The following is a 144,179-nucleotide window of genomic DNA, read 5'->3' as shown; positions in this document are numbered from 1 at the left end:
ATCAAGTTTATTATCACCAGCATGTGACGTGAAATTTGTTAACTTAGCAACAGCATTTCAATGCATACATAATCTAGCAGAGAGAACAAAAAATAATAATAAATAAAATAAAACATAATAATAATAAATAAACAAGTAAATCAATTACATATAATGAATAGATATTAAAAAATGTGCAAAAACAGAATTACTGTATATTAATAAGAAGTGAGGCTGTGTCCAAAGCTTCAGTGTCCATTTAGGAATTGGATGGCAGATGGGAAGAAGCTGTTCCTGAATCACTGACTGTATGCCTTCAGGTTTCTGTACCTCCTACATGATGGTAACAGTGAGAAAAGGGCATACCCTGCGTGCTGAAGGTCCTTAATAATGGACGCTGCCTTTCTGAGATACTGCTCCCTAAAGATGTCCTGGGTACCTTGTAGGCTTGTGCCCAAGATGGACCTGACTAGATTTACAACCTTCTGCAGCTTCTTTTAGTCCTGTGCATTTGCTCCTCCATACCAGACAGTGATGCAACCTGTCAGAATGCTCTCCACAGTACATCTATAGAAGTTTTTAAGTGTATTTGCTGACATACAAAATCTCTTCAAACTCCTCATAAAGTATAGCCACTGTCTTGCCTTCTTTATAACTACATTGATATGTTGGGACCAGGTTAGATCCTCAGAGATCTTGACATTGAGGAAATTGAACTGCTCACTCTCTCCACCTTTGATCCCTCTATGAGGATTGGTATGTGTTCCTTCGTCTTAGCCTTCCTGAAGTCCACAATCAGCTCCTTTGTCTTACTGACATTGAACGCCAGGCTGTTGCTGAAGCACCATTCCACTAGTTGGCATATCTCACTCCTGCACACCCTGTGACCAATGAAATATTTCTCTGTGATTTTTCATTCCTAATTCTGCAATTTTGTCCATTTCTGCAACCCTCAGATCTCTAACTCCATCCAGTTCCTTTTAGCCATCTCCAGTTACCACTGTCCCTACCATTAGCCCAATTATCAAGTAGCTTGGTAAAACCTACTACTGAACTTACACATGAGGCCGATTTGTTTTCTTATAAGTTATTACAAGGGACAAGGATATAGGGATGTGAGCAGGAAGCATTAGGCAAGGACAATTCCATGGGAGTAGCAGAAATCAAATTCCTTTCCTTTCTATTGTACTCTGCCAAAGTAATTTTTAAGGCCGTGAGAAGAATGAGGATCAGCTTCACATCCTATGTGGAACAAGGAGTAGCAGGTCTGGAGGGAATGTGGTTTCTGCTATTCCTTGGAATTGTCCTTGCCTAGTGCTTTCATGGCAGGAGATGGATATAGGCAACTAATAGAACAATACCTGACTTTCAACTGAAGCAGACTGAAAGAGGTGAGGGTTGATTTATGCAGCATCTTTACCCCCTCTCCCTCATCATTATTTCCATCGTTGCTCTCCTCTTTTGCTCTCTCACCACTATCCTGCTTTTTTTTATCCCCTTGCTCTTTCTATCCTTTTATTTCAAACTCTCATCGATTCATTTGGCTTCTCCTTCCTTTCACATTCACTTTTCTCTTGTCTGCTTATTGTATCCTCTCATTCCCACTTCTGCCTTCCCCCTTTGCTACACTGCTTCCCTTCCCTCTTTCCATTCTCTTCCTTCCTTTCCCATGCAGTAGTTCTTCCTGCCTTTTTCTCACCCCTTCTTCTCTTGTCTCCGCTTCAGTCCTCTTCTCTGTTCTTCCTCACCCTCAATGCTATCTCAGCTTCTCACACCTCCGTCTCATAATTTCTTCCTATTTCCCCCCTTACTTTCCCCTCATGCAACTCTCCTCCATCCTCTTAGCTCTTTTACTCCGCCTTCCCCTCTCTATCTCCTTCTCTCTTACTCCCCCACCTTCTTTGAAGCCCCCCTTACGCTGCCTCACTTTCGTCTGTCTCCCTATCTCCTGTTTCCTTACAAATCCCCTTATCCTTCATAAGTATTTGACTATAAAATTGTTTTGGTCATCCTGTCACCAGAGATCTCTCATAGAATAAATTCTTCTTACTTAAATCCTTCTTCATTACTTTTCTACACAATGATCACAAACCCTCAGTGACTGGATCCATGAATAATAATGTACCACTTATAACAACCACTGTTGGTATTGTTCCTTGTATCTGATACTTCAGTGCTGACCATTACCACTAGATCTATCTTATGCCTTTGTTTTCATGCTGCCCTGAAAACTATTTGCCACTCTGATTCACTGTAGAAATCAGACATTTCCTTCTAGCTGCGTTAACTCTTGATATGATCTCTTCTGATCTTCACATTATGGATAGGCTCCAAATCGTTAGCTCTGACATAATTTGTTACAATCACTTGTTTGCACACTGCCAATGCCTTATTGGGTCAACATTTCTAACTCTATCCTTGTTGTGCTTCCTCAGAAGAAGTATTGAGCTTTGTAAATCTATCTGCATTACAATAAAGTCTTTTCTTAATTATGTCAATCAATCTATGCCTAATTGAGGGCACTGATAGTTTAATAAGTAGCAAGGCTCATGAAGACAATGATCGAAAGTAAATCTGGAACCTCTGGAGAACAAGGCTGGTGAATTCATACCAGGAAACAAAGAAATGGAAGATATGTTTAATTAATAGTTTTCATCAGTCTTTGTCATGGAGGATGCTGCTAACATTCCTAAAGCAACAAATGGACTAATTTCAATTAACATGGAGGAACCTGTAAAAAATCATAAATACAAGAAAAAGTCACAGAGCTAAAGGCAAAAAAATAAAATCATCATCAGGACTTGATGGGCTGTGCTCAAAGTTATAAAGAAGGTGGCAGCAGAAATAGTTAACCCATTAAATTCCAGGAGGATACGAGAAAATTGAAAAACAGCTAATGTAACATTGTTGTTGAAGAGATGTCAGCTGCAAGGAAATAAAGGCCAGTTAAAGTTACATTTATTTTTAGGCAAGATTCTATAATCAAGAATCAATAAGGAAATAACTAATCATTTAGCAAAGCTGAATATAATCAAATCTCGTCAACAAAGTTTTATGAAAGTTAGACCATCTTTGACTGGGAGAGCAAGACAATGCCCAGAGCTTACGACATGTTCATGCTGCAAATTCATGACCCCATAAAACGTCTCTAACATGTTATTCATTTCTCTAAACGTCTCTGATTTGTACTATTATGTACTGTCATAGCATACTCATCTTCAGCTGTATTATTGTACATCCTGTCTACGGCAATACAATTTAATCACAGCCCTTAGAATAATGTCACCAACTTTCCTTAGCTTTCCTCAGTACGCATTGTGAGGAATTTTTAGCCAAAATGCTGCCTTACCTTTTCTCAGGAGAGCCTCTTGATCAATGAAGATCTGCAAGCTAAATTCCAAGATGACTGGACTACTCTTCATATCTGTACAGGATTTGACTGAAAGTAGGAATATGAAGGACTGGTAAAACCAGAATCAATCAGAATCAGGTTTATTATCACTGATATATGTCATGAAATATGATGTTCTGCAGCAGCACAGTGCAACCCATAAAATATATTATATATAAAAAAAAGAAATAAATATGCAGTTTGTTTCAGTTATCTAGGCCTTTGGTTAATTGGAGCAGCCGCTTACTTAGAACTCTTATCGAACAAAAACAAATTGAGAAAATAGTTGGGATTCCCTTCACTTATTTGGGACAATATGCCACTTAACTGGACAGGCGACTGTTGCTGAATAGTTTCTAACTTGCGACAGTCACATATACATCGTATGGCCATTAGACACTACACTGTGCTTAGAGCAAAGAGGTTTTAAATAGTGTCACTTGCATGTGTTTTGTTCATAAGCAATGATTTTATCACTGATGGTTGGCAAGTAATAAGCAGTAAGAGAATTCAGAACTGTTTTGCTCACTGCAGTTTCAAGCATTCACACTTGTAAATGGAAGGAATAAAAAGGCCATTGAGTGTATATACAGTAGCCAAAAAATCAGGAGAGTCTCAGCACCTGATATACCAAACTTCTTCCCCATTAATAAGGCAACAATCTGGAAAATGATGGAATACACATCAGTAGACCAGATGAGGGTGCTACGGTAACATAGCGGTTAGTACGATGCTATTACAGCTCGGGCATTGTAGTTTGGAGCTCAATCCTGGCATCTTTTGAAAGGATTCTCTGTATGCCTTCCCCACAGAATGTGTGGGTTTTCTCCAGGTCCTCTGATTTCCTCCCACATTCCAAAGACGCACCACACAGGTTAATTGATCATTGTAAATTGCCCCATGATTAGGATAGGGTTAAATTAGGGTCATTGGGTGTTGCTGGGGAAAACAGCTCAACGTGCCAGAGGGGCCTACTCCATGCTGTATGGCTAAACAAATTAAAAATCAATAAATAGTAGCGTGATTGATTAATACCTCACTCATTACAGTAAGTTCACTGCCCTTGCTGAGGTGTTGTAACATTAAATAGACAATCAACCAAACTCCATTCAAAAATGACATTAGAGTCAAGATATAACCTCCGAGCTCTTTGGTTTTATTGAAGACTCATTGACATGACATAAAGAGTGAAACTGAAAAGTAATAAAATACAGTGCAATTATCACATTGTTCCATTCACACAAATAAATATACCCAGGTAAGTAAGATCTTCATTAATTTTCACGCAGGTAAATAGTGTAAGATTCTGACAGGTAAATACAAATGTTTGTAACATGTGTAAAATGTTAGCATCTAGGTTAGTGTCAAATAAACTCAAAAGTAGCTTTCTATTTCTGCAAAATCTTGTTGATACTTTAGATTAACCTCTAAACAATGTAGCATCAACTTAGAAACAATGTTTCTGCTGGGAAAACAGTAAGATGGTTTCGCATAGAAAATTCTTTCACACCTAACATAAACCTCTGGTCTCCTGCAAGCCCATGTGCTTTTATACTTATTAATTCCTGACTACATAGGAAGTGACCTAATACAGATCTGAAAAATGCCCATTAAAGGAAAAGCTGAATGTGCTTAATCACATAGAAAAGCAAACCCATTTCCCAAAGGGCAGAACAGTATATTTTAATTTCTTTTACCATTACTACCCAGAGTGCACTACCTACAAAACGTACTACACCTTCCTACCTCAGCTAATCCAACAGAACCTCACTATAGTGGAGGACAAGGAATTGCACAAGAGATTGCAGGGAGTTGTGGACATCTTAGGCCATCATGAGGCAAGATTTTTTTTATACAGTGGGTGCTAGAATGCATTGTCTGGGAGGTGGTAGAAGCACATACAATAGTCCTGATTAAGAAGAATTTAGGCAGGCTCATGAAAAGGCTGTTGCACGGGGCAAATGAAGAGAACCCAAGTGCAGGACACCGGCACGTTGACTGAGTTGGGGATGCTGGCCTAGACGTGAACGTAGAACAGCAAACCGGAGGAATTTTGACAAGGAGATGGGATTTACAGGGACTATCTTGAGACTAGAGCTGAATTTAGAACTAACGGTTCTAATCGGACAAGAGAATGAAGTATCACACGAGAATAGACCAACAAGCTGGCAACCTGTGACAGTGATGCCGTTGTTCTAATTTCACAGTCTCTGATGAAAACTAGGTGTACTGTAATTAAGTAAACTAGCAGCAATTGGAAATCTAATGACTGAAATTAGGGCATAATCAGGGAGAAAGGAGCATTAAAGCCGAACAGCCAAACAGAACCATGACAAAGGCGGGGAATAGAGAAATATGAACAATGTGCAGGCTGATGGGATTAAGTTAGATTGGCAGAGGTTGGCAGAGATATGATGGGCTGAAGGGTCTGCTCTTATGTTTTACCATTCTACGTTCTGTGCTGTGTGATGAAGATGTTAGACAAGTATTTTCTGGTTGCATGTATTAATGTTATCCCACTTATGGACACATAACTCCAGACAAATCTGCAATGCTTTTCTCTCCTTTTCCAGTGCTGTGGGCTAATGTGGATCAGAACAAACTCAGGGGTCTGATTGAACAAAGCATTTGTGACTTATGAACTGAAAAGCTGAGTTACTGTCTGGCAAATCTCAGCTGGAACAATAAAAATTCAGATCTCTTCCCCTCCGGCAAAGGTCTTTCAACTGTCGGAGAAATCCTCAAACTTCTCAGGTACTGTGTTACCAATTGGAAAGTTCCATCGAAAAGGACACATCTATCCATCAGTTGTGGCATATTTCTGTCTAACTGTCCTTGAACCTAATGCATTTGCTAAGACACTTCTGAAACCAGCCGAGGATCAATTATATTGCTGGTCACACGTAAACCCAACCAGTTTATAATCACTGCATGTATTCTTCCCCACAAGGAGATTAGTGAATCAGTTGGGTTTCAACAACTATCTGACTATTTCATGGTTATTGCTACTAATATGAGTTTATTACTCTGGCTGTATGTAACTGGGAGGTTTTCTTTGATAATGTCTTGATGCATGCATTCATGATCTCATTGCTTCTTGTTTTCTATCCTCCATGTCCTTCTCATTCCCTTCACTCAAAGAGAACAGAATTCTGATATAATTCTTATCTCACACTGCAGAGATCTTTCCAATAAGCATTTGCAGACTGTGTTTGACCCATACCAAAAAACTGGATTACATTCTTTTATCTTCTTGATATCTTTATTTCCTGTACAAACTCAGAACTTTGAAGCATTGGTATTGAAGGAAATCATGTTGGTGTACAGGATTCAACTGGTGCTGGCAATTTGATGAAAATGTGGAAACCTCCAGGCATCTGAATGCAGTCCACATATTTCCTTAATGTGCGGACTGTATCAAAAATAAGTAGATCAGGATCACAGACACTTTTATAAAGGTGTATTCATTTTTGTAAAATTGGAGATATTAAAACTTCATGTGAAATTATTTTTTTAAAAATTGTTAATGTTCCTGCCTCAACCACTTCCTCTGGCAGCTCATTCCATATACTGACCACCCTCTGAATAAAAAAGTTGAATCTCAGGTTTCCATTAAATCTCTCTTCTCTCACCTGAAATCACACTCTCAATTTCTTGATTCCTCAACCCTAGGAAGATGACTGTGCATTACCTCTGTCTTGACCTCTCATGGATTAATATACCTCCATAAAATCATCTCTCATTCTCCAATCATCCAGTGCAAATAACTCAACCTGCTCAATCTTTCTCCATAACTTAATCCTTCAAAGCCTGGCGACACACTTGTCAACATCTTCTGCACTCTTTCTAGCTTAGTGGCATCTTTGTTCACTCAGTTTTCCAAATCTATCCTCACTAATGTCTGGTACAACCACAGTATAATGTTCTGAATTCTATACTCAGTGACCTGACTGAAGAAGGCCAGTGTGCGAAAAGCCATGTCTACCTGGGATGATCATATTTGCCAAAGAGTGAAGAGCCTCTCAGTTCTTCTGATCATCAGCTTCCACTCTGAGAAATTTGTTGGAGATGACATTAAGATTACCAAGCAACAACTTTTGAGGAAAGTGTTGAAGCAATAACCCTGCTTTGGCTAACACTTCACTGAGATTAATTACTTCATAGATTTATTGGTTGAGCTTGTGATTGTGGTCCTTGTCATCGGAGAGTCCAGAGTTTGAGGTCCTCATTTATCAACATAGGCGAGTTCAGGGTCGATATCTAAGTTCAAAGCCCAAAGGTCGATTAGAAGCCAGGAAATTTAGGCCCGATTGTCAGAACCTAGTGTCAACAGGCCTGCTGGGGAAGTAAAAGGCCCTGTGCGTGCAGGTCCGAGTTTGCAGGATTCTAGAGGCTGAAGACAGCCTGTCCTGGGGTTGGAAGACTGGCCGTGAGCGTGGGTTGGTGAGTGGGGGAGAGGATCTGTTGTTTCTGTTGGTGCTGTCACTTGCTCTGTGAACATGCTGGGCATCCTATGTTGGTACCAGGATGTGTAGCAACAATTGTGGGCTGCTTAGGTTGTGTTGGTAGTTAATGCAGGAGGCACATTTCATTATATATTTCATTGTGCATCTGAATCTGATATCATGGTTTGTACACAGTAGTGGAGCAACTGTAAGATGGAGAAGGAGTTCTGTGGACAGTTAAGGAGATTGTTCCATAGTCCCAGTCCAAAATGGTAACAATTGCTTTCCTCCCACCGATGCTGCTCAACCTGCTGAGATTTTCCAGCAGATTACCATCCATAGAATGCTAAAAGAACTCAACAGGTCAGGCAGCATCTATGGAGAGGAATAAATAGTTGATGTTTTGGACTGAGACACCTCCACCCCCATCTTCTTTCAGCCCTACTTTCCATGAACGCCCCTCTCTGACCTCTCTTCTGACTACTCCCACACTTTTGCCCTCTCTGACCCCAACCCTAATCGCTGCCATGTCGTCACCATCACCACCATCTTTCCTTATCTGAGAAGAAATGTTCTGTCCTCAGCTGGGGCCTTACCTTTGTAACCCTGGGCCCACCCGTCAGTAAGTTCCGTGCCTGCCCCGACACTGAGTTTTTCTTCCATCGCCTCCATTTCGGAGCCTACTTCTTTGGATAGGTTTCCCCACCCTGCATTAATGACCTCTTCTCCAGTCTTCAATCCCCCTCCACTTCTTTGACACCCCACTTTGGTCTTCTGCCTGCTCTGGATCTTTACAACAGTGGCTGCCAACAAGAGATCAACTGTCTTGACTTCAGCATACTCCTCTCTTATTTGAACCTTAAAGCCTTCAGTAACACAAACAAAATGCTGAAGGAACTCAGCAGGCCAGGCAGCGTCTATGGAGGGGAATAAGCAGTCAACTTTTCAGGCCGAGACCCTTCATCAGAACTGTCTATAAGGAGATTATATGTTCTCCCTCTGATTGTGTGGGTGCTCTGGTTTCCTCTCATATTCCTAAAACATATAGGTGGGTGTCAATGGGCATGTGATGTTGGCATTGGAAGCATGGCTGATGAAGGGTCTCAGCCTGACACGTCAACTGCTTATTCTTCTCTATAGATGCTGCCCGGCCTGCAGAGATGGTCCGGCATTCTGTGTGTATTACACTGGGTTTTCAGCATCTGCAGAATCTCTTGGGTTTATGATTTTCCATCAGTTTATTTGTTGGTCTAGGTTCCAAATCTGTAATCTGCTGTGTGTCTCTCTCTGTTCCACAGTCCCTTCTGATCAAAGGCTTTGGTCAACTGGAAGACCACCATTTGCTATGTCTGGAGCATATTCATAGAGATGATGCAAGGAGCAGATCATGTCCATCATGGCTCTTGAAGGATGGAAGCACACTGTAATATTAACCTGGCAGCTTTTTAGTGTCCAGGAAGAAGTAGTTTGGGTAGGAGACTGGTGATGACTTCTACTGTGGAAGAGATGAATTTGTTTTTGAACCTCTTCATTGCTGAATTGCAAGATTTTTAGCAGGAATACCATGTACTCCGAAGGTCTTGTTATGTTTGAGTTGTGATATAGTCTTCACTCTTTTGTCGATCAGGGTGGCAGCAAACCTGGGCTGAATAGCCTGCTGTGGGATGAAGTATGTTGCAATCATGTCGAGGACAGAGTTGTTTGTGATTATTAAGATTTATGGAATTATGTCGATAGAGCATATATTCATTCAAACAAAAACAAGTCTTTAATTCTTAAAGTAAATTGCAAACAGTAATCAGTCTGAAGTTAACAGAACAGCTCTGCAACCAGACAGTGTTGTCCACAGAGCACAGGCTACTGGCCCACAGCAGGGAGCTATTTGCTTCAGAGATATGGTTTGCAAAGTGAAGTGACCATTGGATGTTCTCCTATGCAGCAACCAAATGTAAGACAAACGGGTTATGTTAACTGGCCTAAAGCAAACCAGGCAAAATGGGCCAACATGAGAAAATCTGCAGATGCTGGAAATTCAAGCAACACACACAAAATGCTGGTGGAATGCAGCAGGCCAGGCAGCATCTATAGGAAGAAGTACCGTCGACATTTCGGGCTCAGACCCTTCGTCAGGACTAACTACTAACTAAAAGAAGAGATAGTAAGAGATGTGAAAGGGGGGGGGAGGGGGATATCCGAAAAGACAGGAGGGGGAGGGAAGAAGCTAAGAGCTGGAAAGTTGATTGGCAAAAGGGATACAGAGTTGGAGGACGGGAAAATCATGGGACAGGAGGCCTAGGGAGAAAGAAAGGGGCTGGGGAACCCAGAAGAAGATGGAGAGCAGGCAAGGAGTGATTGTTAGAGGGACGGAGAGAGAAGAAAGAAGAAAAAAGGGGGAGGAATAAAAATAATAATAAATAACGGATGGGGTAAGAACGGGAGGAGGGCATTAACGGAAGTAAGAGAAATCAATGTTCATGTCATCAGTTTGGAGGCTACCCAGACGGAATATAAGGTGTTGTTCCTCCAACCTGAGTGTGGCTTCATCTTTAAAGTACAGGAGGCCGTGGATAGACATATCAGAATGGGAATGGGACGTGGAATTAAATGTGTGGCCACTGAGAGATCCTGCTTTCTCTGGTGGACAGAACGTAGGTGTTCAGTGAAACGGTCTCCCAGCCTGCGTCGGGTCTCACCAATATATAAAAGGCCACACCGGGAGCACCGGACGCAGTATGTCACCCCAGCCGACTCACAGGTGAAGTGTCGCCTCACCTGGAAGGACTGTCTGGGGCCTTGAATGGTGGTGAGGAAGGAAGTGTAAGGGCATGTGTAGCACTTGTTCCGCTTACAAGGATAAGTGCCAAGAGGGAGATCAGTGGGGAGGGATGGGGGGAACGAATGGACAAGGAAGTCGCGTAGGGAGTGATTCCTGAAGAAAGCAGAGAGTGGGGGAGGGAAAGATGTGCTTAGGGGTGGGATCCCGTTGGAGGTGGCGGAAGTTACGAAGAATTATATGTTGGAACTGGAGGCTGGTGGGGTGGTAGGTGTGTCATGTACCCCGTGACGGGTTAAAGAACCAGCAGAAATGGAAAACATTTTGGAGTCCAGTATTGCTACTAACTAATATTATTTATTAGTAACTATGCAATACAGTAATATAAATGTAGATAAATTAAACAGGTTAGCAATGATTATATATAAGTAAGTATATCGGTAAGTGTGGAAATATATGAAAACCAAGCTTCTTCAAGTCTAGGGGTAAATAGATACAGTCTTACAATAATGAGTAAAGTTCAGTTCAGTTCGTGGTGTTGAGTTGAGTAGTGATGGAGAGAGAGAGAGGGAGAGATTTGAGTCTTCAGGGGAGCTGACACCGTCAATCTTCTCGTTGTCCTCTGAAATCCTTTAAAAGGCACCAACTGTGACCACAACAAAGGGGACTATTTTTTGGTAGTGGAGCTATCAACCCAGGCAAGGATGAACACATGGACAACTCTCCATCGGTCAATCCCTTTTCTCACTGCAAGATCCACTGATCGATCCTCCAAAAACCCGCTTTTTCCATGGGCACTACAAAGCTCATTCAGTGTCCAAAAACATGTGCCTGAGGTCTATCATCTGATCTCCTATATATCTCACAGTACTGAGTACCAACTGTCGTCCAAATAACTCCTCCTTCTGATGGAATGAAAGGATAGGTAAATAGGGGGAAAAACAGAGGACAATGATTAACTTGTAATCAATCACCTTGTAAGCGCCTTAGCTTACTGCTTTGGACCAAGTTTGGATGAGTCAGAAAGAAGCTTTACCCAGCAACCGGTGACGTACTAGTCATTGTTCTCTAAAGATAGGCAAAGGCTCAAATAAGGAACTATCTGATCTTGCAGAAGCAGCTCAAGGTATAGCTAAAAATATGGGAGGGATGAGGTAACGGCTAGAATGTTCGGGGAAAAGGGGAAGGGTCCGAATGAGGAACTGATGGGCCAGCTTTGGCTTAAAATAATTATAACTGACCAATGATTATCTTACATCTAATTGTAACTTAGCATGTGATTGAAATGATTCTAATATTGTCTAAACTTTTAATCGTAAGATTTCCTGCTACCTGATCAATGTTATAAATTGTGAAGAATTGAGTAATTCGGGGACAGTGTCTGGACTGACTCTTTTGGGAGATCAGTCTGTAACTTCCACCATAGCATGCTATTAGAGAATAAAGTTTTGAAAAGAATTACGTGTGTCAGTGTATTTGTGGTACAATTGCTATTGCATCGGGTCCGATTGAGTATGACAATTTGGCAAACCAGCCAGGAGTCTAAATACGAGGAATCTCCGTTAGACGGTGTCAGCTGTTGAATCAGCGGCGGTGATCTGAGACAGGTGGGCCGAGAAGGTAAGAGTCACCTTGAACCTCTCTCACTAATTGCCCACCTTGACGATCTCCTCGTCTGGCGGGTAGTCCTCTGACGAACCCCTTTCGAAACCTGAGTTGAGGATCGCCACAGTTTAAAAGAGGGGTTAGAAGTCCCCGACGAGGTATAATGTGAGGTAAGGGGCAGGAGTCCCCGATGAGGCATAAGGTGAGGTAGGGGGCAGGAGTCCCCGACGAGGTATACGGTAAGGTAAGGGGCAGGAGTCCCCGATGAGGTATACGGTAAGGTAGGGGGCAGGAGTCCCCGACGAGGTATGCGGTAAGGTAAGGGGCAGGAGTCCCCGATGAGGTATAAGGTGAGGTAAGGGGCAGGAGTCCCCGATGAGGTATAAGGTGAGGTAGGGGGCAGGAGTCCCCGACGAGGTATGCGGTAAGGTAAGGGGCAGGAGTCCCCGATGAGGTATAAGGTGAGGTAGGGGGCAGGAGTCCCCGACGAGGTATACGGTGAGGTAAGGGGCAGGAGTCCCCGATGAGGTATAAGGTGAGGTAAGGGGCAGGAGTCCCCGACGAGGTATGCGGTAAGGTAAGGGGCAGGAGTCCCCGATGAGGTATAAGGTGAGGTAGGGGGCAGGAGTCCCCGACGAGGTATGCGGTAAGGTAAGGGGCAGGAGTCCCCGATGAGGTATAAGGTGAGGTAGGGGGCAGGAGTCCCCGACGAGGTATGCGGTAAGGTAAGGGGCAGGAGTCCCCGATGAGGCATAAGGTGAGGTAGGGGGCAGGAGTCCCCGACGAGGTATAAGGTGAGGTAGGGGGCAGGAGTCCCTGATGAGGTATAAGGTGAGGTAGGGGGCAGGAGTCCCCGACGAGGTATAAGGTGAGGTAAGGGGCAGGAGTCCCCGATGAGGTATAAGGTGAGGTAGGGGGCAGGAGTCCCCGACGAGGTATACGGTAAGGTAAGGGGCAGGAGTCCCCGATGAGGTATAAGGTGAGGTAGGGGGCAGGAGTCCCCGACGAGGTATAAGGTGAGGTAGGGGGCAGGAGTCCCCGACGAGGTATACGGTAAGGTAGGGGGCAAGAGTCCTCGACGAGGTATGCGGTAAGGTAAGGGGCAGGAGTCCCCGACGAGGTATAAGGTGAGGTAGGGGGCAGGAGTCCCCGATGAGGTATAAGGTGAGGTAGGGGGCAGGAGTCCCCGACGAGGTATGCGGTAAGGTAAGGGGCAGGAGTCCCCGATGAGGTATAAGGTGAGGTAGGGGGCAGGAGTCCCCGACAAGGTATGCGGTAAGGTAAGGGGCAGGAGTCCCCGATGAGGCATAAGGTGAGGTAGGGGGCAGGAGTCCCCGACGAGGTATAAGGTGAGGTAAGGGGCAGGAGTCCCCGATGAGGTATACGGTAAGGTAGGGGGCAGGAGTCCCTGATGAGGTATAAGGTGAGGTAGGGGGCAGGAGTCCCCGATGAGGTATAAGGTGAGGTAAGGGGCAGGAGTCCCCGATGAGGTATAAGGTGAGGTAGGGGGCAGGAGTCCCCGACGAGGTATAAGGTGAGGTAGGGGGCAGGAGTCCCCGATGAGGTATAAGGTGAGGTAGGGGGCAGGAGTCCCCGACGAGGTATACGGTAAGGTAGGGGGCAAGAGTCCTCGACGAGGTATGCGGTAAGGTAAGGGGCAGGAGTCCCCGACGAGGTATAAGGTGAGGTAGGGGGCAGGAGTCCCCGATGAGGTATAAGGTGAGGTAGGGGGCAGGAGTCCCCGACGAGGTATAAGGTGAGGTAGGGGGCAGGAGTCCCCGACGAGGTATAAGGTGAGGTAGGGGGCAGGAGTCCCCGACGAGGTATACGGTAAGGTAGGGGGCAAGAGTCCTCGACGAGGTATGCGGTAAGGTAAGGGGCAGGAGTCCCCGACGAGGTATAAGGTGAGGTAGGGGGCAGGAGTCCCCGATGAGGTATAAGGTGAGGTAGGGGGCAGGAGTCCCCGACGAGGTATAAGGTGAGGTAGGGGGCAGGAGTCCCCGACGAGGTATAAGGTGAGGTAGGGGGCAGGAGTCCCCGACGAGGTATAAGGTGAGGTAAGGGGCAGGAGTCCCCAATGAGGTACTGTGAGTACTAAAGCCTGCTGGTGCTACACAAATTGGGCAGCGGATCACTGGTAGTGATCTATTACATTTTTCTTTGAGTGTGCTGCAGCAAATTGGTCAGCGGGTTAGTGGCAGTAACCTATTACATTTGGAGCTGGTGACCATTCCACTGGCAATGGGGTGAGGGGGGGGGGGGGGGCGCCGGGGCGTGCAAGCACAGTAAATTGATCAGCACAGGGCAGAGCAGACGTTTGTCCAAACACAGGGGAAGTGGTTCTCCACTGCAATTTATCCGAATGCTGTAAATACGTTTTGGGGTATACTTGTGACAATTTACCTGTCTCAGCACCCTGCCTTAGACTGGTTGTTAAGAGGGGAGATCCCCCATGCAAAGGTCAAGACCTTGAAGTGGTGCAAAGAGACGCGGCACAAGATTAACGGGAAGTAGGGGTTACAGATTATAAAGTGGTAAAGCCGCACTCTGGAGTATCAGCACCCAGCCGTAGACCGGTTGTTAAGAGGGGAAATCCCCCACGCGAAGGTCAGGACCCTGAAGTGGGAGTGAGAAAAAGAGGTGGCTGACCACCTGACTAGGAAATACGGGGCAAACATTAGATAAGTCTGTAAATAACACGCCATTGTTTAAACTTTGTGAAGATGACCCAGAGAAAGAGAATGATTACTGAAGGTTATCAGTATGCCTAAATAAGAAATTGGGGAGTGAAATTTGGCCTCTGGGTGGGACATTGGATTTAGATAAATGTCTAAAGGCAGAAGAAGCGATTTGGAAGCGTAGTACTGGGGAAAAAATGGAAGGCTTTAATGTCCAATTGGAGAAAAACGACCGAGGAATTAAATGACAGATCTAAGCAAAGTAGCTGGGAGCATAACGCACGTCGCAGAGGGATTAGTGTATGTGACAGTGAAGGAAATTCGAAACCATGGGAGGTATTAAAAGGATTGTGTGAGGATCACGATAAGAATAAGGAAGAACAGGATAGGAGAAAAAGAGATAGGTGGGCTAAGGATAGACGAAAGAATTATGATGCAGCCGGCAAAAGTAAAACTGCGCTACCTTTTGACCTGTCTGGACAGCCCATGCTCTTTAATGATAATGAGACTGAGGAGGAGGAGGTTTGACATATCCCCGTTGCCTGTGTTCGACCCCAGCCCACGGCACCGCCACCCCCCTATAACGTTACTGCCACCCAACCTCCGGTGCCCCTGCCAAGTGCGCCTTCCCATACAATCTCCTCAAGCCCAGTGGCCTCCCGAACCAGGGGACAACTTCAGCGAAGGGGGAGTAATAGGCACCAGACTGGGAGGCAACAAAACCTTTTGGTAGGGGACGGGCCCCTGGTAGACCCCGAGACCGATACTGATTATGACTCAGGTGCTGACGATGAAGATCCAGACTGGGTCCCTGAACCCAGAGGGAGAGGAATCCCGGGGCAGTTTCCCAACAGAATCGTTCCCAATCCCAGGGCAGGGCAACCGGACCAGACAGCCACCATGCAGGTTTATACTCCTTGGAAACTGCAGGAAATGTGTATGATCATGAATCAGGCCCCGAACAGGAAAAATGGTCCCGAGGGATTTATCGATTATATGGTGGGCAGAATCCAAATGTTTCAGGCGACTCCCCAGAACCTTTTTAGCTTGTGCTGCATGGCTCTTACAACCAGTGAGCAGCAGAAACAGAAAGAAGCTATAGGGGATCATGCCAATTGGAGTCCTATTCCACCACAACCCCACCTGCAGAGCAGGTGGATAAGATAAAAAAGGCTCTAAGGAAAGCTTTACAGCATCCCTATACTTCACCCCAGTTTAATTCAATAATACTGCAGTGCCTCCCCGAGGATCTGTCCAAGGCTATTAGAAATGATATGGGCTGGCCCAACAAGGGTAGGCAGGCCATGAAAAGGGCAGTTGAGCATTTTTGGAATCACGGCAGGGATTCCAAGCCGACCAAAGTAAAGCATGAAATGCTGCAGCACCCACCTGTGCCCCCAAGGAGGGAGCTGTGCAATGCAGGATACCAGATGGAGCCCCTGAACCTAGGGTTCTGGTCCAGGGAAGCCCCTGGGCCAAGGGCCCCCAGCCAGCAGCCACCTGCCCTGACTAGCGCCCGCCTTACTGGATGTTGGGCATGCGGAGCATCTGATCATTGGCTGCACGACTGCCCTCACTACCCAAGCCGATACCAGTGCCAACCCCGACAGCCAGGCAGGCACCAGCCCTTCACTGCTGCTAACCCCTTCTCAAATTGACTATCCGGTGAAAATAGAAACGCAGGGGAAGGATGGCGTCTATTCCCTGCCCTTACAGGCCACCCAGAGGAGGAACCGATTATCAGCCTTTCCGTAGAAGGTCAGCTCATACCCTTTATGATAGACACTGGTGCCACTGTATCGACCCTAGAGACTTCTTGTATTGCCCAGTATGGCTTTACCCTGTCCGAATATTCGATGACACTTTGTGGCCTGATAGGACAAGAAAAAACCTATCCCTTCACTGTCTCACTGCAGGTGGCTTACCAGGAACGGCGGGGCACAATACAATTTGCTGTGACCCCACATATAGGGATCAATCTAGCAGGGGGGGATCTTTTATGCGCCCTACACCTCCGCATCCAGTGCTTAGATGAGGGAATTACTGTTGGTGTTTCTGATTCCCGGAAGGCTTTCTGGGTCCACCACCCACCTCAGTGGTGGTCCCTTGATATTGCATGAAAGGACCTAGTATCTTATGAGCAAGTGCCCCCCGATGTGACTTTAGCATATGATCCCTCGGACAGCTCAAAGGAACTAGAAGCCACCTATTCTCCTTCCCTTGGAAATTCTGTCCCTGTGACTATCTTTGGCTTTGTAAAAGGGAAGGAGGGCTCAGCCCTGTTGGCCCTGGTGACGGAGGAATTGTGGAATCAGTCAGGACTGGTCTCTCCCCACGTGACCCTTACAGTCGCAGAGGAACACAAGCCAAAGGAACTAGGATTTTTAGCCCATAGGCTGCAGAAACAAGCTAACCCAGCAGTGCTGGGCGTACTGCAAGATCTCCTGGGCGGATCTCTTGTCTTTTACAAGCAACCCTTCAGTGTCCAGGGATGCCTGCAGCATCACCAGCCTGGCCACATGATAACTGATGAACCTGTGCAGGATCTTTGGGCTGTCTCCAAAGTGGAGGTTGGCCTCACCCCAGTCCATCCCGTAAAAATAGACGTTAGGGAAGGGGCCCTCGCGAACATAGGTAGGAAGGGATTGAACAAGGTGGGACAAAATGGTGTCGAGGTATGCAGAAACGAGTTCGGTGGGGCAGGAGCAAGCTGAGACAATGGGTCTACCAGGACAGGCAGGTTTGTGGATCTTGGGTAGGAGGTAGAAATGGGAAGTGCGAGGTATGGGAACTATAAGGTTGGTAGCAGTGGATGGGAGATCCCCTGAGCGGATAAAGTCGGTGATAGTGTGGGAGACAATGGCCTGGTGCTCCTTAGTGGGGTCATGATCGAGAGGTAAATAAGAGGAAGTATCAGTGAGTTGTCGCAGTGCCTCGGCAAGGTAGAGGTCAGTACGCCAGACTACAACAGCAACCCCTTTATCGGCGAGTTTTATAGTAAGGTTAGGATTGGTGTGGAGGGAGTGAAGAGCACAGAGTTCAGAAGGAGTGAGGTTGGAATGGGAAAAAGGTGCGGTGAAGTCGAGATGGTTGATGTCCCATCGGCAGTTCGCAATAAAGAGATCCAGAGCAGGCAGAAGACCAGAGTGTGGTGTCCATGAAGAAGAGGAGGGTTGAAGACAGGAGAAGGGGTCATCGGTGGGGGTGGAAGAGTCCTTGCCAAAGAACTGGGCTCCAAGACGGAGCCGGCGGAAGAGGAGTTCAGCATCATGGCGCACGCGGAACTCGCTAAGGTGTGGGCGAAGGGGGACAAAGGTGAGGTCCTTACTGAGGACAGAGCGCTCTGCCTCAAAGAATTGAAGGTCGGAGGGGATGGTAAAGACCCGGCACAGATGAGAGCTGGGATCAGAGGGGGGAGGACGGAGGCTGGGGGTGTCAATGGAGAGGGGAGGGTTGGGGTGAGAGGAAGATGGAGCCTCTGAGGGCCCAGGTGCTGACAATGGGATCTGAGGGAGACAGGGTTGCAGAGAGTTGGTGGGGGAAGGGGAGACGGGAGTCACGATAGCAGCACGTGAAGACTTGGCCCGGAGTTCAAGGCTGGAGTATCAGTTGGAGCTTGCGCAATCGATAAGTTATGGGCTAAGTTATTTTACACTATTGAAACAGGAAGGAAGCTTACACACCAAACAGATGTTGTTACTTAGCATGTCAAGCATGGTCACAGGTAAAGCTGATTGATCATTTATCTGTTTGTTTGTTTGTTTATTTATTTACTTAAAATTTTATTTAGCGATACTGCGTGGGGCAGGCCCTTCTGGCATTTGAGCTACACCACCCCAACAAACCCGCATCCCTGATTAACCCTAACCCAATCACGGGACAATTTACAATGACCAATTAATCTACCCGGTATGTCTTTGGACTATAGGAGGAAATTGGACCACCCAAAGATAATCCGTGCATTCCATGGGTAGGACATTCAGAGACCCCCTACAGAGCAGCGCCTGAAATGAACTCCAAACTCTGGAACACCCTAAGCTATAATAGTGTCACAGTCACCGCTACTTTACTGTGGTGCCTAATAAAAGGGATACCTGTGCCCTCAGAGTTAGCCCTGCATCTGGGATTTCTGTCCCAGAAGCTTTTAGACCATCTGTGTAAATTACTTTGTCCCAGCAAAGGTGCTTCAATATTCAAATAAGATGCCCACTGTAATTCAAAAGAATTATTGTCAGCCACAAATTATCTCATTGTAACTACTGAAATTGCATTGAATACCTGCTGTTACTTTTGATTTTAAGGGTACGGCATTGTGATGTACCTTGAATTTGGGACACTCTACTGAAGAGGATGCCTGCTTGTTGTGATGAATAAATGCCTTTATATCGCCAACTTCAGTGTCTCTCCAGTGACTTACACTACAGACTGAACAGCACTACAAATCTAGAGAGAGCCGTTTACTATTTTCTTCACATGTATACTGTATACTTTTATGAATATAGTTTATTTTTGAAATATAAAAGTCCTTTTCCATCCACAAAAGCTACTTGATCCAATGAGTTCCTCCAGCGGTTTGGTTTTTGATCAAGTTTTCAGCTTGATCACCAAAGCTTTGCTGGGTGGTCTATGTTGCTGTTTTGACTCCCAGGAGGTAAGCAGGTGAACAGGGGGCTGGAAGTTCTTGCAAGATGTCTTATGGAATTTGTGGTCCAGGTAAGAATACCTGAAAGTTTGTAAAAATATGGAGAAAACAATGTATTTACCACTCATTTGTAGCACATTAATGAACAGTTTTTAGTAACCTAGATCTTTAATACATTTTATGAATGAAAAGAATATGAAAATATTTTATAAGAATATATGTGAACATTGTCTTAGATACTCGGATGTTATTCTTCTGGTAAGTTTACCGACTCTTCCAGTAAGTTGCTGGCACACTTAATGTCAGCAGCTTCTATGGGGTCAACAACGGGTGCCACTGCCCTTTGTTAACAGTATTTTTTATGGTCGCAAGTTCCTGCTAGACCCTAAGAACTTAAAGTTCTGCAGGTCTACTCTCTCAGAAAGTTACTTGTTGGCAGAGAAACTAAAGGAGCTGGACTTGGAATGTAGTACATAGAAATCTAGAGCACGTTACAGGCCCTTTGCCCCACAATGTTGTGCCAACCATGTAACCTACTCTAGATACTGCCTAGAGCTCCCTACCTCATATCCCTCGAATTTTCTAAGCTCCATGTACCAACCTAAGAGTCTCTTAAAAGACCCTACATTTATCCGCCTCTATCACCTTCTCTGGCAGTGCATTCCACGCACCCACCACTCTTTTACCTCTGACGTCCCCTTTGTACCTACTTCCAAGCATCTTAAAACTCTGCTCCCTTGTTTTAGCCATTTCAGCCCTGGGAAAAAGCCTCTGGCTATCCACATGATCAATGCCTCTCCATCATCTTATACACCTCTATCAGGTCACCTCTCATCCTCTGTCACTCCAAGGAGAAAAGGCCAAGCTCACTCAACTATTCTCATAAGGCATACTCTCCAATCCAGGTAACATCCTCGTAAATCTCCTCTGCACCATCTCTATAGTATCCACATCCTTCCTGTAGTGAGGTGACCAGAACTGAACGCAGTCTGACCAAGGTCTTATATAGCTGTATCATTACTTCACGGCACTTGCACTCAATCCCATGGTTGATGAAGGCCAACACACCATACGCCTTCTTAACAACACTGTCAACTTGCACAGCAGCTTTGAGTGTAATATGGACACGGACCCCAAGATCTCACTGATTCTCTACACTGCTAAGTGTCTCACCATTAATATTATATTCTGTCTACAAAAATGACCTACCAAAATCAACCACTTCACACTTATCTGGGTTGAAGTCCATCAGTCACTTCTCAGTCCAGTTCTCCAACCTATCAATGTCGCGCTGTAATGTCTGACAACCCTCCAGACTATCCACAACACCCCCAGATTGGTGCAGATCGTGCTGCTACTTGCATCAGAGAGGCTTCGGAGAGTTGGTGCGTGCAATCTTAAAGCGATTGGCTGTCTTAGTCACTTTTATTGTGAACGCAAGACCCTTTTGAACATTGTTCGCATGGAATGCTGCAAGTCTGATCTACTGATTTATAGACGGACGGTGGGGGCCTCACTTGTAGCAAGGACTAGGCCTCAAACCACGGTGTCACTTCTTTACAGTCCTCAGTAGAGCAGCATTGGTTTGGCATGTTGTGCAGACTGGAGTCAGTGCTGTTCCGCACTCCCCAGTGTTCGCTCGGCAAAAGACAAGCTGTATTGTGATCAGCTGCAGATTTCTGTAGCATACATGGACTTAGGGTCTGGACTTTTTATTTGTGTGGTTGTATTTTACTGATAAATTACATGTGTTTGCTCTCTTGTATGTGCTATGTGTACTTTGTGCTGCGTGTGATTGTTGGTATTGTATTTTGAAAATTATTGTTTCATTTTTCAAGTCAGCTAACAAATAATCTGTCCGCCAGAGAAAGCAAGACCTCCCAGTGGCCACACATTTTAATTCCATATCCCATTACCATTCTGATATGTCTATCCACGGCCTCATCTACTGTCAAGATGAAGCCACACTCAGGTTGGAGGAACAACACCTTATATTCCATCTGGATAGCCTCCAACCAGATGGCATGAACATTGACTTCTCTAACTTCTGTCAATGCCTCACCTTCCCTTCGTACCCTATCCCTTATTTATGTATTTATTTATTTGTTTATTATTTTTTTTTTTCTTTCCCCCTTTTTTCCTCTTTTTTCTCCCCCTGTCCTTCTCTCTATAACTCGTTGCCCATCCTCTGGGTATTCCCCCCCTCCCGCTTTCTTTCTCCCTAAGCCTCCCATCCCATGATTCTCTCCCTTCTCCAGCCTCGTATCCCTTTTGCCAATCAACTTTCCAGCTCTTAGCTCCATCCCTCCTCCTCCTGTCTTCTCCTATCATTTCGGATCTCCCCCTCATCCTCCCACTTTCAAATCTCTTACTATCTCTTCTTTCAGTTAGTCCTGACGAAGGGTCCCGGCCTGAAACGTCGACTGTACCTCTTCCTAGAGATGCTGCCTGGCCTGCTGCGTTCACCAGCATCTTGTATGTGTTGCTTAACAAAAAATTAATCAGTTAAACAATAAGTTGTTGCTAGCATAGGCATTTATTGACAGAAATCAACATTGATCAGTATCAGCACGATATGACTGAATGCACTGCTAAAATTTAACAATGGGGAGAACAGTGTTCTCGAACAACATCTGTGTCTCATTGGGTGTTTGTCGTCGTCGTTAGGTCGCATCTGGAATTTCCATTTGGTGGACGATTTCCCTCCACGCCGCTCTGACATATTGGGAAATCATGTTCGTGGCAGGTTACAGCAGTAGTTTGCCTTTGCCTACTGCCGGTTGAGTTTAAAGAGATCACCACCTCTTGTAATGGATGACCAGGACGTCTAAGTCCCTTGCCATTGGGTGTTAGGTGCATAATAATAAAATTTCTCAACTGGTGATGGGGCAGCACCTATGGAATGGAGTAAATAGTCAACTTTTCGGGCTGAGACCATTCATCAGGACCTGCAGACTTCCTCCAGCATTTTGCAATCTACTGAGGTTCTTCAGCATTTTGTATGTGTTACTCTGGGTTCCCAGCATCTGCAAAATCTCTTCTATTTACAGTGGCTATTGAAGTTTGATACCAGATATTAATGAATGTAATTCTATGTTCTCCAAATCATATGCTACCTTCCATAAAGAGATTTTTTTTACTAAACTCTCCCTTCACAGTTTATCTCATTAGGAGTTCGAGAAAGAGTCTAAATATAATAAGGCAGATTCTGGGATCTACAAGGGTTGATTGATAAGATTGTGGCCTAATGTAGAAGGAGTCAATTTTGGAAAACCTAGCACATTTAGTTTTCAACATAGTCCCCTCCTACATTTACACACTTAGTCCAGCGGTCGTAGAGCATACAGATCTTGGACCTCCAGAAAATGTCCACAATAGAGGTGATTGATAAGTTTGTAGAAAGAGATGAGTTATGCAGCTCTCATTACATGCACATGCAGTTCAACTCTTTGAGTGATTATGCAGAAAGTTTGAAGTTAGTAACTCATCTCCTTCTACCTTAGGCCACAAACTTATCAATCACCCCTGCTGTGGACATCTTCTGGAGGTCCAAGATCCGTATGCTCCACAACGGCTGGACTAAGTGTGTAAATGTAGGAGGGGACTATGTTGAAAAATAAATTTGCTAGGTTTTCTAAAGTTGACTCCTTCTACTGTAGGCCACAAACTTATCAATCACCCCTTGTATTTCTCCCACAGCAGGAGTCAAGCCTTGTGAAATGATTTCAATATTAGCCATAATTTTCTACAAATAATTAATTACATTTTCATGAGAATGTTTGAAATGATGAAAGAGACTTCTAATTCTCTCAATAATGTTAAGTAATCTGGCCATTTCCCATTTTCTTGAGTGATTGCCTACTAATTCAAAAGCCTTCAGTGCAGATGTTAAGCTTTAAATTTGCAGGTTCCTTTTGCCTCCAGTGATTCAAGAAGCTTCAACGATGTGATTCAATATAACTAAAAAAAATTTAAAGTGCCCTTTAAAATCTGACGTGGGCCAATGTGCATGATATAATAAAAATGCAGCTCTGGGGGATTACAGTGTTGCAGAGCAGATTCCATCTGTGGTTTGACTGTTACAAAGAGCTTGGGTGTAGCAGATTTATAGCAATAGTGAAATGGAGTTCTTAGAACGAGGTGCAGTTCATTACACAGTGGTGCTCATGTTTTTTATTTTCTGTAATATACTGTATATACACACACACTCCATTTCTGCTACCTGCTTCATTACTGAGACTACTAATTCAGTCACTTCCACCCCTTTAAGTTGTCCATATTAATCACAATTTAACAATCTGTACAGTTCTTCACTTGATTTGAACAAAATCTTTTTGAACTCGAGCTTTGGTATGTATAAAATACCTGGAAAGCTTTTAATTGTTACTTCGTAATATTAGACCCAGTGGGCTGATGTGAGACCTCCCTTTAGAAGTTATTGTATTTCTTCAAACTTAATATTTCTCCAAGCACAGTCCAAATGAATCAATGAGTAATCAGTCAAGAAAATGGAAGGTCACCATTTTGTTGTGTGTTTTTTGAGCCCAATTGAATTGCCTTTAGATGACTCTTCTCAGATAACGGCCTGTGATAGCTTGGTATGGATTTTTCCAAACATAACCCTTTTCCTAATCACCACCTAATGTTCTCACTGCATCGCCAGCTGTGCATTCGAGAAAATTGAGGAATAAACTTACTAAAGCTCTGAACAATTTTGGAGGCTTGCTGGAATTAATAAGTGGCTGTGTGAAAATTAGTTTGCTGAAATTGTGATAAAATCCTACATATGCACTCAGCAGCCACTTTATTAGCTACTTCCTGTCCCTAATAAAATGGCCACTGTGTGTTCGTGGTCTTCTGCTGCTGGGGCCCATCCACATGTTGTGCGTTCAGAGATGCTCCTCTGCACACCACTGTTGTAACACATGGTTACTTGTGTTACTGTTACCTTCCTGTCAGCTTGAACCAGTCTGGCCATTCTGACCTCTCTCAATAACAAGGCATTTTCACCAACAGAACTGCTTCTAACTGGATTTTTTTTTGCACCATTCTCTGTAAACTCTAGTGACCGCTGTGGTCAAAGTCACTTCAGCCACGTTTCTTCCCCATTCTGACATTTTGTCTGAACAGCTGAACCCCTTGACCATGTCTGCTTATTTTTATACTTGAGTTGCTGCCACATGATTGTCTGTTTAGATATTTGCATGAAAAGAGTAGGCATACAGGTGTACTTAATAAAGTGGCCCTTGAGGGTATCTTTACTGGAACAACTAAAGCATTTGATCTATTTTCGTCCCAGTCATTTTCAGTCATGAAGAAAAACAACGAAATGCTCACCAATAACTGTTAGTTAAAACTCAGCTCCTCGTTGCTCTTGAGACAGTCTTCATTTCAGGATTCTCTTATTCTCGAGAATGCCCTGAGCTGAGGAAAGGTCCCCAGTACTTTATGCGAAGTATTGGGTCTCAGGAACTCTAGATCACTGAAGCTTGGATTTGCATGTGTACACTTCTAACTAGGTTCTTCAGTGCTGGAGTTGATGTGTGTGCTCTAAACCATGACGAAGTGCATCCTAATCTTGGAGACATTTTTGGACCCACTTCTCCCTTGGCACAAATCAGCTGCATCCTTCCTACGGCCGTACTGCAGAACCTCGTAGGCAACAAGACTCAAATTTCCAGCCTTGCGAAATCTCTGAATCAGTACATGTGAAGGGGTTCCAGATGTGCAGATGTCGGAAACTGACACAGTTGAAGAGTGACCTCCAGTGACTTGCAAACCATCATGTCACTCTTTTGCTATTCATCCCCAAGGGAGAACCAGAGTTAGAGGAAGGTTTTGGCTCAGTTTCAAGGTGATACATTCTATTCATTTTCTAATGACAGGTTTAAATGAGCTGAACATTGCAGCAAAATAATTTACGGAAATTTGCTGCAGTGTAATCAAACTCCTCCTCCCACCACACACCAGCCTTGGTGGGGATGCATGTGCAACCATTTATTGTTCTCTCAGAGTTCTGCTCATGCTGAGTGAATGGATTTAAATTATCTAAAAAAAAGTCTATGCGAAGATTGGGATATGACTGGAGCTTCTGATTAAAAATAAAACAACAGAATTCAAATAGGTTTATTTGTTAGACCATAGAACACACTAGCACAGTACAGGCCCCTCAGCCAGCCTTTTAAACTCCATCTCGCCCTTCCCTCTTACATTGCCATCCATACTTCTATCTTCCATGTGCCCATCTGAGAGTTTCTTAAATTCTCCTAATGTATCTGCCTCTACCACCACCCTTCTCCCCATATCATTTTGTACACTTCTATCAAGCCACCTTTCATCCTCCTTCACTCCAAAGAGAAAAAGCACTGTCTTACTCAATCTATCTTTGTAATGTATGGATCTATTACTTTGGAGCAAAGACCACTCCCCCCAGCACTACGTATTGATCTGTTGTCTATGCGTATGCGTTGTTCACTCTCTCATTCTCGTTGCAATGTGCATCCAACCAGTTAAAGCCATCTCCAGTATCTGTGTTTTTATGCAATATATATGTCATTGTGCACACACAGACACAAGCTGGTTATGAGTAATGAGTGTCAGAATATATCAAGAACTGTACCGACAGTGACAGGATGAAACAGCAAGGGGTTAAACAGCACAAGGGAGCCAAAGGACATGGGAGTAACAGTGAAAGATGTGTTGAGTTTAAAGTGAAAATAACATGGCATTGGCTTCAGTTGGGGAAAGTTGACAAATTTGATGGTGCTAATGAAGGCTGGGAATCATATGTCAAGAGGATTGAACTGCATTGTAATGTAAACAACATGTAGGAGCAAAGGAAAGGTCCTACACTTCTTAGCTTAATGGGCCCAGGAACATATAGTCTCTTATGCAATTTAGTAATCTGTAAAGCCAGCAAGTTAAGCGTTCGATGAAACTGTTACAATTTTACAAAATCACGTGAACCCTAAACCACTTGGAATAGCTGAGAAATTTAGATTTTACAAAAGGAACCTGTCAAACGATGAAAGCATTTCTGAATACATTGCAGAACTGTGCAAACTTTCCTAGCAGTGTGACTTTAGAGATGGATTTTCTGATGCATTAGGGACAGGCTTGTATGTGGCATGCACAGTCAAAGCACTCAAAAAGGCTACTGTCCGAAAGAGACCTAACTTTAGAACAGGCATTGACCATTGCAATATTGTTAGAGACTGCAGCAAAGGGTGCAGCAGAACAACAGAAAAGGACATAAGAATGTGAAATGCACAAAATGTCCCTGAATAATGCAAAAAGCCAAAAATGTTACCAATGTGACACATCCTCCCATGATGCAACTGACTATTGGTTCAGTGAAAAAGGTCAGCAGAAAGTGTCACAGACAAGGTTACATAGAGAGTGTGCAAAGCAGGCAAAAAGCACAACCAAGTGAAAAATCTCAAACGCAAAACTGAGCAAATGCATAAAGTTACTGAACGTAAAACAGAATCAGACAACATGGAGTCTGACAAAGGTGAACTGTCATGCCTAGAATTGCATAGTATTACTGAGCAGATCGCAATATAAAATGGATCGCAATAGATGTGTTTGGTGTAAAACTGAAAATGGAGCCGGATACTTGGTCAGTTTTGTCTATAATTCCAGAGGCTGACTACAACAGACTGTTTCTAAACACTTAAACAGGCAATAACCTGTCTCTCAAAGGCAAACTGAAAGTAAATGTGATGTATGGAGGGCAAACACAACAGCTAGAGCTTTATGTATTGAAAAGTGGAGAGCCTGCAATTTTTGGACATGAATGATTGAGAAAAATCCAACTGGATGGCACTCAGTCAAAGCTCCCAATGTGGCATTAACAGGCAAAGGCACTCCAAATGGTTGCATTAACCAGAGACTGTCACAGCTGCTTAATGCTAATGAGAAATTATTTGAGAAAGGAATAGATAAACAGATCGAAGACTTGGGCAAAAGTTGTTCAGGATGTCAAAAAGTTCAAAATGCACCCGCACAGGTTACACCCATGGGAGTGGCCATTTTCAACATGGAAAAGGGTACATATTGCCTTTGCTAGGCCATTCATGGACTCCATGTTCTTGATTGCTCTGGATGTTCATTCAAAGTGGCCGGAGGTTATACTGATGAAGTCAACCTCCTCAGCAAAGACTGTCTCCACTCTGAGGGCTATCTTCAACAGAAATAGCTTAACAGAACAAATTGTGAGTGAAAACCAACCACAATATAGGTCGGAAGAATTCCAACAGTTCATGAAGAAAAATGGCATCAGACATTTCAAGTCAGCTCCTCACCATCGAGCAGCAAATGAGTTAGCTGAAAGGCTTAGCCAAACCTCCAAGAAGCCCATTAAAGCGATGGACAAAGAGGACATTTCCTTAAAGCTCAAGATGGACAACTTCCTTTTTGTGTATCAAAACTCTGCTCATGCGATGACAAATCAAACACCTGTAATTCTGCTCATGAACAGGAATCTGAGGTCTTGCATAGACCTCCTGAAACCAGATTTATGAAGGGAATAAACAGTTCAGCCAGTGGCCAAGTGAAGCAGCAAGGAACTTCAAGATTAGACAGGATGGAGATCAGACATTGAAATGTCATGTGGACCAGATACTGGATGCTCAACCGAAGAGCACACCCGAGATAATCGCATCCAGCAAGACAACACATTACAGTCACCGGATTTACCTCTCAGTGATAATCATGTCACTGACTACTACATGATGCTGGAGACCAAGAATGTTGTCTTAGACGAGACATCTGCCAAACCTAATGCCACTTCACAGGTCCAAAGGAACTATCCTGAAAGAAACAGAGCACCACCCAAAAGACTGAATCATTAGAACTGTGAAGTTAGATATGGACTGTAATTGTGAAAGCATGCTTACTTGGAATATGGGTCTATGAAAGGGAAATGGAATGTTTTGTACATCTACAGTTTTATGTTGCATTAATCTAAGGGGGAGTGAGTGTCATGTATGAATCTATTTCTTTTAGAGCAATAACACCCGTCCCTTAGCACTACGCATTGATCTGTTGTCTACACATTCACATTGTTCTCTGTCTCTTTCTTGTTGCAATGTGAATACACCTGTTTAAGCCATCTTCCGTGTACGTGCTCTTATTTAATTGATATGTAGTTGTGCATAGACACAACAACCTTCATAAGACATGTCCTCTAGTCCAGGTAGCATCCTGGGCAAATCTCCTCTGCACCCTTTTTAAAGCTTCTACATCCTTCCTGTAGTGAAGTTCGATTGGGATTTAATTTTTCTCAACATATTTAAATGTTACTATTGAACTGGACCTAAGTTTGAAAATGTGTATCAAAATCCTAGGTTAGAATTGGAGTTGTCCACCAATTCTGAGGATAGGATATTGAGCAGCTGAACTTTATATATTTCTGTATTTCAGTAACAATGGATGTAATTGTAGTCATCTAAAGCTTAGGGAATGCTGCTGGGCATCAACAGCACCAGCAAATGATCCAACGAAGGGACCTAGATATTGATGGGTGAAGGAAGGGGACTAGATACTGACAGATGAACAAAAGGGGCTAGATATTGACAGAACAGTTGATGCATTGACAGGATATTTCCCCCCAGGGTGTAAATGTCTCATACCAGAGTATATCCATTCAAATTAAGAGTGGGCAAGCTCATAGGAGATGTGTGTGGCAACTTCTTTTTTACACAGTGCATGGTGGGTGGCTGGAATGTGCTGACAGAGGCAGTGAAGGAGGCAGATATGATAGAGGCACTTAAGAGGCTCTTAGACAGACACATAGGTGTGCAGGAAATGGAGAGACATGGACAAGAGCTCAAATTAAATCTGACATCATGTTTTGCTTGTATTATGCAGTTCTGCAATGTTGTGATGTGTGGTTCAAACTCCAGATTATTTGAAGCCAAATTATATATACACACACAGTGCAATTATCTCTCTCTCTCTCTCTCTCTCTCTCTCTGTCTCTCTCTCTCTCACACACACACACACACACACACACACACACACACACACGCACACACACATATGCACACATTGATGCATTGAAAGAACCTGAAAATGTTTTTATACAGTTCCAGAGAAAGATTCTAGACATTGGTAACACCAAGGAATATACCTAAGCATGAAGAATTTCAGAGAATCACCATAGACACTAGAGGGATTGAGAAATGGCCCAGAGCAGTGCTTATTTGATCTAACCATTATATACACACATACACATATATATCTATATCTATCTATATATATATATATATATATAAACACACACATACACAATGTAATTCACAGATTTTTCTCTTTTTTTGTTATCATGTATTGCATGGTACTGCTGCCATTAGAACAATACATTTCATGACATATGCCTATGATACTAAACTTGATTCTGATTCTGGTCATAGAGAATACATAACTGGAGAATTATGCCATGGTGACACCAATAGATGAGTTCAGGGCCTTTGAAACACACTGAAGAGGAATTCCCAAAATTATTAACTCTGAGAATGAGCCCAAGAATTGGGAATGTTGGGGAAATGATCCTGATAATTAGAATAACTGGGAATTGGGGATAGAATGGGAATTATCCTAAGCATTAGAATTATTAGGAATTTAGAACATTGGGAATGTGATACTGAGAATTAGAATTACGAAGAATTGGAACATCGGGGGAATAAACCCAAGGAATAGAATGACTGAAAATTGGAGACACTTGGTATATGATCAGAATCAGGATTAGAATCAGGTTTATTCTCACTGACATTATGTCTTTGAAGTTTGTGCTATTGTGACAGCTGTAGAGTGCAATACATAAAATTTACTATAAATTACAACAAATAAATAAATGAATAATGCAAAAGGAGAGCAAAAATAGTGAGGTAGTGTTCATGGTTTCAAGGACCATTCAGAAATCTGATGTCAGAGAGGAAGAAGCTGCCCCTAATACACTGACTGTACATCTTTGGGCTCCTGTGCCTCCTCCTTGTTGGTAAGAGAGAGAAGCGGGCATATCCTTCATGGTGGATGTTGCCTTCCTGAGGTGTTGCCTATGAAGTTATCCTTGATGGTGGGGAGTCTGGTGCCAATGATAGAGACAACCGAGTTTACAAACCTCTGCAGCCTTTTCTGATCTTCAGGATTTGAATGATTAGACCTCAGGGGTGCTGAGGGAAGGTCCTGATTGCCTGCAACGCTAATGGATAACTCCAGAGATTTTGAAATTCTGGGAAATAGTTTTGTGAATGTGTAATACTAAGGAAGAGTCCTGACTCTGGAAGGAATGATGAATATCTCTTTCTTTGGTTGATATTTTTATTTGTTTTAGCCTTTTCATCTTCTTGTCACTCTTTTTGTTTTCAGTTCCCATTGTTTCCCTTCCCAAGCAGTTGTTTTTTTCTCTCAATTGCTTTTAGCTCTGCTTTTATTTCTACTTTGTGCTCTTTCTTTTTCCCAGACATAATTTTTTCTTAAACTCATTGGGCTGAAACACAATAATGACCTACCAATGGTTAAGCAGGGAATAGTCAATTAACTGCAGTGAACTCAGCAGTGCATTCCAGCTGTGCCCACAGTCGGGTATATGCTGAGGTTCACATGGACTATTAGGTTCAAGATTGTTCTGTGAGTTCCAGAGGGGAGGAGGTAGGCACACTCTGCATCTGGTCCTCCGTATCATGACAATCAGGACTGGTATATCACGTGGCCACAAACATTTGAAAAGAGCCACTTATTTCTCTTTCTGGTTAAAAATCGATGTTATTTGTTTATTTTGATTTTTTTCTCTTATTTCATGGTATAATATTATTTTAATGAATTAAGAAGTTGTTTTATGTGTGTTTTATATGTGCAGAGGGTTGAGTGTATGCCTTCAGGCTCCTGTATCTCCTCGTTGATGGCAGTAATGAGAAGAGGGCATGTCCTGAACGGTAAGGGTCCTTACCGTTCAGGACTTGCGAGCCCCCTGAGCTGAACCAGGAAAGAACACATAAAAATTTTTTCCATTTACAATCATCATTACATTTGCAGATCCATGCTCTAAGCACATTTTACTAACCCATGAGGCTCTTTGCATAACAGTAAGTATGGTTAACCTTTCCTTTCCATTTTTTTTCAAATGTTGATTTTTACAGTTTAGCTGCAGTGCAGTTACTGTAAGATCATAATGTTCACTCACTCATTTTTGGACATTGACCAGCAGAGAATCCATGATCATTGCTCTCCTGGGAACACCTTTGACCAGATTTTTATTCAGAATAGCCTCCAAAATGCTACGCTGCAAAGATCTCATTAGCGACAAGGTATTCAGTTAAATGTAAGTTTAACCCTATCCGGTACACTCATTTTAGGGAGGTAATACTGTATCCACCTACTTTTCAAGGAATAGCCTACTTTCCTGTCTTGCCTTTACAGTGAGGTTTAACTGCCAATACCCACTGCTTGAGTGGTGGGTCCTCCCTCCCTACCAAGGAGGAGTTTCTTCAGCTAATGAAGTATAATGGATTCCAGTTAATTGGCCCATTAGTTAGTTGGGTTGGTCATTTATTTCAGACAATTCTTAAAGAACAAAAATTAATTGCAAAAATAGCTGGGATATAATTTGTTTATTTGGGACACCATGCCACTTAATTGGGACAGGAGACATTTGACAAACAGTCTCTAACTAACATCGGTCATGTGAACTTATGTGACAGTTTTTAAGTAGCTTCAGGTGTGTATTTTTGAGTTTAGAAAAAAAAGCAGTGATTTTTGTCATTGATAGATGGCAAGAAATAAGTAGTAAGAGAATTTAGAATTGTTCTGCTCACTGCATTTTCAAGCATTCAGGCTTGGAGATGCCAAAAGCAGCTGGGAGTGAAAAACAAAATGATTTCACTACTTCAACAAGTTAGGACTACAAAGAATTTTAAAGTTTTATTTCATTTACAGTCAATCAAAAGAACATGGCAGTGTGTTGCGTTGACAGTGAAACCTTTTTGCGGGAGAATTTATAAAGTGGAAAAGCCAGTGCGTTGGGACAATTCTCATTCTCTTGAACTCGGAAGTCTGGCTCCATTGGTACGAGTAATCGTCACAAACTGGGTTGCAGTGGATAAGCATGTGTTTTTTTGAGTCTTATCATGCCCTTGACTCTCCATGAAGTGTCACAGAATTGCCTTCTTGGCCATGGGATCTCACTATTGACCTTATCCACCCAGACTACCAGAGCTGACTTCACGTGCTAGGACAGGCATGACCCTATTTCACCAGAATATGAGACTCGCCAGCTATCCTCACCATGTTTAGCACCCCGGACAATGCAACGTTGCTGCTGTCAGATGCAAACGGCTACTTGGAGCCATGGGTGAGAACGGTGGGGACCAAAGGTGAGTGAGCTGCTCCAGAAAGATTTTGATGAATGACGTTTGCTACTTGATTGTGCGTATGTAAGTAATCAGATTGAGTTAAACTGCTGCAGGACCCTGAAATGCATTGGATCATTTCTGATGTTTCTTGGCACTTTCTGCATTTATTGTCTTGAATTTGTTGGTCTTTTATTATATGGTTCAAATGGTTCAGTCTATTATCAGAGAACATATACAGTATATATTTATTCTTCACAAACATCCATGAAAAACAGGAGAATGAATGACAGAAAAAGACGTCAGAACCTCAAAGCCTCCTCTCCCTATCCCCTGTGCAAGCAGCAGAAAAGCATCAACACATCAACCTCCCCCCATCACCCTCTGTCGTCCACAGGGCCACATCCCAGGGACACCATCTTCCAAGCCGTGCTCAGGGAATGACACAAAATGGCCAGCTGGTGAGGTCCAGGCACACAAACTCATCAGCCATGAAAAACACAGTTTTTGAATGCCGTTGCAGATCAGGAACCTCGATAGAACACCCACTACCTTGAAAAGGAAAAGAAAAGATACATTATGTAATTATGTATTTCATATAATTTTGTTGATTTCATGTGTTAACCACCTAGTTCTGCATTGCCACAAGGAGCCCCTCTGTTTCAGGGAAGTGATCTCCAACTTTGAGCCAGGCACTCAATACTTCCTTGTCAATACCTAGTCCGTTCAGACCGTGAGAATGTCTTCCATGGTGGGTCATGCTCTTCTATTGGTTAATTTGTTCTTCTGTAATGATAACTTCTTCATTTTTCTGAGTTGTGCTTTCATTTAAATTTAGGGGTGTATACATCCTATCAGAATTGCATATGCTCACGCAGAGCGCTGAATCCTATTTTTGTTGATGAAAATACATCTCAGAAGTTTTATCTGATGGTTGTATAAATGTTTTATGTCTGTTATTCCTCTTCCTCCTTCTGTCCCAGGTAGCGTTAATCTAAGTACGTTCCATTGTACCCAGTGTTTTCTAAAATTCGACATTTCAGATTATTTTTCTTTGTAAGTTTTCCAGATTAGTTTTGGATCAAAATATTATGCCAAAAGAATATGTTAATACAGGTAAAGTGAACGTGTTTATTAACTTGGCTATATTTTTACTATTGACTTCTGTTTGACACATTTTCATTGAAGTAAATTCCGTAGAAATTGTATTTTCTGTGATCTATTTTCACTACAGGAACCCCGATACTGATATGTTTCATATTCATCTGTCAATTGTATTGTATCCTGCTGCTCTGTTTTGTATTCTACAAGCTCTATTGCACCTTTCTTTATGTTTAATGTTCAACGTTCATGTTTATATCACTGGAAAACAGTTTAACTATTTGAATTAATTACTTTAGTTTTGCATGAACGTGGTGTTTAGTATTGTGACTTTCTAGAGATTTATATAGATATTGCTGTGCAGGCCTAATCATTTAATGTTTCTACATAGTTCTTTAATCTTCATTACATTGGTTCACTTTACCAATCATAAACAAATGTTCTGTCTTTTTAGCTCCTAAGTTTTCCACTAATTTGTCTCTTCTTTATGTCTACTTAATGTAAACACATGCAACGTGTTAATTGGTGGATACAAGCTATGTCAGCTTTTATCACAGATGAAGTATAGTTTATTATCAGAGTCCATACATGTTGCCACATCCAACTCTGAGCTTCTTTTGCTGTGGGAATACTTAACAAATCTATAGAACAGTGACTGTAAAGTGTAAACATCAGGAACTGTTAACCGTAAACAAACTTTGCAAATGCAAATATAAATAAATAGCAATAAATAACAAGCATGAAAGCATAAATAACAGAGACCATAAATGAGTATAGCTATCCCCTTTTATTCTAGAGCCTGATGGTTGAGGGCCAGTAACTGTTCTTAAACCTGGTGGTGCGAGCCCTGAGGCACTTGTATCTTTTACCTGATGGCAGCAGTGAGAAAAGAGAATGGCCTGGGTGGTGAGGATCTTTAATGATTGATGCTGCTTTTCTACAGCAACGTTTCATGTAGATGTGCTCAATGGTTGGGAGGGCTTTACCTGTGATGTACTGGGGTCGAATCCACTAACTTTGGTAGGTATTTCTGCTCAAAGGCACAGGTGCACCCATACCAGGCCACAATGCAGCCAGTCAGCACACTTTCCACTACACATCTATAGAAGTTTGCCCAAGATTTTGTTGACATGCCAAATTTCTGCAGACTTCGAGGGAAGTAGAGACGCTGTTGTGCCTTCTTCGCAATAATATTTGTATGATAGATCCAGGACAAGTTATCTGAGATAGTGATACCCAGGAATTTAAAGTTAATGACCCTCTCCACCTCTGATCCTCCAATGATTACTGGCTTGTGGACCTCTGGTTTCCCTCTCCTGAAGCTTACTTTCAGTTCCTTTGCCTTATTGACATTGAGTGAGAGGTTGCTGTTATTACACAACTCAGCCAAGTTTTCAATCTCCCTCCTATATGCTGATTCATCACCCCTTTTGATACAGCTCACAAAAGTGGGGTCGCCAACAAACTTGTAATGGTGTTGGAGCTGTACATAGCCACACTGTGATTGGTGTAAAGCGAGTAGAGCAGGGGACTAAGTCCACATTGTACAGTGCTCCTGTGCTGGTGGAGGTTGTGGAGGAGATGTTTTTGCCAATCTGAAATGACTGGTGTTTACAAGTGAGGAAATCCAGGATCCAATTGCGTAAGAGGGTATTCAGGCCCAGATCTTGGAGTTTACTGAGTAGTTTTGAAGGGATGATGGTGTTAAATGTGATGGGATGTCACCAAGGCTGAAGCATCATTAGGCTGGTTATCTCCTTGGTGAGAAGTAGACGTTATCTGTCCAACAAATTTTCTGCAAGCTTCTTCTTATGCAATGGGACTAATGGCTCATAGGGAGAATTACAACGCATGGGCTGCTCCTAGTACACCCTCAGGTGCATTGGTTGTTAACAAAAATCATGTACTTCAAGAATTCAGGAATCAAGTTTATTTATCACATGTACATTGAAGCATACAGTGAAATGTGTCATTTGTGTTAACAACCTCATGGAGTTAAGATGGCGCCAAATGGATTCCTCTTTGAGCTCATCTTCAAAAAGCAGCTTAAATTCCTCTTTCTAACATCTCTTTTTTCCCTTTTCAAGGTGGTTGTGGTTCTATTGAGGTCCTGATCTGCAACAGCTCTCAAACTGTGTTTTCTTTTTTATGGTGGTTAAGTTCCCATTCCTGGAGCTCCGACATTCTCCAGGCACGGCTCGGCAGGTGGCGCCTCCGGGGTGCGGCCCTGTGGGCGATTAATTCCAGTACAGTGTTGCTGACTGAGGCATCACGGGAGATGGAACATCAGAAATTTTCTGCGGCAGATGTATGGAAAAGTGGTGTGGCAGACTGTAATATCGTAACAGCAACTGTCAGTCACCCCATTTGCTGTGAAAATGGGCGATATCTCTCTAAAACAACAGGAATTCTGCAGTTGCTGGAAATTCAAGCAACACACATCAAAGTTGCTGGTGAATGCAACAGGCCAGGCAGCATCTCTAAGAAGAGGCACTGTCGACGTTTCAGGCGAAGGGTCTCGGCCTGAAATGTCGACTGTGCCTCTTCCTAGAAATGCTGCCTGGCCTGCTGCGTTCACCAGCAACTTTGATGATATCTCTCTGTCTTGTTGGTGAGAGAGACAGCTTATACATATTGAAATGTCTGGTAAACAGCAGCTTTGTTGACTGCAGATCATGGTCTCCGGGTTCTTTGTTGTTGCTTGGTGGGTGGTAGGCAATGACGCATTTTGCTGAAACAGGCAGGATGTTTCAGGACAGGAGAGGTTCCGGAGGATTGGAGGGCTTCAGATGTTGTTCCCTTATTCAAGAAAGGGAGTAGAGATAGCCTAGGAAATTATAAAACAGTGAGTCTTATTTCAGTGGTTAGTAAGTTGATGGAAAAGATCCTGAGAGGCAGGATTTATGAACATTTGGAGAGGCATACTATGATTAGGAATAGTCAGCATGGCTTTGTGAATGGCAGGTCGTGCCTTACGAGCCTGTTTGAATTCTTTTGAGGATGTGACTAAACACATTGATGAAGGTAGAGCTGTAGATGTAGTGTATATGGATTTTAGCAAGGCATTTGATAAGGTACCCCATACAAGGCTTATTGAGAAAGTAAGGAAGCAAGGGATCCAAGGGGACCTTGCTTTGTGGATCCAGAATTGGCTTGCCCACAGAAGGCAAAGAGTGGTTGTAGGCGGGTCATATTCTGCATGGAGGTCGGTGACCAGTGGTGTGCCTCAGGGATCTGTTCTGGGACCCTTTCTCTTCATAATTTTTATAAATGACCTAGATAAGGAAGTGGAGAGATGGGTTAGTAAATTTGCTGAAGACATAAAGATCGGGGGTGTTGTTGATAGTGAGGAGGGCTGTCAGAGACTACAGCGGGATATCAATAGGATGCAAAACTGGGCTGAGAAGTGACAGATGGATTTCAACCCAGATAAGTGTGAGGTGTTTCATTTTGGTGGGTCAAATATGATGACAGAATATAGTATTAATGGTAAGACTCTTGGCAGTGTGGATCATCAGAGGGATCTTGGGGTCCGAGTCCATAGGTCACTGAAAGCAGCTGTGCAGGTTGATTCTGTGGTTAAGAAAGCATACAGTGCATTGGCCTTCATCAACCATAGCACTGAGTTTAAGAGCCGAGAGGTATTGTTACAGCTATATAGGACCCTGCTCAGACACCACTTGGAGTACCGTGCTTAGTACTGGTCACCTCACTACAGGAAAGATGCGGAAGCCATAGAAAGGGTGCAGAGGAGATTTACAAGGATGTTTCCTGGGTTGGGGAGCGTGTCTTTTGAGAATAAGTTGAGTGAACTCAGCCTTTTCTCCTTGGAGCAGCAGAGGATGAGAGGTGACCTGTTGGAGGTATATAAGATGATGAGAGACACTGATCGTGTGGATAGTCAGAGGCGTTTTCCCAGGGCTGAAATGGCTAACATGACAGGACACAGTTTTAAGGTGCTGGGGAGTAGGTACAGAGGGGATGTCAGGGGTAAGTTTTTTTTTACGCAGAGAGTCGTGAGTGCATGGAATGGGCTGCCGGTGACGGTGGTGGAGGTGGATATGATAGGGTCTTTTAAGGGACTCCTGGAGAGGTACATGGAGCATCGAAAAATAGAGGGCTGTGGGTAACACTAGGTAATTTCTAAAGTAAGAACATGTTCGGCACAGCATTGTGGGCTGAACGGCCTGTATTGTGCTGAGGGTTTTCTATGTTTCTATGTAGTTACTTTGATGCTTGCTGCTGCTTGTGCTTGGGAGGGGGTTTTGTGGTTCTAATACCTTTCTGTCATTCATTCTTTTGAGCTTCTTCTGTTTTTCATGGATCTCTGCGAAGACAAGTAATTCAGGTTTTATACTGTATGCATCTCTGTTAATAAACAGAACCATTTGAATAAACCAACCCAAGAATGTGTTGAGGATAGCCCACAGGTGACACTATACATTCTGGCACCAACATAGCATGCTCACAATGCTCAGCAGGACAACAAAGAATACAGCAAGCAATACACAAAAGCAGTAATAACCAAGCCCCGTTCCTCCCTCCCACTTACCAACATACTCAGTCCTTCAACCACAGGACAGGCCTCCAGCCGTTCACTGTATGTTTCAATGTACATGTGACAAATACATTTGAATCTTGTATCTTGTTTAGTTCATCCAGAAATGGTCATGTATAACTGAATGACCAAACCCCCAAAATAACTCATTTTTATTCTATTCTAAACTGTGATATATTCCAACAGCACACACAAAATGGCAGTGGAACTCAGCAGGTCAGGCAGCACCTATGAAGTGGAATAAATAGCCAATGTTTTGCACCAAAACCCTTCATCAGGAATGAAAAGTAAAGAGGAATATCCCAAGAAAATGTCTTGACTTTTAGCCAGACTATGCTTTGATTGAGTCTGCTGCCAAAATCTTATCTCACATTTACAATAAAAATACTGCAGATAAGTAAGAAAGATAATTGACCAGAATTTCTGATGCAGGATAAAATATACTTGTGTTCTGTTGCTCACGGGAGGGATAAGATGCCAGGAGAATTCTGTCATTATTACAGGACAAACTGTCTTTCCTCTCAAGTAGTCTCCTTCTCTGAAAATAAAGGTTTCCATGATTATAACAATGTTACCTAATTCTTTCAAATGACTCCAATCAATCCCAGCCTTGACAAAAATAATAATTAAGTGACTTTACAAATACTTAAGATATGAAGAAAATGAGAAAAATAAAGAAACTAAGAAAATGTTCCTTTTCTTCTAACAAAAAACAATATCAAAAATTGGTCAGTTTGAGTTATTTACCATTTGAGAGGGAACAGACTGTTGTAGGGTCTCAGCCTGAAATGCCACAAATGCTGCCTGACCTGCTGAATTCCTCTAGCATTTTGTGTGTGTTACTTTATATTTCCTGCATCTTCAGAATCTCTTATGTTGATAACAGACAGATGAACATAACCAGAGCAAATCTGATGCAAAAAAAAAACAGAAAGCAACTATGTCAGGTTTTACTGTGCAGTTAATCTAATGCTATATAAAATCCAAGGAACTCAGTGGGCAGGGGAGAATCTGTGGAAGCAAAAAGATAGAGAACAATTTGGTTCAAGACCCTGCATCAGAGCTGAGGGTGTACAGCACAGTAAACCTCTTTAAAGAGGTGAGATGGAGGGCAAGAAGGAAGTCAGGAACTGATGGGTGTAAGCTGGGTCCAGGTGAGGATGGTTGATAAGCAGATGGGTAGGGGAAACATGGAAATAAGGTAAGAGGCTGGAGGTGATTGCTGGAGACAACAGAGGGCTGAAGATAATGGAAACAAGTAAGAGGACCAAGATAAAAGAGGGATGGCTGGCAGGTGGGAACAGTAGCAGGAGGGAATATGGGACCCAATAGGTAGGGTGTGGGGTAACAGGTAGGTGGAAGCAGATGAGGGAGGGGTATGAAACTGGGTATTAGAGGGCTGCTGGGGTAGAAGGAAGTGGAGTTGGGATCAGAAGAAAATGAATGCAACAGAAGGGGTACATGATACCAGTAAAAGGAGAATGCAATGTTCATGCAATCTTGTTGGAGGCCACCCTGACAGAAAATGTGGAGATGCACCTTTGGGTTACACCTGCCCTCAACCTGACAGCTGAGGAGGGGCAGGCTGATTTGAGGATGGTGTGGGTTTTCATTCATTCAGTAGACTGTCAGGACAGAGAGGGACAAAGAGAATCAAAAAGGATCTTGCTGCACAGACTCGGTGTTTTATTCTTGTTTAACACCAAGATTACAACATCAATTGCTATAATCACCTACTTACTTTAATGTTTGGAATATGGTGGTTGTCTGTCGTGTCCGATGATGACAGGAGACCAGTGTGGGAGAGGTTTAAAGTGGAAAAACCTTGCACTAGGGCAGTTCTATTCTCTCAACCTCAGAAGTCCAGGTCCAGTGGTACGAATAAGCGTCACGCTGGAGTCTTCTTTGTTTGCTTTGGATGATAATTACATATTTTTGTGCCTTGCCATGCCCTTTGCTCACCACGGAGCGTTGCAGAACTGCCTTCCTGGCCATTGGATCTCACTGTGGATCTCATCTGCTCAATCCGCAGAAGCTGACTTTGCATGCCAGGACAGGCACATCCCTATCCTACCTGGGTGAGAGGCCCACTGGCTACCCTCACCTGGTTTAGCCCACCCATGAAGCTGTGAACCGGGGTGTGGCCTCTGTCGCATGCAGAAAGATACGTGGAACCACAGATGAGAGCTGAGCTTCTGGTGAGTGAGCTGCCCCAGAGTGGACACAAGTCCTTTCACCAGAGGTGGTACCCCTCCCTGGACACCACACATACCCCACATTTGGAATATTGTCAGGTAAATTTACAGAATTATATATTTAAAATAGCAGCCCATCCCAACTGGCAGAAATCCTTACAGTATTTTATACTGGTGTCTGTTCCAAAAGCTAGATATCCAAAATAGACACCTTTTGTTATAGCATTGAGGTGTGGCTCCATGGATCTACACACTGAGATACATCTTGCATCAAATAAAAGGGCCATTGAGGTTATGTTTATTGCCTTCTGCTGCAGCAGCCCATCCACTTCAAAGTTCGACACGTTGTGCATTCAGAGATTCTTTTCCTCACAGCCCTGTTGTAACGCATGGTTATTTAAGTTGCTGTCACCTTCTTGTCAGCTTGAACCACTCTGGCCAGTCTCCTCTGACTTCTCTCATTAACTAAGTGTTTCCACCCAGAGAACTGCTGCATATTGGATGGGCTTTGTTTTTTGTGCCATTCTCTGTAAACTCTAGAGAGTGTTGTGCATGAAAATCACAGGAGATCAGCAGTTTCTGAGATACTTAAACCACATTATCTGACACCAACAATCATTCCACGGTTAAAGTCACTTAGATTCCATTTCTCCCTCATTCTAATCTTTGATCTAAACAACAACTAAACAAATTTCACGACACATGCCAGAGAAAATAAACCTGATTCTGATTCCGATTCCATGTCCGCAAGCTTTTATGTATTGAGTTGCTGCCACATGATTAGTTGATTAGATATTTGCACTAAATTAGCAGGTGTACAGGTGCACCTATAAAATAGTCACTGAGTGCAGAAGATTCTAGATCAGGCTTATTTTCTTACTGAGCACATCAAGTATGGTCATAGGCATATTGAGATTATTAGTTATCCTAACTAATAATTGGGATCGTGTTGTATCTGGAGAGATTGCGCTTACTACACTAATTGTGGGAGTCTGATTTCTGTCCTCAAAGTCTTTTAGACCATCCATGTGAATTACTTTGTCCAAAGGTGTTCTTGTCGGTTACAGTGTGGTTTCACTGTAATTATGTAATTCACTGGAACCATTTGTCAGCTCAAAATATTGAAGTAAATTATGTCTTTGTAGCTATTGAAAATGTAATGAATTACTTGCTGTTTCCTTTGTACTTAAGACTTTAAAAATTGAATGCACTTTATGTTTGGGGAGATTCTACTGAGAGAGGCTCGAAGGGAGTGCTTGCTTGTCATGATGGACAGCACATTTTTAATCTACCAGCTCGTCTCCAGTGACTCATTCACAATCACAACCATAATCCCCTAGAGTAAAGTCTAAGTGACCATTACATTGGTTGTACAAACAGTCCTGCCTGCAATATTTCTTCCATGTATTAAAGCTCCAGGCAGGGATACTAAAAGACCATCTTTTAATATGTGGATGACATCACTGTTGTCGGTAAAGACTCAAATGGAAATGAGGAGGCATACTGGATTGAGATGGATCAGCTAGTTGAGTCATGTCACAGCAAAACTCTGGACTCAGCATCAGCAAAACCAAGCAATTGATTGTGGTTGTCAAGGAGTCAAAGTCAAAAGAAAATGCATTTGTCTTCTTTGAGTGGTCAACTGTGAAAAGTGTAAGAACTTTCAAGTTCCTAGGCCACCATCTCAGAGGATTTATCCAGTGCTTAAGACATTGAAAAATCTCAAGGAAGGCACAGCAGTATTAGGAGTTTGAGGACCTTTGTCACCTATTTGTCAGCAATGATGCTTGCAGATTTCTAGAGATGTATGGTGGAGAGTCTTCAGGCTAGTTCCACCAAAGTCCAGTATGGAGCCTCCAATGCATGGAATCACGAGGGGCTAGAGGGAGTTAGGGCCTCTACTAGCCCCATCACAGGAACACCTTCCTCGCCATGAAAGACACCTTCAAGAGGCAGTGCCTTGAGAAGGACCCTCACCATTTGCTACATGTCCCACCATCATTATTAATATCTGGTAGGTGACACAAGGAGTGAAGACTCACAGTCAGTGACTCGCCTCCAGAATCAGATTTCTGAATGGTCCATGAAACAATGAATACCATACTATCTCATTATTCCTTTTCTCTGTAATCATTTTGTAACTTATAGCAATTTTACATCTTTGCACAGTTTTGTTGCCAGAAAAAACAAATATTGCATCAAATTAGAGAGTGATAATAATTATAATTATTCAAATTCTGATGTGCCAGTTCAGCAGGACAAGGAATCCTGCTTTAAATTTAACTCATGTATCACTGCACCAATTGCAGGTACCAGTTTTGCCACTTAAACATACCTCCACCGTAAGGGAACTGTAATATCCAAAGATACAAAGTACATTTATTATCAAAGTATGTATGCAGTATACAACCCTGAGATTTGTCTTCCCACAGACAACCATGAAAAAAAGTAAAACCATGGAACCCATTCAAAGAAAAACGTCAAACCCCCAATGCGCAAAAAAAAAAGAACAAATCACGCGAATGGTAAAAACTAAGCGACAAAACACAGAATATAAAACATCAATGCACAAAGCTAACAAAAAAGCCCAGGAATGTTCTGTTGAGTTCAAATTCAGTGCTGTGCTGACTGCAGAACGGTCTGCCTCAATCAAAATCACAGAAAATAACAACATAATGAAGCAACGTAAAAACAACATAATGGAAACCAGAAGCACCTCAGAATATGAACTGCAGAGTCCCGTCCAGTCATCAATGACCCCAATATCTACCTCATGTTTTCATGGCTCCACTCTTAGTAGCAGGTAGTTTATGAAATTTCTGTAATGGTAGTTTGTTGGAAAGGAATGTAGGATATATCAGTGATATTGTATTCAAATTTAAATATTAGCTTTATTTGCCACATGTTCATTGAAGCACACAATGAAATCTGCCTTTTGTGTCAAAACAAATCAGCAAGATTTATGTTGAGCAGCCCGCAAGTGTTGCCACGCTTCTGGCACCAACTCATTAACTCTAACCATAGGTCTTTGGAAAAAAGGACGAAACTGGAGAGACTGGAAGAGTTGTACATGATCACAGGGAGATTGTAGGAACTCCTTACATGCATCATTGGGAAGTGAATCCCGATGCTATCGCTGCACTGTAAAGCATTGCACTAACAGCTACGTTACCATGCCATCCCGAACTGTATCATAGTCATTTAAAACATTGTTGTGTACATACAGAGTTAAATTTTCTTTACGTTCAAGCTGAACTAAGGTTAATTTGTTCCATCAAAGGCCAAACTAACCTCTCATTAGCTTGTTAGACTCTCACCTCAGCAAGATGCAGGGCTAATGAGAACCACAATAAAGCTTCTCACCTTGACAACTATTGAATTCTGTTTTTTCATCTGGTCTTCAACATTGTGTGCTTTGATCCTACTAGATGTGCTCTGAATACAATCTGTGTCCCAGTTAGTGTGGTCATGATTCAACTGTTCTATCACTACTTTCCTGAGATATCAGTCACAGAATCTATATAATCAAATTTATCAATAATTGCAGTATCGGTAACCAGAGTATAGTGGGTGGTCTCGGTATCAATGTACTGTATATTTTAATTGGTGGAGTTGGCATATTGTTACTTTGATGCTAAATTTGTCATTTCAATTCATTTCCCTCTTTTATGTATTCTCATTCCTGCTGAATGTATGTAACTAGGCGTTTAACATTGTAACAACATGACATAGCTAGCACATAGTTACAAAGCAGCACAAGTCCAGCTCAATCAACTGACCATGCCGTGCTCTTGAGTTCATTCCCTCTTTGGGCAGGATTGCAGTTTCAAAGATCAAAGTTTAAAGTTCCAAGTATATTTATTATCAAAGTGCAAATGTGTCAGAGCAAGATTGCTATACTAAAAGGACATCAGGGAATGCTGTATATACCCCACCATTCAATTATAACGCTTCAGCTTGATGACTTCACCATTCTCTGCAAAAAAAAACTACCGCTCAGTATTTTAAGCACAGTGGAGGTGGAGTATGCTCTATAACTAACTCATCGCGGTGTACAAATATACTTCTCCGACCTGGATTGCGCAGTGGCTAAATGTCATCCATTTTTTCTGCCGAGGGTGTTTTCAGCCACCATTCAAGCAGGTCAGCTTGAGGGAGTCTCTAAACAACTACCATTTACATATCACCTGTGCAACTGGAAGAGCCAACACACTTGACCGCTATTAAAATACCATCAAGAAAGCATAACGTGCCGTCCTACGGCCGCACTTTGGAACGTCCAATCATCCAGCTGTACTTCTATTCCCAGCATATAGCAGAGGCTGAAGACCGCAGTACCAATGGTGAGAACCAAGGAGGTATGATCAAGGGACGTGGAAGAGCATTTGAGTATGTAGTATTCAGGGGTTTACCTGAATGAATACACACAGTTGCCACTGATTTCATCAAAACCTATGTGGACGACTGCGTGCCTTTGAGAACGTACCCAAGCCAAAACTCTTCGGAGGTAGAGTTCATGGGTTGGTTCACTCTCCATTCAGCAGCCTGATGACAGATGGAAAGAAGAGTTAAGTGTGTGTCTTCAGGCTCCTGTACCTCCTCTCTGATTGTAGTGATAAGAGAGCATGTCCTGGATGACAAAGGTCCTTAGTGATGGATACCACCTTTTTGAGACATCACCTTTTGAAGATGTCTTTGATGCTAAGGGAGCTACTGCTCATGATGGAGCTGGCTGAGTTTACAACCCTTTGCAACTTTTTCCGATCCTGTGATTTGGCCCCTCCATACCAGGCTGTGATGCAAACAGTGTTGTACCAGCTCTCTGTAGAAAGAATCTCCGATGTCATAACAAATTGCCTCAAACTCCAACTGAAATATAGCCACTAACTTGCCTTCTTCATAATTGCAGCAATATTTTTTATTTGTTTTATTTTATTTAGAGATACAGTAGGGAACAGTCCCTTCCAGCACATAGAGCAGTGCCGATTAGCAACCCACCTATTTAACACTAGCCTAATCACAGGACAATTTACAATGACCAATTAACCTACTAACCAAAATGTCTTTGGACTGTGGGAGGTAACCGGAGCACCAGGAGTAAACCGTTATAGTCACAGGCAGAACATACAAACTCCTGACAGAATTGAACCTGGTGTAAAGTGTTGCCCCATCATTAATATTACTGATAGACTCCATAATTGGAATACTTTTGAAATATTTTAGTGACTACTGTTGTTAATTTAAATATATTTGTGATCAACGCTCTATAATTGTATTGCTTACTTCATTGTCTATTTGTTCCATTCAACTACTTAAATGGATTAAGTTCATGCATCTTGTCAGGTACCAAATTCAGCTGCTCATATGTGTCAAGGATCAAGGATCAGGTTTATTCGCCACATATATTTACATATATTCAGAAGTTGCTGTTGTGTGTTGTTTAGGGCGTGACATGCAACAAAAATTATTTGACAAAATTATTATTTAAAGAATATAGGATGATATAAAATAAGGTTAGAGCTTAAGGTATGGGTTTTGAATAAAATGTGCTTAAGTACATAAATAACAGCATTTATTTACAATGTAAACAGTGTTATAGTAAGTGGTTTAAAGTGTTTACTGTGCAATGGATAATGGTAGTGGATAGAAGGGGTGGGGTGTAACTAGAATAGTTGATCAGATTAACTTCCTTGGGGAATAAATTTATAAGATGGCTTGAAACTTTGGTGTTAATAACTCAATAATGCTTTCCACGAAGAAACTTCTAGAAAATGGAGTTTGCTGGGTGGGTAGTGTCTGCAATGAGTTTTTCAGCCCATTTCTTTCTCTTGGACACGTAGCAATTCTGTGATGATGGTAGACTGCTCTACTCTATTATTTCTTCACTGAATAATGGTAACCAAGCGCATAAACCTGTCTCCTGCTGACATGATAATGATGCCAGGATTCCCAGTCACACATCAGCCAGGATTCACATCACACAAAATCTCAAAACATTCCTACTCCTGGTCAGCTACCATCCTGGGCAATATTTCAGTTCACACAACAAACACTGTCTCCAGCCATTAACACTCGAAGCCGCAGTCACAGACACATTTAAAGTTAGCAATATAAGTTGTTCAACCGATTGTTAGATTCCATTATTCAGTTAGTTCTTTTTTAGCCTCCAAGAAGACTTCCAAGAATCTTGGATTCCTTATACCTCTCCCACTTGGGCAGTTTCTGATAATGTTGCCCAGAATGAGCTGGAGGATCAAAGATTAACTTTACTTGCCATATACGTTGACACGTATTAGGAATTTGCTGTGTTGCATTGGTGCACCATGCAATACAAAAGACAACATTCAACATTATACAGAAAGAAGAATTATATAAGAATAAAGTCAGAAGTACAGATATGAAATAAAATGTGCATAAATGCCAGCATGTGGTTATAATGTAAACAGCATTTTAACAAGTGGTTTGAAGTGATTACAGTGTAGTAACTGAGGTGATAGATGATTAAAACAATATTTTAAACATCTGCAACACTGAGACCAAATCCACCTATAAGTTTGCAACAACAAACATCTACTACAGGAACTCATAGGGCAAAGTAGCAGCTGTCAGAGGAAAGAGCCTGATGCAGGGTTTTGACTCAAAATGTTGACAACTCTTTTCCTCCCACAGATGCTCTTTGACCTCCTGAGTTCCTCCAGCAGACTGTTTGATGCTCCGGATTCTAGCATTTGCAACCTTTTGTCATCTCAAGAATTTGTAACCTTAAGTTACTCATGAGTTAATATCTCACATTAAAGCTCTCAGCAGCTGTTGCACTGCTATTTCTAAAATCTTGGTGTTATCAGTATGTTGGCAAAGTTTCTCATGTTTATAATCACCAAAGCTACTTATTACATCCATTCTTGAAAACTCAAGGTTTTAATCCTATCAGACCTGCTTGATGAATTTAATGACTTTTCTCCTGTGTCACTTGTTTTGAAAGCTTTTTCCCCTATCTAACTTCTTGTGATATTGTTCACTTCAAGAATATAAGGTCTTAAATGTCATTCTGTCAAAAGTGGTCTGAACTACAAAGGATTACTTTAAAGAGCATGGATAAAGCTAATTTGAATATGTTAATAATTAATAATATTTTGTTGTATTAATTTACCACTAAATTGTATTTTCAATCCACCATCCCCCACCCCCAACATAACTTGAACCAGCGTGGATAACTTCACACATCAATTCTGAATGATTTCACAACTATTGGACTCACTTTCAAGGTTTCTCAGTTTTTTTTATTTGTACAGTTTGTCTTCTTTACACATTGGTTGTTGGTCTGTCTTTGCTTCTGTATAGTTTTTCATTGTGATGGAATTGGCTTTTCCGACTACAAAGTTCTAAACTCAAACGAAGGCTTGGATATAAATAGGCATGGGTACCCTCACTAAAGGGAGATTATATTGTAACTAACCAATCTTTAAAGACTAGTTCACTTTCCTGTTTATTCCCCATGGTGAGTTTAGTTGTCAATACCCACTATTCGACTGGTGGGTCCCCTCTCCCTATCAAAGGGAAGATACTTCCAACTAACAAAGTAGTTCAAAACAGTTAATTTATTTTTGGAGATACACACTTTAATCCAAACAACATTCTTAAAGCATATTTAAAGCTCACAGATGAGCTTCTATCTTAAATATTTCCAAATTACAAACCATTTCTAAAACACAAAGCACAGAGAATTTCCAAAACATGGGTACATTTCCTATAAACTAAAAAGACATACCAATGATACAGGTGAATGAATTGTCCATTGTAGAAATCAAAGATAGCTGAAGGATTCTTGCTCACCTGTGTTTCTTGATGTTCCTTACGTATTCCTAAAAAGCCTCAACTGCTTTCTATATTTATACTGTTTCCATGCCACTTGAGTGACTCCACATGCTTATAATATTTCTTCAGACACCCTTTTTACACAAAAGAACAAAGGCTTTTTGGAGATACATTTCCACAATTAATGTTGTAAAGGCTAACTTCCTTAAGTACATAAAATTTGCAACTATAAACACATCAGTGATTGATATACTAAGTGATATCATCCATCTGGTCTGCAAGCTTCCTTGAACTAAGCAACTTAGTCAGGATTGTTTGTTCTTAAACAAACCAAAACAGACAACCCATTATCTTACACTGCACTGCTGAACAACAATAAATCAGGTCCAGTTACTTACTGCAGACAAAGCATCTTCTCCATACCATTTCCATTTTAAGAACTGAGGACTGGCTCCAACTTGTGATCAGAAACGATACAAAGAAATACCAGTTGGAAATTTATTTACACCTATTTTCAACAAGTGACAGATGCTGTATTTAGAAAGCAAGGTTAGCAAACATAAGCCAGAGGCACAGGAAGCGAATATCCATCACCTCATAATTTTTTTATGTTTTGAATTTCTTTATTTTCCTGTAACTATCTGCAGGTAAATGCATCTCGAGGTAGTACATGGTAACATATGTGTACTTTGGTTATAAATGCTTTGATTTTGAATATTGAAATATCAGCTCAAAATCCTCTTGCAGAGACATTACTGATTGTATATAGCCAGGAAGATACAGTTGAATTTATCACAAAAGCAGCCTGGAGCAAGTCTTACAGCATCCAATTTCCAACCACTTGAGGTGCCATGGTCAAAAAGGCAGACCTTGCTCTTGGTCTGCAGTCCCACTAGGCAGGTCTGCAAATTACTCCTGTACAATCAAACCTGACTCCCAGCCCATCTGTTAGAAACCAAGCACCAGGCACGAAGCAGAGATATTTATAATTACGTATATTTTGTCTCCCATTCTCCAACTGTGCAATCTTAAAAGCTGATCTCTCCGTATCTATCTCCTCATTCAGGGGCCGAAAATGTCTGCATTCTATTTTGTTCAGCTTGTATCATATCAAGGATGAGTTGGCAACATTACAATCCTTTGTGTGCTTTGCAAAGTTAGAGCAGAAGCACTTTTCTATATAAATGTCAAGGGCATACATTGAATTAAGAGAGTAATTTCACATGATGGAAAATTGTAAAGAAAAGTGGTGAATACAAGACTGAATGCATGAGACTATACAAAACAAGGTAGATGATCTTGTAGTGCAGGTATGATGTTATGGGTAACACAGAGTCATGGATGAAAGGTGATCACAGATAGGAACTTAACATCCAAGGATACATATTGTATTGAAGGGATAGGCAGGATAGGCAGAGGGGGTGGGATGGCTTTGTTATTATAAAAGGAAATCAAATCCTTAGAAAAAGTGACCTAGGATCAGAAGATGTAGAATCCTTGTGGATAGAGTTCAGAAAATGCAAGGGTAAAAAGAGAATTATGAACAGGCCTCTGAGCAGTAGCCAGAACGGGGTAAAATTACAATGGGGGATAGAAGAAATATGCAATAAAGGGCAATGTTACTATGGTCATGGGGGATTTTGATACGCAACTAGATTGGGAAAATCAGTTTGGATAGATTCCAAGAGAATAAATCTGTAGAATGCCTCGGAAATTAATAACTTTTTAGAGCAGGTTGCAGCTGTGCCTTCTCGGGAAATGACAAGTCTAAATTGATTTCTGTGCAATGGACCGGATTTGAGAAGGGAACCAAAGGTAATAGAATCCTTGGGAAGCAGTGATCCTAATATGATAGAATTCACCCTGCAGTTTGAGAGGGAGAAGCTGAAATCAGGTATTATAGTGGAGTAAGGGAAACTACAGAGGTATGAGAGAGGAGCACACAAAGTTGATTGGAAGGGGATGCTAGCAGAGATGATGGTAGTGCGGCAAAGCTGAAGTTTCTTGAAGTATTCAGAAGATGAAAGATTGGTTCATTCCAAACTAGATGCATCCAAAAGAGAGGATTAGGCAACTGTGGCTGACAAGGGAAGTCAAAGACAGCACAAAAGCAAAAGTGAGGGTGTACAATATATCAATAATTGGTAGGAAGCTAGAACACTGGGACAACAAAAAAATAAGAAGAGAAATGATGTAATATGAAGATAAGCTAATGTGTATTGAAAAGAGGATACCAAAAGATTTTTTTTGGATCTATAAAGAGTGAAAGAGAGGTGAGATTGGATATTGAATTGCTGGAAAAATTTACACTGGAGTGGTAGTGATAGGGTCATAGATATTGCAAATTAATTGAATAAGTCTTTTGTGTCAGTCTTCACTATTTACTAGAAATTCAGTAGTATCAGGGGGCAGAAGTGAGTATAGTTGGAGAACATGCTTGGGAAGCTGAATGGTCTAAGTTAGATAAGTCACCTGGGCTAGATGGACTGCATGCTAGGATTCTGAAAAAAGGTAGTAGAAGAAATTATGGAGGCATTAGTCATGACCTTGGGTAGCTCGCCATCTTGTTTCTTGGTTCGTTGGATGAAATGGTGGGTCATCCATGGAAAGCTGATTCACAAAACTTACACAAAAAAACCTGACCTGTATACAGCAGGATTACAATCTGTAAGTTCTTATACACATCCTATTTTCTATTTCGAAGTAACTTAGTATCACATTGTCATTTCCAAACATTTGTCCGTTACAACACTACTGAACATACTTCATACACAAATTATACACTCAGAATAGTAAAAGTGTTTTGACTCACCAATTCCCTTGATATGATTTAACAGAACTAATTCCCGGTTACACGGTAGAAATCTCAGGCACTACTCTCTCCCTGTAGATGGTGTTCATTATAGCTGTGCTTCAATAAATCTTTTAACAATATCATTTCTCCTCCAGGGGTTTTACCCTGAGGGTTTCTTGTAAGTAGAGACACTAACTACTAACTCCACTTTTAACAGTTTATATTTTAAGTTAATTTCTACAGTTTGCTGCATTTCTGTTACTTGTCTATGCCTCCATCAGACATGCCTCATTCTCACAAAGCTTTTTTCCTCGTCTTTTTTAAAAATTCAGTAAACCTCGTTTTCAACCGTCCACAGCTGGAGCTTTCTAACATTGCATCTGTGGGTTTAATTAACCTGGGTTACACAATGTTAGCATTCATTTCAAAAGGACTAGAATGTAAAAGCAAAGCTGGAAAGCTGAGACTTCATAGGGAATTGGCCAGACCACATTTGGAGTATTGAGAGCTGATTTGAGCCCCACATTTAAGAAAGGATGTGCTGGCATTGCAGATGGCTCAGCGGACATGTAAGAAAATGATCCCAGGTATGAAAGGGCTAAAGTTATGAGGAGTGTTTGATGGCTATGGACCTGTACTCATTGGAGATTAGAAGAATGACAGGGAATCTCATTCAACCTACCGAATGTTGAATGGTCTAGACAGAGTGGACATACAGAAAATGTTTAAAATTGTGGGAGAGTCTAGCACTAGTGTCCACAGTCTCAGAATACAACGACATACCTGTAAAACAGGGATAAAGAGAAATTTCTTTCGCGAGAGGATGGTAAATCCATGGTATTCATTGCCACAGACAGCTGTGGAGACCAAGTCAGTAGTTATATTTTAAGTGGAGTTTGATAGGTACTTGATTAGTGAGAGTATCAAAGTTACAATGAGAAGACAGGAGAATGTGTTTGAGACAGATAATAAATCAGCCAAGATCAAATAGTGGGTGGACATGATGGGCCAAACGGCCTAACTCTGCTCCGATGGCTATGGTAACCAAGGTTAATATGCTGCAAAGGCTGACTTACAACACAGGACATCAGAGGACAAAGTTAGTTTCTCACTCTAACAACACCCTGTTATCATGAGAATCTCAAGGAAGTTTCTCATCTTTGTAACTGTGTAGTCACTTAGAGATGGGGGAAGTAAGTGCAATTGGTCTTTATTCAATTGATACAAGCACACAGGTTAAAGAAAGAGGCAAAAGCTGAGATTGCTGGGGCCTTTACCAAGATCTTTGCATCCTTTTTAGCTACAGCCAAAGGACTGACAAGTAAATAAGGCACTACCATTGTAAAAAGAGAAATATAGAAAATCCTAGTAACTATAGACTGGAGAGTTGCATCATAGAGAAATTGTTGGAGAGGATCACGGGGGATAGGACTTATTAGAATTTGCAGTGCAATGGAGAGCAATGGCTTAATTAGGGACAGTCGGCATTGCTTCATATCTTGCTAACTTGACTAAGTTTATGAAGAAATGATAAAAGCAAGAGGGGAGGGTAGACCTATGGATGTTGTCTACCTATATTTTAGTAAGGTTTTTGACAATGTCCCACATGGTAGACTTATCCAGAATATTAAGATACATGGGATCCATGGTGATTTGTCTGTTTGGATTCAGAATTGGCTTGCTCATAGAAGACAGGAGGAAGTTTCTGATTCAACTTAGTGGAGATCCACAGGGATCTACAGTATATTGGGGCTTCTACTGTTTGTGATGTATAAATTACTTAGATGAAAATGTGGGGGGAGGGGTGGTTACTAAATTCACAGATGGTGACATTGTAGACAATTGCCAAAGGATATAGTAGGTTATAGCTCAGATATATATATGTATGGATGGAGAAATGATGGATAGAGGTTAATCCTCCCAAGAGTGAGGCATTGCACTTCAGGAGATCAAGTATACAAGGAAAGTGAACAGTTTATACCAAGACCCTTAACAACATTGACATGTAGAATTACCTTGTGTCAGGAAATTTAGAGGAGGCTTGACACAAATTCAGAGCTGCAGAGACAATTTAACAGTGAGCAATAACTTTAATAATAAACTTCAAAATAACAAGCCATAAGGGCCATGAAGCAAGAGAAAAATGGACACTTAACACAATGTAACTCAAGGCTAGGAGCAACTGGTTGAGGCTGACTGGTTTGATGGATGAAAGATAGATTAAATAGGCTGCAGGTGATGGTGTAGCGATGTGCTATACACAGAGCTAGAAATAACGACACGCAGTCTGGAAGTCACGCTCAAGACTTGATTATTCAAACTTCGTGGAACTGGCTTTTAAGCAGTTCCCTTCCAGCCCACTCCAGGCGGAAATGATGTCAGAGGTGCATTACAAAAGTCTATCCCTGCGCGCGGGCTATTTTGTGAGCCGGTTCGCTTGTGTATAAAGTGAGTCGCCACATAGCCCCCTCCCCCCAGAGCTAGCAATGCACCCCCAATGTCCACAGTCTGGATCAGTATCTCTTTGCGCTGTCTGCCTCTGCACTGCGGAGCCTGAACCTTGACCGGCTGCACCAAGTCCACATGGGCCGGTTTGGGTCAGTCCTCCGTGAAAACCTCCTCTTTCCCCCCAATGTCCAGAACGTACGTGGACCGGTTGTTACTGATCACCCTGAATGGCCCCTTGTATGGCCGCTATAGCAGTGCCCGGTGTGCGCCCCTTCGTACAAATACAAACTTACAGCTCTGCAGGTCTTCGGGTACGCAGGTCGGGATCTGGCCGTGCTGTGAAGTCGGTACGGGGGTCAGGTTGCTGAGCCTTTCACGTAGTCTGTCCAGGACTGCTGCAGGTTCTTCCTCTTGCCCCCTTGAGGCTGGTATGAACTCTCCTGGGACGACCAGGGGTGCGCCGTACATCAACTCGGCCTGTGAGGTGTGCAGATCCTCTTTGGGTGCTGTGCGGATTCCAAGCAGGACCCAGGGAAGGTTGTCCACCCAGTTAGGCCCTTTCAGGTGGGGCATGAGAGCCAACTTTAAGTGATGGTGGAAGTGTTCCACTAGTCTGTTTGACTGTGGGTGGTAGGCAGTTGTGTGGTGTAATTGTTTTCCCAACAGGCTGGCCACAGCCGACCACAGGCTGGAGGTGAACTGGGCACCTCTGTCGGAGGTAATGTGGGCCGGTATCCCGAAACGTGCTACCCAGTTTGCAATCAGTGCTCGGGTGCAGGAATCAGAGGTGGTGTCGTTGAGCGGGACTGCCTCTGGCCATCTGGTGAACTGGTCTACCATAGTTAGGAGATACTGCGCTCCTCGCGACACTGGCAGGGGCCCCACGATATCCACATGAATGTGGCCGAACCTCCGGCGGGTGGGTTTGAACTGCTGCGGCGGGGCTTTGGTGTGCCACTGTACCTGGGCTGTTCGGCACTGCGTGCACGTTTTGGTCCATCCGCTAACCTGTTTGTGAAGTCCATGCCACACGAACTTGCTGGAGACCAGCCGGACGGTTGTCCTGATAGATGGGTGCACCAAGCCGTGTATGGAGTTGAAAACTCACCGCCACCAGGCTGCCGGGACGATGGGGCGAGGTTGGCCGGTAGCCACGTCACACAGGAGGGTCCTCTCACCTGGGCCTATGAGGAAGTCTTGCAGCTGCAAACTCGAGATGCGGTCCGGGAGCTGGGCATCTCGTCATCTGCCCGCTGCGCCTCCACCAGTGCTGCATAGTCCACCCCCAGGGACAGGGCCTGGATAGCTGGTCTGGAGAATGCCTCCGCTACGACGTTGTCCTTTCCCCAGACATGCTGGATGTCCGTCGTGTACTCGAAGACGTAGGACAGATGTCGCTGCTGGCGGACCGACCAGGGATCGGACACCTTTGTGAATGCTAAGGTCAACGGTTTGTGGTCCGTGAACACGGTGAACGGCCTGCCTTCTAAGAAGTACCTGAAATGCAGGATTGCCAGATATAGGGCCAACAGCTCCCGGTCGAAGGCACTGTACTTGAGTTCGGGTGGCCATAGGTGCCTGCTGAAGAACGCCAGGGATTGCCAGCGACCATCGATGAGTTGCTCCAGCACCCCACCGACTGCTGTGTTGGATACGTCCGCTGTGAGGGCGGTTGGAACGTCCATTCTGGGGTGCACCAGCATCGCAGCGTCTGCCAAGGCTTCCTTGGCTTTAACGAAAGCGGCCACGCCCCCTTCGTCCCAAGTAATGTCCTTGGCTTTACCCGACATCAAGGTGAACAAAGGGCGCATGATGCAGGCTGCTGACGGAAGGAAGCGGTGGTAGAAGTTCACCGTACCAACAAACTCCTGCAGGCCTTTGACTGTGTTGGGCCGGGCGAAGTGGCGGATCGCGTCTACTTTGGCAGGCAGAGGTGTTGCCCCGTCTTTGGCAATCCTGTGGCCCAAGAAGTCGATGGTGTCGAGTCCGAACTGACATTTGGCTGGGTTGATCGTGAGGCCGAAATCACTCAGGCGGGAGTAGAGCTCGCAGAGGTGGGACAGTTGCTCCTAACGACTACTGCTGGCTAAGAGGATGTCGTCCAAATAGTTGAACGCAAAGTCCAGGTCGTATCCCACTCCATCCATTAGTCGCTGAAACATCTATGCAGCTTTCTTCAGGCCGAACAGCATTCGGAGGAATTTGAACAGGCCGAACGGGGTGATGAGTGCTGTTTTGGGAGTGTCTTCAGGGTGTACCGGGATTTGATGGTACCCCCGGACGAGGTCTACTTTGGAAAAGATGCTTGCCCCATGCAGGTTTGCTGCAAAGTCCTGTATGTGCGGCACGGGGTAGCGGTCTGGCGTTGTAGCCTCGTTCAGTCTGCGGTCACCACATGGTCTCCAGCCCCCAGCTGCTTTGGGCACCATGTGCAAGGGGGAGGCCCATGGGCAGTCGGACCACCATACAATCCCCAATTCCTCCATTCTCTTGAACTCCTCCTTCACCAGGCGGAGCTTGTCCGGGGGGAGCCTTCATGCGTGGGCATGGAGGGGTGGTCCCTGGGTCGGGATGTGGTGCTGTACTCTGTGTCTGGGCATGGCTGCCGTGAACTGCGGTGTCAGTACTGATGGGAAATCTGCCAGGATTCTGGTGAATTCATTGTCAGACAGCAGGATGGAGTCCAGCTGTGGGGCTGGCAACTTGGCTTCACCCAGGAAGAATGTCTGGAAAGTCTTGGCATGGACCAGTTTTTTCCCTTGCAAGTCGACCAGCAGGCTGTGGGCTCGCAAGAAATCCGCCCCCAGGAGTGGTTGGGCCACGGCGGCCAGTGTGAAGTCCATGTGAACCGGCTGGCGCCAAACTGTAGCTGCACCGTGCGGGTGCCGAGGGTCTGAATTATGCTGCCGTTTGCAGCCCTCAGGGTGGGTCATGTCACCCTGTTGCGGCTGTCATACCCCATCGGGGGTAAGATGCTGATCTCCCCTTTGGTGTCGATCAAGAAATGGCGTCCCGACTGTTTGTCCCTGACGTACAGGAGGCTGTCCTGGTGGCCAGCCACTGTAGCCATTAGCGGCGGCTGGCCCTGGTGTTTCCCGGGAACTTGCAGAGTGGGTGACAACAGCGGGCTTCTGTGCCCCACCACTGGTGGTAGAAACACCACTGTTCATTGGCCTCCCCACTCCTGCCTCAGGGTTGTGTGCGCTCCGTTGCCAGGCCTGGTCTGGCCTGCTGTTGGGTGCATGGCTTGGTAATCTGTCTGACGGACGCCCTGCTCTCCCTCTTGGCTTTCCACAGCATGTCTGCCTGGGCTGCCACTTTCCGGGGGTCACTGAATTCTGTGTCGGCCAGCAGCAGATGTATGTCCTCAGGCAGTTGTTCTAGGAACGCCTGCTCAAACATAAGGCAGGGCTTGTGTCCTTCAGCCAGGGCCAGCATCTCGTTCATTAATGCTGACGGCGGCCTGACTCCCAAATCGACCAGGTGCAGCAAGTGGACACCTCGCTCACGTCATGAGAGGCCAAAGGTCTCTAAGAGCAGCACTTTGAATGCTGCATATTTGCCTTCTTTGGGGGGGGGGGGGGGGGGTGACTGTATGAAATCCCCAACCTGTGTGGCTGTCTCCTGGACAAGGGAGCTCACCACGTAGTAGTAACGTGTAAAGTCCGAAGATATCTGCCGAATCTGGAACTGGGCTTCCGCTTGGTCAAACCACAGGTGTGGTCACAGCATCCAGAAAGTTGGCAGCTTTAGCGAAACTGCGTGAACATATGAAGAGTCGATCATCTTTGGTCCAAATCCTGTTTGCACCATCGGGGTCACCAATGTAGCGATGTGATACACACAGAGCTAGAAATAACGACACGCAGTCTGTAAGTCGCACTCGAGACTCGTTTATTCAAACTTCGCGGCACTGGCTTTTAAGCAGTTCCCTTCCAGCCCTCTCTGGGCGGAAATGACGTCAGAGATGCAATACAAAAGTCTCTCCCCGCGCGTGGGTTATTTTGTGAGCCAGTTCGCTTGTGTAGAAAGTGGGTCACCAGAATGGGTTCTAAATGAGTGGCAGGTGACTCCTGTTAGCTGGGTGGAAACTGTGCAGCAGGCCTGGCACAAACCGTTCCCACAGCATTCAACAACCCAAGATGACCTGAACCGGTCCAATGGATCCTCACTGGGTGATGGATCCAAAATGAAACTGGATAGCACCCAAGACCTCTCTTGCCAGTCAACCAGGTGCTGCACAACATAGACACAATGACATACATTCATCAACTACTGAACTATGTATTTAGCAATATCTTCCAACATCCGAGGTTCTAGAGGTACAGGTTCAGGTGAGTGGAGTGGTCCATGGACACCAGGCTTGAGGCAGCACACGCGTGACTGAGTTGATGCAATGGATAATCTTGTAGAGGCCAATGAACCAGGTCAAGAGGTCGCAGAAGTTAATGCAGAGGGCAGATCTCGGGAAGACAGCCAGACACTGTCACCAGACCAGAGAAGTCTTGCTGGATGCCTCTGGTGGTGGTAGGTATGGTTGCCAGCTAGGGTGACCCTTTGTGCCCTCTTCCAAGTATTCCAGCATATGGTAAACCAAGGTCCTGACAGATGGGACTCTACTGTTGCATCACCTGCAGGGAACAACAGGGGTTGGTAGTCATGAAGCTGTTCAAAGGGTGACATACCCATTACAGAGGAGGTGTGTAGATTGTGGGAATGTTCAGCCCAGTGCAGAAACTCTTCCATGTTAGAGGCAATGAAGCATTGTAAAAATTTCTCTACTTGTTGATTGGTTCTTTCTGACTATCTGTTGTCCTCTGGATATCATCCACAGACCAAACTCACTGACGTGCAAAGGAGAGAGGAGAAGGCTCACCAGAAACAGGAGACAAATTGTGGGCCCCAGTTCACAATGATGTCCTAAGGGAAACCATGAAGTTGAACTATATGTTGCAGAACAAGTTCCGCCATCTCAGCAGCTGAGGTTTGAGGAGGGCAATGAACCGGGCCGCCTTGGAGAACCGGTCCACCATTGTTATGATCACCCTGGCCCCATTGAAAGGTGCCAAGACTGGTAGTGAAATCCATGGCAATGTGGGACCACAGGTGTTGAGCGATCGGCAGGGGCTGCAGGAGCCTAGAGGACCATTGTCTGGGAACCTGCAATGAGCATATTGAGGGCAGACAGCCATGGACTGATGTATATTTGCCGTCATGGTGAATCACCAGAACCGGCATCGCAGAAAATGCACCTGGATGGCTGGAGAGGGGTGAGGAGACGGCCCACTGGAGTGCTTCTGCGGGCAAGGCCACAAGCTGATATCAGGTGTGAAGGCCAGAGAAGGTTCATGCTCGAGGGCCTGGCAGATCCGTTTCTTGAGACCCAAACAAACAAGGTGAGGAACTGCAAGGATGGAATGATGTGCTGAGGGCCGAACGGCTGTGGCAGGGCATCTGCATTAGTGTTCTTGGAGCCAGATCAGTAGGAGATGAAGATGAATTGCTCAAAGAAGGCCCAGTGAGCTTAATGTGGGCTGAGTTGGCAGGTCTGTTGTATGGATGAGGTTCTAGTAGTCAGTCCAGATCAGGAAAAGCTTGGTGTTTTCCATCAGCCAATATTTCCATTAATATGAGTAGCTCCCTGTCTCCTACTCCATGGCAGCGTTGTGTAGAGTTGATTTTGCATGAGAAGAAGGCACAAGGTTGTGTCTTCCTGTCCGTCCTCACTGGTAGATGTTGGCTCCAGCGCCCATATCAGATGCATCCACCTCTACCACAAAGTTCTGGAGGGGTTCAGAAGGTAGAGAATGGGAGCGGTGGTGAAGCATCTTTTGAGCTCCTCAAAAGTGTTGTCCATGGCAGTAGAACTGGTTATCTGAGAGGGCGATGAGAAGAGCAGTAGTTTGGCTGTACTTCCTGATGAAATGGCAGAATAAGTTGGAGGAGCCTAAGAAGCACTATAGTTACTTGAGTGAGTGCGCTCTGGGCCATTCAGTGACAGCTCATTGGGTGTTTGGTTCTGCTTTGAGGTGAAAGGAGGTAACGCAGGAAGGAAATGACCGGAAAGTGGGACTGGCATTTCTCTATCTTGCAGAACAGGTGTTTTTCAAGGAGATGTTAAAGGACTGAATGGACATGACAGATGTGGTCTTGGGAGATCCTTGGGGAAGACAAGGATGTCATCGAAGTAGATGAACACATACCCGTGTAGCATGTTTCAGAGGATCTCACTGATAATTGAAAACAGCTGGACTGTTTAAAAGTCCAAAAGGCAACACCAAGTATCCGTAGTGGGTGTAATGAATGCAGTCTTTCACTCATCCACCTGGCTGATACAAATCAGGTTGTACACACTCTCCAGCTTCAGTGTGGTGAAGATCTGGGCCCCACAGAGTGTTTCCAATGCACTATCTGGATCATGTGCTTATGTTGACAATCAAGTTCCTTTAGGCAAGCAGACTCTGCTGGGTCAATTGTTTGTTCACTCATCCTGTCAGGAAATGTAGTGGAGGCTTGACCCAAACACAAAGCAGCAGAGAGCAATCATTTCAATGAAAACTGCAAAATAACAAACCATAAGGGGTCACAAAACAAGAGAGAACAGATATTTAACATGATGAGCTAACTGAAGACTGGGATCAACTGGTTAGGGCTGGCTGGTACACTAGGTGAACAAGGACTGAGGATGGGAGCAAGGTTTAAATAGGCTGCAGGTTATGAGTTGGAACCAAGTTGCAGGTGGCTCCTGTTAGCTAAGTGGGGACTGAGAGGTGCCTGCCTGTGCAGGCCTGACCCTTGGAGTCCAAGTCCATAACTCACTGAAATTGACTGCATAAGTTAATAGGGTGTCAAAGAAGGAATATGGTATGCTTGCCTTTATTAGTTGAAATATTGAGCTCAAGAGTCAGGAAGTTATGCTCAGCTTTCTAATCTCTGGTCAGGTTACTTTTGTAACATTGCATTCAGTTCTGTTCCCCCATTATAAGAAAGATGTGAAGGATTTGGAATGGGTGGAGAACAGGTTTACCAGGATACTGCCTGGATTAGAAGGTATGTGCTATGAGAAGAGATTGGATAAACCTTGATTTTTGGTTCTTGGTTCTTGATCCTCCAAAATATTCCGCATGGAATTTAAACTGGAGGTGGCAGAGGGTGGACTTAAGAAAGAGATTTTTGAAGAAGAAAAGCTGCCTTAAATTTAATTGGGTTTGGTTCTGTGACTATGGTAGGATGAAGATTATTCCATGCTTTAATTGCGTGGGGATAAAATGAATTGCTGTACGCATCTGACTTGATGGTTAGTATTTCAAATTGAATTGAGTGCCCTCGTCTGTTCCTAATAGGTTTTAGTTTGATGTGGGATTGGTAGTCTATGTCGAGCTGACCATTCAACATTTTGTAAAAACAGGTCAGGCGGTGTGCTTCATGCCTATCTTTGATAGAGTTCCACTTTAATGAATCTTAAAATTGAGTAGCTCTCGCTTCTCTCTCATATGTATCGGGCTGCCTGTCTTTGGACTCGCTCGATGGAAGTAATATTTTTGTTTGTGTATGGGTCCCATGCAGTAACTGCATATTCCAAATGTGGCCTAACAAGGCTGAGGTACAACTTCTCCTCGACTGAAGTTGAACAATGATGAAAATTGCCTCTCAAAAAATTTAGGGCTCCTGTTGCATGATGCATCTGACTATTCCAGCATAGAACATTCTGGATTTTGATACCAAGATACTTGATCTGCTTGGTTTCTTCAAGGGTGACACCCAGGATTTTATATGATGTTTTACCTGGTTTTCTCTTCCTGGTGACACGCATGGTTTCACATTTGGAAGGATTGAACTGCATGGCCCATTGTTGTGACCACTCAACCATAATATCAAGATCTTTTTGGAGAGCATCTTCAACATCAGCTGACTTAATTGGATGGTATATCAAACAATCATCAGCAAAAAGTCTAGCGGTACTTGTGATTTTTTTATGGATGTCATTAATGTAAAATAAAAACAAATGTGGGCCCAGCACTGCGCCCTGGGTTGTACCACTTAACACTGGACGCAATTTAGAGCTTTTTCCTTTCACGCATACACACTGAGGACATTTTGTCAAGAAAATGGAAATCTATCTTTTAATGTTGAAGCGAACACCGTAGAAGTCGAGCTTCCTAAGTAATCTTTGGTGGGGAATTTAACATCAAATGCTTTGGAGAAGTCGAGCACTACTAAGTCATTGATGACATTGTTATCAAAATTTTTGGCTAGGTCATTTATTGTCAGGATAAGCTGAGACTCGTTTGATCTATGCTTCCTAAAAGCATGCTGATTGTCAGCAAAAAATATTGTGTCTGCTAAGGTACCTCATCAGATTGTTGTCAATTATGTGCTCCAAGAATTTACAAGAAGCGTTTGTTAAAGAAAGGTCGATAATTTGCTGGGTTGGTGGTCGGACTCTTCTTAAAGACCCTTCTTCCTTTGCAACAGTGGAAGCTGAGAGGCAACCCGATAAAAGTTTATAAAATTATCATAAATGTAGATATGGTAGACAGCTGAAATCTTTTTCCTAAGGCCAAAAGAAATTTCCACTCAGATTCCTCTTAGATGTTTCACCTTTCACTCTAAGTATATGACCCAGTGTCACACAAACTCAGTAGTAAAACTGCATGCATTCACACTATTTATATCCCTCATAATTTTGCATACCTCTAATAAGATCTTCCCTCATTCTTCTGCACACAAGGGAATGAATCCTGATCTGTCCAACTTTCCCTATAAATCAGGTCCTCAAGAACTGGTAACATCCTCGTAAAATTTCTTCGCACACTTTTAGGCTTTTAATATCTTTCCTATAGATTGGTGACAGGAACTGTACTCAACAGATAGCCACATGAATATGCAGAGAATGGAGGAAACTGGACTTGTGTAGGCAGAAAGAACTAATTTAATGTATTTAGCACAGCATTGTGCGTTGATGCGTGTGTCCCTGTGCTGTTCTGTTCTATTTTCCACATTCTCTTCGGCTTGAATTGCTGAGAAATTCCAGTATTTCTCTTCTTATTTATAACTTCATGAAACATTGCCATCAGATGAATCAAACTGGTGCATATGAATTTTTTAAAGGGAAGGTACTAGTTGTCACTCATCACTTCTGAAAGTACTTGGGAATAGGCACCATTTTCAGATGTCTCTCAAGATCTCAGTTGAAGAGTTAGTTCCCTTCAGAGGCCCACCTACACACTTATTCTATAATGAAGCAGTCAAGTATCTGGATATATTGGAGAAGGTGCAGAAAGGATCAACTATGATGTTTGCTGGATAGGAGACTATTAGCTAGACAAGTCAAGTTATTGTCATTTAACTATATACATACTTATAATGTCTATAACCATATAGTGTATATAGAAATGGGACAACATTTCTCCGAACCAGAATGTAAAGCATATAACACACATAACACACAATAACTTATGAAGGTAAGGATAAAATCTACAGATGAATCACGCATAAATACGAACTAGCATGCATTAATCCTAAATATCATAAGGTACGGAACAGATTAACCAGTGACACTTAGAATATAATGTGGCGGGGAGTTCAGAAGCCAAATAACCTGGGGGAAGAAACTGTTTCCCATCCTGACTGATCTTGTTTTAATGCATTAGGGTCTCCTTGTCATGGTCCGGATCAGGGTCCCTTTAAATTTAGCTTGTTTATGTTATGATCCGGACTGTTGATTCCCTATTTTCCCGTGTTCCTTGACTTTGGTGATTAGAGGCAATTAACACTCGGCTGAACCGATAGTTTATAGTCTCCGTCTTTCAGCTGTTCGGTGCGGGAGCGTCTGCAAAGTCTGCAAAGTCACGGCATGCCAGTGTCATCTGGCCGGAGCAAGCCTTGTCTCCACCCGAAGCGAGTGCCGGTAATTCGTCTTTCCTCACCGGAGCAACCCTGTCCAGTTACCTCGCCGAAACGAGCCTGCAAAGTTTCCTAATCAAGGTGGGTCCATCAGTTAACCCGCCAGAGAGAACCAAGAGCCACTGTCTACTGTTCCTGGGCCGAGTCGAGAGCTCGGCACCACCCGGAGACTCCAAGCACCACGTCCTGGCTCCGGCGGCATCCAAGTACCACGTCCACGCCTTGGCTCTGGCAGCATTCAAGTACCACGTCCAAGTCCTGGTCCTGGCGGCGTTCAAGTACCAAGTCAAGTCCTGGCCCTGGCGGCATTCAAGAACCATGTCAAGTCCTGGCCCTGGCGGCATTCAAGTACCATGTCAAGTCCTGTCCCTGGCGGCTTCCCAGTTTCGAGTCTAGTCCTGGCCCTGGCGGTCTGTGATTCCTGTCCTACTCCCTTGTCTGAATCCCTTCTCTGCCCCTCCCGCCTCTACCCCTCGTCTGCAGCCCCCACCTGCACTTCTGTCTAGTTCCATCACCGGAGCTAAATCGGTACTGCCTGGTGTTCATTCGTGTTGGTCTTGTCTTGTCTCGTCCTCGCCTCCGTGGGGCAAGTCTGGCCGTCTTCCCGTTGCCCTGTGGGGAGTCATGTCTCCTCTTGTCCTGTCCTCACCTCCGTGGGGTAAGTCAGGCCGTCTTGCCGTTGCCCCGCGGAGGGTCATGATTCCCGGCCCTATGTCCTGTATCCAAGGAGGGGTCCCGGCTCTCTGTTCTGTGTGTGAGTTCCGGCCCTATGTCCTATACCCAAGGAGAGGTCTCGGCTCTCTGTTCTGTGTGTGAGTCCTGGCCCTATGTCCTGTACCCAAGGAGGGGTCCCGGCTCTCTGTTCTGTGTGTGAGTCCTGGCCCTATGTCCTGTGCCCAAGTAGGGGTCCCGGCTCTCTGGTCTGTGTATGTGTCCAAGGTTCCATGTACCTGCTGTCCCGAGACCGAGGCTCTGTTTTCCATGTTCCTCCTCTCTCTAGCCCATGTCATGTCCATGCCTGGTTCTGGGGTCCGAGCCCGAGGCAAGACCCAGGTACTGGGTCCTTGCCCAGTCTCGGGCTCGGAGTCCATACCCTAGCCTCTTCATGTCTCCGCTAGTTCTGGGATCCGATTCTGAGTCCAAGCCCAGCCCCTTGGTCCCAGCCTAGTCGTAGTCCTGAATCCTTATCCTGTCCGCTATTCCTGCTTGTGTCTTGATCTCCTGGTATCGTACCATAAACTAAACCTAAGTAACCCCACAAGAAGTGTCTTGCATTTGGGTCCACCCTTGCTCCCAATGCCCTGCCTTTGTGACACTCCAGCCTGATGGTAGAAAGTCAAAGAGGATGTTGGATTGATGGGTGGGTTCCTTAATAATACTAAGGTCCCTGTGTACACAGTGCTCCTGATAAATGTCCCCATGGATGGAAGGGATACCCTTATGATCCTCCCAGCTGTTCTCACAGACAGATATCAGATGAAGTTGCAACTTGTCAGGATGTCTCAGTGGTGCTCCTGTAAAATGCACTTAAGTCGAGGGGGCGGTGGGGTGGGGAGCCTTGTTGGTTCAATCTTCTTTGGAAGTAGAGGGGCTGGTGTGGCTTCTTATTCCGGGAGGTGATACTAAGGAACCAGGTCAGGTCATGGTGATATAAGCTCCTAGGGCCCTGGTGCACATAACTCTCTATGGAAGAGCCATGCATTCACGGAGGGGATGGTTTGTCTGCACTTTCCTGAAGTCCACAATGATTTCCTTTGTCTTCTCCATATTCAGGCTTAGTGCAGACTGTTAAATAAATGGGGAGAAGGTTCAAATATCAGAGGTGTAGATTGACTTAGGTGTCCTTGTGCAAGACTCCCAGAAGGTTAATTCACAGGTTGAGTCTGTGGTAAAGAAGGCAATGCAATGTTGGCATTTATTTCAAGGGGAATAGAATATAAAAGCAAGGAGATAATGCTGACACTTTGTAAGACACTAGTCAGGCCACACTTGGAGTATTGTCAACAGTTTTGGGCCCCAAATCTCAGAAAGGATGTGTTGTCATTGGAGAGAGTCCAAAAGAAGTGCACGAGGATGATTCCAGGATTGAAGTGGTTAACATGTGGGGCGTGTTTGGCAGCTTTGGGTCTGTATTCACTGGAATTTAGAAGAATGCATGGAGATCTCATTGAAACCTACCAAATGTTAAAAGGACTGAATAAGGTTGTTGTGAAGAGGATATTTCCTGTGGTGGAGGTATCCAGAACTAGAGAACACAGCCTCAAAATTGAGGGGTGACCCTTTAGAACGGAGGTAAGGAGAGTAGTCCGAAAGTAGTGGATCTGTGGAATGCTCTGCCACAGACTGCAGTGGAGGCCAAGTCCGTGGGTATATTTAAGGCAGGAGTTGATAGTTTCCTGGTCAGTCAGGGTATCAAAGGATATGGCAAGAAGGCAGCTGTATGGGGTTGAATAGGATCCAGGATCAACCATGAAGGAATGGTGGAGCAGACTCGATGGGCTGAATGGCCTAATTCTGCTCCTATGTCTTCCGGTCTTATGGTTGTTCTTCTCACACCAAACCACCAGCCACTTCACTTCCTCTCTATACTCTGTCTCAGCCTGATGAGGCCCATCGCTGTTGTCTCATCCACGCACTTCATGACACGGTTTCAGCTGAGTCCTGTGTCAGCAGTGAGAACAGCAGCGGACTGAACACGCAGCCCTGGGGAGCGCAGGTGCTCAGTGCAATGGGACTAGAGATGTCACCGCCCACGTGGATTGACTGTGGCCTTATTGTTAAGAAGTCCAGTATCCAGTTGCAGAGGGAGGTGTTGAGACACAGCAAGGACAGTTTCTTCACCAGCTTTTGGGGTATCATGGTGTTAAATGCCAAACTGAATCCTTTAAACAGAAGTCTGGCGTATGAGAGTCTATTTTCCAGGTTGGACAGGCCAGAGTGGAGGGCAATGGCTATCCTGTTGTCAGTACATCAATTTGTGTGATAAGTGAACTGGAAAGGGTCTAATGTAGCCATGAGTAAGGTTTTAATGTGCTCTATGACTAGCCACTCAAAGCATTTCATAATGGTTGATGTTAATCCCACTGGACCATAGTCACTTAGGCAGGTTACCGTCACCTTCTTTGGCACTGGAATGATGGTTGCTGCCTTGAAAACTGAAGGGGCAATGGATTGTTCCAGAGAGATGTTGAATATCCATCAGCGCCTCCGTTAGCTGGGCTGCACAGTCTTTCAAAACCTGAGCTGGTACATTATCAAGCCCCACAGCTTTGCGTGGGTTGACTCTGGCCAGCGTCTTCCTCCCCTCAGCTTCAACCAGACAGAGTGTCTGCTCGTCTGGAGGGGAGGAGTGCCTTCTTTGCCAGCACTTTGTTCTGCATCTCAAACTAGGCATAGAAGACAGTCGGCCTCTTAGAGAGTGAAGCATCCTGGTCACTGACACACAGGGTAGACTTGAAGTCTGTAATCCTCTGAATTCCCGGCCACATGTGCCTCATGTCCCTGGTATTGCAGAAGTGGCTGTAAGTTCTCTGAGAACGCTCCCATTTTTGCCACCCTGATAAAGTGGAAAAGCATAGTTCTTGCTTCCCTGAGAGCTGTCGCATCTGCTGATTTAAATCCCACGATCCCTCAGCTGTACACGGCTCTCTGCAGTAAGCTATGGTTTCTGATTTTCCCTCACCCGGATGTGTTTCCTGATGGTGACATGCTCAGTACACTTCTCCATGTAGCTGGTCACAGTATCCATATATTCCTCGATGTTAACATGGTTGCCATAGGTAGCAGCCTTCCTGAACATTCTCTAGTTCGTATTATCAAAGCAGTCCTGTAGTGCAGATATTACACCCTCAGGCCAGGTTTTCACCACATTTCGAACAAATTTGTTGGACTATTATTATTTTTTTCTCTCTCTCTCTTGGGAATATTGGAGACAGAAGGGCAGAAATATATACACCTATGAGTGGTATAGGTCAGGTAGATCCTCGGTATAGAATGTTGTATCTGACTAAAACTGAGGCACACAAAAGCTGCAACTGGAAAATATAAAAGTCTTTATTCATGCAGCAAATTTCCAGGACAGAGAGAGCTTAGGTGAGACAAAGAGAAACTCATTTCCTGACACAATGTTTTTATACATCTTCAACACAAAGATAACAATACGGGCTGACTGCAGTTTCATTTTCTATAGCCACCTGCTTAATTTTAACATTTGGAACATAGTCAGGTAAATTTACAGACCTGCTTATTTATAACAGCACATCCCAACCAGCAGAAACCCTTTCAATACTGTACATTCCAAAAGCCTCTGAATGTGAACTGCGGACACCCAAAATAATCCCCTTTGTTACAGTGTTGAATGATGACTCCATCAATATACAACTAACTTAAGGGTTGAGTGAGAAAACAGAACTGTCCTGAACTGTGCACCTTTACACATTTAAAACTGTGCTAATAGAAGGGCCATTCTTCTATTATACTTCCCTAAGTTGTTTCCATGGAACAGAGAATGTTCCACACTCAGTGATTGATTTCACTAATCACATAGTATCAGTTGGAAATTAAGCTGTGTCCAGGTTTTATTTCCTGAAGACTGGTTCTCATTTGAATTAATCCATTATTATTCTAGCCAATATTATTCACCCTCCAAGTAATGATCTCTAGCATAGAAGGTAGGCGAGGCAAGTTTTTGTTTTACACAGGGAGGGATTAAATGCAGATATGATAGTAATATCACTGGACAACAAAGATTTTGCTTCCTGAATACTTTCAGATTTATCTTAGAGATTTTGGGTTACTAATCATGAAAATCACCATGAAACTTCCCTATCACGAACCATTTTTTTATGAAATTGCCTTTATTTTTAATTTCAATTTATAATTCAAGTCAGAATAACTGATGCCAAGATTAAGGAAGGCATTCTTGTTGGCCAACAAATCAAGCAGGTCATCAATGACAAGCAATTCAAAGAACTTCTAGTGGGACTGGAAAAAATTGCATGGAAGGCGTTAAAAAAAAATTGTTGAAAATTTTCTTGGCAACTACAGAGCACCAAACTACATGCAACTGGTTGACAACATGCTTCAAGCATACAAAACCATGAAGTGCAACATGTCACTGAAGGTTCAATTTCTGCATTCCCATTTAAACTTCTTCCCTGTAAACCTTGGCACTGTCAGTGACGGACATGGTGAAAGGTTTCACCAGGACATTGCGGTCATGGAGAAACAGTATCAGGGCAACTGGAATCCATCAATGCAAGCTGATTATTGTTGGACACTAACACAAGAAGCCTCCAATACTGAGTAGAAATGAAAAACATCAACAAAACCTTTTAGCTTAGTTGAACTTGCAAATCATCAGCACCGTTCTGCAATTAAACAGATTATATTCAATAAAACTTAATTTCTTGTTTCTCCAAATTCCTATATGATACAAGTAGTCTGAAATTATATATTTTTTTAGCTTTAAGCAGTCTATGAGAAAAAAAATCTGAGGAAGCAATACTTTCGAAAAAATTTGTTGTCCAGTGTTATTAAGAGAACATTAGATAAGCTCATGAATTGCCAGCAATGGAAGGATATAGACCGATGTTGGGCAGATGGGATTTGTGAGATTGGCATCATGATCAGTGTGGATGTAATGGTCAAAGGGCCTAATTCTGTGCTGTACTATTGTATGTATCTAAGAATAATCAAACACAAACACATACAAAATACTGGAGCAACTCAGTAGGTCCGACAACATCCATGGGGAGGAATAATCATTTGATATTTCGTGCCGAGACCTGTCATCAGGACCAAAACATTGACTGTTTATTCTTCTCCATAGCTGCTGCCTGACCTGCTGATTTCCTCCAGGATTTTGTGTGTTTTACTCTGGATTTTCATCATCTGCAGAATCTCTTATGTTTCTGCCTGTAACAAAGCTCTCCTCCCAAATTATTTATGTATTTGGTTAGAGCACACCTGGAGTAGACCACACACTAGTTGCCTCATTATAGGAAGGATGTGAAAAGTTAGAGATGGTGCAGAGGAGACTTACCAGGGTGCTGCCTGGATTAGAGAGCAACTCTTATGACAAAAGATTGAGCGAGCTAGGGCTTTTCTCTTTGGAGGGAAGAAGGATAAGTGTTGACTTGATAGAGGCTTACAAGATCATAAAAGGTATAGAATGGACAGCAGAGACATTTTCCCAGGACAGAAATGGCTAATATGAGGGACCATAGCTTGAAGGTGTTTGGAGAAATGTATAGGGCGGATGTCAAAGATAGTTTTTTTTTTAAATGCAGTGATTGGTCTGTGGAACACCCTGACGGGGTTGTGGCAGAGGAAGATACATTAGGGACACTTAAGAGTCAAAGGCCCTTGTTTGTGCTGTATTCTGAGGGTACACCCATATGGACACACTGAGCCAAACTACCTTGCCTTTGTTTATAAATTTCTGTTATCTAGAAATTTTATTTTTGTCTGGGAGGGGGGTGGTTGGGCATAAAAGAGGGTATAATGCCTCTTGGGGCAAAAGTTCTCTTGTAAAGCCCTACACCATGAGTGATAGAAACTGAGCTGTCCAGCAGTCTATTTGGAGGGCAGGATGCTCATCAAGGTTTGTGTGTCATTGGCAATTGATCTGATCGGATCATTATTGTGGAAAATGAAAGACTGACCACATGTTGATTGGAAGAGTGGGGCAGGGGATGGGTATGGAAGGCTGGCATTTGAGCACTCACTGTGGGGAGTGGGAACCTGGCAGTTTGGCTATTGTGCTAAAACTAGAGCATGGGATGGGTTGAGTGGTTTGGAGACTTGGGCTGATAGGCAGAGGTTATCAATAATGTCAATAATATATATATATAATATGTCAATAATAATGATAACTAATTTAGCTACCTGATAGGCCTCATACTCCCATTATGCTCTGGAAGAACCACATTATTATAGAAACACCCATTAACGGGGTTGCCAAGATTATTAAGTGTAAGCTTTTTGTGAATCTTCTAAAGCAACCTGGTATTAGTACTGATGTCAGGCTCTGCTTTCTTGATACTGAAGTTGGCTTAGGGTCTGAAGTGTGACATCAAGGAACAACTTGGACAATTAATAGGTGATGAACAAAAGTGGCCCTGAATTAGTTATCATCCTGTTTCATTATAGGGAAATTTTGATTTTCAGTTGAATAATGTGGAAGCAACTTAACAGTATGTACTTAGACAATGAATTTGACATCTGCAGTTTTCTGTTTTTATATTAGATGACCACTGGTCTACCAAGCCTCCTCACACAGCTGTGATTCCTGAATAACATAAGTGCCTACTCCTCACCTGGAAACAGTTTTGGAATTTCCAACTGAGGCAAGTAACAAATATTACTGAGTTGAAATAAGCTGGACCTCAGCCCAAGTCAGATAATGGTTCATGCTTATGAACCAACATTTCTCAAGCATCTGAACAATTCAGTTTACGAATGTAACTGGTGAATGCAACTGTAAAAATAGAGATAAGTACTCCCAGAAAGATATACCTTATTTCTAATATCCATTTCAACTTCAAGACGAATATATTGGCTTTTTCAATCACTCACTGCCTCCAGCTACCTTCCACTACTGCAAATATCTCAGCCCATCACTTCATTATATTGAGATTTGTTTTCTTTAATGATCTTTTAGCCAACATCCCAGTTACATTTTATGCAGCTCTTTCAGAACGCATAAAGCACACATCCCTACCAATAAAATTTCTGGGCTTCTATTAAACTAGTTGTAAAAGGCTGCAGTAATATCTTACATCCCTATCAAATTAAGTTAAATCTTTCTTCACATCTTGAACTGTTACTCATCGTGTCTATGACCTTCTTATGTCCTATGTCCTCTCAGCCATCCCCTTCCTTTGACAATGCTTTTGATCCTCTTTGATCCTTTTCCATAAGATCATAAGACATAGGAGCAGCATTATGCCATTGAGCCCATCTAGTCTTTTCTGCTATTCGATCATGGCTGGTTTACTAATCCTCTCAACCCAATTTTTCTGCTTTCTCCCTATAAACTTTTATGCCTTTACTAATCAAGAACTCCACTTTAAACATGCCCAATGATTTGGCCTCCACAGTCATCTGTGGCAATGAATTCCACAGGCTCACTATGCTCTGGCTAAAGAAATTTCTCCTCATCTCTACTTTAAAAGGGGCATCCATGTATTCTGTGGCTGTACCCTGTGGTGCTAGACTTGCCCACTGTAGGAAACATCTTCTCCGTGTCCACTCTATCGAGACCATTGATAGGTTTTGATGAGGTTTCTCCCTCATTCTTCTAAACTTCAGCAAGGACAGGTCCAGAGCCATCAAATACAGCTTATAGGTTAACCCTTTCATTCCCGGCAACATTCTCATGCACCTCCTCTGGAACTTCCTCAATGCCAGCTCACCGATCCACTTTTATCTTTCCATCCCTTTGAGAATATTTATTTTATCCTCTTTGTTTTACCATTGTCATCTTTTTTTTAAACTAAATAAAGAAAGTTGAAATATTTTCCAAGAAGGTGTAATGAAGTAAACATAAATGTATGAAGTGGCATATCAGGCAGTTTAATTGAAAGATTTGGTGTGCTGAATTTACTTAATTACACTCTGTTGAATAAGCTGTTTCATTCGGATGCTGCATGTCCTGTTTAGTAATGCACACCTCTTTTATAGAGAATATGTTGTAAATAGTAAGCAAAACCTCTCAGAACAGAGCGAGTATTTTTCATTTGTGACAATAAATTACATGGTTATATAATTTGTAAGTTTATGATATAATTATGGAACCAGAAAGCAAGTGTTCTTATCATTCATTTTGGAGATACAGCACAGTAACGAGCCCGTGACACACCTGTACGTCTCTGGAAGGTGGGAGGAACTGGAGCACCCTGAGGGAACACGCACAGCCATGGGTAGAATGTACAGATTCCTTACAGACAGCAGCAGAAATTGAACGCCAGTCACTGATCACTAGACAATAAAGCACTATGCCATCCGTACGTTGTAACATTGAAACATCCAGTGAAAGGTGTCATTTGCATCAATGACCAACACGGCTTGAAGATGAGCAGGAGGCTGCCCACAAGGTGTCGCCAAGCTTCCAGCACCAACTTAGCATGCCCACAACTCACTACACCTAATTCACTATACATTCTTTGGAATGTGGAAGGAAACAAGAGCACCTGGAGGAAACCCACACGGTTACGGGGAGAACATGCTGACTCCTCGTAGACAGCAGCAGTAATTGAACTCAGGTTGCTGGCACTGCAATAGTGCTGCATTAACCATTACATTACCATGCCACCCCTAACACGTTCTTGAAGAATTATTCATGAATCAGCAATCCTGGTGAATTCAGAGGTTCGTTTATCACCAAGGTATGAATGGAGTATACAACTTTGAGATTCAGCTTCTCCAGGTAGCCACGGAACGAAGAAAACCATGAAAGTCATTCAAAGAAAAACATCAATCCCCCACCCCACAAGAAAATAAATCTCACAAATGGCAATATGATCATTAATCCCCCCCCCACACACACATAAAACAAAAACTTGTGCAAACAGCGACAAGAACATCAACATCCCACACAGAAAATTAAATCTTGCAAATGGCAAGAATGTCAAAGCCCAAATCCTAACCTCCCCGCAGAAAAAATAACAACTAGCAACTCATGTTAAACAGCAACAAAAAGAAACAGGAGAAAGCACAGATAGTGAAAAAATATAAAACTGAAAAAGTCCAATTTGAACTACAGCCCACAGTACAATCAATAAGTCACAGAACTTTGGTAACATCTTCTGACAGCATCGAGGGAGAGAGGGACTACTTGAATGCAGAGGCCTTCCCTTAAGAGCAGTGAATAAAAGATCCATCACACACAGACATGTTCCCTCAAGTTTAGAGAAATCAGGATTGTTCTCGCTGGAGCAAAAAAATGAGAGAAAATTTATTACAGATGTCAAAAAGATCACGATTTGATCAGCTGGCATAAATAGAAGTGTCTTTTATTTGTTTATTTATATAGAACAAAGCCCTTCCAGCCCCACAACTATACCCCTTCCGCACACGAAACCACCACGGTGGGCTTCACAGCTGAACAGGTGAGAAGACAGCTGAAACGTCTCAACCCAAGCAAAGCTGCAGGACTGGATGGTGTCAGTACCAGGGTGCTCAAAGCCTGTGCCCCGCAGCCATGTGGAGTACTTTGCCATGTCTTCAACCTGAGCCTGAGGCTCCAGAGGGTTCTTGTGCTGTGGAAGATGTCCTGTCTCGTCCCTGTGCCGAAGACGCCGTGCCCCAGCAGCCTCAATGACTACAGACCGGTGGCATTGACCTCCCAAATCATGAAGACACTGGAGAGACTTGTTCTGGAGCTGCTCCGGCCTATGGTCAGGCCACACTTAGATACCCTCCAGTTCGCCTACCAGCCCCGACTAGGAGTTGAAGATGCCATTGTCTACCTGCTGAACCACGTCTACACCCACCTGGACAAGCCAGCGAGCACAATGAGGGTCATGTTTTTTGACTTCTCCAGTGCGTTCAACACCATCCACCCTGCTCTGCTGGGGGAGAAGCTGACAGCGATGCAGGTGGATGCTTTCTTGGTGTCATGGAATCTTGATTACCTGACTGGCAGACCACAGTACGTGTGCTTGAAACACTGTGTGTCCGACAGTGGGGCAGCACTGGGGCTCCACAGGGGACTGTCTTGTCTCCCTTTCTCTTCGCCACTTACACCTCGGACTTCAACTACTGCACAGAGTCTTGACATCTTCAGAAGTTTTCTGATGACTCTGCCATAGTTGGATGCATCAGCAAGGGAAATGAGGTTGAGTACAGGGCTATGGTAGGAAACTTTGTCACATGGTGTGAACAGAATTATCTGCAGCTTAATGTGGAAAAGACTAAGGAGCTGGTGGTAGACCTGAGGAGAGCTAAGGTACCGGTGACCCCTGTTTCCATCTAAGGGGTCAGTGTGGACATGGTGGAGGATTACAATACTTGGGGATACGAATTGACAATAAACTGGACTGGTCAAAGAACACTGAGGCTGTCTACAAGAAGGGTCAGAGCCGTCTCTATTTCCTGAGGAGACTGAGGTCCTTTAACATCTGCCGGACGATGCTGAAGATGTTCTATGAGTCTGTGGTGGCCAGTGCGATCATGTTTGTTGTTGTGTGCTGGGGCAGCAGGCTGAGGGTAGCAGACACCAACAGAATCAACAAACTCATTCATAAGGCCAGTGATGTTGTGGGGATGGAACTGGACTCTCTGATGGTGGTGTCTGAAAAGAGGATGCTGTCCAAGTTGCATGCCATCTTGGACAATGTCTCCCATCCACTACATAATGTACTGGTTGGGCATGGGAGTATATTCAGCCAGAGACTCATTCCACCGAGATGCAACACAGAGCGTTATAGGAAGTCATTCCTGCCAGTGGCCATCAAACTTTACAACTCCTCCCTTGGAGGGTCAGACAACCTGAGCCAGTAGGCTGGTCCTGGACTTATTTCCTCGCATAATTTACATATTATTATTTAACTATTTCTGGTTTTATTACTATTTAATTATTTATGGAGCAACTGTAACGAAAACCAATTTTCCCCAGGATCAATGAACTGTGACTATGACTATGATTATGACTATGTCAAGCTTCACTGCCCAGAATCAAACCCATTTAACCCTAGCCTAATCACAGGACAATTTACAATGACCAATTAGCCTACTAACCGGTATGTCTTTGGACTGTGGCGAGAAACCAGAGCACCTGGAAGAAATCAACACACTCATAGGATGTACTAACTTCTTAAAACAATGTTGAAATCGATCTATGAACTGCGATGTCTTGAACTGTAATGGTGTTGCACTAACTGCTACACTACTGTGACACCCCAAGTTATTCCCATTAGAATATAGTTCAAGCCATAGGCTCCGCAAATTTCAAGTGGCAGGCAAGAGAGAAAGCTGTCCATGTCTTCCGACATGGAAAGTGTTGGAAGACATTGGCAATGCATGTGGTGAAAACAAAGCCATCTGGGACAATATTAGATTGACACTTGAGGGGAAAAAACATGCAGGACTACAGGAAAATAGGGCACAAAGATCTGGCACAAGACTGACAGGCTAATTGGCTTCCTACCATCCCCTCAACAACTTGTGTACTTCCACTCAGTGGCCACTTTATTAGGTACACCTGCTTGCTCATGCAAATATCTCATCAGACAATCACTTGGCTGAAACACATTGCATAAAAGCATGCAGACATGGTCAAGAGGTTCAGTTGTTGTTCAGACCAAAAAGCAGAACGGGGAAAAATGTGATCTAAGTGACTTTAGTCTTGGAATGATTGCTGGCTCTAGTTTGGGTTGTTTGAGAGTATCAAACTGCTGATCTCCTGGGATTTTTTTTTAATGCAGAACAGCCACTACAGTTTAGTGAAAATAACAAAAAAAAAAAATCCAGTGAGCAGCATTTCTATGGGTAAAGGTGCCTTGTTAATGAGAGAGGTTAGAGTAGAATGGGTAGACAACTAGCAGAAAACCACAAACATATACTCAGTATCCACTTTATTAGGTAAAGGGTGTTCTTAATAAACTGACCACTGAGTGTCCTCAATGTATATAAAGTTAAGTAACCTAGAAACATAGAAAACCTACAGCACAATACAGGCTCTTTGACCCACAAAGCTGTGCCAAACATTACCTAGGGTTACCCATAGTCCTCTATGTTTCTAAGCTCCATGTACCTGTCCAGGAATCACTTAAAAGACCCTATCGTTACCGCCTCCACCACCGTTACTGGCAGCCCATTCAACTCTCTCACCACTCTCTGCATAAAAAACTTACCCCGACATCTCCTCTGTACCTACTTCCAAGCACCTTAAAACTGTGCCCTCTCGTGCTAGCCATTTCATCCCTCGGAAAAAGCCTCTGACTATCCACAGGATCAATGCCTCTTATCATCTTGTACACCTCTAACAGATCACCTCTCATCCTCCGTCGCTCCAAACCTAAACCTATGTGGTGAGCAATAAGAAAAATTTGTGGTAATTTGACCCAAAGTCATAAAATTTATATATAGTTTGGACACCACTGAAAGGCACACTTAGCTGTTAAAAAAAATGTGTAAAGCAACCACCTCTGCAACACTTGATCATACATGATAACACAATAGCTCTGTTGCTAGATAAACTGAACCAAAAATATCCTAGCAAAGTAATTTGAACCAAAATTCCAGATGATTTGAATGATATCAGTACAAGATTGTACAGTAAACAGATGGGATATTTTACCAACAACATCTGAATTGATGCCAATTGTTGAATTAATGGATGGTAGACACTGTTATGGATAACCATAGGGCAAAATCGGTAAGGCGATCAAGGGAGAGAGTAAGAAATAAGAAAAGTGAGAAGCTGATAAAGAATTGGTGAAGCAAGAAAAGAGAGAGAAGAAACAGAGGAACAAAATAGAGAACATATACAAAAAGAGTTATTAGCGGGGAACTAGAATTCCAAATGAATGGTAGGTGCTCATTGAAAATCCATGGAATCATAACACTGGAAAAGTAAAGGCAAGGCAATCATGATGTCACTCCATTTTACTGGCAAACACCCGTTCTGTTGCCTAAATCCTCAAGCACAGCTCATGGTTTCTAAATGCCTCCACTAAATATTAAATAATCCCAGATATCTCAAGAGTTAAACACATACATGACGAATGGAAGTATTCCGTATTTAAACTGTGACATTTTCAGTTCAAATAAGTTTACCACTTCAGGGAAGACGAGTAAAACAGAAACATTGCCCATTTTGGATTAAGTAAGTTAACTAAATTATTTTCTTCATGGTGGACTTCAGGTGTTTATTCAATCTCAAATCTAATACTGAACCTTTTTCATTTCGTGCATTGAGTCTGTGTGGAAAGAACAACTTTGGTCCTTTGGTTCTGTCTTTGTGTTCAAATGGTTTGGGTCGGTTACAGTAAATCCTACAGGAGTCCATCCAAACGGGTTGATTTTTCTCGGTAACTTTGAAACTGATTTCCAGTTAAAGCAGAGGCAGCGTATGTTATACATTAGCTTTTTTTTCCACCCACATTCTGACAGAAAGTGTAAACATCTCCATTATATTAAATATTGCACTCAAAATTACTTCTGAATTCACTTTTCGGAATACATTACAAATAATGAAAACCAAGATAGTTTTTACTCTCCAGCAACAAAAAGAACACTGGATTATTTTGTTTACAAATTTCGGAGGTCACACTTCTAAAGCTGCTAGGCAGGCATATTGGAATATCAAAGACACCTTCCATTAGAATGCTACTTGGACTTGTTTCAGTAAATCAAGTGATATTTTCTCTACTTTCAATCAGCCAGATCTCTTCCCCACCCATCAGACCCATTTAAAAAACTTTTTCTCTGTCCCCTCACAACCATTTCTGAAAGTATAGGCCAGGATATTTAGACTTAGAGTCAGAAAACATTACTGTACCTGAAGGATTGTAGAAACCTCTTTATTTCCTGTTGGATTGGATCTTAGTGGGGGTTAAAAGGTTGGCACAACATCATGGGCTGAAGAACTTGTACCATGCTGTAGTGTTCTGTGTTCTAAAGTCTGCATGCCTCAAAGACACATGCCAACTTCAGAAATAAGATTGATGAATTCTGATAGGGAAGGAAATTAAGGAGTATGAGGACTTGTTGTCTAAGTGGAGATGAGGTGTAGATTGACCTTAATCCAATTCGATGCGGCATAGGTTTGAAGAACTGAGTAACTAGTGATTGTTTCCTCTCTTGCAATATCGTTTACATTTTAAAAGTACTTTGTTGGCTACAAACTCCTTTGAGAGCCCCAAGGTCTTGAAAAAATGTTATGTAAAAATGCACCGAGGTCATAAAAAAGAATCTTTTAGATCTTTATGATCATTTGTCATTATTATATTGTTGAGCCCTTAGTTTCAAATATTTGTATGAGCAAGAATTCTATTATTTGGCATTGCCTGTTTATGTGCTCATTATAATACTTTTAGATGTTTCCTTCTGAGGAATCTAAATTTTTCTTTGATAAAGTGAAGTCTCATTTAGAGTAATGAGCTTTTATGATCCTAAAACTACGGGTGCTGCACATTTAAAACTGGAAATGTTTTGGAGAGTATCTTACCTTATTATCAAATTGCTTACAGCACTCTTGGAAGGAAAAACACCATTTATTGAACTTGTCCACAACACGTAGAGAGATCATCCTAAACAAATTTTCATTGTTGTTCGTATGCAACAACATTGTAAGGTTTTATAGGAGTATACAAATTTAGGAATGCTCATCTTTAGCAGTATAACCAGAAGCCAGAACCCGGTGGTTTTTAGGTATGGTAATTTCAATCACCACTTCATTCTGCAAGCTGCTGAACTTATGCTTCCTCTACATAGTGTGCTTAAAGGAAGCACCACTAATCAAATGCTTGACTGGTCTGCAGACGTGACAAGCCATTCGGCGATACCAACTGAGCTCCTTCCAGCACGATGTTACTGGTGCACCTGCATTACTACTAACGCTTCAGACTGTGCTGTGGGTGCTGTGCATGAACAGTTGTTCAGAGGTGTGTGGCAGCCACTCACCTTCTTCAGCCGGCAGCTCCAGCCCCCCTGAATGGAACTACAGCACAATTGATCGTGAGCTTCTCGGTCTCTATCTGACTGTTCGCCATTTTTTGTTTTCTTCTAGAGGGTTGCCATTTCACAGCGTTCATTGACCACAAACCTTTCATGCATGCAATGGCCAAAATATCAGACCCCTGGTCCGCATGGCAGAAAAGCCATCTGGCCTACATATTTGAGTTCATAACTGATATACAACATATCAAGAGCAAAAATAATGCTGCGGCTGATCGGCTTCTTACGGCCACCCGATGAGGCCGTACACATAAGGGTTGACTATGCTGACATGGCAGCCAACTAAGTTACTGATCCAGAGGATGAGGCTTAATGAACAGCAGTCATGGGCTTGCGGTTGTCTGACATTATGTTTGAGGAGGATGGGGTTTCTCTCCTGTTCGATGTCTCAACTAATCGTCTTTGCCCCATAATGCCCACAAACTGGAGACGGACTGTTTTCAACTCTATACGTGACCTCTCAGATCTAGGCCTCACAGAAACTGGTTGCACTAAATTTGTTTGGCACGGCCTCAGAAAGAACATGCATGATTGGACGCCAGCCTCTATGGAGTGCCAGCAGGCAAAAATTAAATGTTATCTTCAGGCGCCATTGGCAATTTTTGAGGTCTCTCAGCAACTGTTTGACCATGTCAATGTGGACCATGTCACTCTTCCCATCGTTTCATGCTCCTTCTTACAATGGTGGGCCGTACCGCCAGGTGGCCAGGGGTCATCCCTCTAGCATCGGCGACAGCAGCAGATGTGGCTTAGGCATTCATCAACATCTAGGGAGCCTGGTTTGGCAGCCCCATCTGATACTTCCTCTGACCACGGTCCCCAATTCATCTCAGACCTCTGGGCTGAGATGGCCCAGAACCTCAGCGTTAGGCTACATCACACCATGGTGTATCACCCACAATCCAATGGCCTATGCTCCTTAAAAGCTGCTCTGAGGGCTTTGCTGATGGATGACTGTTTGATTGATCATCTCCCCAAGTCCAGATGGGGCTCAGAGCTTCTCCAAAAGAGGACCTACAGTCGCCTGCAGCTGAGTTGTTACAAATGCCAGGTGACTTCATTCTTGACATCATGACCACCTGGTTGGCATCTCAACAGCATATAGGATTGTTGCTCGCTGTCGCTTACTTGTGAGGCAGGGGAGCTGGGGAGGGACTTTGGGGTTTTAGCATTTAACAGCCATTCATTCTTTGGGGCACTCCTCTGTTTTCATGGATGGTTGCAAAGAAAAAACATTTCAGGATGTGTATTGTGTACATTTCTCTGACACTAAATTGTACCTTTGAACCTCTGAAACCGGAGCACCATGAGCTGTTCTTCATCAAAGGATCAGAGGTGGAGAAGGTCGCCAATTTTAAGTTGGTTGGTGTTATCATTTCAGAGGATCTGTACTGGGGCCACCAAGTAAATGCCATTATGGCAAAGGCGGGCCTCTAATTTCTGAGAAGTTAACAAAAATTCGTCATGTCACCAAAAACTCTGAAAAAATTCTATAGATACTCAGTAGAGGATTTATTGACTGGTGGCATCGTAGCCTGGTATGGAAACCCTAATGTCCTTGAACAGAAAAGCCTACAAAAGACAAAGGATACAACCCAGACCAAAACAATTAAAGACCTCCCTACCATTGAGCATATCTACAAAGAGAGATGTTGCAGGACAGCAGCATTCATCATCAAGGACCCCCACCTTGAAGGACATGCTCTTTTCTCACTGGTGCTATCAGGAAAGAGGTACAGTAGCCGTTGGTCCCATGCCACCAGGTTCAAGAGCAGCCATTACCTTTCAACCATCAGGTAACTTCACACATCTCAACTCTGAACTGATTCCACAACTTCTGGACTCACTTTCAAGGACTCATATTCTCAATATTTATTAAATAATTTATTATTATTATTTATTTTATCAATAAGCTTCTAGACCTTGGCCTCAGTACCTTCTTATTCCGTCGCATCTTCGATGAGCTCCATCCGCACCGGTGCCTGTTATTTCTTTTGTGAAGATTCAGCATGACATCTAAATCTTTGACAAACTTCTATAGATGTGTAGTAGAGAGTATAGTGACTGGCTGCATCACAGCCTGGTACGGAAGTAGCAATGCCCTTCAACAGAAAATCCTACAAAAAGTAGTGGGTGTGGCCCAGTTCATCACCAGGTTCAGGAACAGTTATTACTCTTCAGCGATTAGGGTCTTGAACTAGAAAGGATAACTTCACTCAACTTCATTTGCCCCTTAACTGCAGTATTCCCACAACCTGTGGACTGACTTTCATGGACTCTTCATTTCATGTTCTTGATATTTATTGCTTAATTATTATTATTATTATTATTATTATTATTGTTGCCATTGTAATTTTTTTCTCATTTCAAGCTGGTAAAACCTGAGGTACAGGCATAGCCAAGCACACTCATTTCTCAATTGCTAGGAACTTTCGGACTATACTAGTGGTGTTTAGTAATGTGGCTTTCTGAAGGTATACATAAATATTGCTGAGCAGACCAAATTGTTTAATGCTATTGTGCTTTGACATTGGGATGATATCAGTTATATTGGGACAATGTATACCCTGTCCAGGTTCCATCGTCTTTCAATTTTCTCTTTTAATTCTGCATATTTCTGGTGTTTTCAGTTATTTATTTCTGTATGTTGTGTGTGTTTGGAATGGTTTTATCTATTAAGTAAGTTCTTGTTGTTTGTTTATATTGTAATATTATATCTGAAAGGTTAATATGGATTGTCCTATCTGTAGTAACAGATCAATCTAATATAATTTGCAAGACTATGACTCCAAAACTGGATCAGTATTTTATTTATAGTAAGGCATTGTATCTTTTATGAGTTTGTACTTTAAGGATTTTTGTGACTGATCTTTGCCACTTGATTGTGCATATGTAGGTAATCGATTGAGTTAAACTGCTAAAGGTTCCAATAATGTGTTGGATTGTATCTGGTTTCTCTGGGCATTTTCTGCATTTACCATCTTGAATTTGTTGGTCTTTAATTAAGTATTTTTGATTTTTTTTGTGTTATCCACACATTTGATGCTTCCTTGACAACATCTAGTCTGCTCAGATCATTAGGATGTCTTCCATGGAGGGTCATGCACTTCCATTAGTTAAATTTTCTTCTATAGTGCTAATACCTTCATTTTTCTGGATGGTGCTTTCATTTAACTTTAGTGATTTATACTTCTTATTAGAATTGCATATGCTCAAGTGGAGCGCTGAATCCTGTTTTTGTTGATGAAAATGTATCATTAGAAGTTATATCTGACTGTTGTGTAAATTTTTATGTCTGTTATTCCTCTTTCTCCTTCTGTCCCAGGTAGTGTTAATTTAAGTGCGTTCAAGTGTACATAGTATTTTCTAAAAATTTGTCATTGCTCATCTTCTTTTTCTTTGTAAGATATCCAGATGGGTTTCAAACTGAAATATTATGCCAAAGATATGTTAATATGGATGTAACAAAAATCTTTATTGCTCTGTTATGTTTTTACTATTGAACTCTATTTGGCAGATTTTCTTAAGGTTTAAAGTAAATTCTGACAGAAGTTTTTCTTTTATTGCACTACGATCCACTTTCTTTGCTTGTTGATAGCCCAGATATTTATATGTTTCATATTCATCCATCGGTTGTATTCTGTCCTCTTGCTCTGTTTTATATTCTACTAGTTCTATCTTTATCATTCTTATTATTTCTTGTTTTTCTCTCTTTCTTTTTTTTATTTGCACAGATTATTGTCCTTTGTATACTGGTTGTCCACTCTATAGTGTAGTTTTTCATTGATTCTGTTGTCATTATTGGGTTTTTTGAGTATGCCCACAAGAAAACAAATCTCTAGATTGTTAATGTAATAAATATGTACTTTGATAATAAATTTACATGGAACAGCAAACTTTGAACTTTTTCTTTTTGTATTTGCACAAATTGTTGTCTTTTGAACATTGGTTGTTTGTCTATCTTTGTCCGGTGCAGCTTTTCATTGATTCGATTGTGTTTCTTTGTATTCACTGTGAATGCCTGCAAGTAAATGAATGTCAGAGTAATATATGGTGACATATATGTACTCTGATAAGAACTTTACTTTAAGTTTTGAACTTTAAAGATTCTTAGCCTGAAATAGATTCATGAAAGTTACACTGGGATATTTGTGATTTTATAATAAACCAATATTTCTTTCATACTATCTGATTACAAAATCAATTTTTTTTGAACTTCAATAGTGAAAGCATGGTAACAGCAAAGTATTATTTTAGCATATATTTTGTAAAAGAAAAATCAATGTTCTCCCCTATTTCTTATGACCTTGCATCCTGCCTCACAATAAAACTGATTGCAAGAAGTCAATGTGATCATTATAAGTCACATTAGCTAGAGGAGAAAGCTCGCGAAGGGAGCTGTTTGAATCATGTAACAAACAGAATTGTAATCTGAGAGAGATATCAATAAATTCAATTTTAGAAGAATGCATCACAAATTAGACACTGTAATATGCCCATGATGAATGAAAGGAGAAAAATATATTATGTATAACATACATATCAAATCATTTAAAAACTTACAAATTATTAATAAAGGACAATTCTTACTGCTACGTGGACAAATATGGCAACTGTGTTTGCTCAAAAATAACCCACAAAGAAGATTTTGCAAGAAAAAAATGTTAAAATATCTTGATGATACTAGCATAGAAATTAACATTTACCTGGAAACAAGCAGAAGTCTTCTGCTCTTCTTTAAGTTGTGCTAAGGCATAAAAATGTGCCCAACTGAACAGTTAGATCCCTGTTCAACATCTCATCAGAAAGATAAATCATGTGTTATTCTCTTAGTTATTTCCAATTTATGAAGCCAACATTGAGATAAGTTTCTTTACTTCTGATGTTTGAATGATTTCTGTTTCAGTTTTTTCCTCCACCACAACAGCACCTATCTTAACTGTACACCTATCACAGATCTAGGTGTTATCTTGGGAATTAACTCCCTGTCCATTTTATGCCCAGTTGAAAGAGTCCAATTCAAAACGTAACGTTAATTGAAAAAAATATAGGATATTCTGTACAGAAAATGATAGTTGACTAGCTGGGGAAAATATCTTCTGAGATAGTTAAATCCTTAGCTTACCTTCAGCCATCTTATTATATCCACTGGGGGTGTATTTCTTTTGCAGGAATATTTATGCAAGTACAGTATATTTCCATTTTTGGATTGGTATTTATGTCGAAAAAGTACCTATCATGCTATTTCCAATTGAAAAAAAATGCTTCTCCAAATCAGAATTTGCTTGAACATAAGACAATTTGTAAATGATCCACGGAAGGATTATTCCTCAAACTCTAAACCACCCACTTCAGGATAACAATATCTTGTTCTTAACTGCACGTTATGTTGCTGATTTTGCCTATTAATTTTCTGCTAAAATACAAGATGCAAATATTACTAACCTCCTAGTAATATGATAATTATTAATTAGTAAAGACCAATTAGTCAATTTTGGTTCAATAAGAGTGAAATCTTATTCCATCAAACAGTGAGTTATCAATGGAGATTCTTGAAATGAAAATATTTTATTTACAACTTTTATTGTTTTCTCTTTTTCTTTTTTATCTTAACTTATTTTTTACATTTCCTTATGTTAATTTCTCTTTCTGAGTTCATCGTCTAAATGATCCTGCTTCTTAATTGTTTTTCTCTGCCTCCTCAATTCTTAATGTGCATTTATTGAGGGGATTAGCTGCTGTTGTGTTGTTCACCGAGATCCAAATGATCCCTCACCACATCGTTGTGGATTCACATTTTCAGCAACCTGTAAGACCGTTCCAGGCCTAACTGAGAAAATCATGATCTCTTATTATGACCTGCTATCACCCTTAAATGTAAATACAACTATGCAATACTTGAATTAAATTTCTAACGACTGCAATTTTCTAACTACTTGCAGCACCTGAGCAAACTTGCTTATTATAACCGTGGACTGTCATCAGATCTTTATCCAGGATAGGTGGAAATGTTGATTTTTCTATTTAATTTGGCTTCAGGGCCATTGGCTTTGACATTTGCCTAGCCCTTCCAGCTCTGAATGCCTGTGAACGGCGCCCCAGGCATAACTAAATTAGTGAAATAGTGACTTATACGAGGGGTGATTGGTAAATTTGTAGCTTAAATTAGAAGGAGATGAGTTATTAACTTCAAACTTTCTGCATTTTCACTCAAAGAGTTGATCTGCATGTGCATGTAATGAGAGCGGTGTAACTCATCTCCTTCTACCTTAGGCCACGAACTTATCAATCACCCCTGCTATGGACCACCTGGAGGTCCAAGATGCTCTCGTTAAATGCATGTGCAGTTCAACTCTTTGAGTGATAATGCAGAAAGTTTGAAGTTTAATAACTCATCTCCATCTCCTTCTACCTTAGGCCACAAACTTATCAATCGCCCCTGCTGTGGACCACTTCTACAGAGAAGGGATCCATGTGCTCCACGACCGCTGGACTAGGTGTGTACATGTAGGAGGGGACTATGTTGAAAAGTAAATGTGCTAGGTTTTCTAAAATTGACTCCTTAAATTAAATGTGCTAGGTTTTCTAAAATTGACTCCTTCTACTTTAGGCCACAAACTTATCAATCACCCCTTGTATTTATCCAGTCATGAAGAGGTTTCATAGACTCTGACTTGAATATAGTGGGACCTATCACTTCAATCCATGCACCTGTATTGTACGTTAATTTGTTCAGCGGTAGAAAATTGGAAACTGCTCTTAATATTTTCTTAATATTGTTGCCATGGCCAGGCAGACAATCTCTGAAGAGTATTGATAATGGCCGGGACCACCCATCTTTTAAAGTCATAGCCCCAAAGGCGGCAATAGCAAAACCACTTCTGTAGAAAACTTTGCAAAGAACCATCATAGTCGTGAGAAGACCATGATTACCTACGTCATACCACATGGCACATAACGAATGAACAAATGATTGTCAATATTAATTTGGAGAAGCATTTTATTTCAATTGAAAATAGCATGATAGCTACTTTTTCTACATAAATACCAATCCAAGAATGGAATTGTACTGTACTTGCATAAATTTCCTACAAAAGAAATACTGTCCCAGTGGATATAATAAGATGGTGGAAGGTAAACTAAGGATATAACTATCTCAGAAGATATTTTCTCCAGCTAGTCAACCATCATTTCATTCAAATTAAGTCATTCAACACCAGCGTGGAAGAGGTAAACCTTGAATCTAAATATAAATACTGTTTGAACAGATTCAATGACCAAGAGAAATCAAGTATTTCCACCATATAATTTGAACAAAACTTTAAGTTAAGAATTAGTTACAGCGAAAGTATATCTGCAATTTTTAGCAGTCTTGATATGGGAGACGGGAGTTGAGACAAGCTTACATGTCATAAACTGAAAATCTGGCCTTTCTTGCTTTTGGATTAGAACTTTGGACAATTATGCTCAAACTCTGTTTTCCATCATTCGCCATTTTCTCTCCAACTGGTTGATATATCAACCTCTGGCTTCTATCTCTAGTGAGTGTTTGACCTATTTGCCTGTCAATCTCAGTGGAGCACTCCTTAATTAGTTGGATGGTTGCTAAGGTAACAGAAGGAATCAGGGAATGAAAAAAAGAATTTATGTATGAACCGTGAATGATTTTAGTCCCAGCTGTAATGACACCAAAAAGAAGTGAAGGTCATTACAAATTTTACATTTATTCTGCTTTATACAAAATGCACTAACAAAACTGTATAATAGGATTAGTATGTGCATATTGGAAAATGGCACTAACATTTGGTAGTACTTTTGCCCACTTGGATGAGCTTGAAAATGGACTTGAAAATGCACTTGAAGGAATTTCAGAAGTTCTTTTTCCCCACTTTTGTTTTAACTAATTGGTTCCCAAAGCCTGGAATTTTTTTTTTAAAGATAATATGAACTGTATTGGAACGGCTCCATGCTTGTTCTTGCAGAAACATGACTCCAGGATGACATTCCATACACCATCAACCTTCAGAGCATGCTATTCAGGGACTTGTTTATTTACTGACTTTATGTGCTTTCGAGCTTTACTGTGCAAACTATCATATACATAAAACTGTCTGTATTATCAAAGTATGTATATGTCATCACATACACTGCTTTGCAAAAGTCTGAAGCACATATATATATTTGTAAAATTTGTAAACTGCAAATTTGTAAATCTGGCAGGGGCAGAGGATGTTGGGAATGGGAAGACCATAAGACGTGGGAGCAGAATTAAGCCATTCAGCCCATTGAGTCACTCTGCCATTTCATCATGACTGATTCCAGAGCCCATTCTACCCCATACACCCGCCCTTTCCCCGTATCCCTTGATGCCCCAACCAAGCAGGAATCTATAAACTTCTGCTTTAAATATACCCATGGACTTGGCCTTCACCACAGTCTGTGGCAGTGCATTCCACAGATTCACCACTCTTTAGCTATTAAAATTACTTCTTACTTCTGTTCTAAAAGGTTACCCTTCAAATTTGAGGCTGTGCTCTCTAGTTCTGGCTAGCCCTGCAGAGGAAACATCCTCTCCACATCCACCCTATCCAGTCCTTTTAGCATTCGGTAGGTTTCAATGAGATTCCCACACATTCTTCTAAATTCCAGTGAGTTCAGACCCAAAGCTGCTAAATGCTCCTCATATGTTAACCCCTTCATTGTAGAATCATCCTTGTGAACCTCCTCAACTCTCTCCAATGACAACACATCCTTTCTGAGATATGTGACCCAAAACTGTTGGCAATACTCCAAGTGCAGCCTGACTAGTGTCTTATAAAACTTCAGCATTATCTTCTCATTTTTATATTCTATTCCCCTTGAAATAAGTGCCAACATTGCCTTTGCCTTCTTTACCACAGACTCAACCTGTGAATTAACCTTCTGGGAGTCTTGCACAAGGACACCCCAGTTCCTTTCTAAGGGTGGAGCACAATGGGAGAAGCATGGAGCAGGTGGCAGAGAAGGAGTGCCAGGACCAGGTGTGGCACATGTGCAGACAGACCCAGCCCCGAGATGCCAGGCAAAGTCATTTGATTCTAAACAATCAGCTTATTGATCATTACAGAATGTCTCTGTTGTTTATCGCTCCTTCCCCTATCCCTTCCTCTTTTCCTAACCATGAATCCCCTCTTCCTGCCCCCTTCTCACTCTCAGTCCACAGCAGGGACCCATATCAGAATCAGGTTTATCATCACTCAATATGCCATGTTTTTTTATGGCAGCAAAACAGTGCAATGCATAAAATTACTAAAGTACTGTGCAAAAGTCTTAGGCACCCTTTATAATTGTCTTTGCCTAAAATCTTTGCACAGTAGTGTACTACCCCTGGAATTTTTTTTTTTGTAGATATTCAGAGTAGAACAAAAAATACAATACAATCAATGAAAAACATAGATTGACACACAAAACTTTTAATTGTCTGTGGTGGTACTTGAGATAAACAAGAGAGATAGAAATCTTATTTACCCAAATGTTTGTTCACAACCACTCTATTTATTTAAACCCATATTATATCTAATATAATATTGTATATTGGTTTAGAGAATTGAAATAAAGAGATTGGAATTTATTGTTGCTTAATCTCAACTAGAATTAAGAGGCAATTCCAGTTATGCAAATACCAACTCAGAGACGTAAACAATAAACTCAGGTAGCAGTTATGTGAATGTATTAATTAACTGCAGCATGATTCCTTTGGAATAAGAAACAAATAAGAAGCAACACACAGAAACAGGACTCAAAGTGAAATTCATTGTTGTTATAGGAGCAGAAATGAGAGAAGATAAAAGAATAATTTAAATGCAAGCACCATTTTGCTGTCCTTGTGACTAAATAAATAGGTAGACATTTGAGTGTTGTTTTCCCATCTTTCTTAATCCATGAACTACAAGTACACTAAGAAAATCCAGTCAGGTATTATTTGATTTAAAGATATTTAATGCATGGGAATTTGACCAGAAGATCATTAGACTATAAAAAATAGGAGCAGAATTAGGTCATTTGGCGCCCATTTCATTATGCTGATCCATTTTTCCTCTCAGCCCCAATCTCCTGCCTTCTGTCCATATCTCTTCAGGCTCTGACTAACCAAGAATCCATCAACCCCTGCCTTAAATCTACCCAATGATTTGGCCTTCACAGCTATGGCAACAAATTCCACTGATTCACTACTCTCTGGTGAAAGAAGTTTCTCCTCATCTCTGTTTTAAATGGATGTCCCTCTTTGTTTGAGTTGTGTGACATTACTAATTTCTTTGTGTATGTATTTTCCTCTTACAAATCTATTTAAGATATTGTACAGTGTCCTCTATGCCCTACCCCATGTATAGGAATACATTAGGTGGCCAGACCTATGATGGCACTCAACAGCGACTTCTTCCAGCTCATCTGCAAAAACGGCTTAATTTTCTACCTTTAATGCCTCGCTTTTCCCTTTTCAAGGTGGCTAGGGTTCTGTCGAAGACCCTGACCTTGAGCTACACTCCAACTTTGGTTCTTTGCAGCAATGGGCCCCGCTCCAAAGGCTTATTGACTGGATATCCCAATATTTCGATATCCCAAGGACACGGCTTGGAAGACAAGCAGACCTTCGAGATTCTGAGGCTTTGCTGTCCTGGGAGACAAGCTGATTCCACCGACTGAAACATTGGGGGAGAAAACAGAACAGCGGATCAGCTGCTATGGGTTCTGTACTCGGCGAATCGAGCACTCTCACTCTTTCTTGTGTTGGTGGGGGAAGTTTGTTGCTGACTCTCAAGTCGGAGAACCAAAAAAATGGTGATACAACAGACCTTAACACTGTAAATCAGTGAGTTGTTTGTTTTTGTTGGTCTCCTTTCTTGCTGTGAAAGGGTGACACCTCTCTGTCACTTTATTTGTATGTTGAATTGTCAGGTGAATAATCAGTTTCTGTTGTACTGTAGATCATGGTCTTTCTTGTTGGCTTTCCTATTGCTTGCTTCATGTGTGGACTGTGCAGATGTATATTTTTGCTCAAGTAAGTCGGGGAGGGAAAGGGCCATTGCTTTGCTGACACTTGTGAATGGGTGGGGGTGGTATTATGGGGGCCTTTCAGGTTCTAACATTTTTACTGTCACTGATTCTTTGGGACGCTCTCTGTTTTTGTGGATGTCTGTGAAGAACAAGAATTTCAGGTTGTATAATGTATACATTCTCTGATATGAAATGGGGTTGTTGAACTAATGAATATTATACCAGAATTCCCAGCATACATTCCATCAGTCTTCTTGATTTACAAAATTCCATTTAGCATACTTTCTAATGTGATCTTTTTCATAAATCAAGATGTAGTTGCAGATAATGCATAATATCCAGATGTTCCTTTTCCAATATATTACCACAACTTCAAAATGCTTTAATCAAGAAAACCTTCTAAAAATCTAAATACATCACGTTTACCTCCATGCTTATTTTGCTAATCTCATCATCAACAAACTCCAAATGATTAGTTAAAAGTGATTTCTATTTCATCTAACCCCAACAACAGTGCTCTATCCTATATTCTTTTATAGGTGTTTTACTTATGTATCTTTCATTATAAATAAAGGTTGTTCCCAGATAATCAACACCTGAATTATGGACATCCACACATATGAATGGGCTCTCATTAATATTATTGCATTCAATAGTCCTATGTACATACATATGCTCATTCCCATGAATGGCAGAACTGCTCTCTTTCTCTCCCTCTCTCCCCCTCCCTCTCAACTTTTAGTATTTGTTCTATCTTATCAGACAAGCAAGAACCAGTCTTGAAAAAAACACCTATTTAATGTAACCTCCTTTCAGTAATAAAAAAAATCCCTTAAAAACACAAGCTGCCAATTTCACCACAGGAGGCACAAGAGGTAAAGCTTTGGAAACTGACAAGCTATCATTTTCATTGATACTTGTGAAAGCATACTTAAACATTGTGGCTCTGGAGTCCAAGTTTCAGGAAACTGGTAGTATCAACTTGAATGGTCTTATAGTCTTATGTACTGATACTTCAAGTTTTCTGAAACCAGCCATTGAGTGTGGGACATCCTGATTCTATATCATTATAACTAGGCAAGGGAAGATGGTAAATAAAAATATTCATGGCATCAATATTAACATCATTCATTAAAATACTGATTATAGCATTGAGAGATTTATGGCAAAATCAACTATGAATGACTGTAGAAATGAAACTGATAACCCGGCTACTGACTGTATAGCCTTTATCTCTTGAGTTTTCACTATCTGTTTGATTCCTGTCTGTTTTTGGTCTTCCTTCTTTCTTAAAAAGTGGGATCACATCTGCTATCCTCCAGTCTGCTGAAACATGGCAGAATCACTACAATTTGGCAAGAAGATAACTATTTTCTTTACAGTCACCTTATTCAAAACTTTGGGATATAGGTTATTAATATCTCTAGATACTTGGTTCTCAAACATTTCTAGTGGATTTTGTTGTATGAAAGCAAACCAGAAACAATAGGTTCCAGTTAACTGGGCCATTGATTAATCGAAAAAGCTGCTTATTTGGGACAGGTCTTAAAGAACAAAAACTAATTGAGAAAATAGTTGGGATTCCCTTTGTTTGCTTGTGACACTATACTACTTAATTAGGACAGGAAACTGTTGCCCAACAGTTTGTAACTAGCTTCAGTCACATGAAATTATGTGGGTTATAAACACTATGCAAAGCTTAGAACAAGCAGTTTTTAAATAGCATCATTTTCACTTGTTTGTGTTCAAAAGGCGGTGATTTCTGTCATTTATAGTTAGGGAGTAATAAGCAGTAAGAGAACTTAGAACTGCTTCACTCACAGCAGTTTCAAGCATTCGGTTTTGGAAATGTCAGAAACGACGGGAGTGGAGGTGAAATGTTACACTACTTCAACAAGGTAGGAACTGGGAACAAGGAATTTGAAAGTATTGACAATCACCTTAAATTTTACAATGAAAACGAAGATTTGGAGGATGTAATCATTGATCAGAATGAATACACAGTTTTATAGTACTGTGGTGCTGAGGTAGATTTCTAATTTGTTATTTATTTTATTTAAATACATAATTTGTTACTCAGTTTGTCTTTTGTTACCTTTATAACTTTTTCTATGAAACTTTTTGCTAATTGGGACAGCTGCTTAATTAGGCTCACTGTTTCCCAATTAACCCAAATCCACTGTGATTGTTTACTTCCACTGCCATTTCCTTATTCCCCAGAATAAATTTTCCTATCACTGTCTTCTAGAATCTCACATTTTCCCTTGATAATCAGGAAGTGATTTGGGGAAATTTTCAGATGGAACTATCTATTTGATTCTAACTGGAATGGTAGGCATTGATTTTGAAATCAAGGGTCCTGAAATGGAGTAATGTTCCTCTTCTTCAAGTTAAAACTTGTGTTTAATTGCATTATTATATTTTCTTTTAATGCTGTGAGAATGAATTTCTAAACCCTCTTCCCCTTTTTGAATATTGCCATAGGATCTTTCAGAATTACAGTAAAGAATTTACTTTATCATATCATTTGAAAGATTGCAATTCTAATAGAATACTTCCTCAGTGCAGTTCTGAACTATCAGCATGAATATTGTGAACAATATTGCCGAGTGTGAATAGAATACAGAATCTCCTGACTGAGATGATGAGAGTACGATGACTGGGCTACACAACTTTAAATGTTACATTATTATAATAAGCAGTCACCATTTGAGGCCAATATACATGCACTTAATTGACAAGGGAATTTAATTTCTGTGTTCATTCAAAAAATGCATCTGACTTTCTGTATTCTGCGGCTACACAGCAAATCTTTTTTAATACTTTAGTTCTCAGTTTAAATAAAATCAAAGCCATGAAGCCACAGACTTTGAGTCACTTTTAAGTATAATTTTGTAACTATAATTTATATATATATTATAAATATAAATTATATATATAATATGTGGTTTGGATTAAAGTCAGCCAAAAACTTTACAGCATAGAACTCAAGAGAAATTGTGATTATAGTAAAGTGATCTTTAAAATAGCACTTGATAAATTTAATCCTCAAATATTTAGCATACCCAGTGAAAAAACTACAGCCCATCTAATGTAGGCACCTGAAACCTCTGGAAAAATAACCAAAGACCCTTATGAAGGATTTTGTGAATCATCACTAACACAATGTACGTACTGGAGGAGGCTAACATGAACAGCATCTCCAGCATGATAAAGCAACACCAACTCCAATGGATAGGTCATGTCATCTGGATGCCACACTCAAGTGTCCCCAGGCAGATCCTTTACTCCCAGTTGAAGGAAGGTCAGTGAGCCCCTGGTGGGCAAAGGAAATGTTTCAGAGCTAACATCAAAATCAGCCTGAAGAAATCCAATATTGCATCTAAAAACTGGGGAGATGTTGCACTCAATAGATACACCTGGGGGAAATCTGTTCAAGAGGGAGCTGTGCTACATGACAGCGACCTCCACTGTGCCGTGGAGAATAAGCAGCAGCTGTGAAGGAGAGACTGAACAACCAAAAGACCCAACCACTAACCACAGCCACCACTTACTCTTGCCCACACGGCACCAGCATATGTGGATTCCAGCTCAGCTTCCTCATCTACCTTCGGACCCACCAACAGACAAATGCCTAGGAGAACACTGTACTCAACTCAAGTGATACACTACTACTACTAATATAGAACAGCAAATTAAAATCAAGCCAGTATTATTCCTTTCATTCTAAAGCCATCAGATATAACTTTAACCTCATTCTGATTCCATTACATGAGATATGGTGGCATAGCTACTAGAACTGCTGTCTCTTAGCTCCAGCAACTCACATTCTGTCCAGACCTCTGGTGCCAACTGCATGGCGTTAGCATATTCTCCTTGTCACCATGTCGGATTTCTCTGGAATAATAATTTCCTCCCACATCCCGATGATGAGCAGGTTCATGGGTTGACTGGCTACTGTTAGTTGCCCCCCCCCCCCAGAAATGAGTTGGAATATCTGGAGGAAGTTGAGGAGAATAAAATGTGGATGATTGGAAATGAGTGTTAAGCAGCTGGATACTTTCAGCTGAAAGACTTATTTCTATGCTGTCTGACCCAGCGATCCCAGGTCCTGGAGATTATGTGATTAAAATATTGGAGATAACAGTTAAAATCTGTATTTGTGTCAAATCTCCAATGTAGAGTTAACTCACCCTGCGATGCTGTCAAAGAGTTATAGAGTTAAGCAGCAAGGAAACCTGCCACATGGTCCACAAGTCCATCCTAATCAATAGGCACCCATTGGGATTATTCCCATCTTTCAGCAGTCGACCCAAGGCCTTCCATGCCCAGGTAATGCAAGTGCTCATCTAAACACTTGCTGAGAGATAACAATTTGAAACACATTATTCTCTCAGGCAATAAAATTCAATTACTTAACACTCACCGCATGTAAAAGGTCTTCCTCAATCCTCTCTAAATACTTTACCCCTCACACTAAATCTATGTCTTCTAGTTTTCCTCTGCCTCTCAAATGGGGAAATGTTTACTGCATTTTACCTGATCAGAATCAAGTTTAATATTAATGGCATAATTTATGAAATTTGTTCCTCATCATTTTCTATACTTCGGTTATATCCCCTCTTAAACACCTCTGCCCCAGGGTGAACTGACCAAGCCTCTCTCTTCATGACCGAAATGCTGCAGCCCAAGCAGCCTCCCAGTAAACCTTCTCTGAACCCTCTGCGACTATATCACTTTTCTCCTATACCTTGGTGACCGGCACTGCACACAGTATTCCAGCCGAGATCTGATCAGTGCTTTATAAAGCTAGAGCACCACATCCTTGTTCTTATATTCAAAATACATTTCCACAGGTCCTTAACCAAGTTGTCTCCCTATACCTAAAATGCTGGAGGAACTCAGAAGATCAGGCAACATCTATCAGAGAAATAAATAGTTAATGTTTCAGGCTGAGACCCTGATGAAGGATCTTTGCCCAAAATATTGAGTATTTTATTAGTGCTATAAAGATAAAGATTAGCTTTATTTGTCAATAGTAGATTAAAACATCGAAGCATACATTGAAACGCGTTGTTTGTGTCAAATCAAATCAACAAGGATATTAGTTTACAGCCGTTATGCACTTGGTGCCAACGGAGCATTCCCACACAAATTATTAACCATAGACGTACATCTTTGAAATGTGGGAGGAAACCAGTGAACCTTTTGGAAATTCACATGTCACAGGGAGAATGTATAAGCGACTTACAGACAGTGGCGTGAATCGAACCTCGATTAGTGATCGTTGGTGCTGTAATAGAGTTACACTAACCGCTACGTTAATGTACTGCCTGACTTGCTAAATTCCTGCATAATCTTGTGTGTGTTGCTCAAGACTGACAGCATTTGCTGTGACTCGTGTGTTTATTGCCCTGTGCTGTTACTTTTAAGATGTTTGAGCTTGTACCCTAAGTTCCCTCTGTTTGTTCGTATTCCCTAGCAGCCTACTATACATGGAGTACGTCCTAGCTACATGAGTATTCTCAAAATGCGTCAGCTCACATTTATCTGGATTAAACCCCATTTGCTATTTCTGATCGCCTTATGGTAAGATGTATCCTCCACATTGCAAACAACTCCACCAACTTTCATGTTATATGTAGACATTCTGGTCATGCGTCTTACATCCATACCCAAACCTTTCACATGTATTACAGACAACAAGTGACTCAGCACCAGTTCTCTGTGGAACACTGCTAGTTACAGATATCCAACCAGACAAAAAAACTCTTCTATCACCACCCTCTATCTACTATTACCAAGCCAATTTGTCAGGCTCAAAAAGGTATAACTATCACAGTCACAATAGGGATCTGGATTTCTGATGAATGTGCAGTAGGGTGTCTCTTAGTCTTCTGTAACATAATGACTAAAGATGCGGACAGATGGCAAAGTTGATGTACAGTATTGTGTAACATAACCTGACAACAAAAAAAGGGTTTTGAAACTCTGGCAGATTAGTATAGGTTACCTAGAATAGCCAGCAGCCTTTATGGGATGACTCAGAGGATCTGACCATGTATGAGAATAGGGGAGAGGAAAGAAGTTAGTGAAAGAAAGAGAGGAAGAGAAAGGGAAAGAGAAAAAAGGGGGGAGGAGAGAAGGGGGGAACAGAGAGGGACAGAGAGAAAGGCAGAGAGAGAGAGAGAAGGGGAGAGGGAAGGGGGCAGAGGGGGTACAGAGAGAGTAAGAGTGGGAGAGAGAGAAAAAGGAGCGAGAGAGAGAGGGAGAGAGAGGGGGAGAGGGGAGAGAGAGAGAGGGGGAGGAAGAGGGGGAGAGAGAGAGGGGAGAGAGGGGGAGGGGGAGAGAGAGAGAGAGCAAGAGAGAGAGAGAGAAAGAAAGATTTATCATCATGTGAAGATTGAAACATACAGTGAAATGCTTCATTTGTCTCAATCACCATCAGTCCGAGGATGGATGTACTGGGTCCAGCCCATAAGTGTCACCTTACTTCCAGCCTCAACATAGCATGCCCACAATTCTCTAACCCTGACACATACATCTTTCAAATGTGGGAGGAAACCAGAAGATCCAGAGGAAACCCATGGAGGGAGTGTACAAACTGATCACACTCTACTATGCTTTATTTAAAGGTAAGAATTGAGTTTTGGCAGGTTGTGCCTGCCTGCAGCATAATGAAAGACACTGGTTGCAAAGCTCAAACACACAGAAGTCCTGAAATTAATAGCAGTAATTTGGCAAGGAATGAAAGATAGTGGTGGAGGAAACATAAAGCCTGAATGTTTACAACAGGGCATGTTAAATGGAGAGGATGGTATTGATCATGATCAATCATTTTCTTCAAGAGGAGGAAAACGTGAACAATGAGCATCTATCAAATCTTGGAATAAGGAAATCAAAGGAAGCATATTAATTAAAGAAAACTGGCTCCAAACCATATTGCACATTCATTTAGTTGCTTTTTAGAAAATTAAAATGTTCCCATTTGCAGAATAGTTCAGAGGTTAGAAGAATACTTCAAACTACAGTTATTTGAGGTAGCAGACAGCTATAAACTCAACACCCTTGATCAGGAAATAGGAGGAAGTTAATTTGGCATTCCGTATGATCATTAAAGGTCCTGTTACTTTGGAATTTTGAGGCCATGTATTGAGTGATAGGGTGTCTAAATGATGAACCAAACTAGTCTAAATCACATTTGGCTTGGCTTGTAGGATTATGACTTTCATGATAACATCCTGTCAGGCCTACACAGGCAGGCACCTCTCAGGCTATGTCCCCACTAGAGCGGATAAATCCGTAACCAAAGCTTTTTCTCTCCGTTTTGACCCTCTGTCCACACTGAAATGGTGTTTTCCTCCCCCAAAAAATGGAGCTTTTCAAAAACGCTCCCCAGAGTGAATAAATTTGAAAACGCCTAATGGCCGATGTATTGTGTATGGGGTAACCGGCTCTTTTTAAAAATGCTGTCATGACGTGCCGGAACAGATGGTGGTGGCAGCGCGGCATTTCATTGTTTTCTTGAACGCAACCTCCAATACCCCAACAATGGTGGACAGCTTCATGTGTGTGTTGTCTACTTTATTGTCTAAGTTAATTTCAACCTCCCCCCCACACAACCTAACAATTTCAGAACAGACGGCAATGAGACTGAAGCCAGAAGAGTTAGAAATGTACTCACCAGATACTTTGACCCATAACTAACTGAATACTGAATAAATAAGTATACTCACTTCACCGTTTTCTGTCCTTGCTTGTATGGAAGTGGTTTACCTATTTACCCAAGTACTTCTCTAACAATAGATGTGTAACAACCTAATGTAACATTGTATGGAAATACAAGATAACACTGATGCAGACATGTTTTATACATTTAACAAGGTGCTTTTTTAATGTATTACTTGTGCAAACATTCAATAGATGCAATTGTCACTACTTCCAAAATGTCATTTTTAATTAATAGCTTATGTTTGGCAGAGAAGTGAAAATGTTAAGGCCAAAAAGGAAAATCTTAAGTTTCACTTTTACTCAGGTAAAAATAAAATCGCTTTAGCCCAGTAACTCGTTTTATTGCACATGTTAAATACAGCAAAATAATACAGAATAACATGCCAAAAGTAAAGGCAAACAAATGAGGTAACAGCAAATTTCACTTTTCCCCAGTAACAAGGTAACAAGCCTTATTGCATTTAGATGTAGCTGTTGTCCATTTCATCGGTGAACAGACTATGGATGTAGGAAATGTTTCCAGGATGACCCCTCTGTAAGAGTGGGGAAGGTGTTGGTGGGGCCACCTGAGGATCTGTGTGTCCGTATGTGTAGCGATTGTAGTGGCTGTGAGGCTGGTATTGTGGCGGTGAAAAGTACTGGGTGGGGGGGAGCCATCATATTCCTCATCATTGCAAATCCCTCTGCAACAGAGTTAGTCAGTTTTTCAATGTTTGTCATCAGCCGGGTCATACTATCCGTGAACTCCCTGTCTGTTGCCTCCATACGCTCCAGTATTTGTTTTTTTAGTTTTAAGTCCTCCTGCGCGAGAGCCAACAGCTGTCCGTCGTTTGGCAATTTCCTTTTAAGTATCTCTAGTCTGTAACTGGACAAACGCGCACCAAGACTTTCACGACGAAAATCCATACTGAACATGCCGCAGCCATCACCTGCTGCTTGATCCAAACTGCCGGAGTCGGGCGTACTCGTCGAAGTGGGTGAGTTCTGTAGATGTGTCCTGCTCATGCCCAGTAGGAGGAGATTCGCCCAAATACCCGTTTTAATGTGGACAGAGGTATTTAGGTATTTTCAAAAACGCCTAGTGTGGATGCCTATCGTTTTTACGCAAAACTGGCGTTCTCAAAATTATCCGGGCTAGTGTGGACGTAGCCTCAGTCTCCACACAGCTAATAAGGGCCACCTGCTACTCCTTTCCAACTCGTTACTTGCAGCCTATTTAAACCCAGCTCACATTCCTTGCTTCCCCGTGGAACAAGCCAGCTTCAACCAGTGCTCCTAGCCTTCAGTTACCTTGTATTGATTCTTTTTTGTTTCGTGGCCCCTTGCAGCTTGTTATTTTGCAGTTTATTATTAAAGTGAATGCTCACCGCTGAGTCATCTCTGCTTTTCTGTCTTTGGGCTAAGCCTCCTCTACACTTCCTGACAAATCCAAGAATGTCAGCAAATTCCTGAGAAAACCAAGTAACAAAATCCAGAGAGATGGACCAAACACAAGGTACAGCATTACTCAGCTGTTAGTTATACAAGTTGGCAGATATTCCTCAGCAATAGTTATTTTGAAGAGTCCAGATACTTTCTATGCCAGAAGAAAGGACCCACGGTGGCAACTTTCAAGTCTATATACAGGGCAATAGATAATTGTATGGTTCCCAATACTACATTCTCCCAAATTGAATGAAATTCTTATAAGAACCCACAAAGATTGAGTCTTCACAATATTACAACAGCTGCTGATGGCACAGATTTATTTTGCATGACATCTGCAATCCTAGCAACTGAAATGTAAGACAACAGGACTTTGAAGTTTGCAGTCCGGATAGTCTGCAAGTTATTAGTGATGTAGATTGACATTGCTGAATATTGTTCTCTTATAAAGAAGACTATTTAAGGCAAGAGGGTTTGGAATCTATCCTTAAGAGGGAAGCAGGTCGCTTTCAAGATATTCAGAAGTTTTAGCTTTTGAGATAAATTGCATGGGTTATGACAGTATAAGACTCAATATACAAATAGCTCTGACAGAATGAATGTTTAAGGATGAGCTGAATGGCTTAAAGAATTAAAACTCAGAAGGACATTTTCGGTCACCTTACAGATATTCAAAAAACATCTTTTCAGACACGATTGTTTAACTACAATGACACCTTCAAAGATTTCATCACTTTCCAAGCACAGTTACAAATTAAACCCACATCATGAGAATGATACAAGCAATGAAAGGATTAGGTTATGGGGTGGGGTTTGATTGTTTTAGGTCTCCACTCACTGGATTTTAGAAGAATGAGGGAGGATCTCATTGCAATCTATTGAATATTGAAAGGCCTAGGTACAGTGGATCTGGAGGGGATGTTTTCTACAGTCAGGGAGTCTGGGGCCAAAGCATACAGTCTCCAAGTACAGGGATGTCACTTTAGAGCAGAGATGAGCAGCAAATTCTTTAGCCAGAGGGTGGTGAATCTGTGGAATTCATTGTCACCACAGTCAGCTGTAGAAGCCAAGTCATTGTGTATATTTAAAGCGGATATTGGTGGGTTCTTGATTACGTTAAGAACTTAAGAAATAGGAGCAGGAGTAGGAGTCTGCTCTGCTATTCAATAAGATCATGGCTGATCTGACCATGGACTCACCTCCACCTACCTACCTTCTCCCCATAACCATTAATAACCCTACCATGCAAAAATCTATCCAACCTTGTCTGAAATATATTTTTAATTAGGTAGCCTCCACTGCTACATTGAGCAGACAATTCCACAAAGTCACCATCCTTTGGGAAAAGCAGTTCCTCCTAATCTCCGTCCTAAATTTACTCCCCCAAATCTTGAGACTATGTGCCCTATTTCTAGTCTCACCTTTCACAGGAAACAACTTTCCTCTCCCTATCTTATCTATTACTTTCATAATTTCATATGTTTTTTTATAAGATCTCCTCTTATCCTTCTGAATTCCAGTGAGTACAGTCCCAGGCGACTCAATCTCTCCTCATAGTTCTAACCCCCTCATCTCTGGAATCAACCTGGTGAACCTACTCTGCACCGCCTCCAAAGCCAATATATCCTTCCTCAGGTAAAGAGACCAGGACTGCACACAGTACTCCAGGTGCAGCCTTACCAGTACCCTGTACAGTTGCAGTGCAACCTCCTTGCTCTTAAATTCAATCCCTCTAGCAATGAGGCCCATCATTCCATTTGCCTCCTTGATAACCTGCTGCACCTGCAAACCAACCTTTTGTGATTCATGCACAAGCTCTCCCAAGTCTCTCTGCACAGCAGCATGCTGCAATTTTTTACCATTTAAATGATAATCTGACCTTCCATTTTTCCTTCCTAAGTTGATGACCTCGCATTTACTAACATCGTACTCCATCTGCAAGATCCTGGCCCACTCACTTAACCTATCTATATCTCTCTGTGGACTCTTCATATCCTCTGCACAGGTGGAAATGTTTATGGGGAAAACCAGGAGAATAAGGTTGATGGGGATAATAAATCAGCCATAATAGAATGGACGTGGGCACAATTGGTGAGTTCAAAATGGACAAAATTTTCTAGGGCATAGAAGACTGTCTGTGAAACCGACGGCCTTTTGATTGCTACAGTTGGTACAGAGGACTTTTGGAGCACTTTGGAGGAAATGGTGCAATAATTTCAACATCATAACATGACAATCGAATGGTCCCTTTGTATCGCCAGGGAATGTATACCTTAGTCTAGTGGTGGATGCTGATGGAGGAAAATCTATTAAAAACAAGGCTGTATGTAGTTAAGAAAGCTAAGAGTCCAGCATGTTACAGATCAATGTTCCTTTCTACAATTATTCAGTATTATTCCTGATTTTTTTTCCCTGAATTTCACTCACATCAACTCTGAACTGATTCCTTATCCTATGGACTCACTTTCAAGGACTCTACAGCCTATGTTCGCAATAGTATTTATGTACTTATTTATGATTATATTTTTGTATTTGTAGTTTGTCTTCTTTGTCAGCCTTTGTGTGGAACTTTTCATTACAGTAATTCTATTGTATTTCTTCTACTGTGAACACTCACAAGAAAATTAACCTCATTGTCGTATATGGTGACATATAATTCCTTTGCTAATAGACGAATTAACCTCGAACTTTGACACTGTACTTGTGAATATATTGTATCGTTGCACCCATTTACAGTAGGTATAATGGGAAAAGCAATTGAACCAAAATACGTTATTTGTTCAATGTAAGCAGAGTTTGAGTAGCAAGACTCCTCACTATACAAGCAGAATGCTTCAGTGAGGCTTCCAGCTGTAGTTTAGACATTACCATCAGCTATGAAATGAATGCAGTTCAGAGACATTCTACAGCATTAAGTCTGCATACACTTTACACAAGCAAACAAATCACGAGTTGAGAAGGTAGTGTTGGCACTCATTTTTGATCTGAGAACATTTGTCAGCTCCTACTGGGAAGACTCTTTGCTCTGGATAATGATCATAAACTAGTATTTCCAATTGTGAGTCGAAAAGCAACAATTCTGGATGTGCTGTCACAGCATGATTGCATGATTGAATAGTGTTTGCCAGAGCAACATATAATTCTAATAGTGCGTTCATTATAAAAGCTGAATCATCTGATATTGGTCAGGAAATGTTCAAAGTTCAAAGTAAATGTTAATATCAAAGGACATCTCCTTCACCATATGCAACCCTGTGATTCATTTTCATATGGGCATACTCAATAAATCTGTAGTACAATAACCATAACAGAACCAATGAAAAATAACCCAATTAGGGTATTCAACCAGAATGTAGAAGACAACAAACAATATAAATACAAAAAGAAGAACTAATAATAATAAATAAATAAGAAATAATTATTGACAACACGAAGTGAAGAGTCATTGAAAGTGAGCCCACAGGTTGTGGGAACATTTCAATGATGCAGCAAATGAGCTGAATGAAGTTATCCCAATTGGTTCAAGAGCCTGATGGCTGAGGGCTAATAACTGTTCTTAAACATGGCTGTGTGAGTCCTGAGGTTCTTGTTGCTTCTACTTAATGGTACCAGAAAGAAAAGAGCATGTCCTGGATGGTAAGGGTCCCTGATGAATGATGCTACATTCCTTCAACATCCTTTCATGTTGATGTGCTCAATGGTTGGGAAGGCTTTACCCATGATGGACTGGCTATATCCAGTACTTTTTGTTGGATTTTCTGTTCAAGGGCATTTCCACACCAGGCTGTGATGCAGCCAGTTAATATATTCTTCACCACGCATCAATAGAGGTTTGTCAAAGTTTTAGATGTTATGCCAAATCTCCACAAGCTCCTAAGGAAGTAGAGACACTGCCACGCTTTCTTTGTAATTGCTGGGACCAGGATAAGTCCACTGAAATAACAACACCTAAAAATTTAAAGTTGCTCACCTTTTTCACCTCTGATCTTCTAATGAAGACTGGCTCATGGACCTGTTGTTTCCTTCTCCTGAAGTCTATAGTCAGTTTACTGGTCTTGCTAACATTGGTAGTTGTTATGAAATCAATCAGCCAGATTTTCATCTCCCTTCCAAACGCTGATTCATCACAAAATTAACCTAGCCAACGACAGCAGTGTCATCAGGAAACTTGAATATGGCATTGGCACTGTTCGCCAATGCAATTGAGAGATGAGGATTTCTGCAGCACAGGTGAATAGATTGCTCGAGCAGCTCAGAAAGATATATTACCAAGGTACACTCTGTGCCCACTTTATTATATACTTCCTGTACCTAATAAAGTGGCCACCGAGTGTATGTTACAGGTCTTTTGTTGCTGTAGCCCATCCACTTCAAGGTTTGACGTGTTGTGCATTCAGAGATGCTCTTCTGCACAGCACCTTTGTAATGCGTGTTAATGTGAGTTATTGCTGCCTTCTGTCAACTTGAACCAGTCTGGCCATTCTCCTGTGATCTTTCTCATTAAGAAGACATTTTTGCCCCACAGAACTGCCACTCACTGGGTGGTTATTATTTCTCCCACCATCCTCTGTGTAAACTCTAGAGATGGTTGTGTGTGAAAATCCTAGGAGAGCAGCAGTTTCTGAGATACTCAAACCACCCTGTCTGGCACTAACAATCACTCCCACATTGAAAGTAATTTAGATCACATTTCTTCACCATGTCTGCAAGCGTTTATGCACTGAGTTGCTGCCACATGATTGGCTCATTAGATATTTGTGTTAATGAATAGTTGTTTAGTTGCTCCTAATAAAGTGGCCAAGGAGTGTAGACCTATAAATGTTGCAGTGTATCTTGGAACAGGGATAGAAATACAGCAATAAAGCAAAAGGAGATGGCTAGAAGCAAAGAAAAGCAATTTAAACAAAGAAATAGAATCTCTAGATTAATGATCAAAGGATTTGAAGTCCACAATCCAAAAGGGTGTTTAGTATGCCTTAGGTGCAGGTCAGAAATGTCCAGGTTGATCAGATGATCACAGGAACAGACAACTCTGAACATGCTGAAATGACATGGGATGATGAATCTATTTTTGATGATTCCAAGGAATTAATTATTGTTTAAGAGTCACAGAACTGTGATGAGTTGAGCCAAGGGGCTGCAATTTCTACTTTTTAAAAGTATTAATGCAATGTCAAAGACATGTCCGTGGCTGAGGAGGTCAGACCAAGTACCAGATGACAAACTCAATGTTTAATAACTCTGCATACATCTAAGACGTGTTCATTTATTTTTAAAGTGGAAAATATTATGATGTCTTTCTAGGCAATATGCAAACAAGTTGCCTAATAATCAAAGGTAATGATTTTTATCATATATTTATAGGACGCAAGTATCACCTACTCAACTGGAAACCCCCGTTTCATTTGTCTGTTTTGTGCATTTTTAATAACCCAGATAAAACATATCCTAAACTGGACACAGTCCTCTTAAAATCCACCACAGTTAAAATGGCAGCCATAAATAAAGCAATTAGACTAAGAAGATCAGCATTAAGTGGTTTAATTTGGCTAACAGGGAAGTTTACCACTGAGATAAATTTCATGAAGCCTTGTAATTACATAATGCAATCATAAAGGCTCAAGGAAACAGAACAGTTTAAACATTTATAAACAACAATATTGTCCAAGCAAATCAGCTGCAAACAATACACGGTGTTGGAATTACCTGAAAAATTAATGATGTGTGAAGAACACTTGCTGTAATTAATATGCAAATTGACCAGCAGTTTGCAGTGCAGACTAGATACCGCTTGAATTACAAATCACCACAAATTGGTGTAGGATTGTGTCCTTCTAAAACATGCATATTTTCCTACTTTTCTCGTCTTTTCTTAATTCAGCCTTTCAATATATCTCTTTATTTATCATACCTTAATACGTTTGTCATGGAACTTATTAAAGCTATTTCACCTTCTTTCTGCATCTTGCCCCTCTTTGTTTTTCAGTGTTTAAAAGTTCAGTGGTTAATGATACACTGTAAATTCCATTGCTCCCTCCAATCTGAGAAATTCTTCTTCCTTCTGTGCCTCATTTTGTCAGCTCAGGCTTCCAGAATGAGGCAGGACAAAATATTATGGGATTAAGGTGGCAGGAAAAACGTCAAAATAACGAGGCATGCAAATCATCCAGCAATAATCATTAACACGTCTCCCTTTCACAGGATAGACATGTGGTCAAAGTCTATGAAGGCAGTTCTTTAAATAGCATATCTCAGTATTTCTATTACTGGTCTGGAATTGCTCAATTTACCTCACCCTCCTTAATCACCTGTCTGACAGGAATTCTTTCTTGCAGTCATAGACATCACTACATCCTCTCACATTAGCACTTCAAGTTAGACACCCACTTGCTGAAGCTTGCAAACACTGAGTCATTCAGCCTTGACAGTCACATCCTCCAATTAAAGCCACAGACGGAGGGCATTGTGGCTTCTGCCAAGATACTGGACATTCATCAGAATAATTTGCTGCCTTTGATCACTCTTTAATTGGACAGAAAATGGCAGAGATCATATGTATGTTGCTTTGTAAATTTGCTTTGTAAAATTGCTAAGAAATTTGTTACATGCTCACCAATAATAATTTTAAAATTTAACAACTAAGTTAAATCTTTTACTTATGTTTTATTTATGAATTGTTTTGTTTGAAGCACTCTAAAGCAATTTGATTTGTCATACAGAAGTTATTCTATGGAGCAGACTCGAAATGGCCTAATTCTGCTCCTATGGTCTTTTGATCAGTGATAGTTGGAAAATAGCTGAGACATGGTGTTACGATAATCCTTGCAATTTATCTGAAACTTGATCTTCACAAGATTAAGTTTCTTAATGCACATGCAAAGGATGATAGTTCCTGTTTAAACAGTCCCCTGGTGTCATTTGATTGGATAATTTCGTGCTCCTTCCATGATTTTTTTTCTTATAGTCCCAAGTGGGAGGCTTGAGACAGTTCTCTATCACTCCATCTTGGGCCAGGAATTCCCACAACTAGTAAGAATGCTGTATTTTTCCACGGAAGCTTTCAGAATGTCCTTGAATTACTTTCACCATCCACAAAGATTGCTTGCAGTAACGGAGCCTGAAATAGAATGCTTGATACAAAGGTGGTGAGGAAGGTATGTGGAATGTTAGCTTCAACGGCCGAGGCACTCTGTGCAGAGTGTTTATTGGGCCACACTTGAAGTACTGTGTGCAGTCTGGCCGCCACACTACCGTATAGGAAGTGTGTTACTAGGCTAAAGAGAATGCACTAAATACTTACAAGGATGTTGTTAGGATTAGAGGGATCAAATTTATGAGGAGAAATTTTAATAATTCGGTTTATTTTCTGGGGAGCAAAAGAGTCTGAGAAATGACATGATAGAGGTACATACATAAATCATGAGAGACATGGACAGGGTATATAGCCAGAGTCTGTACCTAAAGCAAGGGAGCATAGGTTGAAAGTGGGAGTGAGTCGGTTTAAAAAGGATTGGAAGGGTAATTTTTCATGCAAAGAGTAGATGTATCTGGAATGAGTTAGCAAGGAGTTGAGTGAAAGCAGGAACAATTACATTATTTAGGAGAACTCGAACAAAAATTATATCAGTGCCTAAATTGAGCTTCCTTAACAACTATTGTCCACTAGCACTCACATCTACGGTGATGAAATGCTTTGAGAGGTTGGACATGGCTAGAATCAACACTTGTCTCAGGAAGGAGCTGGACTCACTGGAATCTGCCTATCACTACAATAGGTCTACAGCAGATATGATCTCAATGGCTTTCCACGTGGCCTTGGATCATCTTGACTATGCAAATACAGAAGTCAGGATGCTGCTATTGACTAAATTCCAAAACAGTGAATATTTTTTCCAGATTCTTAATGACAAAAGATTTATAATAATGTATTTATAAATCATAATATTTATAATATATTTTATACATTTTCCTCGTTGTCATTTTAGAAACATGAAAAGACAACAATTCTCTTGTTAAATGCAGTGAAGCTGAGTTACTCATCAATGGAATTTCTCTGCAGAGTCTCATCACAGATGCTTAACAAAAGGTTAAACATTATATCGCAATCTTGATTATCATTTAAAATTCAAAGAACAAATTACTAAACTACGCTTATGATGAGGAATAATTCAATGTAAAAACTGACCACTATTCCTGATGTCTATTTCCCTCTAGACCCATTCACCTGCTTGTTCATAGTATCCTCCAATAGTATTTAATGTCAAGCCATGTCCAAATCCCTCTTTCAGAATCATCTTGAGTGCAAAAGTCAAAGTCAAAGTAAATTTATCATTAACATTCATATATGTCACCATAAACTACCATGAGATTAATTTTCTTGCAGGCATTCACAGTAGAACAAAGAAATGTAACAGAATCAATGAAAAACAACACTCAAAGACTGACAAACAACCAATATGCAAAGGAAAACAAACTAAAAATACAAAAGCAAAACAAAACAAAATAATAATAATAATAATAGTAACCAGGCCTACACAGGAATATCTATGTAGATCTTCAGAAAGCCAAAATACTAAACATCACTAAAATAGTCTGCAAGTTCCTAACAATTGAGAAATAAGTGTGCCTAGTTATGCCGGTATCTCAGGATTTACCAGCTTGAGCTGAGAAAAAGTAAAAATATAATATTAATAGTAATAAAGAAGTAAATAAATAATACTGAGATACCGTGATATTCATAGTAACATCTTTTGTAGCAAAGAATTTTATCTCTTTGATTATTATTTTTTTCTTATCTGCACTTTCATGTGCAACTGGCTACTTACAATTTTAATTGCTTAACAATGAATGGGAACAAAGTTAATTGTTGTTTGCATTAAAGACCATTCAGTGACAGATTTATTTTCTGTGTGGCCTCTGTGGAGGAGGAAGGAGGAATGTCTCAAGAAATTGCTGACTGTCTAATGATGGCAACAGATTGGACTTTGAATTAAATGTGGTAGTCCAGGTAGTACTGAGCTTTGTTACCTCACCACCATGGAGGCCAGTTCTAAAAGCACTAAGCCCTTGGTAACAGTTACCATCTGATTGTCCAAGAGAAAACCATCAGTGACACCTACCACTAACCTGATTAATTTATCCCAAGGAGTCACTGGTAATCCAGCCCTTGCATGAAGTGCAGCCTCAGCTATAACTCTTTCTGCTGCTTTATTCTTTGCTCTTTAATCTTGCAGTGTCAATATTCACGGGTATTTCTTGTGGTCCCCAGCTCCAGCTGCGTTGGAGACCTAATAGACCATAGGTACTGGAACCAGGAGCAAAAATAAAGGAATGGCTGGAGAAACTGAGCAAGCCAGGCAGCTTCTGTAGAGGCAAGGTCAGGACTCTGTATCAGCATTAAAGGTCAGTTATTTTTGCAATCAAACATTAAAAAAAGGATTACTTACTGCATTACAAAAAGAAGCAAATTGTTCTATCAGGTCCATGCTACCTCACAGCAGAGCAATTCCATTCCTCTTCTTATTTCCCTCCTTCACTCCCATGTGACATATTCTTCTTTTCACGAGCCTTTTAACGTCCCTTTTTGATTTTTTTGTCACTAACCTTCACTAAGTCAAATTTGGTCAGATTGTATTTGGAGTATTTTGAGCAGTTTTGTGCCTCATATGTCAGAAAAGATGAACTGGCATTGGAGAGACTCCATGGGAGGTTCACACAAATAATCTTGGGAATGAAAGGGTTAAGATTTGAGGAGTGTTTGATGGCTCTGAGCCTGTACTCTCTGATGTTTAGAAAGTAGAGCAACAAATAAAGAAAAAGAAGCTGGGGGCCAGAGGAGTTTCTGAAAGGGCTATGACAATTTTACTATATTCTATATATATTCATCATTTGAAACAACAGCACTCCGATATGGAATTTTGGTTCAGAGTTCTGTTGGAGTTGCACATTCCAGACTAGGTTGGGGATCCATTTGGGGTGAATGTGAATGATGTTGACACCACATTGCAAGAATGTCTTCCTGAGATGCAAAGTGATATAACAGCTCAAGCAAAATTCAAATGCAGCAAGCAAAGTTTCTGGATAACTAATGATATTCAAAATAAGTTTTCACAGATCTGGGAGAAAGCAAATTTGTTTTTACTTAGATTTCCCACCTCTAATCTAGTTGAATGTATTTTTAGTCAAGCCCTTCACCTGTTCATAACCATACTGATGCTGTGATAAGAGGTGATCTTCAATTATCTTTAACCAAGCAGCAAACAGGTATTCAAAAACTCACGAGTTTGCATCTCATTGAAACCTACCGAATAGTGAAAGGCCTGGATAGAGTGGACGTGGAGAGGATGTTTCTACTAGTGGGAGCACCTCAGACCAGAGGGCACAGGCTCAAAACAGGACATCCCTTTAGAGCAGAGATGAAGATCAGAGGGTTGTGAATCTATGGAATATATTGTCACAGATGGCTGTAGAGGCCAAGTCATTGGGTATATTTTAAGTGGAGGAAAGGGTGTCGAGAGGGAAACTAAGTCGGCTATGATCAAATGGCAGAGTAAATTTGATGGGCCAACTGGCCTAATTCTGCTCCTATGAATTATTGTCTAATAGTCTTACCTATAAGCATGCCTTTGGGACATGATGGGAAGCTAGAACTCCTGCCAGACTTCACTGTGTAAATGTGTGTATTCCACACAAACCACACCCTATGTCAGGGTCAAACACTGGTCCCTGGCTCTATGAAGGAACAACCTTAACTAGAGTTCCAACATATCTGCCCTTAACATGATTCAGAAAACCTCCTAACATAAAAAGTAAACTCTAGGCAGTAGTATTTTGAACAAGCCTTTTCCAACTTGTGGATAAGAAAGCAACTGTGAAAACTGAATATTTATTGGAGAATTTGCATGATTCTTAATCAACCCCGTGAATTGCTGTTTTCTTCTCACCTTAGTTCCCTTGGCAAGGACCCTGGGAAACTTGAGAATGAACTGCTTAGTTGAAAATTGGTTCCAAATGAGAGATTATTACATGTTATTAGGCAACGTGCTTCTCTTGAGAGTTTTTATGGAAACAGCACAACATACAGAGATGGACGTGGAAGTCCATCTGCCATGAAATTGATTCACTTAGAGCTCTGCTTTTCCGCACCATACGATTCAACTTCAATAAAAGTTTAATTGCAAAGGAAGATGGCGGTGCTCACTGTGAACTGTACAAAGTTTCTGATTCTTATTCAGGCCCTCTGAGTTCAAATTTCAAAGTAAATTTATTATCAAAGAATGGATATGTCACCATATACTACCCTGAGATCCATTTTCTTGTGGGCATTCACAGTAGAACAAAGACATTAAAAAAACACAGTGGAAAAACTATGCACAAAGATTGACAAACAACCGAAGTGCAAAAGAAGACAAACTGTGCAAATGCAAATATAATAAAATAATCAATCAATCAATCATATTATGAACGTAAGTTTTAGAGCCTTGAAAATTAATGCAATGGTTGTGGAATCAGTTCAGTGTTGAGGTGAGTGAAGTTATCCACAGTGGTTCAGGAGCCTGATGGCTGTAAGGTAATAACTGTTCCTGAACCTGGTGGTTTGGGACCTAAGACCTCCAGCAGACAATGGGTGGTGAGAAGGATGTCTGATCGTCCAGTTTGGAGGGGCACTGTATTTCAAAGTAGCCTAGAATTCATGTCTACATACTATTTCTGAGATTTTGGTTCACTTCTTCTTGGCCCATGGAGAGTACTGTTCACCCAGGGCTTCATAGCTCAGGCAGGACAAGTCATAGAGTCATACAACACATCCAGTCCATGCCAAACTATTATTCTGCCTAGTCCCATCGCTTTCACCTGGACCATAACACTCCCAAACTTCTTTTGAATGTCGAAATCAAATCTGTATCCGCCGCTTCTGCTAGTAACTCATTTGAAGTGCTTGTTAGAGTGAGTTTTTGGGTAGATGATTCATTTACACTTAAATGACTCTGGCCACCAATCTTCTATTTGACAAAGTACTGCAGATTGAGTTCACAACAATGCATTTCCTAAAAGCTGTGAATATCGGGATACTAGCCAGACTCTGCAAATGGTAGTGTGAAGTTTACAGGTAGTTTCGAAGACAGTATTGTCTATACTTTATAATATTAATTGTCTTCTATGTTAGCAAATAAGTATATTGTGGATTTGACTTGCACTCCTAAAGGCTGTGAGTACCAACCCAGACATGTTGGCATCAGGAGGAAAGGATGAAGTCAGAAGGTGTGATGTTTTGTACGTAGCTTCAAAAGGAAGCATTGTCTATAACTTTGTTGGTAGCGATTGCCTTTTGTGTTTAGCATATAAATATCGAGACACATTGGGCTACCAGACCTTTCTACGGAAAGTGTCTCAGTCCGTATGATGCCTGCTGTACCTTGTTGTGTTGAATAAAGAAGCTGCTTTGTATCTACCAGTGACTCTGTCTGTCTGGTGATTTCATCCACGCCACAACATTTGGTGTCAGAAGTTGGATACCATCACGACCTGTCGTGTGGCCAGCGTTCCTAGCAGTCTAAGTTGGTGAGTATTTTTCTAAAATAACACTCACATTTGGATCTGTTCGGTAAGTGGTACATGGGAACACAAGGTATCATGAACGCAGAGAGCTGAACTGGTGGTTATAAAAGTAGTGTGTACATGTGCATGTGTGTTTGTGTAAGTGAGGAAACTTTACGTGTTAACTTAGTGAGACTTGGACCACCAGTTGCGAAGGTGGTAACCGACGGTACGATTCGAGATGCCAGAGTAGAGGCACGTATACTCGTTTTTGCATTTTAGTGTATGCGTTTCCAACTGTGATGCAAAGGAATATAACAGGCATCATGAGTTCGGGTACTCAAAGGTGGCAGATTGTGGAATATATACTCTGTGGTTTTAAGTTTGTGCTGTTTAACTGCTACCCGTCTTTGATATTTTGTGTAGTGTGGGAATTAGTGTGGGGATATCTCAGGAAGAGGTTTTACCCAGACAGATCAACCAGAATGGCACCTATTGAGGTCAGACAATGTCAGGTTAAGAATCCTGATGATCCAAGCCAGCCCTTGACCTTGATTACGACTATTCATAAGCCCTTCACCTCCGGGGAGAAACAGAGCATCTTGTCTGAGTTGCCCTCACATAAAGTCATCCTGTGGGAATTCAGAATTCTGGCATAAGCTTGAGGAAATGGTTGAAATCCACCAGATGCACCCTAAAGATATACACGCGTTGGTGAAAGCGAAGTGCCCAAGGAATATGTGGGACAGGATGGCCCAGGGGGTGCGGGATGGTACATGGGCAACTACCGGGAGTGACAGTAATGAAGAAAGATATCGTTCCTTTAAAGGGGAAGTAAGGCAGCGGCTGGGGGGAGGTGAGAGTAGCTGGGGAACGATAATGGCAGTGACCCAGAGGGCTGATGAGACAGCCATGGATTATGCAGAATGTAAATGCCAAGCATATGAAGAGTATTCAGGGTTGGATAATCCAGGGAAGGACGACCCAGTCTTCCTAAAAGTGCTGAAGGAAGGCCTGAGCTCAGCTCACCAGGAAGTTTTAGATTTAGGTATAACGGTAGGATCCAACTACTCTGCAATGGCTTCATGGGCCAGTGAGATAGACCAAAGAAAAGGTAAGAGGAAATAGTAAAGTGGGTCGACTGGATGCAGCTGCTGTGATGTCCAGGAGAGTTTGTTTTACATGCCAGCAGCCAGGGCACCCAGCAAAGAACTGCCAGACCAGGTATAAGACAGTGAAGGAGTTGATATGCTACAGCTGTGGCCTATCGTGTTCAAAAGGGAGGGGGAAAACCCAGGCGAAGGAGACAGCAGACACCCAGTCACTCACCCCATCAGCACCCAGTCTGTCCAATCTGACTGCTGATCAGATCATAGAACTAGTACAGAGGGCTTCTAAGTTAGGAAATTAGCTGGCGGCGGCCCCCACTGCCAGCGCTGGTGACCCGTGGATGTATACAACGGCATTGTTAGGGGGACGGCAATGCAATATGTTAGTGGACACAGGGGCATCGGTATCAATAACTGACCTATCCTTACCAACAACCAGACAGGCTATTTATATTACGGGAGTAGGAGGAAAAACGGTAAAAGCAGAAAGAAGCAAGTCGCAAGTACTGGAAATTGGGGGAGTGCAGCTTCCAGTATATTTCTGGGCTATGTTCAAATAATGAGGGCACGATCCTTGGAATAGACATCCTAAGGTAAGCAGGAGCTGTTATATAATCAGGAAAAGGAGAAGTAATATGGACAAGTCAGGGGCAGCGAACACGCACAACCAACAGAATACACAGCATGGCTGGCATAGGCGCAGCTGCCCCGATCATTAGAGACCGGAGCCAGGCTGGTGTCTATGGGTTACCTTGTCTGCAGTTCCCAGCTGTGTGGGTTAGGCACAAGCAAGATTGTGGGCAGGTAAAGAGAGACCCAGTTAAAATAGATGGGGACCTGCATAAACCCCGTAAGCAGTATCCTATAAAACCTGATGAGCTGACAGCTGTTCAGGTATAGCAAAGGAACTAAAACACCAGGGGATACTCAGAGAGACTGCAGCCACTACTAACTGACCTATATGGCCAGTAAAGAAACCCGATGTGTCATATCGGTTAACAATAGACTATAACGCCCTTAATAAGATCACGCCCAGATTGCATCCCATTGTGGCGAGCCCTGCGACGATCCTGAATGGCCTGTCTCCAGAACATAAATTTTGGATATCGCCAATGGGTTTTGGGGGCTCCCCTTAGCACCTGAATCCCAAGCCCGATTTGTCTTCACCCTGGGTGGGCGACAGTATACGTGGACCAGACTCCCCCAGGGATTCCACAATAGCCCAGCTATTTTTCATAAGGTCATGGCACAGACTTTGGAAAAGCTCAACTTAATGCCCTACGGGATGACCATCTTACAATATGTAGGTGAGCCACTCATTGCTTCGGAAGGTAAAGCAGGCCACTTGGGAGCAATGGCCAGTGTTTTAGAGGTACTGCAGAATGAAGGGTTTAAAATCAGTCCACACAAGGCTCAGCTAGGCAAACAAACCATATAGTACCTGGGCTACACCATTTCCCAAGGGAGGAAGGACATATCAGATGACAGACACTCGGCAATCAGCTCCATGACCCGCCCAGTCAACGTAAGGGGATGTGAGGAAGTTGATGGGTTTGTTTAACTACTGCCCAGATTTTATACCGGGGTTCTCAGCACTAGTGGCCCCGATACAGGCCTTGATTAGAGGAGGGAAGCCCCTCTGGAAGAAGTAAAGGGGGGGTCAGAAGAGGAAAAGGCCTTTACAGAAATCAAGAAAACTCTGGTTTCTGCAGCCACGCTAGGGTTACCAGATGCAGCTCGCCCTTTTCACCCTGTTACATACCTCAAGGAGATCTGTGATTTTTTTTTGTGTGAGAATGATGTAATGGTCTTTTGGAGGTCACCTGATGTAATTTTCCTGCCAATGTGTGGTCACGTGATGACATGTGCACCACGGGTATATAAGGGAAGACCTCAGCTAACGCAGTTTAGATTTAGTTTTTAGCTTTCCAGCTAGAACATACAGTGTCCCCGTTTCTGTTGCGTATTTGTTTTTATGACGCAGTTTCATTTTTAAAACGGTTGTAATGTTCTGTTGCAAGGTACAATAGTGCTGGATTGGCAATTTTTGCTAGATGTGTTGATGTACCTTATTCCAGCAGTAGTATGGGAGAGTGAAGACTTTATCAAAGTACAGGACCTCAAGGATTGAACGGGAGTTGGTATTGTTTGGCAGTTTAACAAAGGATCGACCTTCTTGAGTCTTCGTTGAAGGAGTAGTGACCCACATCAAATATAACTCTTGCCAAAAGAGCAAGGTAGCTCATGCAAAGATTTGCTCTCTAGAATTTAAGGTCAGTTGTTTTAAACTGTTTATTTCCTGCATCGTGAATCCTTTGGACAGAACAAGCAGGAACGTCGCGTCTATGAAGAAATCCTTCTCCAGAGAAGTCTCTCCCAATTGAACGTATAAATCTGTTGGACTTTCGAATTTACCATTTTAAGAACTATATCTGACTTTACCACTTTAAGAACAGTTTCCGCATTTAACGTTTTAAGAACCAGTGCCGAGTGACGATTTGTTGAACGGCTGCATTAGCGGTTAACTTATGGTTAAGGTTTTCGTTTTTTTTATTGTTTATCCCTGTTTAATAAATGTTTGGTTGTTTTTATATAACCTGTATCGATTGATATTCATTGTTGCCAGTTACGTAACATAATCTGTGGGGGCTTGTGGGATATGTTCCGATTTTGAGTTTAAGTGCTGGTAATTGCCATTTTGATTTGGAAAAGGGAAATACCCGATTTTTTTTGGTTTGATTGGTGTGTGAGTGGTATTTGGCAACAATGAATATTGACGAGTTTATGGACACGCCTGACGCGGGGTCTTTAGTGAATGCGAGAAAACCTGAGGTATCGGAGATTGCTAGGAGGTTGGATACTAAATGAATTACGAAGAATTCCACCAAGGCTTTCATACAAAGAAAAATCACTGAGCATACCTGTGTACATACATCTATTGATGCTTCTGGACACATCTTCAGTGATGTTCCTGGAATCATCGGGTGTTTCGGGTCTTTCAACATCATACAACCTCCTCCAGGTGACCCAGCCGGGGCTGATCAGACCCCAGTTTGTGTCCAGATGGCTAGCTACTTATGACTCCATGGCTCCCCTCTTTTGAACCACAGCCATCTTGAGGCCATCTGCCGCATTGGTGGTACTGCGGATGGCTCTCCTCTTCCTCTCTCCCTCGATGCCCAAAATGCTGAAGGCTCTAACTAAAGAACAGGCTACGAATCCCCTACAACCAACCTCCACTGGGAGACACCTCGCTCTCCATCCAGCCTGCTGACAGTTGCTGACCAGTCCTGCGTACTTTGAGAGCTTCCTTTCAAAGGCCTCTTCCAAGCTATCTTCCCATGGGACTGTCAGCTCCAGCAGCACCACTTGCTTAGTAGACTCAGACACAAGGACAATGTCTGGTCGCAGGGTGGTGGCTGCGATATGGTTGGGGAACTTTAGCTGCCCTTTGAGGTCCACCAACAGCTGCCAGTCCCTTGCAGAGGTCAGGATGCCTGCAGATGTCCTTTTGGCAGGCATTGGCTGCTCCCCAGCTCTGACAAAGGCAATGGTCTGCTTGGAGGGTCGGGACCGCTTCGCCCACTCAACTCCTGTGCTGACGGCTTCAGCGATGGTCTTCAGGACCTGATCATGCCTCCACCTGTACCGTCCCTCACCAAATACCCTTGCACAGCCGCTGAGGATGTGCTCCAGGGTTCCTCGCTTGGAGCACAGTGGGCATGCAGATGACTCTGCCTTGCCCCATGTGTGCAGGTTTGATGGGCTTGGAAGCACATTGTACACTGCCTGGATGAGAAATTGGATGCAGTGTGGTTCGGCATTATATTACTTTGAAAATGTTTGATGATGAGGTGTTAGATAGGTTTCCAATGAGTAATCTGGAAATGCAGTTACATCTTGAACAAATAAAGTTAAAGCAATTAGAAGCTGATTTGGAAAGAAGTCGGTTAAAAGCTGTAAATAAACAGAAGGAATTCGAGGCTAGGGAGGCTATTAAAAAAGGGTAAAGATATTGTGATCACTGATTGTTTATCTGGATGTGAAATGTACAATGAAAATTTGTTTTTTATGGAGTGGTATTTTAACATTTGTAACACTCCTACTGTACATTACTTTGTAAAGTGCTGAAAGATAAGACTGTATATAATGTGTATGTTGTAAATTTTATACCTTTGTTTTTTTTTGTAAATTGTTAATTGTTAAAATTTTGTTCTTTAAGAGACCAAAATTTTTTGGAGGGAGGTGTTACATACCTCAAGGAGATCTGTGATTTTTTTGTGTGAGAATGATGTAATGGTCTTTTGGAGGTCACTTGATGTAATTTTCCTGCCGATGTGAGGTCACGTGATGACATGTTCACCACGGGTGTATAAGGGCAGACCTCAGATGACGCAGTTTAGTTTTTAGTTTTAAGATTTCCAGCTAGAACATACTGTGTCTCCGTTTCTGTTGTGTATTTGTTTTTATGACGCAGTTTCACTTTTAAAACGGTTGTAATGTTCTGTTGCAAGGTACAATAGTGCTGGATTGGCAATTTTTGCTAGATGTGTTGATGTACCTTATTCCAGCAGTAGTACGGGAGAGTGAAGACTTTATCAAAGCACAGGACCTCAAGGATTGAAGGGAAGTTGGTATTGTTTGGCAGTTTAACAAAGGATCGACCTTATTGAGTCTTTGTTGAAGGAGTAGCGACCTGCATCAAATATAACTCTTGCCAAAAGAGCAAGGTAGTTCATGCAAAGGTTTGCTCTCTAGAATTTAAGGTCAGTTGTTTTAAACTGTTTACTTCTTGCATCGTGAATCCTTTGGACAGAACCAGCAGGAACGTCGCGACTATGAAGAAATCCTTCTCCAGAGAAGTCTCTCCCAATTGAACGTATAAATCTGTTGGACTTTCGAATTTACCATTTTAAGAACTATATCTGACTTTAACGCTTTAAGAACTGTTTCCGCATTTAACGCTTTAAGAACCAGTGCCAAGTGATGATTTGTTGAACGCTTGCATTAGCGGTTAACTTCCGGTTACGGTTTTCGTTTGTTTATTTTATCGTTTATCTGTGTTTAGTAAATATTTGGTTGTTTTTATATAACCTGTCTCAATTGATATTCATTGTTGCCGGTTACGTAACAACCTATACTGTAGTAACGAAGGAGGGTACTACAATGCGGTAGTAATGCAGGACCATGGGGACACTAGAAGGCTGGTGGCCTATTACTCTACGAAACAGGATCCCGTTGCAGCAGGACTCCCCCGCTGTGTTGCAGCTTTGGACTGCGCCGCGTGGGCTGTGCGAGTAAGCGAACCAGTTGTGATGATGGGGCAACTGATTCTACATACACCCCATACCATTGTAGAGCTCCTGAACACGGGGAGGCTGAGGGCAGTCACCGATAGCCGAAGAGAAGCTTGGGAGGCAGTTCTCATCCCAAAGGACAAATCAGTAACTATAGTTAGAGACACGGGGGAAGATCCTGCGAGCGTCATCCTAACAGAGGGAGAAGCACGTGAGTGCCAAATAGAAATTCTCAAGGAGGAAGATATCGGTGTGAAGGGAACACCTCTGAAAGGAATAGCAGATGAAATCTTTATAGATGAGTCTAGGAGGTACATAGATGGGAAACCACAAACTGGGTGGGCCATGGTAAAGGAAACAGGTGAAGAGTTAGCTTCAGGAGCACTGCCAGGGGGTTGCTCAACTCAGGTAGCAGAACTAGTAGCTCTGACAGAAGCCCTACGCTGCAGTGAGGGCAGACGGGTAAATATACATACCGACAGCCGGTATGCATTTGGGGTGGTGCATGATTACCTAATGGCTTGGGCACGACGAGGATTCATAATTTCAACCGGTGCTAATATTCAGCATGGGCACCTAATACAACAGCAGTGAGCCTGCCAGAAAAGGTGGTAGTGATTAAGGTGAGAAGGGTGAGAGCATGAAACAAAAGGGAAATGAGTGGGCAGATGTTGCTGCGAAGAAGGCAGCAGAGGAACAAGAGGCAATTGAAATTGCAAGTGTGCAAGAGGAAACAACAGAAGCCAGCTTAGTAAAATTATATGAAGAGGTAGAGGCAGAAGAGAAGGAAAAATGGAGGAGGAAAGGAGCAAAGGAGGGACAAGATGGGTGCTGGACACACGAGGAGGAGAGTCGCGGTGGCCACACCCTGCATTAGACAGATACTACTAAAGTTATACCATGGGGTGATGTATCAGGGAAGGCAGAGCTTGATCACAACCCTCTGGCAGGACTGGTTGTCCTGGGATGGGAGGGGATGTTGAGAAATTCTGCCGCCGTTGTATCATTTGTGCCCAGCATAACCCTGGTAAGGGCAGAAAGCTACAGCTGGCAAATCAGTCTCGGCCGAGGGGACCCTGGGAAAACATCCAGATAGACTTCACAGGGCCCCTGCCAAAAAGCAGGGGCAAACGCTACTGTCCAGTAATTATGATCACTTTACCCTGTGGGTGGAGTCTTTCCCAACAAGGGACTGCACCGCCCGCACCGCTGCATGGATCCTAGTTCAGGAAATCCTCCCAAGGTGGGAAATCCCAGTCCAGGTGGATTCAGATCAGGGAGCACGTTTCCCGATGAAGGAAATGTGCCAACTGCTAGGGATTCAACAATGGTTCCACGTACCTTACCACCCCCAGGGTTCAGGGATGGTAGAAAGGATGAACTGAACAATCAAGGATGCGTTAGCCAAAGCTATAGCTGAGACAGGAAAGACAGGGGTTGATGTATTACCAGGAATCCTGATGAGATTGCGTACAACCCCGAACGGCACATTGGGTCTCAGCCCCTACGAATTATTGATGGGGCGAGTTATGCGGCTCCCTTATGGGGTAATTATGGATGCGGGGAGCCTGAGGCTTACAGGGATAGAATAAACCAATATGTGAAAGACCTTTGTAACCAATTTAAAGTGTTGAAGGACCGAGCAAAACAACAGCAGTGAATCGCTGATCAGAGAGAGCTAGAGGGAAAGGGCATAGTCCTTCCACAGCCCGGCGAGCAGGTTATGGTGAGGGTGCTGCCGCAAAGGCCAGGGTTTGCCCCCAAGTGGATAGGATCACAGACGGTACTCTTAACCAATGATACGTGTGTCTGTGGACAGACTCGGCGAGGCAGCCAGTGGAAACACTGGAACCAGATTAAAACATACGACTCACCCTCTTGTTGCTCCCACAGACAGAGCGGGGAACCAAGTGTACCCAGTAACCATGTAATTACAGAGAACCTAAGACAGGAACACCAGCTGGCCATGCCAGACTTGATCACAGCTGATGAAAACACCTGGAGGAAACGCAAAGGCAGAAAACGCCAAGAGCATGGCAGAAGACACAGACAGTGTGTTGGAAAACCATGAATAGCCTGCTGAAGTGTGGTGATGATGGCACTCTGTAAAGAAGGCTGGTTGCTGAAGATTAATTTTATAGTATAGTATAGAAATTTATTGGGAAATAGACGGGGAAAGATTTCTGAATTAAAGCAGAGACGGCAAGTTCCACCACTTCGATGGCATTTCAGACTGCACACGGCATCTGGAAGCAGTCACCCCAAGCCTGAGGAGCTGGGCCCTTTTCAGCAGTTGGGCCAGTGTTCGACCGGACAGTTCGGAAGGGGGTGCCACTGGGGAGAGGTCCTTGCAGACGTTTATGTAGAGGCCACCCCAACCCCTTCCTATACATCAATGAGAAGCCCTGTGGGTGCTCCTGGAAGGAGAGTTTCAGTGACCAGAGGATAAGGGCTGAAGACAAAGGAATGTGGTTAAGCTGCAGTCAGTCTGCAGGGTAAGAGCGGACAGGCACACGAAAGGAGCTGCATTCCTAAAGACTTGGAACAGCCTCTCTGCTTAACATTTGGTAGGTAGTGATTAGAGAATGCTAGCATAGATATCGGGTACTTAAAATTGGGAGGGAATTTTGAGCAGGGCATTTTTGCTGCCTTATTTGAGCAGATCCTCCTAGGTTGGTCTTTCCTGGTACAAATTTAATTTTTTGTCGAAGAGGGCCAAGGGGACAGACTGTTAGAGTGAGTTTTTGGGTAGATGATTCATTTACACTTAAATGACTCTGGCCACCAGTCTTCTGTGTGACAAAATACTGTGGATGAGTTCACAACAATGCATTTCCTAAAAGCTGTGAATATCGGGATACTAGCCAGGCGCTGCGGATGGAAGTGTGAAGTTTATAGGTATTTTCGAAGACAGTACTATCTATACTTTATAATATTAATTGTCCTCTGTGTTAGCACGTAAAATACCAAATAAATGTATTGTGGATTTGACTTGCACTCCTAAAAGCTGTGAGTAACAACTCAGACATGTTGGCGTCAGGAGGAAAGGATGAAGTCAGAAGGTGTTTTGTTTTGTAAGTAGCTTCAGAAGGAAGCATTGTCTATAACTTCGTAAGTAGCTATTGCCTTTTGTGTTAAGCATATGTAGCCCCCTCCAGCCACCCTCAGGGTCGCTCGGCTCGCTGTTGTCTAAGGAAACAGCCTCGGCCCCGGCAAACTGGGTAATTCGTTTGCGTGGATGCTGTGGGAGGTACCCCACCCCGCCCAAATAACGGACAATACACCAGATGCAATTAAATAATTTACAGTTTATAGATATTACTGGAACTATATAATTAAAAGAGAATAAAATATAAAAGGAAAATAAAAGGCGCCACACTTATCAAAGTTCAATTTCTTCGTGCACAAAAACCGTTGGAGCTCAAGGACCTTCTTCTTCACCCTGCGACCCCTCGGACCACCTCGACCGGCCGCCTGGGACCAACAACGGTGGTCGACCAGACGCTCCACACGAGTCCGAGTCCGTCTCCGTCTCCTCGCTGAACGTCCCGCTCAGGGTCCGACCCCGTTAGCGGACTCACAGCACCTGGTCCATCCTCTGTCTCGCTCTCCCGCCTTCTGCCCCAAAACCCCGCGCAGACAGTATCTTCAAATAGACCAAAACCATAACAACTATCCCAATTGGTTAATAGCACCCTCTTATCACCCTCTAAAGCAAAACAAGCTGCTAGTGCAAACTTTCTCAGCGTTTAACACAACAAAGCCGCATTCCCCAGATTAACATAACAAAGCTGCCATTTTAATTAGCCTCCGCAGTAACATAAAAGTCGAAACCCCCTTACACTCTCCCCCCACCAAATAAAGTCATGTGTTCATGACTTCTAAATAACTCGCCAACCAGTCCTGCAGACACACAACACACACATACACAGATACACACAGTGACAGTGCTCCCCAAACAGTGGACCTTACTCCCATCCCATGGGTACTACATACGCCAACCTATCTGGGAGCTTCTTAACCCTCCGAGACCTCCGTACCCCCTCACCTAAACCCACAAGGCTCAGACACTACTAGGGATACCTCGGGCCTGCTTGCCAACTCCTTTCTCACTCAGGCCACCACTATAGCTCGGAGCCCCCAGTCCCGTGTCCGGGGCCCCGCCTCTCCTCCATCCTGATCCTGCCGTAACTCAGACTGCCCACAGCTAGCCCTCCCCACTACACCTGACTCAGTGGGAGAAGGGCCAAAGGTCTCTTCCTCAATCACGGGGAAGTTAGCGAAAGGCAGCAGGTACCACATGTCCAGCACATCATCCTTCGAATCCGTATCCTTCCTCATTCCCTCGATCGGTAGCTGCTGTTTGAGTTTCTCCAAACTGAAACATTTAGCCGGGGCTACCCCTTCAGCCTCCTGCAGTCGAGACATCAGCTTCTTCGGGGACTCCTTCAACTCTCGCCACAGCCTCAGCAGTTCTGACTCAGAGTTCCTGGCCATCTCAATCTGGAACGCAGTTACCCCACCAGCTTCTTCCACCCTGACCTGAAAAGCAGCAGTTAAAGAATGTTCAGCCTCCGGTTGTTTCTTCCTGAGGATGCCTTCCAGGTCAACTTTCAGTTTTTCCACTTCATTTAAACTCACGATTGTCACCTTCAGGTTCCTTTCAAGCGTCCGCCTCCCTTTTCCGAAATCTGTCCTCCATTTCTTTACCTCCTCGGGAGTGTAGTCAAACTCCCCTCCCTGGGCTCTCGGTTTTCTGTTGACTTTAGTCAGAACACTTCCTTGATCTTCCCCAACTTGCAAGTCTTCCAATCTGTTCTGAATCGACGTCTTGAGTTTCTGCTGATCCCTTCGAAGGTGGGTCATTGTTTCTGCTTGCTGGATTAATTCATCAGTACATGACCGCAGTGAGGTGCAAATCCCCTCTCTTCCCTGTGTCTCATTCAGGTTGACGACCTGGGTTTCCATCCCCCGGTCCACCACCGTCTGTTCCAACACCAGGAAGTTCAACTGGTATGTCGGGTCATTTTCCTCACATTGCACCAAACTCCTCCGGCCAAAAACTCCTCCACATTTGACACTTCGCTTCGGTCGCCCGGGCTCAGCCACTCGCCTCGCTTCATAGTCCCCCCAGGCGAATCCAAGCTCTAGGCGGTCATCCACATACGTCAAAACTCCACACACCTTCACTTCCCCCATGGTCTTCCTCATGCCCCGCAGGAAGGACGCAGGGGCTCCGGATATGCCCTTGGGCATCTTTTCGGATCGGAAGAATCCTAGGGAACTAGTAAAGGCCATCTTCAGCTCAACAGCCGCACTCCTCAGGATCTGGCAACATCCACCCCTCAGATGCAGCACATTAAACCACATCGCATAATCCACACACACGCTGCCTTCATCTCCCACGCCGCCAGGGTCCAGTTGCCGTGACCTCTCTCTCATTGAGGTGTCTTCAGTGGTCAACTCCACTCCCTCGTGGTGGTTCGGAGCATCTACTAAGAGGGTCTCACCCTCAGCTACTTTCCCCAAGCCATACCACCGCTGGGTCTCGTTTAAATTCGGTACCGGCTCAAGGCTGCTACACACGTCCTCAGAAGCAACTCGACACGCTGGGTGCCCAGACAATGCCCCCATGAACTCCAGGGTCATTAACCAATCATCGTCACTGGATAACTACTGGCACTGATACCCAAAGTCTCCGGTGCCTTTGCGGTTGTCAAGGATAAATGCTTCGGACACCGGTTGTAAAACGAACTGTACAACAACTTGACCTGTCCCCGGGGTCGAGGATGGCTTTAGCATCGCTTCCCTCTATCCATAACGACACCCTTGGTGTGGTCCCTCTAAGCCTTCAGGAATAGGGTCTTTTCCTTGCGGAAGTTCAGTGGTACATTGCTGGGAGCGTGCTTCCCCAGAGACCCCAAGCCGTTCCCCCACTGGGCCTCCGCTAATTTCCCGACACCTCTCTGATCAGCAGAACAACTGAAGGAGGGGCTGATCCCCTGAAATGATCCCCCTGGCACTACAAGCAATTTAGCCGCCCTCCTAGCCAGAGAAGACACACTGAAAACTTTCCCCCTCTTTCAAATAACTGACAGTTGTCACTACAGTGTAAGTGAGCCTGACAGCTCTAACACCGTCACCAGCCCGCCTACTTAAACTTTCAACCAATCCGTCACTCTCCCTCAACCAAGCACTGCCACTCATCTAACAACTGAGAGATCCGCTCCACCCATGTCTCGCACCCCTCCGCCCCTCTTGGGGTGGACACTATCCCAAACGCCAGGCAGAGCCTGCCAGAGCTAGAACAGTTATCCACAGACACTACCTCCAAATCAGAACACTCTTTCCTCTCTCTCCCAACCTCATGGACAGCCCCGACTGCCACCTCCAACTCGTCAATGCCAGCCTGAACTCGACCAAAGACCTCACCCACCTCGCATGCAGCAATAACCAGCAAACAACCCACAGAGACACACGTTACTGATTTAAACAGGGCACCCACACAGCATACCAGCAGACTCAATCTCGGACAAAGCCCCCACAATGTAGCCCCCCCTGGCCACCCTCAGGGTCGCTCAGCTCGCTGTTTTCTAGGGAAACAGCCTCGGCCCCGGCAAACTGTGTAATTCGTTTGTGTGGATGCTGTGTGAGGTACCCACCCTGCCCAAATAACAGACAATACACCAGATGCAATTAAATGATATACAGTTTATAGATATTACTGGAACTATATAATTAAAAGAGAATAAAATAGAAAAGGAAAATAAAAGGCGCCACACTTATCAAAGTTCAATCTCTTCGTGCACAAAAACCGTTGGAGCTCAAGGACCTTCTTCTTCACCCTGTGACCCTTCGGACCACCTCGACCGGCCACCTGGGACCAACAACGGTGGTCGACCAGACGCTCCACACGAGTCCGTCTCCGTCTCCTCGCTGAACGTCCCACTCGGGGTCCGACCCCGTTAGCGGACTCACAGCACCTGGTCCATCCTCTGTCTCGCTCTCCCGCCTTCTGCCCCAAAACCCCGCGCATACAGTATCTTCAAATACACCAAAACCATAACAACTATCCCAATTGGTTAATAGCACCCTCTTATCACCCTCTAAACCACAACAAGCTGCTAGCACAAACTTTCTCAACGTTTAACACAACAAAGCTGCATTCTCCAGGTTAACATAACAAAGGCACCATTTTAATTAGCCTCCGCAATAACATAAAAGTCGAAACCCCCTTACACATATAAGTATTGAGCCCACATTGGGCTAGCAAACCTTTCTACCGAAAGCGCCTCCGTCCATATGATGCCTGCTGTGCATTGTGTGCTGAATAAAGAAGCTGCTTTGTAGCTACCAGTGACTCTGTCTCTCCGGTGATTTCATCCACGCTACAATAATGCTCACCACTCTCTGAGTGAAGAAGATCCCCCTTAAACACTTCACCTAACTTCACTGTTAGTTAAAGGGGGCATTCCTACACAGAACAAGTGTAGCCCGACAACCTGACCCTGCTCTCCCTGTTCTACTGACCTAATGACCTTTCCCAATCCTATTATTGTTCCATTGCTTGGCTATTGGCTAATTGATATTTTTTTCTTTCCCCTCCATTAGTATTATTGATCCAGCATCTCCAAACAACAACTGATCTGCTGAATTGATTAACAATAACCAGGCCAGAAGCCTCTTGTCCAACTTCCAATGAGACACACAAACAGGAGAATATCTGCAGATGTCGGAGGTCCAACCAATGCACACAATATACTGGAGGAACTCAGCAGGCCAGGCAGCTTCTATGAAAAAGTGTGAACTGTCAACATTTTCAGCTGCAATTTTTCATCAGAACTGGGAAGAAAAAGATGAGAAGTCAGAGTAAGAAGGTGGAGGAAGGGGAGGAAGAAGTTCGAAGTGAAAGGTGATAGGTGAAACTGGGAAAGTGGAGTGAAGTAAATAGCTGAGGAGTTGATTAGTGAACGAGGTAGAGGGCTGGAGAAGAGGGAATCTGATAGGAGAGGATAGAAGAGCATGGAAGAATGGGAAGTGAGAGGAGCACTAGAAGGAGGTGATTGGCAGGTAGGGAGATAAGGTAAAAGACCGGAATGGGAAATGGTGCGGGTGGGGGGGGCGCGGGGAAATTGCTGAAAATTTGAGAAATCAATGTTCATGCCATCAGGTTGGAGGCTACTCATATGGAATATAGGATGTTGCCCCTCCATCCTGAGTGTGGCTTCATCGCAGCAGTAGGGGAGGCCACGTATTGACACGTTGGAATAGGAAGAAGAATTGAAATGGGTGGCCACCAGGAGATCGCACTTTTTCTGGTGATTAGATTATAGGTGCTCAGCTAGGTGGTCTCCAAACTTACATTGGGCCTCACCGATATACAGCCTTGGGACCTTTGGATTTCTAAAGGGGACGTCATTCCTTAAGAATTCAGCTGACTGATTTAGAAGTCACGGTGCAAGCAAATAGGGAATTTCTAAGAATATCTGCAAAGTTAGCCTGCACTTTAAGCAGTCCAGGCTAACTTTAAATTAGAGCTAACCTCCCTAATCTTGCTTCTATTGCTCATATGTATGCTATCAAAAAGAATTTGGTAAAATCTTTTTTAAGGATCAACTTTATTCCCCTCATATATTTACATGTATTAGGAATTTGTTGTGACATGCAACAAAAAGAACATTCAACAATTATAAAGAATTATATTAAAAATAAAGCTAGAGTTTTATGTACAGATAGGAATAAAATGTGCGTAAATATGCGTTATTACAACATAAATGGTATTATAAAATTTACTGGCCTATAATTTCCCGGAATAGCAGGAAGAGTTTGGAGAACTTACTAAACACTGTGCCATTCAGCTGCATAGACTCAACGTAAGTTATGCTTTAATATACTTTCTACACATGGGACAATTTGAAATGATATGCTCCTTCATCAGTAAAGCTGAAGCAATTAATTCAAATAGTAGAACTATTTTGAAAAGATATAAACATGATCTTTGGACTGGATAAATGCATGAACATTATACATAAAGAAAGGTGCAACAGAGCTAATAGAATTCAAAACAGTTTGGTTACCAGGGAAGTGGATGAAGGGAAGGCAGTGGATATTGTCTACATGGACTTCAGTAAGGCCTTTGACAAGGTCCCGCATGGGAGGTTAGTTAGGAAAATTCAGTCGCTAGGTATACATGGAGAGGTGGTAAATTGGATTAGACATTGGCTCAATGGAAAAAGCCAAAGAGTGGTAGTAGAGAATTGCTTCTCCGAGTGGAGGCCTGTGACTAGTGGTGTGCCACAGGGATCAGTGCTGGGTCCATTGTTATTTGTCATCTATATCCATGATCTGGATGATAATGTGGTAAATTGGATCAGCAAATTTGCTGATAATACAAAGATTGGAAGTGTAGTAGACAGTGAGGAAGGTTTTCAGAGCCTGCAGAGGGACTTGGACCAGCTGGAAAAATGGGCTGAAAAATGGCAGATGGAGTTTAATACAGACAAGTGTGAGGTATTGCACGTTGGAAGGACAAACCAAGGTAGAACATACAGGGTTAATGGTAAGGCACTGAGGAGTGCAGTGGAACAGAGGGATCTGGGAATACAGATACAAAATTCCCTAAAAGTGGTGTCACAGGTAGATGGGGTCATGAAGAGAACTTTTGGTACGTTGGCCTTTATTAATCAAAGTATTGAATATAAGAGCTGGAATGTTATGATGAGGTTGTATAAGGCATTGGTGAGGCCGAATCTGGAGTATTGTGTTCAGTTTTGGTCACCAAATTACAGGAAGGATATAAATAAGGTTGAAAGAGTGCAGAGAAGGTTTACAAGGATGTTGCCGGGACTTGAGAAACTCAGTTACAGAGAAAGGTTGAATAGGTTGGGACTTTATTCCCTGAGGCGTAGAAGAATGAGGGGAGATTTGATAGAGGTATATAAAATTATGATGGATATAGATAGAGTGAATGCAAGCAGGCTTTTTCCACTGAGGCAAGGGGAGAAAAAAAACAGAGGACATGGGTTAAGGGTGAGGGGGGAGAAGTTTAAAGGGAACATTAGTGGGTGCTTCTTCACATAGAGATTGGTGGGAGCATGGAATGAGCTGCCAGACGAGGTGGTAAATGCAGGTTCTTTTAGTAACATTTAAAAATAAATTGGACAGATACATGGATGGGAGGTGTATGGAGGGATATGGTCCGTGTGCAGGTCAGTGGGACTAGGTGGAAAATGGTTCGGCACAGCCAAGAAGGGCCAAAAGGCCTGTTTCTGTGCTGTAGTTTCTATGGTTTCTATGGTTTCTATTCCTGGAAGTCTGTGCTGTTGTCTCATTCTGTCCACGGTGGTGCTGTTGTTGTTGTTGTTGTTGTTGTTATTATTTTGTTATTATTATTACTACTATTATTTATTTTTGTATTTGGACAGTTTGTTTTCTTTTACACACTGGTTGCTGCAGCCCTTCAATGATTCTATTATGGTTATTGGTTTTACTTAGTACGCTCCCAAGAAAATGAATGTCAGGGTTGTATATGGTGTCATATATGTACTTTGATATTAGATTTACTTTGGAACTTTGAACTTTAGAAGATAGAATTTTACGAACTGATGCAGGAAGTACTGTACATCTGCTGAGCCCTTTTTGTTAATAAAGGAGATATGGTTCTCCCAAATGATTCTCCTGTAAAATAATGATGTCCAGGAATCTACATGTTGAGATGATGCTAACTGTAGAGTTATTGATGAAGAGTGGGTGTAGTGGAGACACTTTTCTCCTGAAGTCGATATGCATCTCTATGGTTTTGAGGTCATTCAGCTCCAAGTGCCTGGTGGTACTTGGATTGTTGCCTCTGGTGATTTGTCACCAGATGGTGACAGTGCAATATTTTCAAGAATATTAGCAAGAGTGAGACTAGAATACAAGATAAATTACAGGAGTTGGCTGGAAAACTGGCAGAGCAATACAAAATAAAAAGAAAGATAAAATTGGCTTGAACCTAAGGTCTCCCTGTTCATCAACATTTCTTTGTATCTGACCAATTACTGTTTACCTTCTTCCTCTATTTGATTTTACAAAATGCATCACTTTCCACTTATTGGGATTACATTCTATCTTTCAATGTTCCACCCAACTTTCTATCTGATCTATCAGAATGTGATATTACTCAAGGTGCTAGTATATTGGTCTCTGTTATACCCTGTATTTGTAACAATCATACATCAAAAAGTCTTATCATAGTTTTCCAATGATTCACAGATAGTTTGGACAATGTACAGTGTAAATGAAAGCATTGAATAATAAAGGAATATCAATGGATTAAGGAAGTGAGTGGAACTCTTGCAAGTAGATTTCAAGACAGGTAAATAAGAAGTTATTCACTTTTGAACAATAAAGAACTGAATATTTAACATAGTATTTTCTCAATGATGGAAAGCGATAAAGAGTGAAAGTCCAAAGGTACTCCTGGGTCTTTGTTCATCAGTCATTAAAATGCCAGGCACACCCGCACAAAATAAACTGTAGGCACAAAATTAACAGAAAATCCAATATTTCTTACAAAGAGATTGAATTTATGCAATGACTAATGGACAGCTTATCTTGACCTTAATAATGGTACAGTGCAGATTTACTAGGTTGATACGTGGACTTTCAAAATAGAGTTCCTTGAAGAAATTATTTATTTATTGACAGAGAGCCCGGAAAAGGCCTTTCCAGCTCTTCAAGCCTTGCTGTCCAGCAATCCCTGATTTAATCCTATCTAATCATGAGACAATGTACAATGACCAACCGGTATGTCTTTGGACTGTGTGAAGAAACCAGAGTGCCATGTGGTCACAGGGAGAACATACAAACTCCTTACCAGCAGCAGTGGGAATTGAACCCCACTCGCTCGGACTGTAAAACATTGTGCTATCCACTATGCTACTATACCATACTAAATTATATTCTCTAGCCCAGGAGTCAAAGCTGATCAACAAGATCAAAGAAGTTGAGCTAGGCCTTCCAGTCACCAAATTGCTATTTTATCTTTGGAATGACTGACTTGAGCAAGAGCTAAAACACCAATTTAAGATTAGTTAATTGATCTAATGCTCTTGAGGAGAAGAAACGTAGTGGATATGTTACAAGGAGGTGGAGCTTATTAGGGTTAATGACACCTAACGGTGACTCCTTTGCTTGCACCTTTGAAAGATTTCCATCTTTAATATCTCTATTTTTCCTTTTCAGGGTTCTTTTGAAGTTACACGCTAACTATGGTTCTTTGTGGGAATGGGACCCGCTCTCGGGGTTTCATATTGGCCGTTATTCAGCTCGCTTTTGGAGGGCTGAGATCTCATGGCTCTGGAGACGGGCGTACCGAAGGGCGGCTTCACAGCAGGAGATCGGTGTGTCATCGTGGGAGTCAGAAGATCTAAGGCTATATGCCCAGAGACCTGAGATCTTTAGGCACAGAGCTAGGAAAAAGCAACACAATGGACTTTTAACATTATAAACAAGCAAGCTGTTTGTTACGTCTCCCCTCTCACTGTGAAATGGAGATATCTCTTTCTTCATTATTCGGAAGAGAGAGAGTTTGTGGTATGTCGAATACCGGGTGAACAATGTGGTCTTTGGAGTACTGCAAGTCTGTGTCTTTGCTGTTGCCTTGCTCATGCTTGAGTGCTCGATGGCGGGTGCCAATGCTTTTTTTTGCCGGTGATGATGGGAAGGGGGATTGTTGTTTGCTGCTGCTTCCATGCGGGAGGGAGGGGAGCTGGGGGGGACTTTGGGGTTTTAACATTTAACTGTTGCTCATTCTTTGGGGGCACTCCTCTGTTTTTCGTGGATGGTTGCAAAGAAAACGCATTCAGGATGTATATTGTATACATTTCTCTGACATTAAATGTACCTTTGAAACCTTTGGATTTATATTTGTATAAAGAGAAGAGTTTGGCCCATAGTTTTATCAGTACTGATGCATCTTCTGCAGAATGCCTCACGTTCATTAGTCAGATTGCCATGTTTTGATCCAATTTAGGGTTTTGCATATTTTACATAATAGCCCCAAACTAGGAATGTTTATTCTTATATCAGAGATGAAGTGCTCATTTTGGATTGTGCAGTCATTGCATGCTTTCCACCAAATTGCTGCATTCTCCTCTCTACAACTAAGCAGCCATGATTCACTGAAAAGAACTGTGTTTTAGGGCAGCATGGTAATATACAGATTAGTGCAATCACTTTACAATGCCAGGGATCACCGATTGGGGTGTGATTCCCACTGCTGTCTGCATGATTTCTAAGGGTACCATCATACTAGGGAGGTTGTACTATATCCACCTACTCTTCAAGGACTAGCTTACACCCCTGTCTAGTCTCTGCAATAAGGTTTAATGACAATATCCACTGTTTGAGTGGTGCCCCCCCCCCACCAAGGAAGAGGCACTTCCAGCTCACAAAGTAGCTTAAACACAGTTATGTTGTTTTTAATTATATACATTTAAAATAACACACATTGAACACTTACAAAGGATTTTTAATTTAAGATTTCCAAATTACAAAAGATTTACAATCTACAAATGCTTTCCAAACACAGGTACATGGGTATATCTCTTACAAACTAGAAGAACATAGCATCAATTACAAATGAATGAGACGCTTGTCGCAGAAACCGAGGAATGAATTCTACTTCTTCTTTCTGTCGCCCCATCTTTCTGTCATTCTCCTTGTTTTTTCTAGCAATCCCCCTGCCTATCAGAAGATAGTCATATTATTTTTTCTAGATAGCATCTTCTGTGTGTGATACTTTCCAGTTACTTTTTCTGGACAAAGTTACTCACACAGATGACCTTAAAAGCTTCTGTGGATCAAAGGGTGATATACAATTATATAAAATATAATAATAATAATAATATACAAATATACAAAAGATATACAATTTTCACACAGAAAGTACAGGAGATAGCTATTGAAGCTGGGTCATTGGATCTTTGAACCATTGGCTCTACCAGATGCACCATTATATTGCCAAACTGTGTCACAGTTGAAAAGTAAGTATTTTTTCAGATATAGTAATTCCTTAGCAGGTGGTGGATGGTCATATGAGCAGCAGGTGCCTATCACAAATCCTGGTTATGCATTGATGCCAGGCAGACAATCTCTGATGAGTATTGACAATGGCTGGGATCACCCATCTTGTAAAGACGCTGCCCAGAAGAAGGCAATTGTAAACCACTTCTGTAGAAAAATTTGCCAAGACCAGTCATGGTCATGAGACTATGATCATCTGCATCATATGACACGGCGCATAATTATGATGCTGAGTAATCCCATATCTCTCAGATATTCACTGTGAATGCAAGTTTCTGCCTCTGTCATATTACTGTGAGAGTTGTCTGTTAAAGACAAAGCTGACAATCTTCTTTACAGCGATAAAAGGAACTACCTATCCTGATCCTTCTCAACCTGCCTGCAGCCTGTGATATGGTTTCCTACTTCTGTCCTGCAACATCTGTACACTGTTTCCAGAGTAACACATAAAATACTGAAGGACGCCCAGTTTGTGTAGGATAGACTCATCTGGTTCTATACATGTTGAAAATCAGCAACTTTGTAATTAAAACAGAAAGCACTGAAAAGACTGTGCAGCTAAGGCAGAAGCAAAGTTAACAATCTAGGTCGAAGGCTAACGTCAGATCTTTTCTTAACTAACTAGTTGTAGCCAGATGATATCCTGTAATGGCTTTGGTTCTTACTCATACACCATTTTCCATTACCTCTGGCAATCCACAGAGTCTTATGTAGCTCCTGTTTATTTCATTGCTGCAAACTTCCTACTCGCTGATAGGCTCTACAATTCTGTTTTAGTTTCTAAGGCCCACTCTATCACACCAACTTTCTTACTGTCTCCAAGTGGTCAACCTACTTACCTAACATCATCTGGTAATGGATGGCAGAACTTTCTACAAAACATTGGGAAGACCAATGTCAATCTTTTAGTTCTCTGCCACATGTCTCTTTTATCTCTTGACTCTCTCCATCACCTTGACCATCGCACAAATCTTTTGCAGAACTATTCACTGAATTGTTGTCATTTTTGATTTGGAGATGATCTTTCTATTATATAGGTCCCTGATTATTATTTCCAACACTCTGACACTATTAGATTCCTTTTATTTCCAGTGAATGTGATGTCGAAGACTTTCACCTGGTCTTTAGTCACTATTGACCTGACCCCTTGTGATCATCTGTTCTTTTTTGTATGTTCAGTAACCTTAATCCTATCTGCCACTTTGCTGCCCAAACACACCACCCTACTCAAATGTTTTCTGTGCTTTCTGACCAGATCTGGTTCCTAGATAAACAACTCCCTTATGTTATCCGTCTTAGTCTTGCTTTGAAATCATTTCACTGTCCTCTTCCTGCCCCTGTGATTTCTTCTTGGCCCCCAGACACTGGCAATATTATCCTTCTGCATTTCTGACTTCGTGGATGTCCCTAAATTTACTGTTTTATATTTATATTTACCCGAATTTAGTAAATCACTAGATTTGAAGCAGTGTTTTTAACTTCCAAAGACAAACATCCTAAACCTCTCTCTGTCTTTCTCTCTCCTTCTTCTAAGTCACTTCTTAAAACATTGAACAAGAATTTGTCATCTGTCCAAGTATTTCCCAATGCCTTCTGGTAATGGTTTATATCTGTTACTCCTTCTGTAAGTAACTTGGGGATGTTTCTGTCGTGAGTCCTGTGCCCTCTGTGGCTTCCCACAGAGCTTTGAGCTTCTAGGGTTCTTGAGCACCTGTATTTGCTAATCATTATCTAAACTAGAGCTGTTAAGCCCTCATGCTTTCAGTTCAATCTTGTCAAGTTAATTGTCACTGGCAAGTTATCCCTACAGTCTATGATTAGTTAGAGGACTCTCGTCTAGTGCCTTAGCAGAATCGCTGTGTTCGGGAGAATGAATTGTCTCATGGTGCCACTTCCGAGCCTCTGTTGGTATTCCTATGTCCAACTTTTTATTTCCGTCTCTTCACGGCAATTCTGACATTCCTCAGCCCCTGGGCTGAGCCGTGAGTTTGCTATCCGCAGCTTCTGGGTTGAGTCTGTGCCAGTGACCCCCACGACAGAGAAAGCCTGCCATTACTCCACATTTAGGTGCAGTCCTTTGAGAATGTACCATGATAGTTTCAATATCTTAAAATTGGTGTTTGAATAGTTGCTGAATATTGAATCCATAAATACTGTAATAAAATCCATCATAAAATATTTCTACAGAAGAATTGATCAAAGGTGGATTTTGTTTAAAAAGACATTTTTTTTTTACCAGATCAATACATTCTAGTGGAAAGCATTATGTTATAAGGTGGTGCATTTATTTTAGGTATCTGTTTTACCACATCATTGAACTGTTTAGGATATTATTAGGCTAAGTCTTATTCTTTACAATGTACTCTGCTTATCCATCAGTTTTAATTGTTTTGCATTACCACTCATTGTGTAGATCACAACTTTTTTATGCCATGGACCAATGCCAAGGGGTCCATGGATGCCAGATTAGGAAACTTTGAGTCTAGAAGATACATTATAGGTAGGTACTGTATAAGCAGCTGAATACAGTGCTTCCTAAATATTCCAACTCATAAATGGCTAACTTCAATCTGTTGACTGAAAGTCAGGATAAAAATATTGCCTGGCTAGTGCTGTTTGCTGGCACTTTACGTCTCTGCATTTCAGAGCTCCTCAACCACTAGGTCAACACCTTCAACTGTCTTGAGATAACCAATGTATTAATACCTCCTACAAAATCCTACCTTAGCACCTCACCGTGGCGTAGGAGTGACTCTGGCCGAACATCAGCGAAGCACGGTGGAGATTTGTTCTCTGGCAGGTCTAACCTAGCCGTGAAGGTGATGTTCCATTGGTGTACTACTGGACTAGATCTACTAATAGGATCATGGATAGCTAAGTCAAGGAGGTAAGCATGCCTTTGCTTCTTTGTAAGTTATGCCTCTTCAGGCAAAGGCTGCACCCAATGAGGACACTGGCAGCAGGGTGTCTGATGGTGTCTGTGGCAGATGAATCCAAAAGGGCCAATGGTACAGCCACCTTGGTGGCATGCGGAGGAACCAGAGTGCTGGTCAACAGATGGCATCACTGGACTAGTTAGTTGTCACTGTGGGACAGTTCCCTTATCCACTAAGTCTGTTACACTCCTGTGTACCACGCAGCATCAGATTTGGAAGCCCAGAGAGACTGTATGGTGGGGGCACGACACCGTCTGTCTTATTACTGTGCAAGGCGTGTTGGAGTAAAAACTCTCAGCACAGTCAACATCGAAATCAATGGACAACCCAAGAAGAAGAAGAATATTGGGTGTCATTTAGCCAAAACTGAAAGGCAATGTCTAAATTCTGCTCATCAAGATTGTATTCTCAGAATAAAATTAACCTTGCTACTATTGAGCTTCTTGCCACAATCTCTTCCTAATGCTCGTCAACTAATCTATTTTTAAGTACTCAACATTATTGCAGGGATTCACAGAATATTTTGTGCAGAAAATAAAACAGATAGAAAGAGAGAAGTTCATCATTACTTAATTCAGAGATACAATTTGACGTAGTGGTTGGTGGTAATAAAAGCAATGGTGTAGAATTCAATGCTATTGTGTTCCTTTATTTGGCATTAGATCATAAGAATTGAATATGGTAAATAGGTTATCATGTTCCATATGAGTCTGATATGTGGCAATATTGGTACAAAAAATAACTCTGTGCTCAGTCCGCCATAAGCAGAGTGTGTCACATTTGCTCTGAACACTACTGCAGGAACCTCGTCAAGGTGACATGCAACATTATGGCAAGAAAGATTGAGAGAAATGATGGAAAAATGACATGATCTTGTTGGATATGGCTCTTCACAGATGTTGGTTCCCTGTGGACAGGTTGTTTATGAACGTGTCCTGCAAGCTATTAAGATTGAGTCAAATTTCTGAGATCAACAGAATTTGAGGAGAGTACTCCACAATCCTCCTCCCACCCGCTCATCAACATAGTCAAGTGCTTCAGTAAGGCTAAATAAGGGCCAAATATAGAGCAACACACATAAAATGCTGGTGAACGCAGCATCTATAGGAAGAGGTACAGTCGATGTTTCGGGCCGAGACCTTTCGTCAGGACTAACTGAAAGAACAGATAGTAAGAGATTTGAAAGCAAAAGGGGGAGAGGGAGATCCAAAATGATAGGAGAAGACAGGACCATTTCGCTGAACACCTACTCTCTGTCCGCTAGAGAAAGTAGGATCTCCCAGTGGCCACGCATTTTAATTCCACGTCTCATTCCCATTCTGATATGTCCCTCCAAAGCCTCCTCTATTGTCAAGATGAAGTCACACTCAGGTTGGAAGAACAACACCTTATATTCTGTCTGGGTAGCCTCCAACCTGATGGCATGAACATTGACTTCTCTAGGTTCCGTTAATGCCCCTCCTCCCCTTCTTACCCCATTCCTTATTTATTTATTAATTTTCTCCCCCCTTTCTTTCTCTCTCTTTTTTCTCCCTCCGTCCCTCTCTCTATATCTTCCTCTGATGCTCCTCTCCCCTTTCTTTCTCCCTAGGCCTCCCGTCCCATGATCCTGTCCCTTCTCCAGCCTTGTTTCTCTTTTGCCAATCAACTTTCCAGCTCTTAGCTCCATCACTCCCCCTCCTGTCTTCTCCTATCATTTCGGATCTCCCCCTCCACCTCTGACTTTCAAATCTCTTACCATCTCTTCTTTCAGTTAGTCCCGACGAAGGGTCTCGGACCAAAACGTCGACTGTACCTCTTCCTCTAGATGCTGCCTGGCCTGCTGCGTTCACCAGCATTTTATGTGTGTTGCTTGAATTTCCAGCATCTGCAGATTTCCCTGTGTTTGCCATATATAGAGTTTGATGCTTCATCCACTATCTATATTGGAGGCACCGCGGGGTGTAGATTATGGCCCTAGATGGATAGAATCCACATGAATTCAGTGAGTACCTTTCCAGCTGCTGAGAGCAAGATGTTGAGGAGAACCTTGGTGATGACATCCACTGTGAAAAGCAACAGGAAGCTACCATAGCTAACATATTACCATGGGACTTGTCTACTTTTCTGTGGCTAATCATGATCATAGCATCTTTGACAGCCCCTTCCTACCTGAATTAGATGACAAGGTTGTGATTTCAAGACTGAAGCTTTTCAGTTGAGTTTTAAAACCTCATTAAGGATGCTGTCCTCGTTATTCAATGGAAAGGGGATGAAGTTGAAACTATGGAAGCTACAGCAATTACACTACAGAAGCAAGGGCACATAGATCTCAATATTTCAGTTGTGGAATGCAGATATGAATTGCACATGGTCTATTCAGTGGCCAAGCTCCAATTAACTCATTCTCTGAAGGATATAAGGAGACACACCTTAGACTTAAGGAAAACCTGCCCCCATTGTTCAACGATACTGATATTCAACAATAAATGCTCACAGGGTGACTCTGGGAAGCATGAGATTCTTCTTTCATCCCAACTTCCAAGAAAAGCAGAAATCAATGTTGAAACTCACTTCAATGTGCCAGCATAGCTTTTGATCTACTGAGGTAGAGGATCTTCGTAGGTTAAGATTTCAAATGTAAAATAAATCTTACGGTCTACCAGGTAGCAGTGAACTGGGCTATTGACTAAGTTATGTGAAGGACTGCAAGAATACCACCAACACCTTCACTATGAATTCATCTATATTCACTGAAGAGGTCAGAAAATCAATGTCAACATCCATGCCAATATCTCTATAAATGATCAACAAACATGGTTGTACGTTCTGTCCATGAGTGAGTGGGATTCCTGCAGGTGCACTGGTTTCCTCCCATATTAAGATACCAGTTAGTAAGTCAATTCGTCATATGGGTGTAATTGGGTGGTGCAGGCCTGTTGAGCTGGTACTGCACCAAATCTCTAAATAAAATGTGTAGCGAGTCTCAAGCACAAGCATTCCGAGTGCACAGAAGTTGGGCATTCATGGCAGAAGGAATGCACTACTTCACCTGAGGGGCCTACACTGATGGATTCCTCTTGCCCCACTTGTGGTGGTCCAAGTGACATTGCCAGTAACATTAGTAGGACTAAGAATGAGATTTTGCAGAAAACATTTGAGGTAAATAATTCTCTCAAACAATAATCTCTAGATTACCACATAAACCAATCGGAAATTGGAATAGGTTCTAATGAACAAATTTGATTGTGTAAGTGTGGAATCGGAGACCGATATTTCACATCTTGGCACCAGTCATCGGGAAAGAAGGAAATAGACTAGTGTTTAGTGTTGGTAGGACTTGAATGTAATATTTCCCCAGAACAATCCTCAGACTGTGCTGGTTGTTGATGCAAAATGACAGATTGCACTGTATGCTGTAATGTTTTGATACATACGTAGCAAATAAAGCGAATTTTATCCCAAGTATAAGGACTGAGTACTCATAAGTACTGAGGTGAGGGCAAGGCACAGCATTAGATTCTGAGATCTCTTCTACTGAAGCTTGGAAAAATATTTAACCATATAACCATATAACAATTACAGCACAGAAACAGGCCATCTCGGCCCTGCTAGTCCATGCCAAACTCTTATACTCACCTAGTCCCACCGACCTGCACTCAGCCCATAACCCTCCATTACTTTCCTGTCCATATAGCTGTCCAATTTAACTTTAAACAACAACGTTGAACCTGCCTCAACCACTTCTGCTGGAAGCTCGTTCCACACAGCTACCACTCTCTGAGTAAAGAAGTTCCCCCTCATGTTACCCCTAAACTTTTGCCCTTTAACTCTCAACTCATGTCCTCTTGTTTGAATCTCCCCCACTCTCAATGGAAAAAGCCTATCCACGTCAACTCTATCTATCCCCATCATAATTTTAAATACCTTTATCAAGTCCCCCCTCAACCTTCTACGCTCCAAAGAATAAAGACCCAACTTGTTCAACCTTTCTCTGTAACTTAGGTGATGAAACTCAGGTAACATTCTAGTAAATCTTCTCTGTACTCTCTCTATTTTGTTGATATCTTTCATATAATTCGATGACCAGAACTGCACACAATACTCCAAATTTGGCCTCACCAATGCCTTGTACAATTTCAACATTACATCCTAACTCCTATACTCAGTGCTCTGATTTATAAAGGCCAGCTTACCAAAAGCTTTCTCCACCACCCTATCCACATGAGATTCTACCTTCAGGGAACTGTGTACCATTATTCCTAGATCCCTCTGTTCTACTGTATTCTTCAATGCCCTACCATTTACTATGTATGCCCTATTTTGATTAGTCCTGCCAAAATGTAGCACCTCACATTTATCAGCATTAAACTCCATCTGCCATCTTTCAGCCCACTCTTCTAACTGGCCTAAATCTCTCTGCAAGCTTTGAAAACCTACTTCATTATCCACGACTCCACCTACCTTAGTATCATCTGCTTACTTACTCATTCAATTTACCACCCCATCATCCAGATCATTAATATATATGACAAACAACATTGGACCCAGTACAGATCCCTGAGGCACACCACTAGTCACCGGCCTCCAATCTGACAAACAGTTATCCACCACCACTCTCTGGTGTCACCCATCCAGCTACTGCTGAATCCATTTTACTACTTCAATATTAATACCTAACGATTGAACCTTCCTAACTAACCTTCAGTATGGAACCTTGTCAAAGGCTTTACTGAAGTCCATATAGACAACATCCACCGCTTTACCCTCATCGACTTTCCTAGTAACCTCTTCAAAAAATTTGATGAGATTTGTCAAACATGACTTTCCACGCACAAATCCATGTTGTCTGTTCCTAATCAGACCCTGTCTATCCAGATAATTATAAAAAACATCTCTAAGAATACCTGCCATCAATTTACCCACCACCGACGTCAAACTCACTGGCCGATAATTGCTAGGTTTACTCTTAGAACCCTTTTAAAACAATGGAACAACATCAGCAATACACCAGTCCTCCGGCACCATCCCCGTTTCTAATGACAGTTGAAATATTTCTGTCAGAGCCCCTGCTATTTCCACACTAACTTCCCTCAAGGTCCTAGGGAATATCCTGTCAGGACCCAGAGACTTACCCACTTTTATATTCCTTAAAAGCTCCAGTACTTCCCCTCCTTTAATCATCATAGTTTCCATAACTTCCCTACCTGTTTCCCTCATCTTACACAATTCAATATCCTTCTTAGTGAATACTGAAGAAAAGAAATTGTTCAATATCTCCCTCATCTCTTTTGGCTCCACACATAGCTGTCCACACTGATTCTCTAAGGGACCAATTTTATCCCTCACAATCCTTTTGCTATTAATATAACGGTAGAAACCCTTGGGATTTATTTTCAGCTTACTTGCCAAAGCAACCTCATATCTTCTTTTAGCTTTTCTAATTTCTTTCTTAAGATTCTTTTTACATTCTTTATATTCCTCGAGCACCTCATTTACTCCATGCTGCCTATATTTATTGTAAATATCTCTTTTTTTCCAAAACAGTTTTCCAATATCCCTTGAAAACTATGGCTCTCTCAAACTTTTAACCTTTCCTTTCAACCTAACAGGAACATAAAGATTCTGTACCCTCAAAATTTCACCTTTAAATGACCTCCATTCTCTGTAAAATTCTTCCCATAAAATAAATTGCCCCGATCCACTCCTTCTAAATCCTTTCACACCTCCTCAAAGTTAGCCTTTCTCCAGTTTCTTGAAGATTGATCTCATTATTTATTGTTGTTTGTTTATATTTGCATTTGCACACTTTGTTGTCTTCTGCACTCTGCTTGAATGCCCTAGTTGGATGGCCTTTCATTGATTCTGTTATAGCTACTATTCTATAGATTTGTTGAGTGTGTCTGCAGGTCAATGAATCTCAGGGCTATATATGTACTTTATGGTGACATATGTCTACTTTGATAATAACATTTTCTTTCAACTTTGAACTTTTATCTGACAGGAATTGTGTCAGGTGTGGGGATTTTCAGATCTAAAAGTTTTTTCAGATATATAAAGAGTAAAAGAGAGGCAAGAGTGGATAAGGTACCATCAAAAAATGACACTAGAGAGGTAGTAATAGGGAACAAAGAAGAGGAGAAGTGTTTTGAACAGTGGCCAATTAGAGATCAGAAGAGGTGACTCACACATGCAATTAAGTATATATTAAAAAGTGGCGCTTCACAGGAGTTTGGGAACTTGAACAGTACTGAATCAGAGATCAGGATTCATTAGCAAGGGCAAATAAAAATAAGACAGCGGCAAGTGGAACAGCCTTTGTTGGAGTGGACAGTGTTAGAGTGGGGATTTGAGACTTTAGCGAGAGGATGCTTCAGTAAGTGAAGGTGAAGAGCTGTAGGTAGACTTATTTTGATATATTTATTGTTTCCTTCTTTATAATTGCACAGTTGAGACACTAGGTATGCCACACATGCTAGTTGAATGCTGCTCTAGTGGGATGTGGGAAGGCAGGGAGACCTTTAGTGTCCCTGACAACTTCACTTGCAAGAAATGCAACCAGAGCAGCTTCTAACACTCCACATAAAGTAGTTGGACCTGGAAATGGATGAACACCAGATTATTCAGGAGGTTGAAGGGGTGAGCTAAAGGACATACTGAGAGTGAGTTACACCCAAGGTGCAGGACACAGGAAATTGGGTGACAGTCAGGAGGGTGAAACGGATTAAACAGCCAGTGCAGATTACCCCCATGGCAATCTCCTTCAACAACAGGTAAACCACTTTGGATACTTTTGAGGGGGATGAGAAAGCAGAGAAAAGCCACAGCAGTCATGTCTCTGGCATTGAGTCTGGCTCTGTGGCTCAGGAGGGAAGGGGAAGTGGTGAGCTATGGTGATATGGAGATTCATCAGTTAGGAGAACAGAAAAATGGTTCAGTGGATGAGAATGAGATTCCTGGAGGGTATGTTATCTCCCGGTTGCCAGGGTCAGGGATGTCTCAGATCGAGTCCTCAACATTCTTAAGTGAGAGGGTGAGTAGACAGAGGTAGGGATCCATAGAGGTACCAATGACATAAGTAGGAAGAAGTATAATGCTCTGCGAAGTGAGTTCAGGAAGTTAGATGCTAAGTTAAAAGACAGGACCTCCAGGGTTGTGATGTCAAGAATGCTACCCATGTCACATACTTGTGAGCTAGAAATAGGAAGATCATGCAGTTTAACATGTGGCTAAGGAGTTGATGTAGGAGGGAGGGCTTATATTTTGGGATCATTGGGCTTTCTTCCAGGGAAGGTGCAACTTGTATAGAAGAGATAATTTGCATCTAAGCTGGAAGGAACAAATATCATTGTGGGAAGGTTTGCTCATACTGTACAGGGGTGGGGGTGGGGGGGTGGTGAGGTTGAAACTACAGTTGTAGAGGGATAGAAACCAAAGTGCCGGAACAGATCGTGGAGAGGTTGTGGAGAAAGATGATGTTAAGACCTCAGACAAATTCAGGAGGCAAATGATTGAGCTTGGTGATACTAATGTTCTGAGTAGCGTATATTTCAATGCAAGAAGCATCGCAGGAAAGGCAGATGAGTTCAACGAATGGATCAACACCTGAAATTATGATATTGTAGCCATTAGTGAGACTTGGTTACAAGAGGGGAGGACTGGTAGCTCAATTTTCTAGGGTTGCATTGTTTTAGACGTGATAGAGCAGGAGGGATAAAGCGGGAGGGGTGGCATGACTAGCCATGGAAAATGTCACGGCAGTGCTCTGTCACGGCAGACTAGAGAGCTTCTCTAGTGAGGCTATATGTGTGCAAATAAAGAATAAGAATCTATGACCATGTTAATGGGAACAGTCAGTGGGATTTTGAGGAACAAATTTGTAGCGAGATGACAGACTGTTGCAAGAAACATAAGATGTGATAGTAGGTGATTGTGACTTTCCACATATTGACTGAGACACTTATACTGCAAAAGGACTAGATGGGATAGATTTTGTCTAATGTTTGCATGAAAGTTTCCTTCATCAGCATGTAGAAGCCCCAATGAGAGTGTTTGCAATACCCCTGTGAGGGAATGAGACAAGGCAGGTGACAGATGTTTGTGTAGGGGAACATGTTGCATCATAATACCATTAGTTAGATAATAGAAATCCACAGCATGTTACAGGACCTTCAGCCCACAACGCGGTGCTGACCATATAACCTACTCTAGAAACTGTCTAGAATTACCCTACCGCATAGGCCTCGATTTTTCTAATCTCCATGTACCTATCTAAGAGTCTCTTAAAAGACTATTGTGGAATTTATTGCTGGACCCGATGCCTCCACCATCGTCATCAGCAGGGCATTCCACAACTCTCTGTCTGAAAAACTTACCCCTGACATTCCCTCTGTACCTACTTCCAACCACCTTAAAACTATGCTCCCACAGCCATTTCACCCTTGGGAAAAAGCCTCTGGCTATCCACATGATCAATGCCTTTCATCATCTTTTACACATCTATCAGGTCAAGTCTTATCCTCCACCACTCCAAGGAGAGAAGGCTAAGTTCATGCAACCTATTCTCATAAGGCATGCTCTTCAATCCAGGCAACATCCTTGTAAATCTCCTCTGCAGTCTCTCTATAGTACCCACATCTTTCCTGTGGTGAGGTGACCAGAATTGAACACAGTACTCCAAGTGGGATCTGACCAAGGT

The 144,179-nt window shown here is 42.3% G+C and overlaps 1 long non-coding RNA gene across 1 annotated transcript; it reads right to left on the bottom strand.

Annotated features, from left to right (window-relative positions):
• Positions 1–33,094: 33,094 nt before the first annotated feature.
• Positions 33,095–105,610, bottom strand: LOC140205528 (uncharacterized). Its single transcript, XR_011887876.1, has 3 exons — positions 105,508–105,610; positions 38,247–38,293; positions 33,095–33,417 (listed from the first exon to the last, which is right to left on the bottom strand). It is a non-coding gene; the product is annotated as an uncharacterized lncRNA (long non-coding RNA).
• Positions 105,611–144,179: the final 38,569 nt, after the last annotated feature.

Source organism: Mobula birostris, chromosome 1, assembly GCF_030028105.1.
Source record: "Mobula birostris isolate sMobBir1 chromosome 1, sMobBir1.hap1, whole genome shotgun sequence".
In the NCBI taxonomy this organism is placed as follows: domain Eukaryota; kingdom Metazoa; phylum Chordata; class Chondrichthyes; order Myliobatiformes; family Myliobatidae; genus Mobula; species Mobula birostris.
Note: the sequence above shows the minus strand (reverse complement) of the source record. Positions and strands in the feature narration are given on the sequence as shown.